This window comes from Centruroides vittatus, unplaced genomic scaffold (genome assembly GCF_030686945.1).
Source record: "Centruroides vittatus isolate TY-2023 unplaced genomic scaffold, ASM3068694v2 scaffold_1167, whole genome shotgun sequence".
In the NCBI taxonomy this organism is placed as follows: Eukaryota; Metazoa; Arthropoda; class Arachnida; order Scorpiones; family Buthidae; genus Centruroides; species Centruroides vittatus.
Genome location: NW_027122671.1, coordinates 1715471 through 1837366, shown reverse-complemented (window position 1 = coordinate 1837366; position 121896 = coordinate 1715471). Strand labels below are relative to the sequence as shown.

At 28.2% G+C, this 121896-nt stretch overlaps 6 protein-coding genes across 10 annotated transcripts in view; 4 read left to right on the top strand and 2 right to left on the bottom strand.

Annotated features, from left to right (window-relative positions):
• The first annotated feature begins 286 nt into the window (after positions 1–286).
• Positions 287–18277, top strand: Spt7. Of its 3 annotated transcripts, XM_067284227.1 has the most exons (10): positions 287–428; positions 504–670; positions 6238–6349; positions 7655–7767; positions 8498–8607; positions 11105–11226; positions 11296–11480; positions 14512–14712; positions 14861–15031; positions 18221–18277. In XM_067284227.1, exons 2-10 carry the CDS (start codon positions 513–515, stop codon positions 18234–18236), a joined length of 1188 nt encoding a protein of 395 aa, XP_067140328.1. In that variant the 5' UTR covers positions 287–428; positions 504–512; the 3' UTR covers positions 18237–18277. The 3 variants fall into 3 exon arrangements, with proteins under 3 accessions (XP_067140328.1, XP_067140329.1, XP_067140330.1); XM_067284228.1 differs by lacking the exon at positions 14861–15031; XM_067284229.1 differs by lacking the exon at positions 504–670 and having other exon boundaries at positions 305–428.
• Trs20 (TRAPP subunit 20) lies at positions 18272–28779 on the bottom strand. Its single transcript, XM_067284230.1, has 4 exons — positions 28664–28779; positions 24743–24889; positions 18517–18603; positions 18272–18442 (listed from the first exon to the last, which is right to left on the bottom strand). The coding sequence occupies exons 1-4, from the start codon at positions 28754–28756 to the stop codon at positions 18344–18346; spliced, it is 426 nt and encodes a 141-aa protein (XP_067140331.1). The 5' UTR covers positions 28757–28779; the 3' UTR covers positions 18272–18343.
• Positions 28780–29105: 326 nt separating this feature from the next.
• On the top strand, positions 29106–96283 carry LOC136986688 (pericentriolar material 1 protein-like). Of its 3 annotated transcripts, XM_067284265.1 has the most exons (17): positions 29107–29428; positions 42674–42847; positions 49539–49700; positions 51319–51417; positions 55070–55162; positions 62153–62251; positions 67043–67108; positions 69966–70053; positions 70137–70435; positions 75746–75908; positions 77091–77190; positions 81758–81892; positions 82110–82355; positions 85614–85847; positions 85971–86683; positions 93391–93549; positions 96168–96283. In XM_067284265.1, the coding sequence occupies exons 1-17, from the start codon at positions 29336–29338 to the stop codon at positions 96266–96268; spliced, it is 3024 nt and encodes a 1007-aa protein (XP_067140366.1). In that variant the 5' UTR covers positions 29107–29335; the 3' UTR covers positions 96269–96283. The 3 variants fall into 3 exon arrangements, with proteins under 3 accessions (XP_067140368.1, XP_067140366.1, XP_067140367.1); XM_067284267.1 differs by lacking the exon at positions 49539–49700 and having other exon boundaries at positions 29106–29428; XM_067284266.1 differs by lacking the exon at positions 93391–93549.
• LOC136986659 (jerky protein homolog-like) lies at positions 58968–61255 on the top strand. The gene is made up of 2 exons (XM_067284239.1): positions 58968–59720; positions 60546–61255. Exons 1-2 carry the CDS (start codon positions 59133–59135, stop codon positions 61233–61235), a joined length of 1278 nt encoding a protein of 425 aa, XP_067140340.1. The 5' UTR covers positions 58968–59132; the 3' UTR covers positions 61236–61255.
• Positions 96284–96686: 403 nt separating the features above from the next.
• On the top strand, positions 96687–119349 carry LOC136986682 (uncharacterized). The gene is made up of 15 exons (XM_067284259.1): positions 96687–96695; positions 99295–99514; positions 100216–100373; positions 102576–102875; positions 102956–103161; positions 104373–104470; positions 104587–104773; positions 106791–106977; positions 111162–111332; positions 113964–114107; positions 114288–114358; positions 114430–114823; positions 114895–114972; positions 115046–115142; positions 119178–119349. The coding sequence occupies exons 1-15, from the start codon at positions 96687–96689 to the stop codon at positions 119186–119188; spliced, it is 2331 nt and encodes a 776-aa protein (XP_067140360.1). The 3' UTR covers positions 119189–119349.
• Positions 119350–121048: 1699 nt separating this feature from the next.
• LOC136986747 (UPF0462 protein C4orf33 homolog) overlaps positions 121049–121896 on the bottom strand; it is a 13577-nt gene continuing 12729 nt past the window's right edge. Inside the window, exons 8-9 of the mRNA XM_067284355.1 lie at positions 121299–121402; positions 121049–121228 (exon numbers count right to left, since the gene is read on the bottom strand). Coding sequence (XP_067140456.1) covers positions 121224–121228; positions 121299–121402 — 109 coding nt within the window. The 3' untranslated portion in view covers positions 121049–121223. The remainder of the gene's footprint in view (positions 121229–121298; positions 121403–121896) is intronic.

The following is a 121896-nucleotide window of genomic DNA, read 5'->3' as shown; positions in this document are numbered from 1 at the left end:
CTTTAGTCATCACATCGGATAACTCGACACATTTTCACTTCCCCTTGGGGTGTCGACTTATGCGGAGTCGACTGTATTTTATTGTGAAATCTCGGGTTATTAAAAAGGAATTTTTGAGTTGGCTACTTTTGGGCTATTTTTTAGAAAATTTTTGGCTACAAAATCTCAAAACATCTGACCCGCTGTCATACTCGAGACAAAAAATTGGCACTTAAGCAGTTCGAGTTTGATACCCCTAGTATAAAGTAAAATATACAGGATTAAAAAAAAAACCTATATATTTCCGTTAGATGGCAGCACCGAACGTAAACAAACGTGTAGTTTAGTCCGGGTGTTTTTGAGACATTTATCGTAGGTTAATCGGAATATTTATCGGTGATTTATGAAATATTAAGAATTTTGATAGAAATTTATGCGTATTGATTAAGGTAATTGACTATTTTATATGATAATGCTCTTATAATTTTAAGGATTTGAAAATAATGTTTCTGTTTAAAATATAGATTTAAATAATGTTAAAATCAAATTGGGGAGATCTTCCAATGATACCAGATACGGAATCTGGTATTGCTGCTATTGAAAGAGAACAAATAACAAAACCAAGACCTGTTGCAGTAGAAGGAATGAAGCTACATCATCCTTCAAGAAATGAACCCGTTATGTCTCATCCGTAAGTTTATAAAATAAATTTTTCAATTAATTAAGAAATGTATCATATTTATAAATTGAGTTTCATTTAATTTTATGATTATGCAATGTTAGCAAGAGGATGTAATCGTAATGTGGAATTGCAATATTTTATGGTATTAACATCAAAATATTTAACTTAATGTGTATTTTGTATACAACGAGAAATGTTAAAACATTTAACTTAGAAATCAAAAAAATCAAAACTTCCTGTTAGGTATACTAAATACTTAGATTGGACCTCACGCCAACAGTTGTATTAACACAATTAAAAACATCAGATAAGGAGGCGTTAAAGTAATTAAAGAAATATTTTATTTGTGCAAGCTCTTTCGACGTAATTTACGCACGTCATCCTCAGGCAGTTTGAATAACAAAGAGAATTAGAACGAAATATTTAAAATTTTAAAAAATTAACAACATTAGCCATTTTGGAACAAAACCTTTTAAAAACAAGTATAAATTTTAAATTGTTTTAAAATTTTGAAAATTTTGTTTGAATTCTCTTTTTCATTCAAACTGCCTGAGGACGACGTGCGTAAATTACGTTGAAAGCGCTTGCACAAATAAAATATTTCTTTTTAATTACTTTAATGTCTCCTTATCTGAAGTTTTTAATTGTGTTAAATCAAAACTTCTTCATATAGAAGTATTTTCAAAAAAGAAATACAGTGGAACCTCTTAATTTGACACTTCTATATCATTTCCATCTCTAAAATGACTATTCTAAAGTCCAGAATTTGTCTCATAGGAATACAGAGTCGAACTCTAGATGTTGACATTTTTAATAACTTGTATTTTGACCAATCTCAACCTAATAATGTCATAGAAAATAGTCTTTGTATGTTGACCAAATGCATACACTTTTGTTTGTAAAATTGGAACTGTTTTATAAATGAAAAAGTTTTAAAGTTATAGTAAACATTGCTCTTAGTATTGTAAATAATTTGTTTACAGTTTTTCAATAAAATTTTGTCTATTGCATTTTATGACTTAAATAATTTTCCTCAATTCTGTCTTTCAATTTCCTACTTTTTCTTTGTTTTGCAACATTAAATGTAAGAATTAACCAAAAATTTTGCTTTTTCTTAACTAAGGACCCTTAATGTTTTGATGTCTAGAATTTTGAAGTTTTCAGACACCAGAGATTATAGATTATACAGACCTATTTGGTAGGAAGAAAAGGAGTCAGACTTCACAATTTGTGATTTTCATAACTTTTAGGGTGGGTCTCTTGTTTAAACTAGATCAGTTGATAGTACAAATTAAGCAACAGTAACTCGATAGTTATCTCAAAAAATAAGGAGAAATGCACCCTTTTAACACTGAAACACTTTGCCCTATCAAAATGTTCTGAAATGTTAGCAGGCAACATCTGCAGAAAATAAATTCAATGTTTATGTTTTAAGAAAAGCTAAAACAGTTTGATTCTTTCTTCAGCACTACTCTAACTTAAATGTTTAAATACCAGTATTCTAATTGCTTAATATGTTTTCTATTTTCATAATTTTTTGAACGGATATAAACTATATACACAGAGTATTTTGTTATATAAGTATTCATATTCTAAGCATTTAATGATATGATGTATATCTAAGTGTTTAGTATTCCATTCTATAACATTTTCAATACATATATAATGAGATGATGTTGCATTATGATACCAAGTGAGTAAATTTAATTATGTATGTCATAAGGTCTTTTAGTCATTATTTCTGACTGTTAGTTTACATCAAGCTAATTTATGGTTTTTGCATCTATACATTTTATCTCTAAATTATATGTAAGATTGGTTGATCAGTTTAAGAGATAAGGTTACATTATACCATTAGTTTCCTCTCTAACTTTTAAAAGATTCATATTTATGGATAGGCTCCCTTGCACTGTTTTAGAAAAATTTGGTATTACACTATTCCTATTCCCACTCTGTTCATGTGTCTTGCTATAATCATACAGGTGCTATTTTTTAAGCAGATAAAGACCCGTTTATGTGAACATCAATATTTCATCAGCAAAGGGCTTGCACATACAGAACTAGAAAAATATGTCATAGATAAAGGTTATTCTCCACATTGGAAAGACAAATTTTGTATGACCTTTAACAAATATTCATTTGTGAGACATTAATCATTAAGCAATTAATTCATTAAATTATCCACCATATATCCACCAGATTATTTTATACAATTTACTGATTAATAATTTAAGTTAAATCAATTGTTTAGTTTTGTATGTTATATGTTATTGGGTATTTTGTTATTAATTTTAATAATTCCATAATGTATAGTCATGTTGAAATATGCGTTTGTTGTAATTCAATTTACGTGTCGTGTAAAAATTTTAATTTCATTTTATTTATGTCATTTAATTTATGCTCTAAAAAATTGTTCCTGATGATAGTTTGTAATTGCTAAAAAATTCAAAATTTATTATATTATTAAAGGACATGTAAAATTAACACCAGAAACTGAGTACAGTCAAACCTGTTTTTATGCGGTGGATAGGGACCGCATAAAAAAAATCGCACAAAACTTCATGAGTGGCTATAAAAAATAGTTTTCGCAACACAATTAAAAAAATATTTTTTTATGCGGTCAATAAGGACCGCATAAAAAAAGTCTCACATAGAAAATAACTCAAAACCGTACGAAATAACTTGGAATTGCTTTTTTAAACGAAATCATGACGAGGCTTGGCAGCTACTTGGAATCTCGCCAAACCTTTTGGAATCTGATTTAGAAAATACGTAAATAATACAGTACATTTACCTTCAATTCACACTTTGAAATGAATCTTATCTTAATGGACCAGGAATGTGAAAGCACTTTGAAGGTTTAATTAACATAATTAAAACAGACGTAGAATTTATTGACAACAGATGTCAGCACTTGACTGCATCGTCCTGTCTATCGTCTGTTTTACATATTTTTGTCCACGTGGTGTTTTGTTGACTTAAAAAATAAAATTATTTCATTTTTCGCATATTCACGAAATAATATTTTTATAATAAGTTCATTTATGCTATAATAAGTTTATTTAGCTATAATAAGTCAATGTGAGACATGACAAAACGCATGAGACTAGTCGCCGACTATACCGCACAAATAAAAAATCGCACAAAAAAAACTGCACAAATAAAAAATCGCATAAAAAATCGCACAAAAAAAGACCGCATAAAAACAGGTTTGACTGTATATTATAAAGATTGTAAAGTTAATAAACAATAAAATAATAACTAAAAAAAAATCATAAAAAAATATTTGATGTATCTAGTGGAAATGAACAGAAAAAATAATTTATCGATTGCAGCAGCCATATTTTCTGAATTTATACAACTAATTGAATAAAAAATAGATTAATTTTTATTGATATGTGATAATTCTGCATTTTATTTTTCATATTAGTTCCTGTTAAATATATAGTAACATTTATTTTTAAAAATGTATGCAGTGTGGCTGTAATTTAGAAACTTAACTCATTCCTGAAAATCTCTCACAAATTACAATCCTATAACTAGAAATGAGTATTTCCATTATTTTTTATGGTTGAAATTTGTGCCTTGTTCTGACATAATCCAGTTGGCTGAAGTGGTAAGGATACCAGCCTGCTGCTCTGGAAGACTTGGGATCAAATCTGGATCAAGAACCATGGGAAATTTTTATTAGTGGTTTGATCTCTCATCACCTATCACCGAATTATGGGCCTGGAAAAAGTTCCTCTTTGGTAGGCACAGGATGGAGAGAATCAAAAAACATAGAACCCACATTTTTCAAAAATGTTACAAAACACTTGTTTATCTATCAATCGGTCTAAATGAAAAATACATGGTATAAAAATACAATAAGTATCAGGACTGAAGTCACAAAAAGAAATTTATTGAAGATATATGTACAGTGAATTAATAATCTTCAAAATATGACCCTCCTGCTTCAATACACCACTGCCAGCACTTTTTTCAGTTTTTATATGCCTCCCTGGAAGTTGGTAACTGCAAGACTGTTCAGATACCCTGTCGAAGCCACTTGGACTGTCTCAATCATCCAGAAACAATTTTCTTTCATGGTCCTTTTGATCCGAGGGAGAGCCATATCTGGACTGTAGGGTGGATGAGGCAGCGTTGACAAGTTGTGTTTGTCCAATGTCTCTCTTGCAATTAACAAGGTGTGACTGAGTGTATTGTTGTGATGGAGCATCCAAGTATCTGCAATCTCTCTTTGGATTTGGCAGACCCTAATCCTCAAACGTTTGAGCACTTTTGCATAAAAATTTACTGTTTACTGTTTGTCCAGGAGGCACAAACTCTTTGCGGACCACAGCTTTTGCATCAAAAAAGACAAAGACAATGAGCATTGATTTTACTCTTGATTTGTTGGACATCCAGTGCATTGTTTGTCTTCGACATCTTCCCAGCCATCCTTGAATTTTTTATGCCACTCAAAAACACATGATTTGGACATGGCTTCATTCTTGTAAGCCTCAAGGATCATATCAAAAGTCTCCATAGCAGATTTGTTCAATTTAACACAAAATTTGATGGCAAAATGCTGCTTGATGGTTTGCTGAATCTTGACTCTCGACGCGAGCACTAAACATACTTTTACTTTGGGCACAATTTACACACTCCAAAGGCTCGGATCTCATAGCTTAGGTGACATCCTACATATAGAAACCACACCCTTCACCCCCTCCCATTGGCAAAAATCAGTCTCGATACTTATTGGACAAACCCTGTACATTAAATAAGATGAGTGTTAATTAGGTTTGTTCACTGATATAAAAAGAACTAATATAAGATAACAGAAGTAAAGCAGATAAAGCAGATATTTAAAATATCAGATATGTTTTTATTTAATAGTAAGAAAAAAGTTTAGTTAAGTAGAAAAAAGTAAAATAAAATTGTAATCATCAGTAGAAAGACCTATAATGTAGAGATAACAGTCACTAAATTGCACAATTAAGTTAAACAAATAACTCTTCTCAAAGACATAATATGAATGAAAGCAATAAAATGGAGACTGGAACTTACAAGTCATCTAATTATGCTGCATGGGAATTTCAATCTCATCACATTTGTAATTAGAACATTTTGTTCTCATATATTGGTTGACACTTGCATGAAATATGTTTTATCGTAAATGGGAGGAGAGATAAAAGAAAACAGTTTTTTTTTTGTATCAAATTCTTGTATATTGAGTTCTTGTAAATAGGTGTCAAACTATACAAACATTAAAGAAAATGTATTTACGTATTGAACAAGAATTGCTTCTATTCAAATCTTTACATTACTTTTTGGATCTCATGATAAAAATTTTGATGTTTTTATAACAACTAATGTGAAGAAGAAAGCATTAAAAATCTGAAAATAAATTTAAAAAATTTTTCAAATGGATTGTTTTTATTTATTATTAGAGAAATTCATTAGGTACATAATGTTAAAATAAAATGAATTTATTTGCCTAATTCAGTTATCTATTACGACAGTATTATATCTAAGTTTGATGTTTTGAAAAAATTTGAATTTTATAGATTTTATTTATTATTTTCTTTTAGACTTCCAGCAGAATGCAGTTCTATAGACGATTTAACATTACACACAATTAAGTTAATCCAATATAACAAGAAGATAAAAACAATGTTAAATACTTTGCATTCAGATTCTCAGGCAAGTATAAATTTTGATTTAAAAAATTGATTTTTACTCTTCTTCAATTAAATTTTTAAAATCTCAAAACAATAAATAAATACAATATAAATTGTAACATTTTGATTGCAACATTTCAAAAGAGATACTTCTGTAACAAGCAGTTATTATTACTTTTTATTTTATTTTTTATTATTAAGCTTAAACTTTGGCTTTTTTAGTAACTTCAATCACACAAGGATACATCATTTGAATATGTAGGCTTTATTATTGTATTTGGATATGCATTTCAAGTTAATAATTTCCAAATACAATAATAAAGTCTATATATTTAAATGCTGTATCCCTGTGTGATTGAAGTTACTAAAAACAACCCAAATTTTAGGCTTAGTAAATGAAAAGAGCAACCAGAGCAATTATTTATTGTGACATCGTCACAATGCTGAGCTATAATTTTTCATCACAAAGATCTCGATTTTTAGTAGTCTCTTGCCTCTATATGTCATACTTTTCCTGTTTAAAAATAGAGTTGTGCCAGTTATCTATCTAATTCAGTTCAGGGGAAAATTTTTGAATTGAAATAACGTGACTTCCATCCAAACAAGAAGTTTGTATATAGCTAATCTGGGCCTCCTGTCCCTAAGCTTTGTGCATCTAATCTCAACTTTCATCTATCTAACTCCATTCTTAAGCAAAGAATAATGGATGGTGATCCTAATGTTAAACATTCAATGAAAGTGTGCTGAGAAATAGACATTGTCATTTGCTGTTATTGAGTCATGTAACAAAAAAAATAAGAAATTTTCTCTTGTTTAAGAAACTAAAAGAAATGAAACAAAAAATCTTCTGTATTATTTTTCTGAAAAATACTCATATGTATCTTTTTAATGATGGTGTTTTAAAACTTAAGGATGCACTTAATTTATTATCTCTTCCTTTAAATTACATACATAAATAAATATCTAGTGTAATTTTTAATGTTTAAAGTTTTAACCATAATTTTGGAAAATTCTTGGCAACAACATCCTATTTTCCATATGGTATTCTTCTTGATTAACATTGTTTTTATTGAGTTGTTTTTCCTGATAATATTAACTACAGTAACTGAGGTTTCTCTATGTATACATACACAAATACATGCATATGTGTATTTTTCTGTAATTCATTATGTATTAAAAATAAAAATAAAATGGAACTATTATTCAAATAGGTATTTTCTATCTCATGAAACTAAAAGATGTATTATTTTTTAATTTAAAAGTACTTAAGGTGAATTATAAATATCATGTTTATCTTCACAAGAATACAAAAATAAAATATTTTTAGAAGTCTGTGGAAGATGGAAATCATACTTATCCTGCAGTTCCTCCAATGCCCGAACTTCCAGAATCAGTAATGGTTCATTACATGAAAAGGGAAATTGCAAGTGATAGAGAAAGGTAAGTTGAAAATTTTAAAATATTTAAGATAAATTATAAATATGTTCAAGTTAATTATATATTAATTTTAATTAATTATAAAACTTTGATGTTTAAACTATATCTCAAAATTTAACAACTTTCTATATTATACTAACATAGGTGTTAGTTTGATTAAGAATTTTTTAAATTTGTTTTGTTGTGTGAAACGCTAATATATATACATAAAGATAAATACTTTTTATGAAAATTTTTCTAAGTATTTTGTAAATTTGAAATAATTTTTCTCCTTTTATGTTGAAAACACCATTTATTATTGTATTAATAAATGGTCTTTTATTAATTTTATTACTTATTGTGTTATTATGGGTAATTATTTTTACAAAATGTAATTTATATAAATACAATTTTAATTTAATGAATAAACTAATACATTAGAAATATATTAGTTCTTTTTATATAATATAGTAAGGCTAAAAAACTAAAAAACAAACTGAAAATATAATAATTTTTATAATTTTATTATAAAAATTTGCTATAGAAATGCATTTAAACTTTTGTAATTTTTTCAGTATAAATTAATACTTTTTGTATTTTTTATAAAATACAAAGTTATAATTTTTTTCTCAATAGTATTTAAATTTCATTATTTTGATATGATAAAATATTTTTAAAAATCATTTTTAATATATTTCAGTTTTTATAGATAAATTTATTCAAATAAATATTATTTCAATTAATTTATTTTTAGTGATTTTGTGTATGGAAGAGGAAAATCTCCACCAGAATTATCTTTTCCTATTATGCGTCAAATTTTGAGGAAGTCAGTTGCAGCAATTTGTGCGCATATTGGATTTGATTGTAAGTAACTTTTACGCTTTTTGCTAGTGAAAATACATATAATTTCTAAAATGATGCCTGCTTTATAATCTTTCTTTAATTCCTACATCTGAAAAAATTTGCTTTTGCATAGTAAAAGTTTTCATTTCTTTGTAGAGTTATAGAATAGGTCTAGTTGTGGAAACAAGTCTTGGAAAAACTTGTGATAGAAAAAATAAAAAATATTACAATAAAATAGCCAGAAAAATTACAATAAAAGCCAAAAAACATTACAATAAAATGGAGTAGCATCTTGGCTAAGCATATAGATGATAATTGGAAAAATTTTCCATAATGCAGAGAAATTATATGTTTTTCTAAAGTGAAATTGGAATATTGTTTACTCTGTTACTGATCAGTTCAGTCATGCATATCACTGCCTAATACATAGTTGTGCACTTGCAGTAAGGATGAGTTGGTTTGTTTAAAAAGAATCAAAAAAGAAATTCAGGTTTTATTTCAAAACTCTTTTTGACACAATTTAATGAGTGTGAAATTTGTGTCAGCTCAAAATGAAATATTCACTTGTTCCCTACACGGAAAATTTGCAAATTAATAAACTGCATTTAAAAACTTTCTTTGAATTGTCTCAATTAAACAACAAAATAGAACTTTTAGAATCATTTTATAAACATGTTCTTTTTTTTTTCTTATTTTTTCATAGATTTATTATAAAATAAAAATTATTAAAATATCATAAAAATATGTTAAAATTTCAAGAAAAAAAAAATAATAAGTGAGTCAAAAACTCTAAAAAAAGTTTATCTTGCAAAAATTGGTGCATTTCTTAAACAATTTTTTTCTGAATAATTATTTAACCATCATTGTTGTAAATAAATTTTGCATTTTTGATCATCAAAAAAGTCCATTAATACTGAATTGTTAATGCTAAAAATAGGTCATTCTGTTGGTGACAACTTTGAGTTTATTTCTATTAATCAAAATATTACATGAAGTTTATAATTGTAAATGCTATCCTGTGACAATGACACATCCTTAAATTAAAACATTATTTTAATTTAAAAAATTTTACATTACTATACCAGGTGAATGTTGCATAACAAATTATATGGTAGGCCTATTTAATTTGAATTTTCAAAACTACTTAATTTATGAATGAATTAATAATTACTACTATTGTTTTATTTTTTTGTTCTAGAGTGCAATAATTTTCAGGAAAATTTTGTGCATTTTTGGGGAACTTCTGGTCCTATAAATATTCTGCAACCATGTGCAAAAGTGAAATAAACAAAGGACAAACATTTTTGACTAATTTAAATAGCTTCTTCAGAATTAAACTATATGATTCTAAAATTATAATTTAGAGCATCCTACGCAAAGAACTAATTTTCATCTAATGTATTAATTACTATTGTACAATTAGTTTTATATTATGTTTGTCTTTGGTAAGTTATTTCTCAAGGCAAATGTTATATATTTTGTACGTTAATTCTATCATTATATTCATATTTATTTTTTCTTCAATTGTAAATTAAATTTTAGTTTAGACTTAGTTAATTTTTATTTAATCTAAGCTTTAATTTGTATGCATGTTTCTTTAGTTCTTTGCATATGATGCTCTAGATTGTAACTTTAGAATTATTGTGTTTAAATGTGAAAATGGCTACTTGAAATACGTGAAAACATTCATTGGGCTGCAATTTGAAAATTGTAGTCCTGTAAATCAGGGATGGGTTTGAAAACACTACATGTACATGAGAACAATGACGACACAACCACATAACGTCATTGCGTCATCATGATAATATACTGGATACATTGGTTTTTTTAAAAATATTTTTAAGGTTTATTTTTATGCTTTTCTGATACTTTCCTGTAATTACATTGTTATTGCACAATTTCTGTATTTTATGTATTTGAATTTTTTTTTTCAAAATATGTTAACATTCCAAAATGCATTTCATTTGACGTAGGCCCGAGGAAGATCTTGACTAATTGAAAATGTTTGTTTTTTAACTTTTGTTTATCATTAAACTGTACTGGAAACAAAAAAAAAGGCTCTAAGTTGAACAAGTTTTTATTAGAATTTGTTCTTTATATTCTCTCAAGAATAATAATTAAAAAATCAAACACATTCTAAGGATTAACAGTTTTTGGTTATTCTAAAATATTTTAATAAATAAATTTTTTATTTACATAAAATTTAGACTTATGAAGGAAAGACTTCTCTGTGGTAAAGAATAATAAAAATATAAATCATAAAAACAATTAAGTGTAGAAACTTAATTTTTAATTCTTTCAATAGAAATTGCATGCTAATGAAACTTAAACTAAAGGTATCAGACAAGTATTGTAATTTTTTATTACAGTCACAAAGAATCATATATGTAGCGTTTTAAACTTTCATACAATATTTCTAAGAGTATGAATATAATAGTTTCTTGGCTGTGCAAAACAGTTAATGCTGAATTGTTATTATATTCATTAATGAATTTGTGTTGTTTTTAATTCTTTTCAGCTGCAACAGATACAGTATTAGAAACTCTAACAGATATTGCTCATGAACATAATTTAAGGATATGTCGTCTTCTCAGGATGGGTGTGGATAGACAAACTTTGACAGGACATACTGGATTTATAGTAAAGTATCATACAAAAATAAATTTTTAATCACTTCGAATTTATAAATTTAAATTGAATATTTTATAGGATGTAATAGAACAAGTTTTTCATGAAGCTGGCATCGGTAGCATAACAACATTACACAATTTTTATCAATCTAGAATGATTGATTATCATAAATTTCTGTTTCAAACTTGTCAACAACTTTTAGAAGAATATGAGAGATTAAGAACTCCAGAAATGAAAACAGATCTAAGTTCTAAACCTATAAAGTGAGTAACTTTATATTGAAATATGTCATAAAATTAAAATATTTTTTAAGGTAATATTAAATTACTTATTTTTCAGCAAATTTTAATTAATTTGATGATAATTTTATAAGTTAAAAAATACTTACAACCTTTTCAGAAATATATTTGTTACAAGATGTTACAATCAACTCAAAAAACCCTTTAAAGCCATCAAAAATTTTTTAATGAATAAACATTTTCAATCAATTGGTTTCTTATTTAGGTGATACAATTATACAGGGTCTCTTCTACAAGAAAGTTTCTTTCCAGCCAATTACTTTATAAACTAATATGGCAATCACTGTAGTCCTTTTGCCGATCTATACTTTGTCAGCATGCACTAAACAATAGTTCAAATACTTCACTGCACAACACACATATTGATGTTCCTGAGCCTGTAGGAAGGTTTCAGGATGTGTACCCTGTATATTTGCTGACTTTGTTCTCTAGACCAATAGTGAAGGGTATTTTGTACACTCCTGGGGCCATAGTAGGATTGATTGGGTCCTTGTCATTAGCAATAAGCCATAAACTGTATTGTTGCATTTATACATTAGTTGCTTGTTGTCCTGTCTAATAGCCTTTCTGAAAGTGTTATCTAGCAACTTGTTATGCAGTCCAGGATGGAGTAGGTTTATCTTCTTTGGGGAGTGTTCTGTGGTTGTATATATTAACTAAAACATTGATGGTGTATTAGTTGTATCTATGAGTGGCTGCTATGTTTCTTATCCTGTTCAATTCCTTTAAGATGTCCTTATGTCTGTGCAATGTGTATAAGCTCATGATAAGGGCTTTGAAAGCCACCATTTTGTGTCTGGAAGGATTGTTTGAGATGTTGGTTTAACATATACGCTTGTGCCTATCTCTCCATTAGAATGATGTTTAGATCTAGAAAGTGTGCTTCTTTATTACTGAATTGGTCCAGAGCTATTTTTAATCCATAGGAGTTGCTATTGATTGTGTTGATAAAGTTTTGTATATCTGGTTTTGTTCTTTATGATCAGTTCATCATCTATGTAATACCTATATAAAATAAGAATATTTTGGATTTTAGAAATAAAAAATCAGGCATTTATATGAATTTACAGCAAGCAAATTGAAGACTGTATCACATAGGGACTATAAACTGAAAACTTTCATACGGACTGATGGAATATCAAGGGATATAAACAACAGACATACTACAGAATCATCCAAAAATGTATTGGATCTTAACCATGTACTTTTATGGGCCAAAATATCACTACTCAATGTGTTGAATGCAGATCTATTTTCATTCAGGAAGCATTATACATTTATTAGTGTGTGTAACAATTCTACTTAGAAATCCCAGGCATACAGATCACACTATTTAAGCTTTTAAATGATTAAATATTTGGTGCAACCCATTGAACTAAATTTATATTTTTGTTATTTTTTTTCATAAGTATCATTCTTACTTTATTTTCAGTTTCTTTTAATTTATATTAGTTATTTTTATCAACCTTTTATCTGATTTTAAAATCATTATAATTTCAATATATTCATTAATATTTGCAAATTTAAATGTATTCTTTTTTGGTCAAATGAGTTTTTATAAGAATATATATATATATTTTTAAATAGTCTGTCTTTTTCAGGTAAAAGTACTTGTTTTTGTTATTGTAAAAGTGATAATTCTGTTATCATTAAAGAATTTTAACAGGAAAGACAGTATTGTTTATTTTGTAGACTCCAGAATTACTAGAATGTGAATATGTTGCTAATTAGTTACATATTACTTTCCTTTTTTCATACACCAAGTGAAAATTAAAAAAGTCTGTCAAAGTCAAGAGAACACAACAGTCTTTAACAAACACTGGCAAAAATAACTGAAATTTATTGAAATTTTGTTTTAATGATATCCTATATCTTATACTATCAATAACTTTTTTTTTGTTACAATTCTGATATCTGAAAGTAAATATGTTATAATAATAAGTTAGTTAATAATAATAAGTATGTTATATAATAAGTTAGTGTATAATGATATACAGTTTATCTTTTTTTCCATTGGTTTAGTTATGTGAAAATCTGACATGGGAGGAAAAATATGCAAAATCTAAATAATGGCATAATGATTTGATAAAAAAATATATATATATTTAATACAAAATTTAATATGAATAATAACTTTAATACAAAAAAATATATATAATGCACAAAATAACAAATTAAAAAAAAAAAATACAAAGGAACATTTAATTCACAAATCCCATCAACAAGATTCAGTCCATAAATCTATATTATGCATTCTAGAATTTTCAACTCGTAATTTTATGATTATTATATGTGAACATCTCTTTAATCCAAAACTATGTTCGGTAGACTGTCTCACAGCATTAAGGTTAGAAACATCTTTATTTTTTAAAAAATTGGATTACATATGCATTTTGGGTTGGTTTACATTCCAACCCCATTATTAATTATTGAGAAAGATTTTTTATGCCTATTTATGCACTGAAGAGAGATTGGGAATGTAAACCAACTCAACATGCATATGTAATCCAATTTTTAAAAAAATAAAGATGTTTCTAACCGTTATGCTGTGAGATAGTTTACCGAACACAGTTTTGGATTAAAAAGATATTCACATACAAGAACCAATAGACAGCAACCATATTACAGTATAAAATTAAGAGTTTTAGTAGTTATACCATTGAATTTGATTTATGTTACGTGTTATTCGAAATTTAAATTGTTTTTCGAATAGTATTGTTCAAGCATTCCAATCTAGAATTTGTTATAGAGAACCTGATTCAGGCCTCGATAAAGGCCGAAAATGTTTGTTTTTGTTAATTTGTTACTGGTAATTAAAGGTTTTGTTGAATGTGATTACCTCCAGTAATTCAGAAAGGACATAGTTTTAACAGAATTTTCAATATTTAATTATTAAAATAATTAGACTTATATTTGCTAAAATAATTGTTTATCATTTATTTGTTACTAATTGTTAAGTTTGAATAAAGTTGTTGTTTTTTATTTAAAATTTAAGAATAAAAGATGAGCCAATGTCAGAAATAAATTTTCCTGTGAATGAAGAAATTGAGGAAAGTGCAATGGATGAACCTCATACACCTTTGCAACTAGAAGAACTTCCAAGTGCTTTACAAACTTTGGAAACCGAAGGTTCCGCAACTATGAAAGATGAAGAAAACATGAAATGGCCTGGACAGAATGTTAAAAAAGAAGGCTCGTAAGTTATTGATTCAATAAATTTAGTCTTTTAATATTGTTTTAATAACCTGTGTGAAATTTTATTAATAATAACTTCACTAATGTAATTCTTACCAAACTGACAAATTCTAATTACCTAACAAGATTTACTCCTAATAAATTACCAGTGAATCTACTCCTAACCTTGATCCAGATGATGAAATTGATGGTAGTGATTCTCCTACATCTTCAATGGTTAGTGACATTGATATTTCTTCACAAGGCATAAATTCTATTGGAGTTACTGACATATCCCCTGGTATTGAATGCACTCGTATTGGAAAACCCCCAAAGAAAAAGTAAGTTTGCAACTGCAATTTTTTACTTACAGTTATTTGCATGTAGAATGCATTTGTTTAATTCTAATAGTTTTTGCCTGTTAGAAATTAATTATTTGTTTATAAATTAATAAAACTAATATATTTTTTGTAAAATTTTTAATAAAAATTAAATTATATAATTTTTGTAATTGTAGATTTTGATAAAGTTATATATTATCTACAAATATAAAAAATTTAGATGCATGCAATATTAATGTCAATATCTATTCTATTTGAAATAGTAGAATAGTTTATGAATAAACCATATTGATACAATATCCATTACAAATAATTCAGAAGTTAGCTAAAGGATTATATAGATATATAGATTTTTCTTTAATAATTACTTTTTAATGAAATAGCACTTAATATATAACACATTAAAAAATTCTGAAAAGATTATGTTTATTTAAGTTTTTGTACTTGAGATTCAATACAAAATCCTTTCAAAGTTTTAATGACACATTATAATAATAGATTCAAAAAATATTATGAGAATCATTATTATTTCTTTTGCTATAAATTAATCAAGAAATGAGAATAAAGTAATTTTGAAGGATATTTGGATGATGATACATTTTATATGTTTTCTATCAAAAAAATATTGAAAATATAGAAATAAATTTGATTTTATGGTAATAAACTAAAATTTATTCATAGAAAATATACAATATAAAAGACATTTAATATTATATTAAAGATATTAATATTAAAAAGCCTTAAAATGTAATTAAAAACAAATTTCAGATAAAATTTAGCATTAAAATGAATTTCCTTTTCAATAATTACATTGATAGGAGCATATAAGTGGGAATTTCATCAAATTGTAAATTTGTAAGTTTCCTTCTTATTGATCTTACTCTAATCAATTTTTTTCTATTATAAAGTCATAAGGGGTCAAAAGTGGCTCACAAACATATAGGTCCATTAATTAACAGTTATATAAAAGCAGATAAAGAGAATTTATTTGATTTTCCAAATAGTTCAAAATATCCAACTTATGTTTTGTGAAGAAAGGAATATTCTCAGATCGATATAAAATAAAACTGGATTCTAGAAATATTGATTAATTTTATTTAAAAACAAATTTAATCAATAATTTGTAAATAATGTATAACTATTGATTAAGATCAGTATAAAAATATTTTTTGATTGACAATCATCAATATCTATTATATCTGATAATAATATATGTAGTTTTTCTCATCATAAGATAAAAAAAACTAATTTGGATGATGATTCAAATTAGAAATCAGTTTCTTCAACTTAAAAAACTGTCAAACTGGTTTTAAAATAATGATTATCATCATTAATCATACTAAGAACTTTTCATTGCTTAAATACTGCCAATTAGATGATATAATAAAGCTCATATAATATAAAATGTACTAAAAACATTTCAAGTCTTTAATACCAAAAGAAATTATGTAACAATTAAAATTTTTATTTCTAATATTCTGTATAAATTATCAAATGTTTAGCACTTGAATGATTTTAATCTCTAATTATTACTTCTTATTAAGTTTGGCAATTAAATTCCAGGAGTACATAAATTTTAAGGAAACTACAAATTTGAATAAGAATGAAAAAGCTTTCATATATAAGTAATATTTTTGAAGAACCAATGCATTTTTGTGTTTGCTTGCAGAACTGTTTGGAATATTTTTAAAACTCATTTAAATTTATTGGTGCCAACTCATATGTAAAATTGCATTGAATGTCTTATCTTTCATCTTTGTATACAAATCTACTGAAAAGTTCCAAGAATTAAATTTTTTTCTTTGAATTCAATTGATCTTTTATGTAGCAATTTTGCTGATTTTATCTTTAACATATCCTATTCCTTTGATACATAACTTGGATTGTTCCAACTAGGGTTTTTCTGGATGATGGTTCAGGTATGTTGTTACTGTTCTATGAATGTTTGGTGTGGACCCATATAGTATTTCCTTCATGAATGCCTTCAGTTTTGAGAAGAGGAAAAAAATCTATTGGGGCTAGATTCAATGAGTAAGGGATAAATTATTGTAGTCACCTAGTGTCTAGCTAGAAACAGTAACAATGGTCCAGATGTGTACTGGAGCATTGTCACAAAGAAGGAACAATCTCCACTTTAAAATAAATTGGCCTAATTTTATTTTGCTGAATTTTTGTGTTTTCATAGAATAAGACATTGACTTTTATCCCTCAGGTATAAATTTACAATGGCATGAGAATCAAAAAACACAATGAGCATCATTTTGATTTTTGGCTTCAAAGTCCTTGCCTTCTTTGGTTTTGACTTTGGCTTTTCCAGACTTGACCATTTGCTGGCTTGTCAATTTGTTGATGTCATATTCAAAACACCATGATTCATCACCAATAATTATCTTGAATAGTGATCCAGATTTCCTCAGCACCATTTCCACCAAGTTTTGCAAAGTAATCACTCACTGTTCTGTTTCAGGTGAAAGTATGGAGTGAACTTAGCATTCTTCGTAGTGTTCTTAACAAAAGAAAGTATACACTGTGCACTAATATCCCATTCTGCTATCTTTGACATGCTAATTGACAATCCTTAGCCAGAAGTTTCCTAACACACACTACATTTTTTTCAGTGTTAATTGTGGAAGAGTATTTGCTCTTTCATTGTCCTCCAATGACTTGACTATTATGAAAACATGCATACCTCTTAAATGTTTATTCCAGTCATCACTGTATGCTATTTTCATCAGTTTGTAATTTATGAAACAGCTTTCTCACATTCAAAGCAAAATTTAATGTTGACCCTTTGTTCTGTTCTCTAACATGTGGCAAAAAATTCATCACAGTCAAAGCAGAACTGATGAAAAAATGGCAATTGCTTACCGAGACCTCCTGGGAAATATTTTGTGTGGTGATGTGTGCAATATTTAAAAGAAAATTATTTCTGGAATTTTCTGATCAAACTGTATGAATTTTGATTTATTATCATCTGAATCTATATCACATAAATTGCAGTTATGGTATAAAGAAATTATCATCTTAAACATATATTTACTTCTGAATGATTACAAGTGTAGAATTAAACAGGTTTTATAAAATTACATGATTCATTTCAAATGAATTTCATTACTTAATGCATATTTAATTTTAAAAATAAATATTCTTAAAAAATTACTAATCATATGTTTCTTTTTTTATTTTCAGGAGGAAAAAGATGTAACCTGAATTCTTTGTGAAATAATAATAAATAAAATCTACAGACTTTGTTGTTTTATTATTATACAATTTTACATTCAAAAATTATTTACACAATATTTTTTTTAGAATTTAACCTGTCAAATATTTTCTTCCAAAAAACTGAGTTTTCTTTTCAAATACAGCAGATTTAATTGGAGAATTATGTTCATAAAAAGGGTTCATAGCATGCTGTTAAGAAATTTAAAAAAAATTAGATTTGAAAAAAATGTTACAAAAAAATTAAATAAAATAAATTTATTTACCTTTATATATAATTCATATATTTCAATGAAAAAATTCTTTATTCCATCTTCATTCTTTGTATCATGAAGCATTAAAAATCTCATTCTTAAGATTAATTAAGAAAATTATTCTAAATATAACAACAACATTATTTGTATATCTGATATCAAATATGAGGAAAGACTGAAAAGTTCACACTGTTGAATACAAACAATTTATAAACAAACTACTAATTTATTAATATTATAGCCGTTACTAGCCCAATAGCATACAGCAGTGGTTGGCTTTGGTACAATTTATTTATTATATTTTTATAATAAAAATAATTATACAAACAATTTATTACTTATTATTTTTTAATAAGTATATAATATATATTTATATTTATATATTTTTTTAATCTCACAATTCTATACATTTTACTCAAATGGTGTTCTAGTTTCTTTATAACCTCATAGAAGTGCACTTCTTGTAACCCTTCAAAATTGATATTGACAGCTGATATTAGCTCATTGTTAGAACTAAATTTTTTCTCTCCAAGAAATTATTTTAGTTCAGAAAACAGATAAATATGATGGTGCCAAATCTAATGAAAAAGGGGGTGCAGCAACACAGACTGTACTTCTAATTTTTGGGTAACCATGGAAGGGCACATTATCCTGTGGAACCACTTTTTTCTTTTTCGTTTCAGGTCATTTTTCAAAGTGTTGCATAATAATTTCCATTTATTGGACTGCAATTTTCAACAGATGGATGACAGTGGGAACTTATGTCCCCAAATTAATTTTAATGGATGATTGTAGGAGCATGGAAAATTTTGCTAGGTCTTACTTTTCAGGGAGGCCTTATATTTAGCAATTCAGCAAAACCACTACTAGGTCTTATTTTTAGGGAAATACGGTATTTCATAATAAAATAACACTATAGAAATAGATTAAAGATATCCAATTATAAATTATTACTTATGTTTTTTAATTGTAGAGAATTTAGAATGAAAAGGAAAAGCACAAAATGAACATTGTTCTTTGTTCTCATTTTCCTGAAGATGACTGAAATGACTCAAAAATACTTGAAAGCTATTCAATGATTATTTATATACTCCATTAAAACACATCTCATACTCTAATTCAAATTCATTAATTCTCACAAAATAATTGTCTAAATAAAAAAAAAAAAGTTAGAATGAATATTGGTATGATGAAATGAAATTATGAACTCAAATATTTTCCTAAAATCATAATTGTTTTATATAGAATTTTATGCTGTAAAATTGGTCAGTCTGTATTATATCTTAAAAGTTTATTTAGTGTTTTTACACCACATAATTTCATTTATATTCTAATGTTTTCAAATTCAAATTTAATAACCAATCCTCATATCCTATAACATTAATAGAATTTATACGTAAAATATATTTTACAAAATTAAGATGGATGGCTTCTATTTCCTCATTTTTCAAATTATCTTTATAAAATTAAAAACATTTCAAAAGAAACCTCACTATGCATAATATAAATGGATATTAAAAACGTTAAGAGATCTCTCTAAAAAACTTAATCATTTATATATATTCTTTACAATAACACATGTTTTAAAGCCAAGTTATCTAATAGTCAATCCTAGAAACATGTGATACTGAGTTTTCTATAAGAACTGATTAGTCCAAAACTTATGAAATAAAAGTGTATGAAAAGAGAAGCATTATTTAGATTAATCGGTTCTCATAGCGGCGTTGCTGAATTTCCTGTCTATATATAAGACACAATCAAAAAGTTTCTGTTCATGGCATTGGGTTTGTACTGTGTGCAATCTGTACATGGGTATTGTGAGGCAACAATAACTATAGAATATGAAGATTGTTTTGAAGTATAGTTGTCACAGGTGGTAGTAGTAATTATTAGCTTTTTTCAGTTACAGATTTTGCAACAAATTTTAAATCTGTCCAAAGCAGACCAGTGGGCAATGATACAATTTCTGTTGGCCAAAGGTTCTGGCCATGCAATGTTCATCAATGGATAATTACAATTTATCAAGATATCTGTGTGTGGCATCTCTTTATGACTGGACCCTTCAGCTGACAGAAACTGTCATCACTGCTTATTGGTCTGCTTTGGACAGATTCTGAGCTTATACTAAACAGATTATACAATGGAATCTGTATTCTCTATTCTTTCATCAGCAAGTGTTTCTGATATAAAATAAACTTAATTTTATTTGTTGTTATATTGTATTAAATGATGCTTTATGTTAACATTCATACTATGAATACCCATTTAGCATTGTTTCTTTAATAATGACATTTAATGTACTATGATTTATAATATATTACTTATGGAATTTACATTTTTGGAAATAAATATTAAAAAAAAATGCAACAGAAAAGTAATTAATTGTAAAAAAAAGTGTCACTTATTTTCTGACATGCCCATTCATAATCAATAAACATGAAGAAGGTATGTTAATATTAATTTTAGTACTAATCTAACAACATATGAGGTGCATCCAGAAAGTACGTACACTGTAAGTACATACCAGAAAGTAAGTACTCTGGCACATTTTGGCAATGTCAAGGTTGCACATGCATAGTTAGTTATACTCAAGAACAAAGTAACCAAGCCATATTTGTTTTTCTTGTTCACATTGAGGATCACTAAGTATCAGTTATAATGTTCAAAACAATCTAGCAGCCTGTCAGTTGTGAAATATGATTGGTAATTAGATTTTTGAATGTGAGAAATGTTCGACCACATAAAATTTATCCACACATCTGTGAAATTTATGGATTAAATGTGATAAGTGAAGGTATGGTGAGAAAGTGGATTAGAATGTTTAACAAAGAAGGGACAACATTCATGACAAGGAGCATAGTGACTGTCCATCCCTAGTCAATGAAGACTCTGCATAATGTTAGAGAGAAGATTCATTCCAATAGACAGTTCACAATTTCTGATTTATCTCTACAACTTCCTGACATTTCAAGATCTTCGCTGCATGAAATTATGACTAAACTCTTCGTTGACTGCCTTATATAATTAAATAAACTATTCACAAAACCTTTTTAACCACAGCCGTTTTTATTACTCTTCAAACATTTTCGGTCATTTTTTATGACCATTTTCAAGAAGCAACGAAAAATCAAACGCTGACAGATTTGTACTAACGATAAATTTGCAGACCCCACGGAAGTTAAAGTGGAATGGAAAAAAGCAAATATCATACAAAAAATTCATGATAAAAAGCACCTCAGATATGCAGAGGCATGGCATATATATAAAACCAGCCATGAAGGGCAGGTGATTAATTTCAGAGAGGCAAGCAAGATATCAGCAGCATGGAGAGCCAGCATTATGTAAAGTTGTTTTATGAAAGAGGTTAGCTTTATTTAGAAGAAGCAATGTGGCAGTAAATTAATTGAGACGATTTGTGTAAATCTACAAGTATCTTTTATATTTCATTTATTTATTTATTTATGTTTGTGTTTATCTAACCATTTTATTATGTTTCTCTTTATTATCATTTTATACTGTAATATATGTTTATGAGCATGCACACTGAAAAATCTTTGAAAACAGTCATTAAAAAATTGACTCGTTAGAAATGTTTGAAGGGTAATAAAAACGGCTGCGGTTAAAAAGGTTTGGTGAGTAGTTTATGACTAAACACTTGCACTTCGAAAAGTTGTGTTCAAGATGGGTGCCAAATATAATAATGGATGTTCACAAAACAAAATGCATGGGATCACCCATAGAACTTTTGCAATGGTGTGAAAGGGAAGGAAATGGATTTTTGAAAAGAATTGTCATTGGTGATGAAACATGGATTTGCCACATGACACTAGAAAGCAAACAACAGTCACTGCAAAGTCCAGAAATGGTTTGAGCCACAGGCAACAGAATTCTATAAACAAGATATGTTTAATTTAGTGCAAAGATAGGATAAATGCCTCAATTTGCATGGCAGTTATATTGAAAAGTAGATTAATGTATAATTTAATAGTAATTAAATAATTTTTCTTTCAATTGCCTATTTTTTTAAATAGCCAAATGGTACTTACTTTCTAGATGTGCCCCATATTTAAATAGGGTTTTTTCCCTATTTAAATATGGGGATTCAGGATTCAAGAAACTGAAATCCTGAATCCTAGGATTTTTACTGTTTTTATGAATTTGAAAATCCCAGGAATCAGACAAATATCCTGGGAAATCCTAGAATCTTAAGTATTTTTGATGTAGAAAAAACATTAATTAATATTGCTAAATCATAATACACAAAACTATTATTACTTTCTAAGTATATTTTTGAATAAAAAATGATAATTTTTATTCTTGCAGTAAAATCTTTAAGTATTGGCAATTTTAAATGTGTTAATAGGTCTAATCTAAAATTATTTTCATTATTATTATTATTTTGTTTATTTTATGGCAATATTTTACTCTAATGAGGAAAGTGCAAGAAATAAACAGTATCTTCAAATTAAATTGGTTTGGTAAACCAAGCTTGGTATATAATTTGAAGATTAATTCAAAAATGTGTAAGTTAATTCAGCATTTACAAAACAGATACTCAATGTACTGTACAAACTGACTTGGATAAAAGACACTGAAACCTAACAACAAAGCATTGACCAATGACAGTGAAGAAAACTTAATATGTACTTTTTCCTAACATATAAACTTATTTTGCTAAGAAGAAAAATGATATTCTAGAAGATACCCTACATTCAGTACTTAAACACTGGAAAATAATATAAAAATTGTGTAGTTACTCTGGCTTGCCTGTTTTATCAAAGCAGGATCCCTTATCTGAATCTGTTAAAATGATATTGCCAAGACTACAATAAAGACAATCACAATCTAACTCTACTCTTTACATTAAAGAAGTCAGGAAATTACATAATTCATCATACTAGCAGACAGGTGTCAACCCACAAAGGATAGGGGACACATTATTCTGTATAACTTATACAAATATCAACATCTAAAACTCGAAATGGTAATAATAGAGCCTGATATAATCTGGCAATCATTTGGCTTTAATATGTAACTGTACATCATATTTTTTCACAACTCAAAACCTGATCAAGAGAAATTTTTCTTACTCATTGTCATTGGTACAGCTGTGGCAGACATTAGCAGCAGCAGTACAAAGTAAAAAAAATTCATTGTTTAACATTTTCATGTCAGACTCAGAGCTCAAACAAGCAGTCAAAACAAGTTGCATCTATTTGAGATAACAAGAAATGGAATTTGAAATATCAAATTGAATTTATTTGATGTATTAAAGATCATTCTACCAATCTTTGTTCAATAAACCTGGTGCAAAAAAAAATTCTTATCACTAAAATTTGTCTTAGTGGTAAATAATCAATACCTCTGTGCTTATTAAAAAGCTATTTTAAAAATATTGAATGACAGAGTTTTTGTATATGCTAAATATTTTATGATAAATGAAGTTTCTTTTTTTATTTTATATACTTTATTTGCAAATGCACTTAGTTGTAATCACAGGACCATGTATATTTAGCATTTTATTCATCTCCTAAAAATGAAAAGCATAATGAAAAATATTTAAATAATCCCTGGATATCCCAGAAAATAAAGTATTGATTTAAAAATGACACTATGGTTAAGAAGCTTTTGAAGAAATCTATATATAAGCAGAAACTTATTCTATATTATTTCAAAAAATTTATTAAAAAACTCACATTTTTAGTTAAATTTATGTTATACAGCTGACCCTTGATAATCCGACGCTTTTGTAATCTGACATGCTCAGTAGTCCGACGCACCTCCCGTCAAGGTCACCGTAGTCCCCGTCCCATTATGTGTCTGCTTGCACAGAAGGATGTCGCAACATGAATCTCCCACCCAATTCTTACACAATGACACACATTTCTTGTGTTTTCCGTGAGCAGTTCTGTACGTACTGTATTATTTATGCCTATACATACTGTATGTACAGTACAGTACATTTATTGGCTTCCATATTTCTTTTAATAAACATGTTTTAGTTAACCAAAATGGGAGTTTCATTTCCATATTAACCTAGGCAGTATTTTACTCATAAAATGTAGGAATATTGTAAGCTACTGCTAGCAAAACAATGCCAAATATGTAATCACTTTCGGTAATCCGACACCCTTTTGGTCCCATACCTGTCGGATTATCAAGGGTCAGCTGTATATCATTTAACTTTAAGTATTTTTATTAAAACTTAAATTTATATAACTAAACATAAAAGGATATTGCTTGCAGTGACAAATGCAGAAACAAACCATTCATTGAATTTATCTACAACTTTCAGATACATATTGTTTGTCGTCAATAGGTGCTCATCCACTAAATCCAGAGCTGCATGGGCTATAAATTGGCTAAGATGTCGATGATCATCTTTCTAAAACAAAAACAAAATTAATAAAAATTTCAACTTTTACACTGTAATAGAATCCCATTTAATCAAAACCTGTTTAACTGAAATTCTGCATTATGAAAGATGAATTGCAGAGGAGTACATTGTCAACAAAGAGAATGTAGTATACAGTACAGTTCATTTCACAAATCTTGGCTGGACAATATGCAATACTTGAATGTTATAGAATTAAAAAAACTTTACATGGATTTCTCACAGAAATAGAAATTTTTAAAAATCTTAATTGTAATCATCATAAAACTTTGATTTTATAACAGTATTCTTGTATTTAGTTAATCACTGTGCCAAACATTCTGTTTTCTGAGTTTAGATTATCTGAGATACTCTTGGTCCTATTACTTTGGATAATCAGATTGCCGCTGTGCTTCCTTTTCCTTCATATTTTTTCTATTACTATATGATATTAAAAACTCTAAAAACCTATAATCCAGCAATTTTTTAAAATACATACAAACATTTTTGCTGTGTTGAACAGGCATCATCAGGCAAACTAATCTCCAGCTGCTAAAACAACAGGGGTTGCCATACACATATGCAGAGGGTAGGTGATGTAAGACGAGAAAGGGGAGGTGGAGGTTAGTAAGATTTATAGCTTTCCTCATCCAAAGGATGCATAATCACTCAGGTTTATAGAAAACCTACACACCATCCGACCTTCATCCCTGCCCCTTCCCATGATCCATTCTTCTTCAAGATGGCCGGGTTGAGGTCCTTCACCCATTCATCAGACATGCAGAGATACAGATCTCCTAATGATCACCTGGTATGCAACTCAGCATGGCTATTCCCCACAGACTATTAAAGACCTTATACGTTGTCTTTCCTCTGCCACTTCTACCTTGCCAAAAAATTGCACCCAGGACAGTTTATAGGACCATCACTTACAACAGATCAGAAAGCTAGCCTCCCTTTACGAGGAAATATCCAAGAAAAATAACTTTCCATTCAGCCTTCCATAGAAGTCCAATTTTCTCCCTCCTCTGCAACACTGAAGACCATCTGGACATGCACCTCCAACCAGTTATCTATACTATCCCCTTCAACAATCATAGATCCAATCTCCACTTAAAATACATAGGTGCTACAAACATGCCCTTTAAACACTTGCTCGAGACTTCTATCACAAATTTATTGGCCAATGCTGCATTGGCTATCTATGCCTCTGACCCCAACACTGATATGGACTTCAGAAGTGTATGCCTCTTACATAGCTCTTCCAGGCAACTCTTGTTCAAATGTCTTGAGGAGGTGGAAATATAAAAGGCCACTTTCAATAACACCACTATTAATTTTCATGATGTTGACTCCTTCCCCACAGTGTGGAAGTCTTTCTTCAAACTATAAATCGTACTAACCTCCCTCTCCCCTTTCTCTCGTCTTATGTCACCTCCTCTCTGCACACAAGTATAACGATCCCATTGTTTCAGCAACTGGGGATTAGTTTACCTCACAATGTCCATTCAACACGAGCGAAAACATTTGCATGTATTTTAAAAAATTGCTGGATTAGTAGGTTTTAAGAGTTTATAATTCAAGTATACCCACTTTTGAGTGGTAGTATTACTATATGATATAATACTAAAACTGAAAATCAAAAGCAATTTATTTTTATTTCCTCCCAAATATAGTTTTTGTAGCTATAATATTTTGTGATATATACATACATATAATTTTATTTACAGTAATTATTTTAAAAAATTACTAAATTTAAATATTTATAACATATTTAAAAGATACTTAGTAAACTGAGTCAAGGATTAGATGCAATAATGGGATCTAATGTTTTCATTAACCCAAGAAATTTTTTTTAAAAGTATATTGATATTATATTTTAAATTCAAAAAATTAAGATTTCGAATTTAGAGAATCAAATATGCAAAAAAAATAATTGAATTATATTTTATTTTCATGAGAAAATATGAATTAACATATTTTCTGAAGTAGCAACAATGTTACTACAATACTACATTATAAAATAAAGTTAAAAAAACTATAAAACTCTAGCAAACTTCTTTATTTCAAATGTTTTCAACAATCTTTAGAAATCTTCCTCATGTATTATACATTAGAATAATTAAAAGAAAGCAGAAAAAGAACATAATTTAAAATAAAGGCTGTTACTATGTTCTTTAATGATTCTAATGTAGATGTTCCCAAGAAAAATCTTTAAAAATAGTCTTTATATTTGAAATAAATAAATTTGCTAATGTTTTATGTTTTTTAACTTAATTTTTTTATACCATATCTAGTTTTTGTTTGATTTATATTAGAGAATAAAACTGTAGAAAAATATTCCTCAAAACTTATTCCATCAAAAAATGATCATCATTGTCATAAGTAATGTCGTGAAATTGTAATAAAGTTTTTTCCCAAAAGATATATTTTACTCTTGGGATAGTTTTTGTAGATTAGTATGAGATTGCTAGATTTAACTATAAAAATTTTGGGTTAATGTTACCCTAGGTATCGAGATGGTGGCTCGTCTCCGATCCCAGCAATCAGAAGAAAGAAAACAGTGGGGATGCACGTTCTAACCTAACCTAACCTATTCTAATAATTGTGGTAATTTATTATTGAAATTTTGAATTTAAATCATTGATTGCTTTTTTGGAGTAAATTCATTTTTTTTTTATTTTAAAAAGATTGATAAACAAAGTTTTATCTTTGGTGTTTTATATATTTTATGTGAACCATGTTGAAAATTTCCAGATGTGAAAAAAGTGCATAAAATGCAGCATTACAGCTTACTGTATTTAAAGAAAATAATGTTAATCTTAAAATACATATTAAAAAAATTAAATTTGAATATTGTTGTATAGTTTGAAAATAAAATTAAAATTTCAAGTTTCTTAGGCTATATAATGTATGTATTGTATGTATGTAATGTATTATAAATGTTAAAGTTTGATATTTGAAGAACGTAAACATCAATTAAACCAATTTTAAGATTAATACCAAACGAATACACCTACAAAAACTATAATGGTAGTTTTGTGTAATGAATGAAAATTCTTCAAAAGTATCTTTAGTGTTTGTTCCCTAAATCTTCACCGTATGAATTTTGGACCTATTTACATTATAGAAGGTTAGTTTAGAAAAAAATAGTTCAAACTATGTTGCATATTAAAAATTGATAATTTATTATAACACCGAGATAAAATAAGAGTAAAATAGCAGTTGTAGAAGTTATTTTGACAGAGCTGTCATCAAATTCTTCTCCTATATCCAGTTTATCTGCCGTCGGTATAAATTTACATAACCAATCATTTTATTTCGAGTTCTATTCGATGGCATATTTCCAGAATATTTCAACGGCTGATTAATGACAACCAAACGATTACACGATCGATAATCAGAGCATTAAAAGGATAAAGAAATATAAATAATTCAGGAAAGCATACAAACTATTTTTAAGTAGAAGTTACTTTTAGGTCAATACATATATATGTATATATGGACCATTTACCTAAAAGTAACTCCTACTCTCAACGCTTAATAACTTGTTAATAAATAGTATTATATGTAAATTTTATTTACTTGATAACAGAATATCGCAATTTCTTGCATAATTTTTTTTATAATTCTTATCATTTATGGATAAATTATTATTATTTTTAATAGTAACATTAATTAATACTATAGTCACGTGTTTGCTAAGCTCAGTACATTAACGCCGATATCTACAAACAAGCTGATGAAACAGTTTCTATTTTAAGGTAACGAATTAGACCGAGATACCTTTCCCTCCGATCTGCTCGGCGGAGAAAATTCCATTTCAAAAACGGGATTGTCATAATGCCCAACAATAACAAAATAATACTTTCCCGACATTTTCTAATCCGACCGAAGTTAAATGTCGCTTCGACACATGGCCATATAAAATCATAAAATATTATATTATTCGTATTTAAAACGTGTTAATTATATTAAAAAAATTAATTACTTATTAAAATTAATATTTATAAAATTTCTATGATATTAATTATTCGAATTTATAATTTTTTTAAATGAGCTTAACATCTTTAATTATGATTTATTTCGAGAAATAATTTATTTTATTTTTAATTTTTTATTATTATAAATTTATCTGATATTTTTTAAATAATATAAGCAGTAAATTATTTATTATGAAGTACGAAAGTTTTAAATGAGATTTTGACCTGTAGAAGGCGCTAAATACAAGGCAGGTTAACTGGGTTGTTCTTTATGAAATTATTTTCGTTCGTATTAATATACTGTCTTGAAAGTAAATAATTATACAAAAAAGGAAACAATATACCTAAACTATCATTTTAGTTAGTTTGATATATAATACTGTTTAGTTTGGATAAACAGTATTTAATTTTAAGCGATAACGCAGTTTTTAATTTACTAAGTATGTTAAATAGTAATATTTGAAAATAGAAAAAGATGGCATCAAGAAATACTAAGAAAACTTCTTCAAATGGAAATTATAAAAGAGGACAATCGAATCCTCAGTGGACAGATTTGCCCAATAATTTGGTAAGGTTACGTTGAAATATTCTTGCATGTTCATACTCATTTAAAATGTAATGTCAAAATAATTTCTGTATGATTATGTGTATATATATATTAAGAGATTTATATTGTCATCCTTAATAGCAATTTATAAAATTTTTAGATGTTACCTTATTCTGATTTTATATTAATATGAAGAATAATCTGTTTGATTTTGATCTCACCAAACAGAGAAAATGTCAAATTTTATTTACATTTGCTATTGTTAATGCTTTAGGTTCTTTCTCTCGTTTATGAGATGATAATTCCCTCTATGCAATTATAATTTATATAAAATGGATATATTACACTTGGATAATGTTAAATAATACCAGTTTATTTCAAACACTGATAAGTATTTATTTATCTGAGGATATATATATCTTTACTTTTGGAATTTTAAACGTGCAATAAGTATGAACTGAGTCGAAGCTATGTGATAAAGTCAAAAAGTTATTTTATCACGGTTCTAGATTTTATATCTAACAAAAGAAATACAATGTGACTTTTACTTAGATATACCATGAAGAACAATTCTTCATTACAAGTATGAAACTGAAATTGCCTAAAAGTACTTCATGATAATTAGATATACTCTTAAAATGAGATTTGTGTGTTTATTGCTAAATAGCATATATGTTTATAAACACTAGAATTTGCAATAACCTAGATATACTTTTATTATTCAATTAATTGAATTTTACTGGAATTACAAGAAATTTATTGGCTTTTAAGTATTTAAGTAGGAGTGTGTAATTGTTTCATTTTATTAGAAACTAACAATTTCAAATTATAGGTAGATAAGAAATGCTTAACCTGATTATATTTTATGTAAAAATGCATCTTTTATTTTAAATCTCTGGTTTATAGACAGTGTTCTCATTGCATGGAATGGTTCAGACCATGATTTCTTGGGAGTTGTGATTTTCATAAATGGTATATACTCATCTATAAAATTTTACATTGAGTATGAGTCTGCAATAGTACTATATCACATCTTGATCTTAATATTACACATGGGGAACTACAATTGGAGTTTAGTATGCTTCATAAATTCAACTTCCCTGCTAATCATCCCCAATAAATCTTACCATTGTCCCATATATAAGAATCTAGCAATTAGCATACTTATCAGAAGAGCATTTCATATTTTGTCTTCACACATACAAGTAATGAACTCAAAATTATAGGTTGCTTTACAGAAGGCAGTTCCTCTAATAGCAAGTTTGTTTATATTCAAAGAAAGATCTGTTGATTCCTGTTCCCAGCATGTTTGATAGGCTCCAGAAGCATTATTGCTTCATAGCTATATCTTATGTCAACATTTAATTGAAGTTAGGTCTTTTTTCATAAGTATAATTATAATACATTCTTCTAATGCTTCTTGTATTAGTCTCAAGAGACTTTTAGTCAGGGATAGAACCCCTCACCATTCTTGAACAATCAAGTGTATATGCTATTTATCTATCCCACTTACTTGATAGTACCAACCTTCTGTATACAGGAATAATTTCTAGACAATTAAGCGATCTTAGAGCACAAAAAAGCCTTTGATTGGATTAGGAGGGACCCAGAGCTTGCAAAAGTAGTTGTGGATAATAGATATGTCTTAAATGGAAATGCAGTTCAGAATAACTTCAGACCTTTAATTCCAGCACAAACAGAAAATATTTAATTAAAATGAACATTTTCAGCCTGATTCAATAGGCTTTTATTATCTGAAAAGAACATTCTTTCCATATAACATTTTTGCAAAAGTTTCAATATAGAACATTTCAAAATTAAAAGTTATAAATATAAACATCAAAACCTGATAGTTGTATATTAAAGCCAAACAATTGACAGATTATATTGGGCTACATTACTACTACTATTAATTAAATGTCAAGTAATAATAATAGTAGGGTAGATGTACCAGTTCTGGCCAGAAAACAAATTTAACTTAAAAATATAATCACAAATGAAACAAACTTTTATTGTTAACTGTGTGAATAGTTAACAATAAAAATTTGTTTTGTTGGACAGATTTGAATATGTGGTGATTATATTTTTAAGTTAAATTCGTTTTCTGGCCAGAACTGGTACACTGGCCAAAACTAGTACATCTACCCTAATATAGCCCAATTATAATTTGGCAAAAATGTGGCTTTAATTAAAAGTTCCTTTTTTAAAGATTTTAGAATGGTTTTAAAATACATGTGAGCCAATTAGGAATCACAATTGATATACAGATAAGTAAGCAATATCTAAAGGAATGAATTATTACAAACTTTAGTGTGGAAGGAAGGAAGGAAGGAATGCATCAATAGATGATCATGGAGTATTGTAACAAGACTTCCATATGACAGAGATGAACACCTTTCAGATCAATTACATTACCAGTGGAATGTATTAACCATTCCTCCTCAAATTTAACATCTGTTTCTGATGTGTGTATATAGATAGGACTGTTACTGGCTTCCCTCTTCCAATGTTATATTTGGGCTCCTTCAATCTGCTTAGTAATGATCTGTTTACAGCTCCAATGTACTCCAAATTTCTATCAAACATGTCATCCTTTATGAGAATCATGAAGACTTCCAAGAAACTTGTTGTTTCCACCTTGCTCTTGTCATTCTTTAATAACTTGAAAATTCTGGGTTCCTACAATAGCATATTCTAGTTTTGGTGGTTACTTTTGAAATTTCCTTGTGAATGCCAGTGAACTTTTGATTGTTGTTAATCATCCTGATGAGTTTTCTGTTTTTTTGTCATGTTGGCTGTTGACATCAGATGATGAGATTGTAAATGAATTATGAGAGCAGCCATTTTGCATTGCTATACATTTGATGTATAGTACCTCAGGTTCTTCTGTGTCTAAGATATTCAAACAATGGATACATGTTAACTTATAAGCAGAACAGAGAATAATCCTGCTATCAGGTTCTAGTCTGCTTGTATGTGGTGCATGCAAATGTGAAGAAGGATGAGTAACATATTAGATTGATAAGTTTTAAAATTTTTTGCTGCAATTAGTCTGCTTGTTGGGTGGTGTGGAGAACTGTCTTAGGGTGTAGAAACAAAGTGGAAGTTTAACTGAGGCATAGTGTCTCAAAATCTGGCACAGTTATCAGTGTCTCAAAAAGCTTTACCATCCCTTCTTCATAGAATGTTGTCGCCAGTGAATTGAGATGGCCTCAATGACGTTGTTTGAAGATCGTCATTAGTCTCCAATCTCTTCCCTCCTAGCCACATTTTCAGTTCAGGAAAGAGGTGGAAGTCTGTCACCACCTTTAAACATCCAGCATATAGCCCTGATTTAGCACCAAGTGATTTCCACCTTTCCTGAACTGAAAACGTGGCTAGGGAGACAGAGGTTTGAGACTAATGACAATCTTCAAAACAACATTAGGGCCCATCTCAAGTCACTGGCAGCAACATTCTACAAAGAGGGAATTTCAAAGCTTGTCCACAGATAGAAAAATGCCTCAATCTTCAGGGTGATTACATTGAAAAGTAACCACGATTTATTTAACTTTTGGTAATAAATTCCTTTTGTTATTTACATTTGTCTTTGTTTTATGGACCATCAGAGTTTGAAAAAGAAACAGCATATATAGTGGAACCTCATTTATCCAAATCCTGTTAATCTGGGTTTTCACTTCATTCAGATTATAAAAAAATTTCTATCTCAAAAGTAGGAAAGATAGACATAAGGAAAATATTAATGCAAACACAAAAAATCAGAGAACAAAAGTGTTTGTTCGGATTGCAGAGACGGATTAACATTGGAATCTTCTATACAGCAAGCCGATTATATATTAAATCAGAGAACTTCTAAGTACTGATACATTCTTGCCTGAGTGTAATGTTGCAGCTTGTTTAAAATAGACTTGTTTTCTATGATGATCATTGTTATGCATTCTGTGGGATTGTTCTTTGTGTTTAATTAATATCACTACAGTACTCCAGAGGTAAAGTTGCATGGATTGAAGTCTGGTGAATATGGAGGACAGATGTGTGTTTGGATAGTGACTAGAGTATCTAAATTGAAAATGCACAAGTCATGTCATGATGAGGGATGCATTTTTTGACTAACGTTAGTCACAATGCTTATGACGTCAATGTTATCATCGTCATTGGCAATGCACCACACTGTCGACATTAATTCTAACTTAAAAAAATTACTCTCTCATGGTCTTCACTTCACATACTGTGACAATATCAAACAATTAGTTGACACTTGATGTGTGCAATGAAAACTAGAAGTAAATAGAATTGGGATATTTTTAATTAAAAATTTGTAGTTTATGAAATAAATCTTATTTTTAATTACTTTAATAATGGAAAACAACTGAATTAAATACAGTAATACCTCGGTTTTCGTTGACTTTGGTTATCGTCAGTTTCGGTTTTCGTTGATTTTTTTCTGTGAAAATTTTGTCTCGGTTTTTGTTGATTGCCTCGGATTTTGTCAGTGTGCTCAAGTGACTTTGCTGCTGATTTTGCTAAAACAAAGGATGGCCTACATGTGTTCCAGCGCAGTGTGGTGTTATTTCTCATTGTGTGAACATTACCCCATGACAGCCCACCATTGGCCTACGGTTCTGTTCCCTGAACACTGGGAGTTCGGTCATGGGTTTGCGCTTTGCCAGGGCAGGCTGGCCACGTGAAGTTTTCTGGGTTTTTTCCATGTCTGTAACGTCTGAATAGGGGCCAGTTACCCTTAAACGGATTTCCCAGAAAGCATTATTCCCCTGATACGACCATCATAAACGCATACAACTACTATTACATGACAATTATGTCACACTTTACCACGGGGCGATATAGGCTGGAAGCTCATGTCCAACTAGCTTCTACAAGACATTACCCCGCATGTCTAGCCAAACAATTCCATTGCTTTCATCTTAATGCTAATTATTTTATCTTTAATCTTAATGCTTTCATCTTTATGCTAATTAGTCTTTTATGTTAATTTCTTATTGCTTTTAGTATTTAATGCTATATTAATTCTCTATAAAATGTGTTTTTGGTATGTATTTTGGAGTGTCTAGAACGAATTAATTGGATTTACATTGATTTATGTGGAAATAATTGCCTCAGTTTTTGTCGATTTCGGATTTCACCGATCGTTTTTGGATGGATTATCAACGAAAACCGAGGTATCACTGTATTATACTGTAATTAGTTTGTAATTTTAAAATAAAAAACAAACTATTGTTATCAAAATCCAAGCAAATAAGTTATTTTTAAATTAGTAAAGTTTTATGCATATCCAGGTCCCAGATTCAATTTGGTAGCTAGGTCTACCTGCTATGTGCAGTTAGCAGTACTGTAGCTTTAATCATTGTTCTAACAGATGTTGAAAATGCATTCTTTCTTTGAGCCTCTATATATCAATAAAGTATTTTTGGAGCAATGCAAAATTTATTTTTTAAACATATTCAAATAAGAAAAACATAATGAAATAACTTGGGAGAAAATTTGGCCTTTGCCATTTGATGGTATGACTGTTGATGTTTTGTAAAGTTTGCTTAATATAAACCTTGATAATATAAGTGCCAATTTTTAAATCCCTTTAACTTTATATTAATGGAGTTTGACTGTGTATATGTAATATATAGGTTAGGCTCAAAGACCGAAATTGTTCATTCAAATTGTTCTTTGTGGTCATTTCAAAACAGCCACAAAGCGAAATTTGCGTCATGGCATTTGTAAAAACGGCCACAACACGTTGTGGCTAACTCAAAATGACCACAAAGCGAAATTTGTGTTGCGGCTTTCATGATATCTGACCACAATGCATTCTGGTTAAGTTACTCGGACAAGTTGAAATTGGTTCAAATGTTTTAGTTAGGGTGCCTGATGTTGATCGGGGATGTGCAGCTCCGAGAAATGTTTTAGCTGTTGTTAAGAGCATTAATCCATCAGGTCTCTATCAGTTAAGAAACAAGTGTCTTTTTGATCGACTTTATGCTCGTAATGAATTTACAATTTCTGATAGTAACTTTATTAACATTCATTCAGGATGTACCCTCAACTTCACACTTCGCTCAGCATCCACATTAACATCTGGAAGTAAGCAAGGGAGATTATAATATATCACTGTGAAAGATACTGTATTGATAAAAAATGCAAATGTCGCTTAAAGAACATAAAATGCAGCTCGAAATGTCATGGTAATAGTTTTTGTAAAAATAAATAACTCTGAAACATTCTTGATTCTCATAAAAAAAGACTGATTTATTAATAAAAGTTCCTGACAAAGTAATTATTTTTAGTAAATTAGTTAGAAAATGTTGACATATTGAGCACTGCAACAGATTTTCACAAATGATTACATTTTGAAAAGTAACCAAGTAACCTAACCAACTTTACCAGAATGTGTCATGGTCAAATATCGTGAAAGCCACGACACGAATTTCTCTTCGTGGTCGTTTTGAAACAACCACATGTTGTGGTCATTTTTTCACTCAATGAGCCATTTCGGTCTTTGAGCCTAACATATATTATATGGCTCAGTATATACTATATACTGAGCCTAACATATATAGTATATAGAGCTGCTAAACAGATTTTGTAAGGTAGTATTCTTAACCAATTGGTGAAGTCACATCAAATTTGAATATTTCTTTTACCCTCTTTTTGTTTGATACACATTTGATTTCTTGAATTTTGGAACATTATGGAAGACATTAATTTTGTGTTTTATGTATTGCATTAAGTTATTGTAATAGTTTTCTTTTCTTTTTTTAATTAATGAAAAAAGTCTGACTAAAATTTTTTTCAGGCATTTTAGGTGTGAAAATGATCCCTTGCTCTCAAAAAATTCAATATATAGTTAGGAATATAATAATTTTTACATAAAACATCATTATCTATACAAAATGAACTTTCTGCATTTGTAATAATTCCGAACATAATAGTTATATTTATGACTTTTATATATTGTAAACTTTTCATATTTTTAACTTAATTATCTATATAGTTATGATCTTTCAAGTATGTATATATATATTAAATTTCATAGTTTATTTTTCAATTTTTTTTTAATACTTGTAAACATAATTAAAATATGAATTGGAATTTATTTATTTACATTCTTAGCATATTTGTTTTTCATAAATGTTTTGAAGTGTTACAAAAATTTTTTGAGTGTGTAGCTGTTTTTTGTAAATTTTTTAATCTTTTCAAAGAAATTTAGCTTGCAATTTCTTTTATCATTTATAATTTATGTATTTTAGAGGATGTTCACTTTTAATGTCATAAACTTTAAACATCATGCTATATTTAATTAGTCTTTAATTAATGTTTAAGTTTATCTATACTGTCATTTATAAGTTACATTAATAAAAAATATTTCTAATTTGGAGTTTTAATATCTTTTTCAATAATTGGAGTGTTTAAGTAGAATAAATTGTAATAGTAACATTAATGGAAATGTTAATGAATGTCATTAAAAAATAAATATATATATGTATATATATATATATTTATTTATTTATTTTTTAATGACATTCATTAACATTTCCATTAATGTTACTATTACAATTATATTATATAATTATATTATATAGAAAAAATTTTATGTATATATATATATATACATAAAATTTTTTCTTATAATATAATTATATAATATATGTATATTATATATATATATATACATAAAATTTTTTCTTAAAACATGAAAATTGTTTTATAATTAAATAAACTGTACTTAAAATTCATAGCTAAACATTAAACATGTTTGCTACACTATGATTCACTGGTAAATCATATTGCTATTTTTTGAAGTAACATTAAACTTAAGTGAATAATGTGCTTTGCTGATTTACTTGTAGATTAGCTTCCACATCTGTTGTTTATTAATAAAATGTTTTTCTATAGTTAATTTGACATGTATAAAGTTCAAAATTATAACCATCAACATTAATATTTAACAATGTTTAAGAAATCTTTAAAAAATAAATTTTAACTTACTTTTAAAACATTTTATTTTGTATACTCTTTATTTTAAAATAATAATATTATTTATTTTGAATAAATATAAGAAAATTTTAAGTGTTGATTTTTTTTTTGTGAAAGTAAGTTTCATTTGTTTTTCTTTCTTTCTTGGATAAATAAATCATTCTTAATGTATTTCATGTTTAATTTATTGTACTTATATATAACATTTGATATCAGATTGCATAAGTCGTGGTTAGGAATCATAAAATTTCTTTAAAAATTTAGAATACTATATATTCATTATAAAATAAAGTACCAGCAAGTAGGTCTTCAGTAAGTTGATATCCAGAATGAATGTGTTTAAATTTGATTTTATATTCTTATCATCAAAAAAATATAATGAATGTTTTAAGTTATGAAAACATGTTTTATTCATTGGTTAAAGTTTATAAAAATTTTCAAAAATAATTTTTTTTTGTTGTAATTTGAATATTATAAAATTTTAAATTAAAGTAGAGAAATAGGTTTAAAAAAATCCTTTATAAAATTCTGAATTTACCAAAATCTCATACTCTAACGAAAAATATTTACTACAAGAAGTATTTTTGGAATTGGATTAATGCCATACAGTCTTCTGCATGCTGTTAACTTAGTAAATGATCCATTTGAAGAATTAGAACAGTGAAGTCGATGTAAAATTTAATGAGATTAAATTTCTTAGAGAAAGGTAATCAAAATAAATGTGTTTGAAACTAAATATTATAAAATATAGATAACTTGTAAAATTATTCCAATCTTTTACAATCTTTAAGCACATTCATAAATTTTATTTCTTATAATTGTGGTTATCAAATATAGTAGTAACATATTAAAATTAAAATTTAAAAATATAGTTATATTTTATACTACTATATTATATAAGTACATAATATAAGATATGTAAAATTCAAACATAGATAAATTTAAATTTTAGAAATTTATGTAAATGATCTATTATTCTAAATATATATAATGTACTATAATTTCCATTGCTTATACATTTATTGTCATAATATATTTTTTTTCATATAATTCGTATAAACATAATAGTATTTTTTGTTTTTTTAATATAGGCTAAATAAGATTTAAGATAATTTATTCTTTTAAATATTAAACTGTGTTTTGCTCATAATAGTTCCTACTGTTTCAGTTTGTATATAAATTATTTAGCCACTTAAGGTTTTGAAAATATTCTAATACTCTAAAAGAAGTAGATTGTAGTATTTTAAATACTTTTTTATGGCTAAGATTCTTTACTTTTAGGGATGAAATTGGTAAAAAGTTTTCTGTTTTCAAAAGCGCATTAATAAATCCTGCTTTATTGGAATTTACTTTAATGACATTTTTTCAAGTCCTTTTGGGAAACCAGGTCTTTTATCAGGCGATATGATAGGCTTGGTTGCTCAAAAATAGTTTAAAAAAATGTTGAATGAGCTTCAATAAAACAGATTTTTCTTTTATAATTTGAAGAATTTCAAGTTAGTTTAATATTTAATGAGAACATTTCAGTTTATCAGTAATAAGAAAATTTATTTTTAATTCAAAACTCATAAATATTCAAACATTTTATTATTTCAAAATATGTCTCAAAACATTTTAAAGTATAAACTTTACAATATTCTAAACTTCCAAATCAGATATTACTCTATATAGACAAATTACAAATTAAACTTGAAAGTAATTTTATTTGTAATTACACATAAATTAAAATTATAATTAAGATTGAGGATCTGTTAAAATGGAGGAAATTAAAAGATACAAGCAATGTACAGTACCTACATAAGAAGTATTAGTATGAACAGTTTACTGACTTCAGACAGGTCTCCTAAGATGACTGACAAGCAACAGCTTGTAAATACAATTCAGATAAGTTCCACCTATAATTCTTGTGAAAAATTCTTTAGTCAAAACTTTGTTGCTGAAAAATTTTCATCCTCATAAGTCAACGATTAATTTACAATCAATCAATAAATGAAAAATGTCTAAGAGGGAATCCTCTATAATAAAGAATTGTCAACTTTTTTAAAATTTTATAAGAAAGAAATAGCATTTGCATCTGACCTACAAAACAAGTATTAGTAGTGTATCCACCAACTTTGGACAGACTACTAATACTTGTTTGACTCTCTAGAATTTATAATATAGAATTAGTTCACTTTTGTATTCTAGAATTTATTGCAAGAACTCTTAACTTATTACAAAATTTTAGAAAGAAGTAAACTATTTTATTTGAATATTACAGGGTGACAATAATTAACCTGTACAAAGTTTGTAGCAATGCTGCACCTGAACTTTTTTACTGTCACCAATTTACATACTATTGTTTAATTCTCCATGATTTCCTGCCCGTGTAGATATACTTTCGATGTAATAAGAGTTAGTTCTTTATTTTTTTAATGGTGTCGAACAAATGTTGTGACAATTTAGGAGCTATTCCGGCAAGGAAAGCATCAATGTGAAATTGTTCATCTGCTCGGTGTTCCAAAAATGACAGTCTCAGATGCAGTTCGGCGATTCAAGGAGCTTGGCCACAATGGTGACCGTCCCGGACGTGGAAGAAAGCGCACTGTCAACATGTCTAGGAACCGCAAGATCATCACAAAGCGAGTTGACTGACATGCGAAGGTCTCCACGAGAAAAATTGCTCGTGAGATCAGAATCAATCGCGAATCGGTGCGGTTAATGGTGAAAAAGGAACTCGTACTCAAGCCCTACAAGTTCCAAAAGATTCAGCTCCTCACCGATGAAAACAAGTGCGTGAGACTCCAAAGATCCCGTTAACTCAAGCGTCGGGCCGCAGGTCGACAATGGGAGTGCATTCTCTTCACAGACGAGAAGCTTTTCTCCGTACAACCATCAAAACGACAGGAACTGGTCCGCGGGGGCTCCTGGACGCTCAGCTGTCATCGAACATCACAAAATCTAATGTCAGTCATGGTTTGGGGCGGAATTTGTGCGAGCGGCAAGACACCCCTTGTTTTCGTCGATCAAGGGGCCAAAATCAATCAAGATGTGTACCACCGTGACATTCTCGAGGCTGTGGTACTTCTGTGGGCTCAGCAGCATTTTGGCCCCACAGGGCGAAGAAGACTCGGGAGTGTGCAAGGCTCATTTTCCCGATTTCATCTCGTCTGCGGAATGGCCACCGTACTCGCCGAATCTGAACCCAATGGACTACAGTGTGTGGTCCATTTTGGAGGCCAGGGCCTGTTCTAAGCGCCATGAAAGTTTGGAGTCGCTGAAGCAATCCTTGCGCTGGGAGTGAGACAAACTGTCTCCAGAAGAGCGCGGCCCATCACTGAGAATTTCAAAACACGTTTGGGGCTCTGCATCAAAGCAAAAGGAGGCCACTTTCAAACTGGCTGAATATCTGATTAATACGTAAAGTATTGTCACTGTTATATGCTGTTGTTTTGCTAATTTTCATTTCTTTAATAAATTTATGATACAAAAAACTTGTACGGGTTAATTATTGTCACCCTGTAGTTTCTTAAAACTGTAAATATTCAAATAAAATTGTTAATATAACAAGTTTTAACTTTTTTAAACATTTTTTCCTAATTATTTTATTATATATCCATATAATAGTGTTTTAATTAAAATATATTCTATTTAAAAAATCTAATAGAAAGGCATCGAATTTTATTTTTAAAACATAAAAATGTGAAATGTTGAAATCAAATTTTTAATATTTGAATAGAAAATAGTGTTATAAATTGTGTGATTGATTTTTACATATATAGAAATGTGACAGTGATTTTTATTTAGATGTGTCTATTAGCTTTTCCTGAAATTTTCTAATTTCATTCTGAAATAGTCTGAATTATTTCACATTCTATAAATCTAAAAAGTATTTTTAATTTTTAGTTCAAAAACATTTCAGAATTCAATACAAGCTTTCTGAAAAAGGCTTTGGTGGAAGCCTTGTTTATGATATAGTAAAAAATTAAATCAAAAAAGAAAAATAATTTTTGATAAAATCTTAGTAACGTATGTGGTTTTATTTATATAAAAGATTTAAAATATTACCATAATTTGTGCTTTTACAATTTTTTTTTATTTTTACAAATATTGTTAAAAATATCTATTTGAAAGCAGCAGTGGATCCAGACATACCCAAAGGGGGCTAACCCAAAAATTTTTGAATATGGTGGAATCTGGTTAACTTGAACCGGGATAATTTGAAGTTGCATTTACTCAGTCGTTTTCTTTCCCCAGTTGTCTAGCATAAGGATTTACATGTTAAATCAAACTGTTTAACTTAAATGGGATTTTGGTACAGTATTTATTTTTATAATACTGAAGATTTAATTTTAATTTTCTGTTTAATTTTTTTGATAAATAAAATAATTATCAGAAACTTTCCGACACTAACTGCCATTTGAATCTGCTTTTTATTATTTATTATTATTGTTGTTGTTATTAAAAATGATTTATAGTCCAATTCTATGTAAAAATTTTAAATTTTTGGCAAAATTATAAAATATAACAATTGTAAAGAGAGGATTTTTGGTGATAAAAAAATAAGAAATGGATTCTAGATGCAAAATACTGCAATTTAAAAAACTCCTTACTAAACTCTTAGAAGTGAATGGATCAATCATTCAGGAAATTATTTTTGAGTTTCTAGACAACACCAAGAAGTTTACATTGACACAACAATTCTGCATAATAAGACCATGGAAATTTCATATGGATAGTTTATTACAGATCACCAATAAACCAATGTGCAAAATCTTGATTTTTAGCCAAATCTCCATAACTTTTTAATTTGAAGTATGAATTTTTTTTCCCCATCTGATTCAAGTTAACCAGCTTCCACTGTAATACCTTTTATTAACATATGCATGGGATCCAATAAACTGTATTTGTTGTCATAAATGTTTTTAAAAATGTTTTGAAGTTCAACAAATTTTAACTGTTTTCATATCAGTGCAGCAGATATAAGTGCCTGTAGTCCTCCCACTATTTGAAAGGACTTTTCTTACATATTCACTGAAAATTTAGTGATAGAACATTTTTCTAAATGAATGAATTTAGAATGCTCATTATTTTATTAGAGACAACAATCAAATTTATAAAACTGCATATATTAATTTGTATACATTTTTTTTATACTAAATTTCACTAACAAATTAATATAGTTTTTGTACTAAATTTTAATAAATGCTAATTATATTATATAAAATTTCCTTCATATTACATATTTAATTGTTTTATTAATCAAAATATTAATATTTGGTATTAATTTTTACTTAGGATTTGCGAAGTTATCCTCAATCCTCCAAGAAACAAAGAAATAAAGACGGTTTAATAGATAAATCAAAGTCGACTTACCAAAATATGCATGGATCTAATTCTAATCAACATTTTTCAGCAAACCATTCTTCTTCTAATAAATTATCTCTAGCTGCTTGGCAAAGTGAACAACAGGCAAGAAATTAAATAATTATTTATCAGTTTAGTTATTAATGAATTTTCAATGATTTATATTTGTCAGAGAAAATGTCATTACTTTGATTTTGTTAAATGAATCTTGGATGTTAAGTTGTCATGGTACTTACTTGTATATATTTGTTTTTTCAAAACTTTCTTCCTGTGTTTTCTGGTGTAGAAATTCATATTTTGACATTCCTCTCTCAAAAGATGAATTCTTTCAGCTACAGACACATCTACAATTATCATTTAAGTTTTATGCTTTAGTTCCTGATTTGAGAGTTTTGATCATTATCAAGAATTTTAATTAGAATATAATTTAGTTTTTTAATTAATTGGACTCTTGTACAAATTCCAGATGATCTGTTGGATTTTATCAGGTTGTGTTAAGACTACATTGGCAAATTGTTTGGTAATATTAAAGTATGGGTTGTAATTTATATCTTGTACAGATATTTTTCTTTTAACCTAAAATACTGTTTTTTTTAATTATTATTTAATAATGAATTTTCTGCAGTTATAATTTATAGCCTTATATTGAATTAACCAAACAAATAATCCAGTAATTATTAATAATTACATTTCCTCAGGCCAAATTTATGATTTGATTACTAAATATTTAGAGTTACAGCCTGTAAATAATCCAGTGATTAGGTCTTCTCTGCATTTTTTGTAACAAAATTCTATCAGGGATTTTGTAATCCATCAGGGACTAAATTTCAGGGAAATGTATTTCTAAGAAATCCCCCTTGGAGTAATTCCTTGCCAGTTTATGATGATATATTGTTAATTAATCCAGGTTTACATATGCATGATTTGCTGACACAAGTTCTTTTGCCAGTAAAACTTTTGTGCCAGTTACTGTTTACCCACAAATATTAACTTTTCTTCACCGGTTTTATTTTTCAAGTGCTAAGGTACATTGCAAAAATATAAGGTCACCCCAATTTTTTGGAATAATAAATTTTTATTACACTTAAACAAAAATTTAGTGATAAGAATTAATGTAAAAGAATTGTGTATTCTATTTACAATCAAAAATAAAAATGAAAATGTAAATTTTCTATTCAAAAATAATGGTATTGCAAAAATATAAGGCCAGTAGCATTTAATAGCAAGTGAAACCACCATTTCTCAAAATAATCTTGTAATCCTATCTTACATAGAGTTGACAAGATTTTGCAGCATATTTAAATTTTATTTTTTCCTACACAATTAAAATTGCAGTTTTGAGTTGTTCAATTGTGTGGTATTGTTTTCTCCTGCATATATATCCTTAGCTATTAGACTCCATAGATTTTCTATGAGGGTTCAGATCATGGGAATAGGCAGGCCAATTCATGACCTGAATACCATTATCCAGTAACCATTGATAAATGAAGCTTGCATTGTGGATTGGTGCATTATCTTGTTGCAATTGCCAGAATGGACCACCTTTTTTTCTCCAGATGGCAGAAGATATATATCGAACAGGTTGTGATACCCAACTGTGATCATTCGGCCATTTATGAATGCTAAATTGATTTTTCCAGACCATCCAAAACTTGTCCAGATCATGACTGAGTCCCCTCCTTGCTGATGCTTAGTAAATAAAAACTCTTCTCTCCTAAGATTGTGCCAATAAAATTGCCAACTGTTGGGACCATCCAAATTGAATGTTTATCAGTCCAAATAACTTTACATCATTTTGAAGTCTATGACATTTTATCTCTGGTCCATATCAGTTTTTTTTTTTTTGTTGTTGCTTTAGATATGGTGCTGCTTTTCTATTTTTATACACTAGATGTTTTGTTGATTTTACCATCTAGGAAAATGTGGATTTGGGAACTTTAGCATCAGGTCTTTGTGCTATTTTACTTAATGATGAACCAAAAAGTTGGGGTAGCCTTATATTTTTGCAATGCACCTTAGGTCTAGAATATTCATATTTTGTTTCTACAATTATAAAGTGTCAAAATGTCTCACAAACTTTGTTACAGTTTATGTTGAAGTTTTGCAAGATTGTTGATTGAAAGAGAAATTTCTATTATATTTACATATGACATATTCTCATGTATTTATCACTTTTCATAAACATCAGACGTAATATCCTATAAACATGGATGTTTTTCATATGCTTCCAAAAATTTTATTTCTTGAAGTCAACTTTCCATTCATTTTTTGATCTTGAAAAGAATTTGTTCAATTACCATATTTTTACAGATTGTCTTGCATGTCAGTCTATCTGGGGGAGACCATGAAATCAGATGTTTCCATATTGTAAAACCAGTATACTGATTTATCTCTGGGAAATGATGGCATGCCTATTTTAAGTGAAGTTATTCATCCCTCTCCAGAGAGAGAGTGTGAAAAAAACAAAGTGAATAACATTGTGTTTTTATTCTAAAATTGTGAAACTGTCAGCATTACATCAAGAACTATAGTTGTGTGTTTAATTTCTTCATTTTGTCTTTCTAAGGATGTAAAATATTGGTGGAATGCTGAAAGTACTTTTATGTTAATATTATTATAATATGATCCAAAAACCCAAAATAAACATATCAAATTTTAGAAACTTGTAAGTTTCCTCAACATACACTGATTAACATCTGTTTTGTGTGAAATTTGAGAGGAAGATGTTATCTTTCAAGGTCAAGGTAGATGGTCAGTGTAGCCTCCACTAACTACCTACCCAGGATAGAGAGTCAGGAGTTGAATCTTTTTATGGGAGTTATGTATTTTTTCACCAATTTCTCATCCCTGCTAACTATACTGCTGTATTACTAATGTCAATAATCTGCTAATTGTTTTATTGTCCTGTAAATGAAAGCTCTTTCTGGTTGTCAGTCAGTCAAATTACAATGTTATTATTTTATTGTACTGGAAAGAATGTTTTCTTTAACAACTAGTTTCATTAGATCTGATTAATTTCATTTTCTAGTTGCAGTTTAACTGACATGCTGGTTTCCCTAGTTACATATGGCATGCCATGAAAATACAGTATCAATCACATGATATATATGTGTCTGGTAATAATTAATAATAAAAACACAACTTCCAGCAGCAAAATTTTTACATACCCAGTTTAATTGGCCTGATAGTTCATGTTCATACATGCAATGTTTACTGGCACCAGTGTTTATTTGTCACTGCCATAACAAAAAAGTTTGAATTTTTCAACTTTTTTATTTTTCATCTAATTAATGTCACTGATGCACCAGTACATGTTTGTGTTAATTTTTTTTACTGGCATAACAAAAGTCACTAGCACCAGTAAATCCATACACATGTAAACCTGACATTACAGCAAATTTCAGATTGGTTATTTCTAATATTAATCAATAATGTATACCAAAAATGTTAGAATTTAAAAATTTATATCATTTTGTTGTTATATTAGAGGTTTGGCCCTTAGTACGGTATATATCAATCAACATAGTTAAATTTTAAAACATTTTGTCTTTAGAAACATTGTGTTTGCTAAGCAAAATTATTATTCAATGAGTTGATATTCATGCCAAATACTGTATATAGGACGAAGAAATCACTGAGATCGGTGTTAAATATGTGTTTTTATCACAAGTACTTTCGACAAACCTATAGTCGTCGTCAGGCAAATATAGAAATTTAATAAGAACGAAAAGAAACAGAATACAAATGATTCAAATTAAGAATTTTTGACAACACCATTAAGAACAAGCAACAAATATTCAAATGTGTTCGAAATTGAATGAGTGGTAAGTTACATAATATGCAAAACAGAATGCTAGCTAGCTGCCTTGCAGAACACAAGGTAGCTAGCTAGCATGCTTGTTCACACCAAGAGGATATTGTGAAGGGAAGGCACACTACAGAACTTACAAAAAAGGTTCTTGAGCAGGGTTACAACCCACTATGGTCACAAACAAATATGCTCAAGAGCTGCAAAAATCGTAAACTTGTTTTTATATGGGAGTCCCTCCTTACTACAACCTCAGATGCATGCAACACTCCTACCCTTGACCTGCCCAGTATATGGGTCCTGCTGTATAAGCGGTTAAACAACTCAGTTACACTTATGACGTGTGCCTAGATCCACACATGTGCCGTTTTGCATATTATGTAACTTACCACTTGTTTAATTTCGAACACATTTGAATATTTGTTGCTTGTTCTTAATGGTGTTGTCAGAAATTTTTAATTTGAATTGTGTTCTGTTTCAAAGTCAGAATATTTCTTTTCGTTCTTATTAAATTTCCGTATTTGCCTGACAAAGACGACTATAGGTTTGTCGAAAGTACTTGCGATAAAAATGCATATTTAATGCCGATTTCAGTGATTTCTTCGTCCTACTAAGCAAAATTATAAATTAAAATCTCATAATCTGTATATATATTAAAGGCAAAATGTTCCCCACTAAAACCGAAACCAACACTTTACAAAGAAGCAGCTTGTAACACCAGGTTGCAGATGGGGTCTACAATCCATTCCTTGAAAAGACCACCTGTTAACTTTCTCTGTGGAGTTGGCATGAATTCATGGAAAGGGTTAGCAAAGGGAGAAAGAAGGTCCTTGTGTAGGAATAGGAGACACAAAAAAGACTTCACTTTTAACTTTGACTTGGAGTTGAAGAGAGAGCTACTCATTTGCTTCCATAGCAACTATTTTTTAGGTTTGATTTTTGAATAACCTTTGGTTATATACAGAATACATATAAAAACTAAATCTGTATATATTATTTTAATAGTTTTTATCTGTATATATATTAAAAGCAAAATGGGATTACAGGACCCTATTGGAATGTATGATGACAGAACGCGTTCCCATCATAAGCCAGGATCTATGTCATCTGGTTATCAGTCGGCTGGTCTACTTCCTGCACGTTTTCCAAATGTATATGTTGATAATGTTATATCAGCCTATGTATACCTTTGTGATAACATTTGTGTGCAGCGGTGACAAAGAAAACTGTTTTGTCACAGCTGCACGCAAATAATGTAAATTTAAAAATTTGATTTACATTTTGAAAATTTCAAAACAACTTTTAAACGGTTTTTTAAAATGTTTTAAGTTTTAATTAGTTTTGATTTTATTTTTACGCTGAAACTGAAACCAGATTAAAGGCCAGAGTTTTAATTATTAATTTATTGTTATTTATTTAAATTTTGCCTGAATTTCTGAACCCCTAATTACAATTTTTTTTTATAATTAATTGCAACTTATTTTGCAACTTAACTATTGAAATTGTTTTATCATTGTTTCACACAAAAAATAATTAAACTTAAATTTATTTTAATTTTTTTAGTGATTTCATTAATTTTTGTTGTATAAATTTGCCTGCTTTTTAAAAACAATTTTTAAATTTTAATTTTAAGTGAGTTAACATTAATCGAACTATCGGGCTACCTAGTATTCTCATAATTACACCACATATGATTATCCTTTGCACCTTCAATTTGAGGATGGGTGTTAATGTAATAAGTGTTAGTTAAAAATTAAAACAAAAGTACAAAAAATTATTTTTATATATACAGTATGTTTGTATGTATGTGGTGTCTGTATCTGTATCTACTATATACAGGGTAAACCATAAGTCCTTGAACTCTGATTTTAATATATTTTTTCCATTGGTGATGTTAATATGTGCTATGAATTCTAAAATCATTGCCTTTCTCATATCTTTGAGAATATGTAAAGACAATATCAATGTCCCTGAGTATTTAAATTAGTTCTGCAAAGGACAAGTTTCAAACTGTGTCAGACAACTCATGCAAAAATGCTTATTCACTAACCTGTGCTAGTTTCCTATTGGTCCTCCAATGCAGTGCAGGATATCCACATGCATATCTTTCACAAGTACAGTGTATTTTTCTTTAGAGGCATACTTTGAAACCAGATCATATGCATGATGCATAGAGATTTCCTCCCAATCGCCTGATTTGTCATCACCTGATCTCTTCTTTTGAGGTTATCTAAAAGAATGTGTATACAGGGATAATCCGAGAGACCTGCATTTCTTAAGAAAGAACATTTATGCTATCATCAACAAGTAATTATTTATTGTGACGTCGTCACAATGTTGGGCTGCAATTCTTAATCATATTTTTAACATATTTAATTTAAAATATATGCTCTTCATTTCAAATTAGTAGAGGTTTGCCCCTGTACATCATACTTTTCCTTTAATAATAGAGCTGTGCAAGTCATCTAACACCTTTTTGGAGAAAAATTTTTGAATTGAAATAACATGACTTCTGGTTTGCATCATAAGTTTATATATTGTTAATTGGGGCCTCCTGCCTCTAAGATGTCCATATCTGGTCTTGTATTTCATCTATTTAGCTCTGTTTTCGAGATTAAGGAAAGACAGACAAATTGATGACAGTGAGAATTTATAGATCTACAATTTTTTAAAACTGCAGTCCAAATCACATTTTCCCAGTCATTTGTGGCTACAGACATGTGTTACTGCATGCATTTGTGCTTGCAGAATCTTGGTAGTCACTTCCAACATCTATGATAGTGTGTTCAAAGGCCAAAGAATTAGAAACAACTAATATATGTATAACAACTATGTATTAAAACACCTACCACAATTTTTCGAAATCAGAGTTTAGGGACTTTTGGTTCATGCTGTGTGATATCTGCATGTGTAATTGATTTTTACTCAGTAGTAAACTTATATTTAGATATGTTAATAATAACAGTTTCTTTTATTATTTTTAATTAGTTAGTCACTGATTCTGAACATGAAGACGTAAACCAACAAAATATATTTAGACATGGACAAAATAGTCATTATCAAAATTCTCAGCATCTTGATGAAAGAGAGAGACATTTAATGGAAAGTCATGCTTCAAAGTTGTATAAAGAAGACAATACAAAAAAAACTGTATGTTAAATTATTTTATTTGTGAAGTTACTTTAATTTTTTTTAGCCATAACTTTACTTTTAAATAAGCAATTTCCTAAAATAAATAGTTTGAAAAGTCATAAAATGTCAAATGTGAAATGAACTGTGGGATGTAAAATTACATTCTCAAATTTAGGATTCATTCTAATTCACCACTGAATGCATAAGCATTTTATTTTAGACAAAATGTATATTGTATTTAAATATGATAATGCTTTTCCAAATTATAAATCTATTAAAAAAAATGACTAGAATGATTCTGAAATGAAAAATGATTAAATAAATCTGAAAAAGTGATGTTATATTGATAGTATCTTGCAGTGTTTGTTGATGATTATACAATGTAACTGTGTGTCAAGTTAAAGAAATTTTGTGGGAGAAAAAACAAGTAAATAAATGCATTTGCTCTTATTTCTTACCTTATGTGTGTGTATATTTCCCTAATTTTACAATGGTGTTTCTGAGGAAAGCATTGTTAAATGGAATCTTATTGACTGGAATAAAAATTATTTGAATGAGTTATTTACTTTCCATCAGCAAAATATTTTTGTGTCTAAACTGCAGTATTTTGATAAACTTTTTTACAAATACGCATTTTTATAAGTACTTAAAAAATTGTAGTACATTTATAAAAATTTATAAAAAAAATAAAAATTAAACCAGAACTTGCATTGAATTAGAGTAATGGCCATTATCAAGCTCTTTTTTGATCATCTTTGACAGTAGTGTGACAACCATTTGTCATCTATTCAGAGAATTATTACCATGAATATGTTTTTAGAATTATATTGCTGTGAATTGCAATTGGGTAGGTAGATGTTGATTTAACTTTAGTTGTTCAAACTTTAGGCTGTTGTCTCTACTTGTTTAAGTATTTTCTTTAAAAATTTTTGCTTGTTTTTAAACAAAATTTTGTCATACATCTTTAATGTTTTTTAGAATTTTTCCATGTGTCAATAATTTTAATGTGTATTTAACCCATTTTACTATTTCTCAAAATTTATTTTAATTTTGAAGAATTTTTTAAATAGATAAAATTATCTAATAACAGTTTTGGTTTTTGATTACTTTTTAAAAAAGCATGTTTAATAAAAAAATTAAATTAAATTGATTTAATGTGCAGTACCAATTGTTTAAATTATAAGGTTAAAGATAAGACAGGATAAGTACTACATATTCCAGTATTACATATAGTTGGAACATTTAGTGTGTTAATGATAGGTACTGTATAAGTTTGAAGTTAGTTAGGATTTTGTTTTAGAACTAAACTCGGACAGAAAAAATTTCAGATGAACAACTTTTTTATCTGGATTTTATTTACTTGATTATATGTAGTACTTGGATGTATATGTAGTACTTTTTATTAAACTATAGTTTTACTTGAAAGCAGAATTATTAATCACATGTTTTTTTGATATTGAAGAATTCAAGTAATATATCAATTAATAAACAGATAGCAAACATAATCCCAATTCCACTGAAAGTAATTACTTATGATTGATTTAATTATAAGTTACATTTAATATATATTTACATGATGTACCTATATGTAATAATGATATTTTTCGTGTAATAATAAAAACTAATTACTTTTCAGCCTGACACAAGTATTGTTGTTGAAAGATTGATGCACTTAAGGGATTGTATTAAACAAGTATCATCTATAATGAGCAATTTAGAAAAAACTGATGAACCAGTAAGTAATAAAATTGTTAATAAGCTTTTATTAGAGTTGAACAGTAATAAAATTTTACTATGCTATTTATTACATAGTTAAAAATAAAATTTATTTAGATTCAAATACAAGTTTGTTTTTTAAAATAAAAGACAATCCAAACATTTTACAATGCAGATATAAAATTAGTTTGATTATATAACAAAAAGGATTGCAGTGAAGCTATTTTTTAGTAAATAGTTAACTTTTAGCAGATTTTTATAAATTACTATTTTTTATTACATATTTGGTTACTGCAGTCAATTTTTCTTAAAAACAGTGTTTTGAACACTAACCATTAAAGTTAAAGCTGCAAATTATGACTTCATTGACTATTTAGGAAGTGTATGATCTGATTTGCTATTATCAAATTGATTTTAATTATTTTTGAATTTCTACTACCTTTTTACAAAATTATTGAACACAGATTAAAAAAATTCAAGATTGTTTTTGAGTTTTTCTTGTCCAAAATTGGAAGAAAAATGAGATTGATTTGTTTTATGTTAATATATTTTTCGTCTGTACTTATACTTATCTTTTTATTTCATGAAATAATAAAATAAATACTTGTTCAATATAATGAATATTAAAAAATTATATCTTTATTCTAATAACTGATATTTTTAATTAGATATATTTAATTAGCGAATTTAATTATTATGTATTTATAAAATTTATTTTCAAATTTTCATTTTTCTAGCTGTTATATATGAGGGTAGGTCAAAAAATGATCTCTCCTCGTAGATTTTTACATTTTTTGGAATCTGGACTCGAAATGTCAAGAAATGCAAAAAAATTTGGGAGTTTTTTTTATGTATGGATATTAGTGTGATTGGGTACATGGCATGATTTTATTCACTCGCTTTGAAGCTCAACATCTGTAGCTTTTGTCAAAAATTTCTGAAATTTTGCAGGGAGGTTTGTATATTAGGGAGAATAATGCTATTAAATTTGATGATTAAAGGTCAAGGGGTGGGGAGATAGAGGGTAGGTCATGTGTTGTATCTCAAATGGAAATGGTCTTAATAAAGATTTTATTCATTATTAGCATTTACAATTTTTTATGAAACTCATCTCTACCTTCAAAATTAATCTTTTTGAAATTTTATAATAATTAATAATATAAAAACTTGTTAAATAAAATCTCATAACAGATGGTGACACACAAAATTTTGAACTAATATCGTAAAAGTTATACAACTCTTACTAGATTTTTTTCAATTTTAAGTTTATTTATTATATTGGAATTGGAAATGTCTTGCAAAGTTACATGGAAAGATAAAGCATACAGTTTAGTCCATTTAAAGTATCGAGGATCACTGCATAATGCACCCTTATTCATACTGCGCCCTTATCCAAAGTAACAAGATCACCTAGACATTTGTTAATAGTAATCAATTCTTTCCACTTTTTTATGTTTTAAGAAGTCCATGTAACTTATTATGCATTTGGAAATGCTAAAATTCATTATTACATAATTTTACTGCACTTATACAGTATATTGATTTCTGTTCTTGCATCAACAGTAGTAGATCCAGTCTCTAAGCCTTCTTTTAGTTAGCCCTTAACTCAAAAATTAAAAATATTTGAATGATTAATAAGGACTTTTTATTAACATGTGCATGATGATTGCATTGCAGATGGTCTGATAAATTATATTTACCATTATAAAGGTTTTTAAAAACAACATTTTAAAAGTTTGAACAAATAAATTTTTTTGTCAATGAGGAGATAAGCCCTCCTCAGCTTAGGTCCCCCATAGTCTCTCTTGGATTTTCCCCTGAATACCATGAATTTTATGTTTTGTTAAATAATCAGCAAATACAATATATTTACTAATCACATTACTTTCATTTCTTTATAGAAATACAATAGTAGGCTTAAAACTTCATTACGTATCATTAATGTATTGTAATATAGACACACACACAGACACAAACAAACAAAGATCACATATATGCCTTCATCTTGAATGGACAGGACAAGAAGTGATTAGCAATCAGTTTTCGGAGGTCATGTAACCTTACTTTATTTAAGACAGTACTGTGCTTATTTGATTTGTATATCCCATTAGAGAGCATTCAGATGGCTCCAAAGAATATTCTTGCCCCATTTGGTAGCAAGAATGTTCACATATTTTCAGCTAGAAAATATCTCTTGCTAATCACTTCTTGTCCTGTCCATTCAAGATGAAGGCATATATGTGATCTTTGTTTGTTTGTGTCTGTGTGTGTGTCTATATTACAATACATTAATGATACGTAATTATTTCTCGTGTGTGTCCAATAAAACTTGTTTAAAAAAAATGACCAAGTTTTATGAACAGGTTTATGGGAGAGCTTCTGTTCTGTATTATGCCAATACTGTGATCTGTATGATGATTGCCCTTGTATTAGAAACCTGTATAATTGAAGATTTTTATCAAATTTCCAGATAATTTATACCATAGTTTTGTCTTGGGCCCTGTGCAGTGATGCACTGAAAGATTAGAGAGAGACCCTTATAAATCTTCCTTATACTACGTTCGCACACAATCCATGACTCACTTCGATCTCAATTGTAACTGTAGCCAGTCGAACATCGAGCTATTCACACAGGTAGTCCGCTTGAGAAGAACCCAGCTATTACACACGATGATAAAACTGGCATAACTACACTGTAAGTCACGAACATCAACAAACAAAATGGAATAGAAACAAATACTTTTTCTTTCCATGTATCTAATAATAGACAGATGTCATTGTCTCTCCAAATATCTTTTTTATTTCTGTGTTGATAGCCTGACACGTGTTCTGCAGCCAACTTGTATTTTCTTGCGCGTGTGGTATTGTGTGAACTCTCTTATGACTGGATCTAGTTTCAAGAACTCTCTTGAGTCGATCGTGATTGAACCTCGTTTTGGTTGAGATTGAAATGGTCAAGAGAGAGGTTGCACCACGGCACAGTCGCTGACCTTGGTCACGATCTAGATTGAAATACTTGGTGCAAATGGGGGTATTAGAATAATGCTCTCTTATGCAGACTGGTGCTCTAAAAATGCTACTAACACAGTGCTTATTTAAACAGACCATTCTGTTATCCAGTGTTCTGTTAACAGGAGTCCTGCTAATGTGAAACATAGGAGAGAGAACCAGAAACATGGAAGAATGCTTTAAGTAAACTGCTTCCTTATCCAATACTGTTTTAAGTGGACTTGATAATATAATGTAATTATTTGCAAATCTAGCAGAATTATTTGCTTTAAATAAATATATAAGATAATGATGCACTTGGATTATTAATAATCCAATGAATTACTGTATAACTGATATGACAATTATATTGATAGCGTAACAGATTTTTTCATTTTAAAATTTATTTGATAATACTTTTATTAATCAATTATTTGATGATAAACTTTTAGATAAATTTCTTTATTGTTATAGTTAAAGCATAACAATAAAGATGATTACAAATGCTTAGTCTTTTTACAGAATTTTGTATATTAAATATAATGATTCATAATTTATTTACTTCTATTTGATTATCTTAGAATTTATTTTGGAAAAGATTTAAGAAATAAATTTTGAGTATTACTATCAAATTCATTCTGAGTAATTAGATTATAGAATTTGTTTTTAAACATATTTTATAGGTTACAAGAGATCAGATGAAAAGACTTAATAATATGTTAAGACAGTTACAACAAGAAGAGCAACAACATTTTGATCTTTTGCAACAAATGCTAGTAAGTTTATTGTTTATTTATAATGCTATAATTATTTTTCTTGAAATAATGGGAAGTGTTTGATATAATAAATGAATGAATTTTTTTTTTCTTAAAATTGAAAAAATATTTGATTATTGGATTTTGTGGAAACTTAATAATAGTAATCAAGAGTTATAGCAGCAATAATACAGTAATACCCCGAACTTACGCGATAGGTGAGACCGAGCGATAACCACGTAAGTCGGGGTATAATTTCTCATATAAATACATACAAATTATTTTTAATTGGGGCTGGAGACTAAAGAAAACAATAATTTAGAAAAAAATGTTTAATAAAATCTTAAATAATACATGTATAACAAATTATATTATTAAAATCGTAAACCAAAGTTATTTTGATGTAGAAGGCTTCATAAAATCTAACAAATTCGTCTGTCTGACAGCTCAAAGATTTTTTTCCTTCTCTCAAAATTTCCTTGTAGCATGCTAATAATTTTCTCATTTCTCGTTTTGTAGAAGAAATGCACTCTTCATTGGAGTCTATATTTTCTAAAGTTTGTAACCCCTTTTCAATTGAACTGAGGCCTTCTGTCAAGTTTTCACAGCTTCAAGAATTTTTTCTTTACCTTTTATAATTGTTCTGACCGTCGATTCTGGTAGATAAAACTTTTTTCCAATTCATAAATTTTCATTTTTGTATTGAAGTCTTTAATAATGTTAACTTTACATACTAAAGATAAAGTTTTTCTTTTCTTGTTTGATGCAGAAGAATCAGTTCTACTTCGTTTAGATGACATAGTAGAGTCTTTCAAGTCTCCGTAGATATAACAAACACAGAAATAAATAACACAAAATAAATTGTAGCTATGCGTCGATTCCGCGTGACATGTAAGCCGAACAATAGTGTGGGGGGCGTGAGTAATCAAGAGTTGCTTGGTGCTCAAACAAAAGACAAATCGACGAGATTTGAAAATTGCGTAACTCTGGGTTTGTGTAAGTTGGGGTAGCGTAAGTCGAGGTATTACTGTACTAAATAAATGTTAGTGACTACTACTGTGTAATCCTGATTTATGATCATACTTTATTTCTGTAAAACCTCTCTTAAATAAGAATGAACTTTTCTGTTATTTCTTATGGTTAGAATTTGCATCTTGTTCCAACATAATCCAGTCATTGAACCTATCTTCCTCAAATAACCTGTCATGCAATGAATATAAATGAAATGAAAATAACAAAACTTTAATTTTATTTATTAACATAAAAGAAACTTGTATAAAATGAAAAAAAGCAAATACATAACTTATCATAATTTATTTAATAGTAATAGAACAAAAATTAAGGAAAACATAAGTAAAATGGAGTAAAATAAAATTGTTTTTAATTAACGAAATTGTAATTAGTAATTACTGATAAAAGAGGAGATTGTTTTGAGAAGTGAGTTGTTCATCACAAGTTTCTGTCAGAGGTGAGTGATGGTATGATGGCACCCATTATTTCATGAATAAAGATACATTATGAATGAAACAAAACAAAAAACTGGAGACTGGAATAAGCCATCTAGTTGGAGCATAAGGAAATTTTCAGTTTTGTCACTTGAGATGTTTTGTTCTCATAATTATTAGTTGGAACTCATATTGAATGTTTTTGACTTGTAAATAGGAAAGAGAGATGTGGGGAAATAAACAGCATCTTGTATCAAATTTATAATATATTAAGTACTTGTAAATGGAGCCACACTGTACACAAGAATGAAGATATGCAAATTGTCAATTTTTTATTTGTTCCATCTTTATTAATTTTTTCTACACAGACAAAGTTTAAAAGATCATATTGTATAGCATATATAATTTTTGAACAAATTTCAGAAAATGTTATTGGCCAATTGTTGAAATTATTAAAATTGATTAATATCAAGATTATGAAAAAGTTGTTAGCATTTTTTAATTAAATTTTTAACTTCAATATTTTCCTTTATTTTTTTTAATACTTAAAATTATTGTGATTTTAATTAAGTAAATAAGTTTTAATTCAAAAGTATAAATAATCATAAAAAGCTACTAACTTTGAATAAATGAAAGTCTTTCTTTATTTTAACAAGTAATTTTTTTAAATTTATGTAATCATGAAACTTAATTAGCAAATTTTATATTTTATTTAATGCAAATATTAAGAATCAGTTTGTTAAATAAGTGATCATATTTTCCACATTCAATATTTTATCAAATGATGATGAAAATATACATTCAAATGCTTATATCAACTTGACACTTCATTCATCATCAAATCCTGTAAGATATTCTAAAACTTTGATTGAAATTGGTTTGTTGTTACAAATGACTTTGCTAGATATCTGTTTTAATGTTAATTTAGAAAATATTTCATTAATTTGTCAATTTCTGTTATACTATAATTAGTATGTAAAATTTATAAACTGCTGCCAATCATAATTGAATGTAATGAAAAATATTTAGCAATTTATCAATGAAAGTTTTTTAAATGAGGCACAATCTTTTTGTTTATAATTTTTAAAAAATAAAAATATAATTATTAAAATTTCTTTTCTTATATTTTATTAATTAATAATGTATTACTCAAAAGTTTTATAAAATTTTAAAAATTTGGTTTTTTCAATTTGCACAGATTGCTATTTTAGCAGATTTGAAGTAATAAAATAACAAATGCATTTATCCTGAAGAAAACAGAACCTTTAGAAACTTGGCATGACATCTAATTACACTTTAATATATAATTCTATTACTTTAACATATGTAACTTTTATTTTTCAAAATATATAATATTTTCAATAAACATTTTTAAAAATTTTGTTTAAGTCTTTCTGCTCTCTGTGTATAAGAGTTTTTTTCCATGTTTATCAGGGATTCAGCCACGTTTGCAATGGAGGTAATTGAGTGATGATGACAGGGCTTGACTTATCAGGGTCTTCCATCTATGAAAATTTGAGATGGAGACAAACTTGGATCGTTCAGAGCAGCATACTATAGTTTTCATCATTCCAGATATCAAATGATCATTACTTTTATGCCCGACTTTCTTGTACTGATGTAAATTTAAGGCTATGAGAACATGCAATGCAATGTTTAAATTTTCCTGATTATTTAGTGTTTGGCTGCCAGATTTTTAAAACTACAAATTGAGAAATTTTAATGAAATCAGATATTTTAAAAATTAAGTCAGAACAATTATACACAAAGAAATTAAATGCACAGTATTTTGGTGTAATTTTATCATAATGTATATTCTTAAAATTTTTAATATTTGAATATCAACAATTTTATATCTTTTCTTACAATCTTAATTGTTACCTACAAAATGTTGTCATATTATCATGTACTAAATAAATAAAGCATGCTTTTCAGAGTAGTTCACAACATAATTATAATGTTGCAAAGTTATAAGTGAACATGGTAAAGAACATGATACTATTTTGTCTTCTAATATACAGTAGAGCGTCGATAAGTGGAACGTCGGTAAGTGGAATGGCCGGAAAGTGGAACGATTTTCAGTCGGCAAATTTAAATTCTTGCTAGTGCTGTGGCGCTGCAATCTTTGGCTATGTTTTGGGCTACTCCAATACTTTTTTGTTGGCGTGTGTTTTAGCTGGCAGCACTGGCATTTTTGTGTAGTGTTTTTTGGAAGACTCTGTTTCGGGACGTGTGTCGTGGTTAATCGAAATCCGTTTTCGTCGGGGGACGTTAATTTTGGATCTGTGAATTTTTTATTTGTAACAGATCATTCTGTAGTTGTTAAAGAGTTCGAAATGGCAACTAAACGTAAAATCGTTTTTCTCAGTGTTTCTGATAAACTTAAAATAATAGAGCAGTTGAAGTGTGGTAGTAGTGGAGAAACCTTAGCTCGGGAATATGGAGTTGGAAAGGCCACAATATCGAGGATTAAAAAGAACAGTGATGCCATTAAAAAATTTGCTAGTGTATTTGACAGTGAAGGCGGAAGCTTGCACAGAAAAACGATGAGAATGGCAGAAAACCAAGATTTAGACATTGCAGTTTACATGTGGTTCATGCAGGTACGTAGCCAAGGACAACCAATAAGTGGCCCTTTGATTTGCAAAAAAGCTCTTGAAATGAACAAGAAACTAGGGGGTAACGCTGATTTTAAAGCGACTACCGGCTGGCTTAAGTGTTTCAAATCTAGGCATGGAATTAGGGAATTGGACATCCATGGTGAAAAACTATCGGCTGATACTGAATCAGCTGAATGTTTGAAAGAGTCTTTTAAGAACATGATTGATAAGGAGGACTACCAAAAAACCAATGTCTACAATGCAGACGAAACTGGTTTGTATTGGAAAAAAATGCCAACAAAAACCCTAGTTTCTAAGAATGAAATGTCAGCACCTGGTTTTAAGGCAAGCAAATCACGCATCACTGTTATGGTATGCGGAAATGTTACCGGATCGCACAGGCTACCTTTGCTAATCATCGGAAAATCTAAAAATCCTTGGTGCTTTAAAGGAATAAAAAAATTGCCAGTGACCTACAAAAATCAGAAGAATGCATGGATGGATACAACCATTTTTATAGAATGGTACAACACAGTATTTATCCCTGAAGTCAAAAAGCATCATCTTAAAACTGGAAATTCTGAAATGTGTTGTTGTTAACTCCTTGGGACTCCGGCGAATTAAATACTTTTTAATTTTAATGTAGTTAAACATAAAAACGAAAAAAAATTATAGAAATGTGTTAATTTTGAAGAAAAAGCTTCAAAGTATAATTTCCTTTGTCTCGCCTTAGCGCGAAACTTTGACACTGATGTGTCATTGTTTACACAGCTGGATGACCTTGAGAACAGCTGGTGTCGTCTTTCGCGGGACATTCTCATGAAACTCTCGGGAGGAGAAGGGTAAAAAGTAGGGTGAATACTAGATGGCGGTATATTTCTAAATATTTTTTTAAAATTACGATTTTAATTGAAATTTCCGACCCCCCCGACTTAATTAAACGTATATATAATAAAATCTATTAATTAAAAAAATTAAAAAACTATTGGATGCTGTTTTTGACATCAGAAAATAGCTTTAAATAACTTTACCGAAGTAAAATCGACGCACTAGAACTTTAGAAAGATGAATAAAGTTTTATAAAAAAATCCCATAAAAAAACCATTAAGCGTTAATTGCGTGTCATTAAAGGTTAATTAAACTCGCAATAAAATTTTTTCGCGCGGGTAAAAATTTTTCAAAAAATTTGGAGACTTAGAAAACATCCGAAAAATCAAAAAAAAAAAAAAATTTTTTAGGGGTCCTAAAGGACCCCATTTTTTGTAACGCTATACAACTTGCCCGAGATATCTCGGGCTAAGGGCTGAACGCGTTAATTGATAATGCCCCAAGTCATCCCTCAAACATTTCTCTTGAAAGAGAAAACGAAAGTTTAAAGTTGTTTACTTGCCTCCCAACGTTACTTCAATTCTCCAACCAATGGACCAAGGGGTCATTGAAAGCTTCAAACGATATTACAGGAAGGCATTGCTGCGTATGGTAATAATCGGGGAAGAATGTGAGAAACCAATTCAGCAAGTGTACGCTGAAATAAACTTAAAGGATGCTATGTACATGGCAGCAGAAGCTTGGGCTACTGTCAAGCAAACTACACTAGCAACAGCTTGGAATAAGCTCCTACCATCAGATGAGTCTATCGCTGCACCTGAAGAGCCACCAAACAGCCAATTTGTATCACAACTGTTTGACCTGATTAAAGAATGCCCTGGATTTGAAGAATGCGACAAGGAAAACATTCAAGACTGGCTCAAGTGTGATGTCAATAACCCTGGCTCTCAAATATTGTCGGACGATGAAATTATTGCCAGTGTCATCGACAACCAAGACTCTTGCAATGATGAGGAAGAGCCTAATAACGCTGACCATGCTGAAAAAGGACCATCCAGTGAGGAAGCTTTTCATTGCCTTGAGACGGCTCTGAAATGGTTAGAACAGCAAGAAGAATGTGATGCTATCCAATTGCTGTCTTTAAGACGTGTGCGTGATTTTGCGGCAAAAAAGCGACTCTCAGCTGTAAAGCAAAAGACAATTTTGGACTTTTTTTCTTAAACTGTAGGCCTACTTTAAGGCATGTAACTCATTTCTGCATTCGAACGTTTTTAATATTAGATTAAATTCCAAAATATTACAGTATTATTATTATTTTCAATATATTTTGTTTGTACAAAATACAGAAATAATTTTTAACGATACGATAGCCTCGATTATTATTATAAAAATTTTCGTTAGGCTTAAAATCGATGAAAATTCAACACGAAGCGACACGCAACGGAGAAAAATTCAACAGGAAGCGATACGCAATGGAGAAAAATTTGAACATCGGACAGGTTAATGTATTTTTTCGTACAAAGTTGGAAACTGGAACAAATCATTAACTGGAAGGACCCCAGTCCCCAATTGGTTCCACTTATCGATGCTCTACTGTAAATCAAACTTCTATTAGTCTTCAAAACATCATGATTTGACATTCTTAGTTATCCAGTAGCAGTGTAGTTTAGTTCATTTCTTTTAATCTTTTTATTATTTTGAAATTTTTCTAAAGCCATTACATTTTTGTATAAATAGATTAGTCCATATGTATTAATTTAATATGAATAATAAAAAAAAAGATGCATTTATAAATATTATTCAAAATTAAAATTTTTATAAATTTTAAATTAGAATAATAATAATAATGTTTCTAACACACGATGCAGTGTAATCCAGAGACCACTTGGCTTCTTTTCATCTTTATTTTAGTTGAAACGAATCAACTGAAATAAAGATGAAAAGAAGCCAAGTGGTCGCTGGATTACACTGTATCGTGTGTTAGAAACAACAATAGAAATACAACACGGTTTCAAGTTATAAAAAAAAAAAAAAATAGAATAATATTACATAATACATTTTCTTAAAACAAGGATATTTATTTCTGTTTCTAAATATTATTAAAAGTATATATTCACAAATAAAATTTTATTATTTAGACAACAAATGAAGAAGCATCAGCATCTTCAAATAGTGCAGAAGGAATATATATGGCTTCTAACAATGATGTTGAATCAAACTCTAAAGAACAAAATGGAGTAAGTATTAATCTGTCTTTTTTTTCCATAAAAATTTGTATTCTTATTTATTTTCAATTATAGTATAAAAAGTCGTGCGACATTAGATTTCCTATGCCCCTCATTAACATAAAATCCTGATTAAAATACATAAAATATTATAACGTAACAATATAAAATATATAGTTATGTTATAACATACAGTGAAAACTGCTTAGGCCAGTGGTTCTCAATCTGTGGTCTGCAGAACAGGGGTGCTCTGCGAAGCCACTTCAAGTGTTCTGCAAAAAATAAATATACAATTAAAAATTGTTGCAAAAGAAAAATCAATACAATGTAAAATAATTTTTATATGGGAATGTAATTAGCAAACACTGAATGTCGTCATCTACTAGACCGAGTGCGCTTGATTTCAAAAAGGTTTGCCACTCCTACTTTAAAGCTGATATATTGTAACTGCTCCACAGAAAAAGTGTCAAAGTTTAGTGTTCTGCAGAAAACAATATGAAAGTTTAGTGTTCCCCAACTTCAAAAAAATTGAGAACCACTGGCTTAGGTGACCACCTGCATTCGACGGGTATCTGTCGAAATAAACAAAATTTCTGGCATGGAATAGTTTATACATAGTCTTCGTATGAGTTACATGTATTAAACGATCTGTGTAATGCAACCGTGGGCATCGATTTTTGGTTTGAAACAACATACAACAACTGTAATAAGCGACCACTTTTGCGAATATATCTGGTCTAAACTATTGTTCAAACCCACCTTGGGCACTTCTCCCACCCTTGAAATTAGATGCAGGTGTTAATGAATTAGTCTAGCAACAAAGGAAATTCATTTCAGTTTGTTCAAAATTGTCCGAAAAATGAAAGAGATGCGAATTGTTGTCATTAGAAGATCGTGTTAAAATTATCACAGAAATTAAAAATGGTTTATCACAATGGCAATTAGCAGCAAAGTTTAACTGTGGGAAAACAAAATTTACTCACCATAGACCTACAGTATTTTCCTTAGGGGCATAAAATATTGTACACAATATAATTAATCGGCTGATCTCATCGTTTGATAAAATTTTTTTATTTATTCATCTATTTTTTTGAAACTCATATACAGTACATGTGCAATAAATAGTTTCTGTATCACTTACCTTATTTCCATGATATTTTTAGAAAAATAATATCCAAGTAATTTTCGTATGCAAAATATTCAAAAAACAATAAATGCATTGATGCAAAAATCAGTTTTATGGGCAACCTTCCTTTTTCAATTCTGCAATTGTCCAATGACATTGTGGAAAGTAATGAAATCGTACTATGAGAAAAAATAATAAAATTGTTTTATTATTAACTGGCAGACCCAGCCACGTGTTGCTGTGGCTCAAAATGTATCTATTATAAACGTATAACACTTCCCCATGGGGGATTTCGAAAAATCCCTTGTTAATGTACATTCTCTTGACGTACCCTATTAAAACGCAATCAAAAACGCTAAAAACTGCATCTAAAATAGTATAAAAAAAGCCGAATTCTTCATAATAAGCCTTAATCCTGTCCCTCTCCCCCCGGTTGGGGGGGGAATTTTGACATGTATATTATATAAAAACACATGTGTATTCGAATGCAACGTTGTGTCAAAATTTCAAAGGAATAAGTAGGAACAAACGAACATTACATTTTTATTTATATAGATAAATAGAAGATGATCTGCTTTAGTTCATCCAAATAATGCTTCACAGAAAAGCAAACTTAGGTCGTTTTACTTGCGGAGTTAGCACCATCTGTTGGACATAAAAGCCTTAATTTTGTCTCTCTTTTCCCGGGTGATTTTGACATCTATATTATGTAAAAACATGCCTGTATTCGAATGCAACGTTGTGTGAAAATTTCAAAGGAATCGGTGAAGAACTTTTGGAGATTAGCTATTAGGAACAAAAGAACATTAAAAACCCATTTTTATTTATATAGATTAATAATTTTTCTTATTATACTTAAGTACATATCAAATATTTAAAAAATATACAGTATTTTTAAAGTTAAAATAAGATTAAACTAACCAAAACCAAAACCAAAGTGATGGAGAGATAAGACGCGCTTGTATATTGATGATGTAATACATGTAACTGAGGAGCAAATGAAAAGAATCAAGTTGAATTAATTAAGTTGGAAAAAAGAGTGTGTGCATTATAATCAAGAAATGCGAGTATTGTATTAATCTTTGAGATATTGGTATTAAATCTGTCTTATAAAATCATGACGACTTCTGTAAATCTAGTTATCCGATAAGAATAAAATACAATACCAATATAGCTCTTTTGTTGAAAAAATTTGCTTATTTTTGCTCACCTTGAGTTTTGCTTAGTAGAAATGGCTTAAAATATGTATGAAAATGGTATTACAGCACCACCTGTCTAAAAGACCACTTTTTGAAAGAACCGTGGGTGATCGCCATAGACAGGTTTTACTGTATATTGCATTTTCATCATATACACATTCACATACTCAGTAGAATCTGCTTACTGTAATCATTTTGGAAATTGACTATATTGATGATGATAACTAATTGATAACATTAAGCAGAGTAAATACAATTATAATTAGTAATAATCTGGTTTTATTGACTGCCATTAAAGATATACATTTTTAATTGTTTTAATATAACATGAAGGTTCATTAATTATAATTAATGTTATTAATAGTTAATAATTATTAACAATCATGTCTGAAACATACTACCAGAATTATGTTACTTATACTATTAGATGACTGATAACAATATTGGTGATTACAAGAAGTGAATTTTACTGTCTATGCATTTTTTTCATTATGTTATTTTACAATTCAAACCAGAAATTATCAACTGTGTTAACCTGTCAGCTGCGCACTCGATAATCCGAAACAACACCGCTGTTGCGTACAGGTTTTGTGGTTTTTAAAGTGGTTTTTCAATTTGCGATATCTCGCTTAAAAATTATAGTAGATATAATCTGTTTTCAGTTTTCTATCACGTACATATTACACTTTATGATTGTTAACTTCAAAATATTATGTATGTTTAAAAAAATTAATAAAATTTAAGATTTTAAAATATTTAAAAAATCGTTTTTTCACAAATTTTCCATTAATTTGTTACATACGTTACTTAGACATGTATATTTTCTGTCAAATAAAAAAAACTGCAGCTTTCTAAATCAATGTAGAGAAATAATACGGCCTATAGATTATAACGCCGATCGGCGTGGGGGGGTGGTGGCCTTTCTAAATCTAGGTCAATACACTTTTATTACTGATGATGTGTATTTGATTCTATTTATATGTTATTTAATTTATTGTACTAATAGTAGACTATAATAAGTGATTATTACTTTATTATATTAACGACTATACATGTATATCTTATGTATTACGGAAGTACCACCATAACCGGAAGTACTTTGGAAAGATTTATGGCTGAATGGCTTAAAAAACAAGCTTATTTGTTAAATAGGATAAATATACATAAAAATTTATTAAATTCATGCTAAAAGTAGATAAGAATAACGATTTATAATTGTTTGTTTATGTTTGTAGCTGACAATGTAGCTCGAAGTTGGTATAACTTTTTCCAAGAAAGTTCCCACCCCACAAACCCAAGTCAATGCTTATTGGTCAAAGGATAGTCATTTAGCTATAATATACCAATTAGAACTTAACGGGCATGCTAACTAGGATTTTATTGTCAAATGAACAAAAGAAAGGTCTCCCATAGACTTAACATGGAATGGAGAAGTTTTGTGCCTAAATTTAAAAATACGGGGTGGTAACAAATATCTTATTCGTTGAAACAGACTTAGTCTATGTAGATAAAAGCCAATCAGTGCTTAAATCGCCACCAACTAGTTAATTACGAAAGAAAATTGACAGTTACTCCAACTGGAGTACTCCGCAACAGTTTAACGAAAACCGGTTACTCCAATAGCAGTACTCCGCAAACAACTGGTTAAAACATATATCTGTGACATAGATACTTTAGAACAAAAATGAACAACTGATTAGCAAACTTAATTTTAGTAAATTTTTAATGTTTTTGTAACAGATGAACAAAGTAATCATTAAAGGATTACATTTAATATTTTATTGGATTGTATTTTTGCTTTTAGAGATAATTTCTGGTCCTATATAGCAATCATGAACCTTTCCATTTTTCCAAAGAGGCATTCATGAGTCATCCAACAGTTTGATGCAGTTCTGTCAATGTGATTTAGGAAGGAAACCTTTTACAGTAAAAGTTTCAGATAATTTTACTTTTACTTCTTCTGTGATGGGTAGTTTGTCATCACTTCATTTAGTCTTAAATTCCCTATATTTGTTTCCTTATATCAACCATCTTCAAATTTCAATTAACAATGAATATTTTTCTCTCATTCAATTTTTTTTTTTTTTATAGTATCTTAATGTTTCAATGAAAATACAATTTAAAGTAATGAATTATTATGCATAGAATAATAATTTTTGTTAAAATGTTAAAGAGCATACTATGCAATTGATTTTTGTTAATATTTGTAGTGAATTATGAATGATTATAATTGTGTTTATAGATTATTTCAATAACTGGGATTAATAATAAAATATTATTGTAATATATTTAGCATATTTCAATAAAAAAAAGTATGATATGTGTTTAAGAATATTTTTAATTTTTATCATTTTGAGTAATTATAATGCTGGTCTTGAATAATAAAAATTGAATTTCATGGACACTTTCAGAAGTATATTTTCTTATAAATCAAGAGTAGTTTTATTAAATTTTATGATCTTTTATAATTTTCTACAGGAATTAGAAGAAACAATTGAACATGGTCAAAGATTAATGAGAAAAATGATCGAATCACAAGAAAAAGTATGTTTTATCAAAAATTTAAATTATTAAATTAAGTATGTTTAATTAAGAATTAATATTAATAAAAATCTTATTCAGATCAATAATGAAAAGTATATTATTATAAACTTATCATTATTGTACTTGAATTTCATTCTAATAAATAAAAATATATTATTTTAAATTCATTGTTCATATATTTGGTTTTACTCAAACATGATATTTGGTTTTAATTACGCAAGCAGGTCAGTGTCAGTCTCAGTGGGGATTAACAGCAGATTTTTTTATAGCATATAGTAAAAATACTAATCTTGTCTCTAGTTAATTATGGACAATTATTTCAAAAGGTACTTTCTAAAACAGAAAATCTCAAAGGAAGAAATTTCTTGGGGAAAACCCCAGAAGCTTCAGTTAAAATTAAGAACTTTGAAAAGAAAAATCAAGTTATCAAAAAAGAGAAGTAGGGATTTGAATTGTGTTTGCTAACTCTGGACAGTTGTAACTGAGGAGTTGTAGAGATGACTTTCAAATGAGAATCAACTGAATAAGACTGTACAGGAAAAATTTCACACATCTGTTATTTGTTCATTAACAGAAAATTTTTGATAATGAATAAATAGCAGGGATAAGAATTTTTTTCTTGTATAATATCCCAAATATTAGTGTTGCTGTGACATATTTAACTCAAAAAAATTAGCTTACATTTAAAGAAATTTTTCATTTGACATTCATACATTTTTGAAGCTTTTTTGATTTCATGGTATTATGTAGCCCAAAATCAGTTTATAATGAATGAATGAATGGAAGATTCCAAATCTTAAACTTTTTAAATGTTTAAAAATTATAACAGACAATATAAATATAAATGATAAATTTAGTAAAAGAAAGAAATCAAAATCATATAGAAGAAAAATTGTTAAACTTGATTTTCTTTTTTCTTATTCAGATAGACAAAAGGAAAGTTCTTCTTACAATATAAATGCAATAAGAAACTCAACTTCAAACAACTTTAAACTGCCAGTTATCATTCTTTGTTAAGAAGTTTGATGAAAGTTTACTTTTCTAACTAATGGATATCATTTAAATTTAATTTTAATAAAGTTTTAAATTAAAAGTAATGTTCCAAATAAAAAAGTCGATGTCCTATTCTAGTTTTGGAAAGTTTTTAACCTTTTGATTGAATATTTTTTTCATGTTTTTAAGGAAACTTTAAATTTGACTTATAAGTAACCCACAAAAAATGGTTGTGATTGTATTCTAGAACAACAGTGGGCAGCCCACAGGCCAGCTACGGCTTGTGAGATCTTTGGAAGAATTATAAATAAATATTTTTCGATGTAATTCGTCTAGTTTAAATTTAATATTAATCTCTTAAGCATTGTTCCCGAATATTTTCATGTCTGCATCGGAACATTTTTGATACTAGATGTCGCTATGCATTATAATTTTTATATTAAAATGAACTTTTAAAATATAACGTTTTTGTTTTTATGTTTTTCAATATATTTATTTTGTTTGTGCAACATAAAAAATAATTTTTAATGACACAATAAACACGATTATTATTTATAAAAAAAAATTTAAAAATTCGTTAGGCTTAACCTCGACGAAAAACTCAACAAGGTGTCGCAGGTAAGGCCCTTACCTGCGACACCTTGTTGAATCTACCCTCTCTTTGAGATCTATTTGTGCAGACTAAAAAATTACAGGTCACAAGAAGGTGTCAATTAACTACTACGGCCCGTGGAAAGAACGTAAAATTCATTTTGGCCCATGTTATAAAAAAGGTTGCCCACCCTTGTTCTAGAACATGGAAGTAAATAAAAAAGGGGTGACTATTTTGTCAGACTTTGCCTTTGTTATTTTTTTAATTAATATAAAACAAAACTGCCATCCTGTGAATTTTTGAAAACTTTTAAAGTTTCTTTTCAAGTTCTTTGATTTGTATCTGTGAGAGAATTATTGTTATTAATGTGCATCTGCTCATTCATAACAATAATTTGTCTGAAAATTTGGCTGAAATTTTTTTTGTCAGTGCTAGTCACAGTCATTGTGCACAGTGCACAATTTTAATAGTGGCTTGCCCCTGTACATCATACTTTTCCTATTAACAATGGACTCATACCAGTCATCTATCTGACTCCAGCAGAAAATTTTTTAATTGAAATAACATGACTTCTGGTTCCAACTTTTATCTATCTTACCCATTCTTGAGATTAAGTAAGGACATAGAGTCAGACAAATGTCAGTGGGAATTTATAGGTGTAGCACATGCCCATACTAACGCATGGCATTGTATTCTGTTTTTTCACAATGTTTAGGCAGATGCTCTAACACCTTTCATTTTTAAATCTGTTCCATTCTCAACAGATACTGATATGATTTGATATTTTTTTTTTTTTGAACATTCAAATTTTTATTTTAAATTGGTGTTCCATCAAAGAAAGGGCAATGTTCATCTGAAGCAGGACTCTGGAAGACATTCATGAAGTGCATTTTTCCAACACTGGACATTAGGTTTTGGGTGAGAATTGTTCAACACCCAGTGTGTTCTCTATAACCTTAATAAGTTTTGTTATATTACATTCATCTGATTGCTACATAAAATTATACAAATAATATACAAAATTTATTAATGTAAAAGAATTTTGAAATAATAAATTTTGTTTAAAAATTAAAATAATAAAATTAATATTTCAGAAATATTAATTTCAGTGTTGATGACAATATCATATGAAATTTTCATTTTTTATTTGTTCAAACTAATAGTGTGATACATGAATGTATTTTTATTTATTTCATTACATTTTTAAAACTTTACAAATATTTAATAAATATTCAACAAGTTTTATTTAACTCAAATAAACTTATTTTATAGATGGAAAGTTTAAAAAAGCAACAAGCAGAACTTCTGAGTATGCAAAAACATGCTGAAGATAAATTAGCAGAAGCAAAGTCATTTCATGGTAATAAATTCATCATTTTGTTACTTGTTAATATTGTTGTTTATATTAATAATAAATTAAATTTTACTATTCCAAACCTTTAGCCACTTTAATGAAAAAAGAAGCTGTTGCAAAAAACCAGTTAGGGAGATATAACTATCCATTAGAATGGAAAAATAAAGAAAGTGATCAGTCATCAAACAATAATGAAGATAGAACTAATGAAAATTCAGATATACAATCATTATGGCCATTGAGAAGAAATTCAGCAGAAAATTCAGTGAGTGATGGAAATCAAGTTGTAAATTGGTCAGGAGATATGCCACAAACCGGACTTGAAGTAACTTTTGAAAATTTAAAACAGCGCCTAGAACATTTAAAAGATCTTGCTTATAATAAAACGGTAATTTTAAACATTTTTCACTTTCTGCTTTTATCTCGTTTATATGTATAATGTTGCTTAATCATTTCATGGAGCTAGATTAAAATAAATTTATTGATTATACTTTCATTAGGCTTAATGAAGAACTAATGACTTTCTTCCTTTATTAAATTATACAAAATTCATGACATTTTATTATACTATATATATTTCAGAAAATTTTGATATTAAAGTTTTCATTAGAATTAATGTAAAATTTTTTAAACTTATGTTGTTATAACATTATATAAATATAACTGATTCTGAATTGATTTTAACTTATGATTTTGAGCTTATGAACTTTATCATTATATTAGGAGATGAAAACACTCAAAGAATGAAATGTATTATAATATTTTTGCTGACAGAATTTTAATTTGTAATACATAATCATTTAAGAAATATACATATAAATGCAGATATCTTTATAACCTACGAAATTAAAAAATTATGAAGAAATTCAACTGATTGTGTGTGAAATTTTAAATTTATTTATACATTCTATATGGAAAATAAATTAATCCTCTAGGATATGAATATCTTAGATTAAAGTTTCAAACAGATATATTGCTACATTTTTGTTTAATGCTATTCCTTTTCTCTTCCAGCAATAATTATTTTTAAAATTTTATATAAATAGAAATGTTTCTGTAAAATGTTTTGAAATATTATATAAATTATTTTTTAAATAATAATTTAAATATATCTTATTAAAAGAAATTATGTATTCTTTAATTGTTGGCTTGTCACCTGTGAACTTTTTAAACTGTTTTGCATGTTTTTGCAGAGGCATAGCCTCTAATAAAAGGTTGTCTCTGCAATGGCTGACTGTTGTTCCTGGTGATTCTACATGGCAAAAATGAAGACATTTTAGTCTTTTCTATGTATTTTTTAAAAATTTATATAATACTTTATATTATAAATCAATGCAAATTAAAATATAATAATTTTTATTTATATATTAAAATCTATCAATATGCATATACCATACTTTTATCATTAATTTATTTTCAATTCAATCTCAACAACTTTGATAACTAAAGATGCATTTTTGCACATAATTTTCTAATTATATATAGTTTTGTCCATTCTCGTTTAAATTTCATAAAAATGTGAGTTCAGATTTAAAGTTGTGAATCTCTGTAGTGTTCACTAAAACTGGAATTACTTAGTATACTTTGATAGCCTGATTCAATTATCAGTTTCTGTATCTTTGATAATATAAAAACATTTTAAAATAGAGTATATGTTACACTCATATGTTAAGTGCGATTTTATCAACACCCATATGTTAGATACATAATTTATATGATATTGTTTATGCAGAAATTTAGATCCAAATATGTCATTCTGACTGGATAATACGAGTCTTCAACATTTTGGTTCTGTCTTTATATGCAGAATATGTTAGTAGTCTTCTATTGTTTCATCTGTTTTCAAAGATGGGAAAAATTTTTTAGATATAAACAACATATAAATTATAAGGAAAATATATAATCCATTGTAAACAGGTTACCTAATAAATGTAACATTTATATACAAAAATCAACACCTTGGTCTTCGTTTCTATGAGAAAGTTTAATTTTAAACCTTGTTTAAAATTAAACTTTCTCAGCGAAGATAAGGTGTTAGATTTTGTTTATATAATTTTTGCTGGGCACGTTTTATTTAATGTAACATTTATATACAAAAACAAATTTGGTGTTTGTTTTTATGCATATCAAGTAAAATATAATATAGTAAAACCTCTAAATCTCAGATTTAAAGTGAGTTTTACATATGGCAGTATATGAAAAATGGAAAAATTTCTATTTAGGTGCAAAGTACAAAGTATAGAAAAATGAGTGCAATTCTGTGATATAAAAAAGTCTGTGGTATTTATTTGAATTATTAGGTTGTGAGAACAGTAATAAGAGATTGTAATAATATACCTAAATTCATGATATTTATTTAAATCACAAAGTTACTTTTATATGCTGCAATGAATTTATTCAAAAATCAATTTCACATAATACATATAAATTATCAATGAGAAAATTTAGATAGTATGCAAATAGCTCTTTATTAATTAATATAAAGGACTTCACAAGTTCATAAAGAACTGAAGATAAAATTCAAGATGCATGTCATGAATGAATAATGTTGCTTTAAATAGAAATATGAATTATGAGAAAATCAGTATTTAGAATCAATAGAAATTAAAAAACAAAACATTAAAATAAACTTTAGCAACCACAATTTTCCTTTTCTACTAAGTTTGTGACAAAAAAAACAACTAACATTTCTGCCAGGGAAAAAAATAACTTCTAAGCTGCTCAGCACTGCTACTGGAAAGCTTGATTTAACAAACTTTCTGTTAAATTGCCAACCTTATCCAGCTGTATTAAAGCCACTCTACCAGGCATTGTGTCAAAGATTTGTTGAACTTAATAAACTTATATTAGTGGCACCTTTTCAGTTGATTAGTTTGACTTCAGAAGGGTAATACTAGTTGAGATGCATGAAATTTGATGAAATGCTAGTTGAGATATTGATATGTATGAAATTTTGTTTGACTTTAAGACTAGAAAAATATGTTATATAATATAGGGTGTTTGCCAAGACAGAATTTAGTTTGACTTAAGGAAGGATTCAAGAGAGAAGGATTCAGATTAGAGGTTTTACTGTACTGTAATTTTAAAAGGAGAAACTTAACAAATAGAGAGAAATGAGATCATTTCTGAATGTTTTCATCCAATATGGTTCTGTTGTTGCATTTTTTAATCTGTTGAAAGAAATTCTACTGATAGACAATCACAAATAAAATGTACAGTTTTAAGTAACATTTCAAATTCTAGATGTAGACTATTACATAGTTAAAACTATGAGATAAAATATAATAGATAATAGAAAAAAGTTTGAAATGTCTACAGGAGAAATGTTTAAATATATCAGACTAGCTTGTTACAATTAGCATTGCCCAGATTTATAAGTGAGAAATTTAAAATAATAGCAAATAACTTTACTTTCATAGCAAAACAAAGATATTTTTTACAGTATAACTTTGAAATGTAATGTTTTTCTGGCATTTATAAATTATATTGTCAGTGTTAATTACTTTTCATTTACATACTTTAAGTTGTAAGAAAAGAATCACTTTTAATATAGTTTTTCGTGTAGCAAAATTCATGTTTCATCTTTTTATTTTTTGGTACTTCAAGTGTATATCTGTACACACCTGAAACTTAAAATGTAATTTAATAGTTAAAAGTTGCTAAATATCGAATGGATATGAAAAAATAGGTAATTTTATGTGATTATCACTGTTCCTAAACTGACATAAGCAGAAATTGAATTATTGGTGTGGAAAACTAAATATTTGTACAGTGACTAAATATTTGACCATGTTTGTAAGTATTTGACCAATATTTGTAACTAAATATTTGACCATGGAACACATGCATTGAGTCAAAAGTGTTACAGCATAACACTTTTGACTCAATGCATTTGTTCCATGTATCCTTTGAATGTGTTCATAAGGTTATAAAGATAATGGAGAGGTTCAGCATCATTCAAAATCTTTGTGCATTGTTGCTGGCTAGAACAGTAATATCTTGAGATGACACCATCATCTGGTGTGAAGTCTCTACTAATCCTCAAGCTTCCACTCATGTTATCTGGGAGAGCTCTGGCATTAAAACATCTTTGTTAACTGTCTATCATTGATTCATTGAGGTTAGGTTTAAAGAATGCATTACACATAGTTTCATTTATTTTGAAAATGAACATTTTGAAGATGCTAGCATTTACAAGGGAGCATTTAAACAAACCTCCTGAGTTTTGGAGTATAGTTTGTCACTCCAAAATCACTTAAGTTTGATCTTGCAGGCTCAAGATGGCACCAAACTGTGTGGTGAAAGAACACCTCCTACAAACCTGCAAACTCTGTTGAGACTGTGAAGCATTGCCAAGTCGTGATGGTATGGGAATGTTTCTCATGTTGTGGGCTTGACCAGCTGGCAGAAATCACTGTTGCATAGATGCAAAAATATACAAGCATTATTAGTTTTTGTTCTTCAGTGGAAGATATGGGTGTTGACAATGATTGTTTCAACAAGACAACATGAGCATTCATCCAAGCTTGGAAAGCATTTTTTCCAAGAGGCTTCTAAGAGGTTTGAAATGATAACCTGACTACTCCAAAGAACAGATTTAAATTTTATTGAACATCTTTGGGACGAGCTGGACCAAAGAATCCTTAAATTGAAGAAAAAATGCCTGCAAATCTGTCAAAGGTCTTATTCATATTATTTGATGAATGGAGGAAGATGAATGTTTAGGTTCTCAAAAAACTGGTGGATTTGATGCCATGGCATTTACAAGCTTCTCTTAGAAGCCAAAGATGTCCCAATCTGGTATTAATCTCTTGATTTTTCAATGTAGGTGGAATAATTCTGGTATTATTCAGAACGACTATTTTGGGAATAATTGGGATACATCAAAAAACCATTTATTTAAATAAAGCAAAAAAGTGTAAACTTAACAAAGGTCACATAAAGCATATGGGACTTACATAGATTCATAATTTAATCCAATTTTTAACTAAGTTTAGTTTCTGCATACAAACATGCATTTTTCTCCATTTTTCTCCATTTTGCATTCCAACTACTTATTTCTGATTGCCACTGTAAAAATAAAATTAGAATAAGAGATAATTAAGATAATTCAGTTGGTTGTGATTTTAAAGCTGTAGAATGATTTTTTTCTTTGTAGTAGAATTACTGACTTAAAAGAAATTTTGGTTGTATACAAAAATGTGAATGAAATAAATGTTGTTTGTTTATAGTAACCAAAATAGAACCAAATTTAAAATGTACAAAATAAAATTTATAAAGTTAATTTGTTACATGGATGACTTCACAAGCTAGAGAGATTTTTCACAGTGTAAGTTTTGCATAAGTTGTTTTCACTAGAAATAGCATAAGCCCAATGATTAAATGTGGTGATAAAATTTCCAATCTTACAAAAGTACTGTATTAATAAAAAAAAATCCTGCATGAATGCAAAACTGATCTAATAATAAGTCATTATTTTCTTATTCAAGAGTATTGTATTATAATATCTTAAATTGTAATTCCTCTTCATTTTTGTAATTAAAGTACAACATATTTTGTTTATATTAAATCATTCTCCCTATCTGGAGAAAATTTAAATAAATAAAAACAAATACTCTTATACAAAATTTCTTTATAACAAAAACTTTGCATAATTTTCCAAAAATTAATGTTTTCAAGAATTTTTTTGTTTTTATAGGCTGAAGAGACAAATGAAAGGATTCCAGAAATAAAAGATTCTAAATCAGAATTACATCGTAAAAAATTAGAAAATAAGTTGAAAGAAATTCAAGCAAAAAAGAAACATATGGATAAGATGTTAGTGGAATTATCTGCACTTGAACAGGCATCTATTAATGTCAGTAAGTTAAATTATTATAAACACTTGTAATATATATTATTATTTTGTTCTTGATTATATGTAATAATTATATGCTGAAAGATACAATTACTTCTGCCAGTGTTGCATTTTTTTTTCAAAGAATTGATCCAATTCATCATCTAATGCCTTAAACAAACAAGAAACTTTTTAATGACTTCAGGTAATGTCTTGAAGGTCATCATGTAACTTCTGCTGTGCAAGTCAATATTGTTATTCAGTTATCAGTATAAAAGTTTAGTTTATCATTTAAATTTACAAATAACTTTCTACTTCATTCTAAAACAATATATTCTGACAGATGTTTTACATTCTTCTAATCATAGGAAAATTTTATTTAATTTACTTCTAGAATGGCATAAGAATAAAATTTATTTTAATACTTTTAGGGATTTATAGTTTTCATCAAAGTGAAAACCTTGAAAATCTGGATTATAGTTTTTATTAAAGTTAAACTAAATTAAATAATTTAATTATTATTAGTCTTTCCATTTAATATATTCTGCTATGGTAAATTGTTTTCAACAGTTGTGAATTGAAAGGTAGTGTTCACTTAGTGTATAAACAATGGTTAACACTGATATTTAGTAAATAAGATTTGTAATATTTCAGTCTAATAATCTCTATACAGAAATTCTTTCCAATTTTCAAATTATGATGTGCAAATAGAGTGAATTAAGATACCAATTAAGAGCAATATCTATTAGGAAAATTTTTTCAAATTCTCATATTTATTTTATTAGAAAATAATTAGTAAATAACTGCTTTTTGTTTAAATGACTTTTATCCTGAGAATGCTGGATATAATAAGTATGCTGAGTCATTGCATAGATTTGCTTCGGCCCAGCAAACATGAAAGGTTGCTGCTGACTATTTTTATAGAATCTGACAAATTCTAGCATACAAACAAGGTATATCAAACCTTCTTGCATTATAGATTCTTGGTTTGCTGGATTAAAAGATTTCTGCTATAAATTGCATTATTTGTTCAATATGTTTGTTTTTGTTTTACTTAATAATTTTTTCAAAATAACATAGCTGTAACATACAGAAATATGTACAATTTTATATTATATATATATAAAATTATAAAATTAATATATTTTTAAGTATATGGCATAATAGTATTCTGTTTAAATTTTTATATTTCTGTTTTTAAAACTAGAAAACAGTCAATCAAATTCTACACAATTTGTAACAGCAGATAGCACTATACAAGAAGCTCAACATTTATTAGATACAATAGATGCCAGGGAAAAAGTAAAGTAAGTAATTTTTTTTCTGTTCTGATGTGTTAATAGAAAGTTTCCAAAATATAAAATTTTATTTACTTGTAGTCTATAAATTTTAAATAAAAATTCTGCTTTATGTAAATTACTTTTATTCCGAGTGATTTCAAAATTCAAATATATTGTAAAGCTGAGATTTTCCAATAAAGGATTGAAAACACTTCTAGCAAAATACAGTAGACCCCCCTATAATACAGGTTCATATAACATGGCGAAAAAATTGCGATCGTATTTGTATAACACACTAAAAGAGACTCGTATAACATGGTAAAACGTCATCGCCGACTCGTGTCGTGACATGATTGGTCGAATCTGGACCAATAGCGGATATTGTACAAACTGTTGAGTTTAAACAAGCACTGGACCTACTAAAAAGCATTTATTATTCAACAGCCATAAAAATTATATTTCTATTAATGATGTCTCCAAAGTTAAGTTATTTTTCTGCAAAAAATTCGCTGATTAGAGAAACACGTGCCTGCCGTTTGATGAGCCACTCTGCGACAAAAACAAGCTTAAGCAATGGCATTGTCGAACGGTGCACATTCAGTAAGTAATCCTACAATTTTTTGTTTATAGCATAGTTTATATGGATTATTTCAAAAAATTATACGTGATTTGGAAATGTTGAGTCAAATTAGTCTAGAATTGGTTAATTTTATGGAAGAAAACCTTTCAAATAGTTGTAGCCCCTAAACTGCACACGTGCCGGGCTGTGATTGGCTCATGTATTTAAGTGACTCGTACAACACGGAACATACCTACCGTGTTATAGGGGGGGTCTACTGTACAAGCATACCTCACAGAACAGTTCACTGTTCACTGGTAGAATACCTCATAGTTTTAATATCCAGACTTCATAAAATGTGTGTATTTCTCAATACTATGTTTTTGGCCAAAATTTGTATACAAAAATTTATAGTTGCATTTTAAAAACTCAATGCATAATTTTTAACAAAAAATTTGTAAGAAATAGTCTTGAGATACATTCCAAATACAATTGATAGAACATCAGATTACATAATGTTTTAAAAAGAGCTCCAGTAATTTAAGCATCTTTCATCCTAATGTGATAGTTTGCTATTTTATATAGAGGCATTTTACTGTGGTTTAGTTAAATTTTAGGATGTTGGTTGGGAATTTTGGATTGATGTAAAGCATAATTTTTTCCATTTTAAATAGGAAATAGGCTACCAGTTAGCATTTTCACATAGAACATCTGATTTTCAGAAATGGATTGCTGACATTAAGTCAGGAGTGATGTACTGTACTTAGAACAATTACTTTAAGTATAGTCAATTATTACAATTCTGTATTTTCATATAATGGCTTTCTATAATAGGAATTTTAATAGTTTAGTTAAAACTCAGAAATTATAACTTACATGTATTAGTTGTGCCCGTACAAATAATTGTGTGTCACATGTATGTAAAACAAAATATGGAATTGCAAAATTAAGTTTTTATTTGGGAAATTCTAAAAATAATTTGTCCATTTAGATTGGAATCTGTTAAATTGAGGGGGTCCTGTATCACCAATTTTTAGTTCAATAAATAAATAAATTTTTAAAAATGAAGTTCAGTCAGTTTTAGACCTCGTTTTCATTGATTCTGAAATATTTCCCTGATTAGATTATAAATGATAGACTGCTTTTCTTAGTGTCCTAAGTAGAAAAAGTAAACAAAAAAAACTTTCTTCTTCCAATGCACATGTCAACTGTCTTAACTAATCGTTCAGCATTGTCACAGCATACAAAGCATCAACTATAATAGAAAATAATTTGTGTTGGAGTGAGAATTGTTGGTGTTGCCCAACAATTCTCACTCCAATGCCCAATGTCTGCATTGTCAATGACAACATTGACATCATAACATTGTGGGTGAACATCTCTGGTTATTGTGTGTCCTGTGTTTTTCTGCTTTGGCTCATGTAATTTTGGTGAAGATGGAAGCAGTATGCTTTATATTAAATGATGTAATATAATTGTTAATAATAATAAACAACACTTTTAGCCCACGACTATAAATTGGATAGAGTTAGATAACCTAAATAAATAGGACTTAACAATTGGAGGACTTATCACACCAAGACCAACAGAAAGGACTAGATCTTTAATAAAAAGTCACAGGTGTACAGTCACATCACTTAGTAAAATATATTGTAACATGGCAATTGACTTCACACAGTCTCATGGACCAGGTGTATGTGTTTTTGTTTAAAGCTTAGAAACCAATTATATCAATAATAGTAAGTTATTTGTTTGTTTTCCTCCTGTTATGTTTTTAATATAATTAAACAATATTTATTATTAATAGTTGAACCGTCTACCAGAATTTGGAAAAAATGTGGGAGAAAATAAGGCATTTACTGGTCCCAAATAATATCATATATATCATTGTCATTGTATTAAAATTTATGCTTGATTGTTATAGTTCTGTAGTATATGGGTGACATTAAATACTGTAAATACAGTGCACTGTATATATTAGATCAAGGGTGAGCAACCTTTTTTATAACATGGGCCAGAATAAATTTTACGTTTCTTCTGCAGGCCATAGTAGTTAATTGACTGCCTTCTTGTGATCTGTAATTTTTTTAGTCTGCAAATATGAAATAAATGAAAAAAGAAGTTAATTACTACATTTATTTCTCTTATCGTTTTCGAAAAATTACAAAGAATTGAAAAAATAACTATTAATTAGTTAGTTATTTTTCCAATTTAATAATCTATTAAAGTTCTCGCGGGCTGGATAGAAACGTTTCGCGGACTGTAGCTGGCCTGCAGGCCGGGGGTTGCCCACCGTTGTATTAGATAACACTTTGTATTGGTTAACTATTGGTGTTTAATTATTATGTTTGTGCCATGTGTTTGTAAGCTGATGAGGGGTCCTGTACCTGAAATACATACTTACCTAAATTTGAATATGATTATTAAAGACTAACTTTTTTATTAAAGATCTAGTCTTTCTTTCTGTCGGCCTTGGTGTGATAAGCCTTCCAATTGTAAAGTCCTATTTATTTAGGTTATCTAACTCTATCCAAAATATAATTGTTGTTGAATTTATGGGACTACAACATGCTTTGTATTATATATTAATCAAACTCATTAATTTTGAAATAACTATCCTCATTTCTGGAACTACAAATACACTTCATGTAAAAAATGTGAACTTTGCATAAATTGATTTGCCTAAAATCTATTCAGAGAGGTACTCCTATACCAGCCAGCATTTTGATGTTAGCCTTGATCACATGATCTGAGCTAACATTAAATAAGATTTTTATGAGGCTTATCAAGAAATGTCTTCCAACTCCGAGACTGTTTGTTTGTTTGATATTATTTGTGTTTTATATATTTCATGTACAGGTCAGTTTTGTGTAGATTTGATGGTGATGGTATTGTCTGCTGGAGTTATGGCTTTATGTAATTGAGCTATTTCTTGTATTTTGTAAAAGTATTCTTGCAATGTCTGTGTTTGTTTGTAGTGAAGATTTATTATATCTGTGACATTTGTGACCTCATTTCTGTATGAAGAGTCTGTCATTCTATGGAGGATTTAGGACTGTATTTATTTTGTTAATGTTGTTTTCATTTGGATTGTTCTAGCTTATTTGTGTGTTTAACAACAAATAAATATCAGTATTGTGACTATATATTGTGTTTATTGTGTTAAATGTGTGTTTTGCATTGAACTGTGTTATTAGTATTGAGTTTAATCTGTTGCATTAATTTTCTATTCTCTTTGTTTCTTTATTTGTTGTTGTCTTTATCTTTTATTTGTTTTATTTATCTTTGTTTGTTCTGTAAGCTTGACCTACTAAAATCAAATTTTTTAAAAAGATAAAAAGTTACTAAATACACAAAGTTAATTAACTTTAGAAAGAGTTGTATGATTTTCTTATCACTCTTTGTAATCCTGAAGAACTTGTAGAACTCATCTTTGCTCATTGATTCAATTATGTTTTCATTTCAAGTGCTTAATAATAATATATTTTATATTATATTATTATTATTGATATTATTTTTATAAATAAAGTAGAAATGAATCAATATGATGATAAATTTTGTCACTCTGTAGCCATTTGTAGTTTGACAGATATTCATCTGTCAAACTACAAATGGCAGATTTTATTGATATATTGACAGACTTTAGGGGGTTTCATCTTAAATATACAATTTTTTTTTTCTTTGTTTTACTTATTTTATAGTTATGTCTTGAATGAACTTGTAATGGGTATGATGTAGGGGAAAAAATATTTTAATGTTTGAGATGGTACCTTCTAAATTATATATCTGTAAGTGTGATAGTTTCTATAATTGCTCGAGATGCAAAATATACAGAAGTATGGATTATGCAAAGATCTTAATTCTGTTAGAAGGTTTGTGAGGTATACATTGGTTATTCATGTTGTTCACACAATAATGGTAGTTGCTTTTTATAAATTCAAATATAAATTAAGGGATTTTAACATTACTTAAAATATGACTTAATTCATTATGAAGTAATAAGTTGAAAAATAAGATGTAAATTATTTTTTATAGAAAATTAGAAGAAATGAAAGAAAGTCTTAGCCAGCTAAGAGCAATGGTAAATAGTATCCAGCCTATGAGTGGAGACGTTTCATCTGTCAATAATGAAGATCAAGTTGAGACAATCAGTAATTCCAGTAAATCAAGGTATGTAGTATGAAAACAGTTGGTTTTTCCTTCGCATTTTATATTAAATTTTACGAGAAAAGCTATCTTGTATTTTAGTAAAAATAATAGTAGTAGTTTAATTAATATTCTATTTAATCATCATTAAGTTTTATTAATAACAAGTAACAGAAATTAAACATTTGAAAAGTATTTATAATTTTAAATTGATTTCTGATAGCCTGTTTTTTTATTTTAGTTCTCAGGCAGTAAAATCAAGATCTGACCCAAAATTACACCAGAATTCTCAACAGATTTCTCATGTCAAGAAAGATAATATTAAGCAAGATCATTCAAACAAATTTCCTGTTCGCCGTCATTATGAGGCAGAAGGTAGGGCAAATGAAGATGGAGATAATGCAGCATTAGCAGCTTCTGTTCAAGATGGTAGTTCTGGTAGTGATGAATCTTGGGAAAATGATCCCCAAGTTCAAGAGAAAGTAAGGTAAAAGAATATTTATTGTGTTACTAAGAAAAATAGATTATAATCTTTTGATGGAATTTTGAAAATAGCAAGTGAACTTTTACATTAACGAAATCTCTTAGATTGAAAAATTTGTTCATCTTGCATGTTTAATTTATTTTTTATCATATATATCATATATATATATAAGGCATGGGTAAATTGAAATTTCTGGGCCTTTTCTATGGCCCATACACTATGAAGATCCCTAAATGTATTTAATATAGGAACATAAATATAGATTTACAGAAATATATTTTTCTGTAAATTCTTAAATGTATTTACATTGTAAGTAATTTATACTTAGTTCATGTGTCCAGTTTTAAGAGTTTTGTTTTAAGAGTTGCAGGGAACAAAACTCTTAAAACTACAAGCAGTAAATTTGAAGATTATTTGATAGTATTCGTATTTTCTTTACAAATTAGTAGAGTTGACAATTTGTATGAAATGTTAGATATTGCAAATTGAGTGATTTCAACTAAGAATTTTGTAAATATTACAAAATTAATCAAAAACTTGCATTCCAAAAGTTTTCACCAAAATTAAGTACAAACATTTTTCCTTAAACTCTTTATACAATTTTGAATGAATAAAAGTTAAATAATTTAATGACTTATATAAGTGCTTAGTGCTCAGTCTCATGTCAAAACAATGTTGCATGGCCTTTACTATAGAAAGGTTGTTTGTGCCTAAAGTTTCTGAAATAATTTGCAAATATTGGAAATTAAAAATTTATAATACAGTAGAGCATCGTTTATCTGAAAGCCGGTCAACCGAAATGTCGGTTAACCGAAAGCTTTCCAGTCAGACTGTGTTGTGCTGAATTGAACGTTTTTGATACTAGATTAACTTCTAAAGTATAATTTTTTTGTTTTTATATTTTTCAATATATTTATTTTGTTTGTACAAAATAAAGAAATAATTTTTATAATAATAATCTAGGCTATTGTATCATAGCCTCAATTATTATTATAAAAATTTTTGTTAGGCTTAAAAGCAACGAAAATTCAACACAAAAGCGACATGCAACGGAGAAAAATTTCAACATCGGATAGGTTAATATATTGTACATAATCGGTTATCTGAACAACCCCAGTCCCCAATTGATTCGGATAAATGATTCTCTACTGTATTTTTGTAAGTTGAAGGCTTCAGTAGTTTATAGAAAATATATATTTGCTGGCTGCTTTATTAGATAATGACTAATAACATGTTACACTGCTTTTGCTCTGATTGCAATTAGTGCTCTAATTTATAGGTCTGCAATTTGAAAATATTGTAGACCTATAAATTCCCATTGTCATCCATCTGTCTCTCTTTCTTTAATCTCAAGAATAGAGTTAGATAGACAAAAGCTTAGGGACAGGAGGCCCTGATTAACTGTGTATGAACTTCCAATGCAAACCAGAAGTCATGTTATTCCAATTCAAAAATTTTCCCCTATAAGGAGTTAGATAGATGATGGCATGACACTGTTGCTAACACGAAAAGTATAATGTACAAGGGGAAGACACTACTGATTTGAGGTGGAGGGTGAATATTTTAAAAAATACGATTAAAAATTGCAGTCTAGCATTGTGACGATGTCACAGTAAATAATTGCTACATTCTATGTAGCATTTGTAGCATTCTATAAGTATTTAAAAGTATTATGAGAAATAGTGACCGATTTCTGCATTCATTTCTCAGTTTTTGAAGTACAGTAGAGCATCGATTATCTGAATACCAGTCAACCAAAACATCAGTTAACCGAAATCGTTACAGTCGGCAAATTCAAATTTCGGCTAGTACTGTGGTGCTGCAGCACTCTCACCCTCCCTACCAAAGTAAACTGTAGGCCTACTTTAATGTACAGTACTAGTTTATGTAAGGTATGTATTTGTAAGACTTGTGATACAAAATATATACAGTATAGTTTTGTGTTTAATATATTTTTTCATAAATGATCAGTTATCTGAACAACCCCAGTCCTGAATTGTTTTGGATAATCAATGCTCTACTGTAGTATAGACAGAAGATTATACTGATGTACAGGTCTTATTTTGATTTCATTATTGATGAACTGAGTAAGAATCCCAGGAATTTTTAATTCACTGTCTGGCCAGGATCTGTTAGGTCCCATTCCTCACTACTTGGTAGCTCCGTTGTTAGCAAAAAGTTCTTTCAGTGCCCAAAGGACACAATCAAAAATAAAAAAACAGAAATTTAAATGCTTAAAGAACTTATGACTTCTAGTTTTTTTTTCCATAATTTTCTTTCATTAAAACATTCCTAAAATAATTTTTAGAAACTTATCAGTTTAGTGTTATCAATATCTACATGAGAATAGACAAAAATAGCTAAGAATTTTTAATATTTTCTAAGTGCATAAATTTGTGAAAATTAACAGTGTAATTAAGGTTTAAGGTCGCTACTGTAATGATAGAAAAAAATTTTTGTTTGATATACACTTTTTTTTATCTTTTCAGTAATATAATAAATCATACTATATAAAATTTTATATTTAAGATTTTAATTGTGTTTTATGTCAAATACAATTTATTTTTTCAAATATGAGTTATAATGAAATAGTTTGCAATTAACAAAACTCACTCAGCAATTAATAGACTATCCAACTACATCTTAAGTTGTTGAGACAATTTATTTACAGATGGCGCAAGCTGAAGGATCTATAGTAAAATGGGAGGAAGCAGATATTGTTAAGTCCTTGGCCTCCCTGACTTTAGCAATGAGTGCAGAAAAAATTGAAATTTATAAGGGCAAGCTACAAGATATGCACATTAATGCAAGGGATGCTGAAGGACTATCATCTGCATGGAAGTACTGTACTTAGTTAAAAGTTTAAGAACTCCTAACTTATGCCTTAATTTTTTACATTTTTGGTATTTTATATATGATATTATTACATGATATATAATATATCTGATTATAAATATAAAATAAAAAAATAATACGTGTGTGTGTGTGTGTATATGTATATATATTTTGTTATAATCTATCGTTATTTTTGTATTTGAATTTATATATTCTTTTATGTTATTTTTTCTCATTTAACCTGAGGATGACCTATCGAATAGGTCGAAAATGTTAGTTATGTTTAAATAAATTGTCTCAGCAATTTAAGGTGTCGTTGGGTGGTCTATTGAAACAGTTTGCTACTATTGCAATATGTGAAATAATTATAAAAAAGATTACAGGACTTATTTTATAACAAATATTTATTTGGTATATAATTTCTAGAAAACTACAAGAAACAAAGCAAAAACTGCAAAAGCTCCAAGATCTTATGTCAGCTGTACAAAATTCTAAAGACTGTGGTGGTCCTGCAACTATTGAATATCTTCAATTATTGTCAGCTATTTCTGATGATGAAAGGCAAGACCTTGCAGAGAATAAAAGTCAGTTAAACAGTAATGGACTAAATGAATATGATGATGAAATTGCTGAAACTCAAAATCAGAGAGATTTAATTAGGTAATTATAAAAATGTGACACATTCAAGTATTTTATAAAATAGTTTAGAATGATTTGATTGTAAAGTCTAAACTTTACAGTTTACAAATTTTAGTTTTTCAATAATAATTTTTAATTGAATAGATTAGAAGCTGTTGAAGAAAAAATGCAGCAACAGCAGCAAGAATTGGAAAAATTAATGGAAGAGCGGCGCCGGTTATTGCATATGCAAACTCAATTAACAAAATTACAACATCAGTTTCCAAATTCATCTTCATTAAGTGATGAAAGAATTAGTTTACAGCAAAAAACATCAAAAAAAATTTGTGGCAATTCGTTGAATTCAAAATCTCTATCACCTTGCCGACAAGGTAGATCTGATAATTGTACCTTAGGAAGACAGAATTTATCTTATGAACAGCCTAATACAAATATGAAGAGCCGTTCAGATAATAAGAAGACAGTTAGCAAAAAGGAAAATATTAACAGTATGTCAGCTAATTTATCAGGTAGAATAAAAGATGGAAAGGATGATCTTTTAAATAGTGATGTCAATGATAATGTTACAATGGAATCATTAATAGCCCAAACTAGTGAATTAGATAATAGTTTAACATTACAAGAAATTAAGCAAAATGTGTTATTAGAAGATATACTTAGACAGAATCACAAACACCAAGGATATTCTAACAATGAAGATGTTCGTAGTCGAAGTGGATCATCTGCCAATTCAGAATTCCAAGAGGAATCAAACAGTATTCTAGCTCCAGATACAACTGCTGCTGCAACATGGGGTGGATCTAGCACACAAAATGATTTTGAAGATGAACAAGTGGAAAGTTTAGAAGAACAAGATGGTAAATTTTCTTGATTATAGACTGAAATTGATTTATTCTTTATTTTAGAATTGAAGAAAAAATTTATATAAATTTTAAATAATCATTTATAATAATTATATTATTAGAATATTTAATAATAGAATATTAAATAATTTATTCTATTTAAAGTAATTTCTGTATGTATGTATTTATACATACATAAATTCTATATATATAGAAATTACTATAAACAGAATAAATATTAATTTTTTACTCGTGATGCTGTTCGTTTTTATTTTAAAATTTTCTGAAATAATTGGCATTATATGTCTATCCCAGCATTTGAAGTGGTAATGCTTAGTAAAAATCTGTTTAAAGATAGGCTTTCCAGTTGATAAAATCTTAAAATCTTATCTATTTGTATTACTATTGAGTTGATCCTTAATAATAATTTTAAATGTAATTCAAAAATCTACAAACAAAATTATGGAGTACCAAATGGATGCTACTTTATTTGCAGTTTGGCAGAAGCTGTAATGCATTTCTTAGAATATAAGGTATTTATTAATAATTACTTAAATTTGATTCAAATTGCTTATCGTTTATATTACATTGTTGATATTTTACTAGTTTGGCAAAGCATGCGCAGTTTTATACCAGATTGTAACATTATTGTACTTGTACTTTTATAAATTTTGTTAATAATCACTTGGCTATTTTTATAAGGAAATGATTGAAATCTTTAGGCAAAATCCTTGTAACTTGCCAACTCTGTCCATTCCAAAAAATCTGAATGATGTTGAACTGTTGTTTAGTAACACAGATTCAACTATACAGTAGCAAACTTGGGATTTTTAATAAAATTTTATTTCTAAGTATTTTTGTTTTTCATAATGATTTTATTTATTTCACTCTATTTTATTTAGCTATCATTTTAATTAATCTCTATCTTTCTTCAATAATTTTCAATTTAAATAATTTTGATGCCCTAAAAAGCTAATAAAGCTTAATGAAAATGTTTTATTGAAGAGTTAAATTTTATTTTAATATGTAACTCCTAAAGATGGTTTTCTTTATTAGTATAATTTCTGGAGTGTTAATGGTAATATTTTTATAGTAATTGAGGTGAAGCATTAGCAGGCCTCTTCTATGTGGCTTACAAAATGGTGTTCGTTCTCAAAATTTCATTTTCAAAATTTAATGGGCTGATTTTGATTAAACTTTGCCATTTTTCATTTATTGTGATGAGGAACTCAAAAATGTAATAAAAAATGATGGTCTATGACTTCATATACAAGGTTGTTTCCTGATATAAGGTTGTTTCCTGAGCACATGTGATAGTGATATCACACAACTTGGTCACGCAATGTTTCACAGTCACTAGCATGCCTTCTACGGGCTTATAGAATTGAGTTTGTTTTCAAAGTTTAATGGACCAATTTTGATAAAACTTTGCCATTTTCCATTAATTGAGACAAGGAATCCAGAAATGTAATGTGGGTCTATTTAAATGTAAAAAATCCAACAGTGTGTTGCTTAACTTTCCTGGGAACATTTAAAACTGCATGCATGGCACCATCTGTTATGACCTTTCATTAAAAAACTTTTTATATTTTTTAACGATTAAAAAATGGCAAGAAAACTTAATTTGAGGGTCTAGATGGGTTTCATAAAAAAATTGTAAACACTAAGATAAGTAAAATCATCATTATGTCTAATCCTACTGGAGATATGACACAGAACTCCTTTTATCTTCCCACTCCATCAACCTTGACCACCAAATTTAATATTATTCCCCTAATAAACAAACCGTCTTGCAAAATTTCAGAATTTTTGACAAAAAGCACAGGAATTATTAAGTTTCAAACAGAGTATACAAAATTGTGCTCTCCACACACCACACACACACACACACATTAACGTGCATTCATATAGAAAAGAGAACCTGTTTTTTGCATTTTCTCGATGTTCAAGGTTCTTAAGTCCAAAAATATAAAAATTTTGGGTCATTTTTTCCTGATTGCCATACTTTCCTGGCTGTTATATATAAAAGCCAGGAAAGTAAAAATAGGAGTCTATGACTTCATTTTCGAAATACAAAGGTGCTAAAGTGACAATGTCTGTGTTCTCTGATAAGACTAAGAGCTCCTAATAAAAAATAGACACAAAAAGTGAATAAAACACAAGAATAGACACCCACAACCGTCATAAGTAATCGGGCTATAATTTGGAAATAATAATTATGAATTACAAATGGATTTGACACTACAGGGAGGCATTAGGTGCCATTTCATGTTACAATTAATAATTATAATATTTAATTAAATGCATTCCCAGTTGGCACCATATTAACCGAAGATGGTTGTATCTTAAACTTATATATACTGGAAGAGGAGATCGGACCAGAGGTCTGGGTAGCATAACTGACACAATAAGCAGGAATTGCAGGTTCAAGTCCTGCTTCGGGCCGATTCTTTTTTTTTCCAGTTTTTAATCTAAATTATTTAATTAAATATTATAATTATTAATTGTAATACAAGATGGTGCCTAACGCTTCCCTTTAGTGTCAAATTCATTTGTAATTCATAATTATTATATCCAAACTATAGCCTAATTATTTACAGCAGTTGTATGTGTCTATTTGCTATGCATCAGATTTTGGTTGGTGTTTATATTTGTAAAACATTTGTAAAACAAGTTCTGTTTGTTAATGATGATTTTGAATTGTGATTTAAGAACAAAGCAATTCATGATGATTGCTTTGTTCTTTGATTTCATCGTCATGCCATCAAGTGCAAAGATTGTCGTTCCATACTTGGCAGGTACAAGGAAAACATCTTCTGTGGCAGCAAGTGCAAAGTTCACCTGTCCACATCTGTCAGGTACAAGGATCACCAATTCTATGCCCAATGGGCAGGAATTGCTTCATTTTTCCAGCTTTGCCTCAATTCCATTGCGATATGACAAAGTTGCATGATATCCTAGTTAATAGCACACAATTTCTAATATAATCTTAGGTTTGTTTTTTTAAATAAAATATCATGTAACAACAAATAACATATTTGTCATCTTTATTCTAAGAAATATAATTAAATTATTTATGAAATTGCCATCTCAAAATTTATCAAAACTTTTAACTTTTAATGATTTATGAAAAATATTTTTGTGCGGCAAACTTACACTCAGCAAAACAATAAAAAGCATAAGTTGAATATCCATAAATGAAAAATAATGTTTGTCCATTTCTCCATAATTTCACTAAAATCTTTTGAATTAATAATAATATAAAATGGAGAAAGTTTGTAAGAAATGCCATTTATTTTGCAATGCTTATTATTATTATTTATTGATTCCTTTAGGGTTGATTCCTGAAAGAGTGTCACACATGATAACAAATTTATTATTATATTATAATTTTTATAAAGACTGCTAATAGAAGAATTTTTGCAAAATATCAGTCTTAATTTTTGCAAGTTATGAACATTATTTCCTACAACAAAATTTAATGTTTTCTTAATTTTTAACAATTTTTCACCATCGAAAAGCAAATGTTGTAAAGAATAACAGTATTGCTTAAAAAGGTGACGACAATTTGTTCTATATAATGGTATACTACATTTTCTCACAACTATAATAAATTTATTTAATCAGAATTGAATAAAAACATTTTTTAAGATTGAAGTTAATAATCTTATTGTTTAATATGGATGGATCATTAATATTTAACATAGATCCACATAACATATTGTCATTGTCTTTTCTTACATAATTAATTACATATGAATGTATACAAAATAAAAACCATAAACATTGTTCATTTGTTCTCTCGATATCCAAATTGTTGGTAATTTGTGTTTTTGAGCTTTAGCCATTTTTTAAATCCATTTGCAAGTATTGGGATAAAAACTTTTCAAATTACAGGCAAAAGAGAAATTGGATGATAATTTTAAGGATCGCCATTCTTTTTTTTTGCATATGATTATCATCAAAATTACTTTCCAATCTGATGGAATCTTATTGGTCACTTAATTTTTCACCTCCAAGTTTAATTACCTACTGAAAGAAAGAAATTGTCTGTACCTGTTGCTGAATCCTAAGTGTGCCAATAGCTTCGTTAACTTCATCTGTAATCTGGACATTCAAAACAACAACAAAATAACTTGAACTATAGTCTACTTCAACTGTTTATATCACCATACTTGATGTTAATGAGTAAAATTCTCAAAAAAAAAAATCCATTAATTGATATGTCACTGTCACTGCTTAATCTTCAACAAAATTTATTCACGGTTCCAGAAAAATCTAGTATTTTTTTTATTTTAACCAAAAGATAGAAAACTGTTTAAAATATTTTAACTTTACATAAAGAACAAAAATTCTGTTTTAATTGAAGATACAGTAGAGACTCGTAAATCGGAACCCCGGTAATTGGAATCGCCGGTAATTGGCACGATTTTCAGTCGAACTGTGTCGTGCTGAATCGAACGTTTTTGATACTAAATTAACTTCTAAAGTATAATTTTCATGTTTTTATATTCTTCAATATATTTATTTTGTTTGTACAAAATACAGAAATAATTTTTAACAATACGATAGTCTCGATTATTATTATAAAAATTTTCGTTAGGCTTAAAATCGACGAAAATTCAACACGAAGCGACACGCAACGGAGAAAAATTCAACACAAAGCGACATGCAATGGAGAAAAATTTGAACATCGGACAGGTTAATATATTTTTTCGTACATAATCCATAATTGGAACAAATCCCTAATCTGAACAACCCCAGTCCCCAATTGATTCCGATTTTTGGTTTACTACTGTATTTAGCTAATTCAGTTTGAGAATTTGTTTTATGAAATTCATGGACATTTGTTTTCCATTTTCACTAAATGACAAACAAATTTTTGTTTTGAAATTTTTAATAAGAGTAGAAGACCATTCTCTATGATAACTTATATCCTGTAAATGACTTATGTTATTCCTCTCCAAAATTGAAAAAATTAATTAATTCTTAAAGATTGTAAAGAAAATAAAAACAAACTTCATCTTTTTATTTTCTGTTTTCAATGCTTTTTTTTTTATAACACTTAATATATATAGGTTTAGCTAATAACTTTGCAAGTTCAAAAAATAGAGTTAAAGTGCTTTCTTTTAAGATTAAAGTGGATTGGAGAAGTCTATAGAATTGCTGTTTGCATTTTGATGATTATTTTAATTAATATTCATTGCAAATATCATATGAACTCTGATTTAATTTTATACAATAATGTTATGAAAGCAAAAAATTATTATTAATTCGTTCAGGCCCAGTCGTTTCAGGTTTTGTGGTGTTTCTGAGCTTGAGCTTAAGATGAAAATTGATGAGGAGTGGGCGGTGCTGAGGTGCAATGTTATCTGATGGAACTACTTTGGCATTGACCACAACTTCCCAAGGTCCTGTCTTCTAATGAGACAGTAGTCTATTTGGGTCATCCGACTACCACTGGCATAGGTCACTAGGTGGCTGGTTCGCTTTTTGAAAAAGGTGACAATGGCCAAGTCAAAAGCTTCAGTGCACTCCAAGATCCTGTCACCCTTGGTGTTCCGGTCTTCAAATCCACTCCCACCATGCACTCGCTCATAATTTTCTTTTGTTGCACCAACATGGCCATTAAGGTCACCACCTATTATCAGGAATTCATCATCGCCAACCAACCGGAGGTGTGCCTCAAGGCTTCTCCAAAATTCGTTCTTTTCATCTTTCAGGGCACTTTGTTGTGGGGCATAGCAGGAAACGACTCTGATAGTTAGTTCGCTGGATTCAATCTTTACAGATATTAGCCGGTCAGAGATGCGCTGGACATCAGTGATGTTATCACGGAACTGCTCACTAACTGCTATGCCAATGCCATTCTGGTATGAATTTGTACCATTGTACAATAGTTTGAATCCATCACCAATTTCTCGGGCCTTTGAGTCCTTCCACTCTGTCTCTTGAATGCAGGCAATATCTACTCGCCGCATCTTGAGTACAGCTGCCAACTCTCGGCTTCGGGTGGTAAGGGTGCCGATGTTGACGGTGGCTACTCGTAGGGTTTGGACTATCTTCTTTAGCCCGCCACGTCCAGGGGCAGGTAGCCCTTGCTGACTGTTTACACCGTTCGGGCGTAAACGATATGCGTCACCTACAGGGGACACCCTAGCAGTATTCATTAAATGTTGATTGGGCATTGCATGTTGATGTGACCAAAAATACTCCAACTGGCGCGTTGCACCGCCTGACGTTGGAGACCCTCATCGTTAGCTTCATCCCAAAGGTCGATGTTCCTGGCCAGCACCGCGAGGAGGTGGTGATGGGATTTTGCTGGCCTTTGTATACATTAAGTAATCTGAGTTAAAACATTGTAATTTTTGGAATTTCATTTAGTCTTTTAAAAAAAGTTTGAGATACACAATAAAGCACTGGAGTAAATCCAGAAATAATTATTATTGCAGATATATTTTTTGATTTAAATCTTTGAAAATGAAAGTGATAATTCGATTGCATTTATCTTTGTTTTATTTGAAGCATAAAGTTTTTTGTTATATTTAGCTTATTAAATGAATGTACTTATTTTAGAAATGATACATCAACAAAACTATATTATAAATAAATTATATTTTTAATCTGTATATATTCTATATAAATAAATCTACGTGAAATTTAAGTGTTTTTTTTTTTTTTAGTTAGACTTTAATTTGTGTGTTAAATTTTATAATTTATAGGAAGTGAAACAGAAGCACCCGGTGAGGAAAAATTATGGCAAATGCAAAATAAATTACAATCTGCACAACAGTCGTATAGAAAAGAAGCTATGCAAAGTGAACAGATAACTGCTTCCAGGCAGCATGATAATAGATTTGGTTCACAACCTAATTTTAAAGGTATATAATAATGAAGTTTTTTAATTTTAAAAACTCGTTTATTAAAAAATAACATTACATTCAGTTTTAATTTGTTTTACAAATGTGATTTAAAAAAATTATGAATTCATGACAACATATGAAACAATAATATAATGGATAAAATGAATTGGTGGAACTTGTGCCAACTATTCTTCTAAGTATCTGTTGACAGATTTAAACTTAATTTATGAATTAGACATAATCAAGATTTTTGTAAATGTATGTTTTATGATTTTGTCACATCAATTAGCAATGAAACTGAACAATGAATAAGTGTGAAATATTGCTTGAAACTCAAAGATGGTAGCATAAATGCTTGTAAAAATTTAGAGATGATATTGTGACTCAAAAGAAAATTTGCCAATGGCTTAAGTAATTTTATTGTAATTCTGAATCAGATTGACCTGACCAATGATGATGCCAATGTTTACAACACATGTAAACATTTCAAAAAACACTGAAATGATTTCAAGCAAAGAAAAAGCTAACAATCAAGAAAAATGTCCAATGATTTGAATATTTCATTTGGTTCAGTTTAAGGAATTTTGATAAAATATTTGAATATGAAACCTAGCAGTGCAAGCTGGTTTCATACTTTTTATCATAACAAACAGAGAATACGGAGAGTTGGGATTTTCATTGTACAAGCTTAGAATAAAGTTTTTGATTACTGAAGATGAATATTGTTATAACTACAGTTTTGAGACAAACATGTAGAGTTCTTAATGGAAAGAACAGAATTTGTCACATTTGAAGAAAACATCTTGTCTAAATCAATAGGAAAGTTTTCTTTTTCCCCTTTATAATTCAGGAAATTGTGTGGTTTCAATATGTTTTGGAACACTGATATGAATTCAGAACAAAGAGTCTATTACAACATGATATAAAACTTCACAAAAAGCATTTTATGAAAAAAAGGCTACAGAAGTGGGCATGTGTTTTGATTGATGAAATAATTATTGTATGCCTTCACTTGCAATACTTGGCTGCTGCAATTTCTTTTAGCTAGTCCCAAGATTTATGAAAATAACATGTTTTTGGTCAATTGTAAAGATCCAGACAGCTATGTTAGAACATCTGAAGTGTTAGGAGTAAATGATTTTCCCAACTGCTTCAAAAGTGGAAGTACTATTGGAATAGGATTTAGTCAAGGGGATTAAAGTGAAATTACTGTTACATTTAATAAAAATATGTAATATATACATTATGATATCTATATTTTTTTAATTCTATCTTGTATTTATCCAAATGTTATTCATATCAGTTATCAAAATTATTCTGACAATTAACTTGCTTAATGATTGTAAGAATTCTTTCTTTTTCTAAAGTATAAAATTTCTGTAAACTAAAAATGCTTATATATAATTTTTTGTCATTCATATTAGAAGTTTGAATATATATATATATATTAATATTTTACAGAAATAACTGAACTTTTCATTTATTTATATTGTATTATTACTCTTGTTCTGTTTAAAGAGAAAGAGACTATGTTAACTTTTGACTTAGAATGATATGTTGTAAAATAGTTGTAAAATTAAAATGGATAAATAATAATGATAAGAAATAGTAGGAAAAAATCAAATGTGGTGATAAAATGGTTTAAGCATTCAAGATCTAATTTTCACATGAATAGGTGAAATAAAGTTACAATTTCAAAACAAAGATTGTGCAATGATCATAAGGAAGTATATTAGTGAGACAGTAGAAAATATTAGGAAAATTTAACAGAAATTAAAAGTTAACAAGAAAGAAAATAACTTCTCTTATGGGGAAAGATAAACAGAAAAAGAACTTAATGAAGAAATTAGTTGTTTTTTTTTGGACTTGAACTCATTTAATTTTTGGATTCAATAAAATCAACTTTACAAATAAATCATTTCCATGAAAAAAGATTAATTAAAAGATTCACAAGTAAATGAGACAGCTAAGAAGTAATGGATTGTTTAAGCAATTTTTAGCATAGAGATAATTTTAATCTTTTAATTTATCTATAGTATGAAAAAAGGTAAACATTAATTGAAAGTTGTATTTTAATAATGAATTTTTCTATGAAGTTATAATTCTTTGTTATTAATATTTGTCTTATTGCATTTAGAATTTTAGTCTAGTTTCTATCCAATTAAATCAGTGAAACTACATTTTGAAATAAATCTTCTTAATAGCTATACGTAATTTGCTATAAATTTTAAGGACTTACCACACCACAGTTTTCTATCAGAAAGCTCACTTATGTGCTGACTTATGGTACATTTTGAAATTTTATTTTATTTCAGTCTATTGTTTTGTTTATCATTTAATGTCTTTAGTTTTCTTTTGTTTATATTGCTAACAATACAACTAAATTATGTCTGTATTTGTTATCATCCAAAGTAATTGTGTAGATATTGCTTTTCAGTAACAGTGTTAATTTTTAATAAAAGATCATAATCAATTTACTATTTTTTATTTTATTTTTTTTGTAAACATTGCTATTTTACACTAATTTTTTAGTGTAATGCTTATAATTTCTTACCAATTGATATTTATTTAATTATATTATAAAATATAATTTTATTTTTTATAAGCTTATAATTATGTTAATTTTCCCACACAAGGTGATGGAATAAATAGATGGAATGTTAAAAAAAATTTTCATCAAGAACAACAAAGAAATCATATTTCAACATCACACAATCAAGAGGCAAGTATTCAATAAAATTGTTTAATATATTTAAAAAATACTTTAAAGTTGTTTGTTGTATCTAAATAAATGTAATATTATATTTCTTTAAATTGAATACACACAGTTTTACCCATTTTTTCTTTCCCAAACTGGAGAAGAAAATTACAGGTGTCTTATATTTATAGTTCAGTACAAAAATCAAAAGTTAGGAATAGACCATGTGATGTGTTAAGACCATCAATAATAGATATTTGTTTGGCTATACTGCTCAATAATAATAATTGTAATATGCTTTATTGACAATGAAATACATAAAACTTTTCAACATAGACAACATTTCAAACTTCTTTAGTATCGTATTAGTTTAGTTCAACGACATAAACTACTTGACCTCGAATCAGATAAAAGTTAATGTATAAACTAGTCAGTGCATAAATTTTTTACATCAATCATGACAAAGGTAAAAAGTGCATATGCTGTGGATAAATTGTTGTGTGCTGACTTATTAGCTATTTCTGGGATAATTGCTATTTATTTAGACTCAAGTGTGCAGGAATTATCATAGGAGCATAATAGGAATGTCATCGAGTTGAGGTGCAGTTGATTGTATGGCAAGATATAAAAACGGATTCAGTATCACATTTCACTTGTATGTTAGATAGACCTGGTTGCTCTGATACTATATTGTTAGTTGACGATCAAAATCTCATAACTCCTGAATAAACTTTTTAGGAGAAACATTAAACTTTTGTCAGAAGTTTTTTATTACCTTCTGTTGATTATTTTTTATTTATGTATTGATCTAGGTTTGAATTGGGACCTATGATAGTTTTTACGAATCATGAGAAACGTATTTAGTTATCCATTAATGCTGTAATTCAAATTTGAGCAAATATTGGCGTTACAAGGTTTTGATTGCCAACCGATAATACAGTATTCTTTTTTGCATGTAAAACATTCACATGAGGGATATTTTGTTGACAGGCTTCCTAACAAGCAGCAATACTTTGATCAGTTATTGACAGTGATACACCATGACAAATGGAAACCAAGCAATTGTAGTGTTCTTTGCAGTCAGCACTTTGCACCTAACTGTTTCTACACACGAAATAGATACATCTGTTTGCATGAAACATCAGTTTCTACAAAGTTTGATTTTCCTCAACATCTATAGAGACAGTCAGTAGTGCCGTGAAGACCACTGAAGTAAACATCTTTGACTAACATATATGATGATATCAAATAAATTGATGATACCTATGATGAGTGAAGTGTGCAACAGCAATATGAAGTTCAAATACCTGACCCAACCACATCAGATCATCAGTACTGTGTGTCTAGCCCAAAACTAATGTACACCAAACTTGCTCATTTTAAAGGTCAATAAATGTAATTTATTGATGGGTTACTGCATTTGCAAACATTCATATGAATGGTTGTATATTATTCAATGCTACCACTCCTTGTTTTACAACAAAACTCCAGAAACTAGTCATGTTTGTAATTCTGTGTATACAGTTATGGTGGATGCATGTTCAATTTGCTTCATAATTGCTCGATTTGGGGTCTAGTAGTTATATCTTTGGTTTAGATACTGGTAATGAATAGTTAATTTAAACTCCTTAATGTTTAACATGCTTTTAAAATGATATTATAATACAGCATGTAATATCATATATGCAAAAGAGCATGGAAATGGCTTCTAAACATTATATATTTTATGGCATTTATACTGTTTTCCAAATTTGTTACTTAACAAAAATTAGATTTTAAAATAATTATATTTTCATCCAAAAACATTAAAATTTCATTGGTCAAAATTATGTTGTATCTTAGAGTCAAACAAATATGGTATTATCATCAAATTGGTTAATTATTAAATATATAATAAAATATTTAATGAAAAAGCCTTGCCTTACCTAGAATATCCTATATTAAAGTAGAAAAATTATATTGGTTATAATTACGAATGCATACGACGACATTGTGAATTATCTAAATTTTTTTATATTTGAAGAAAAACTACTATATATTGGAGATTATCATATTTACTCTTGTAAAATATGAAATGTTTTTTAAAGAATAAAATTAAGATAATCAATTTGAAGTTATTTTAAATATAAATTTTTAACTAACTTTAGCTGTTTTTATATTAATAATAATTTGAATAATTTAAGCTTATTTATTTGAATATTTTTCTTTACATACAGTAGATACAGACATCTCCTTTCTCTCATAATTCATTATGAGAGGAAGTAAGGAAATCATCATAATAAACATATACTTACCTGCATTTTTACATCCACTGATGTATGAATCAAATTTGATTACTTTCTTTTGGCATAAATTATAAAATTTCATCAACTATAAAACGTGTTTTGGTTAAAGAAATAAAATATTAATGTGTGAAAAAATGTGCTGCTTATAATTTAAGAAATGTAGTAAAATTTAGTTCTCTGTTAATCAAATAAATGGAAATTATAAAATATGATCAAAACAAATTTTTTTTCAATGATACATACTTTATATCATTGACTTTTACTTATATTTAGTCATTTAGTCATATTTACAGTCAAGGATCAACAGTTAGAGTTAGAAGTTAACAAATTTTCATTTACTTTTAATACTGCACTGTACTATACATAAATGCTTATTGGGTAACTTCTTACTCCAACTCTTGATCTTTGATTGTGAATATTGACATTAATGAATTTTCCAACCCTTCCATCATTAAGCTATAATAAAATTACAGCTTAATGATACATAAGATAGTATGCAATTGAATTTTAATACTCGTTTCTTTGATTTTTACTATATAATTCTACTGTCTGTTGATAGAACAAAAATCTTGTGATTTATTGCATTTCCCATTTATATTATTTTAACTAAATATTTTGTAATTAAATCTTTTACATATCTAATCTCATTATTTAGTATAACATAATAATAAAAACCTTAAACCAAATGTAATGCTAAAACAGAAGAAAGAAAAATAAAATGGTCAATAATTTCTGAATATTACAGGTTATTAATCAGAAAATTATATATTATTTTTTCAGAATGTTTATGGTACAAATAGGTTACATTTAGAAGAACCAGTATCTGTCCAGAATTTAATATCATCTGATGGGACTTGTAATTTAACTGTGTGGCAACAGTTCACTCAGCATATCCATCAGCAGTTAGAACATATGAATACATTATGTCAGTCAATATTTCAAGATCAGCAAACATTAACTAGTTGTTTGATGTCTTGTTCATTATCTTCACCGTCTTTAGGTAAATTATTAATTATATTATAAACTATATTAATATGATTTTGTGATTCTGATCGTATGATTTTGAATTTGTTTTTAGGGAAGCTAAAATTTTCTTAGGTGTTATATAGCCAATGGGTTTTTGTTTGTGATGTACTTATAAATTTAGTAAAATGTATCTTCTTTCATTATCTACAATGTAATGCAGTTTTGCATTAATGTATATTAGCAGCTTGGAAAAAGAATGGAATTATGCCATATTTATTTGAGTTTGATTCACTATTTCTTTATTATTTTTTTTAATGACAATTTTATGTAAAATGGAGATATTTTTAAAACTTTATATAGAAGTGCTGTAAGTCAAGATTACTGAAAAAGGAAAATATTATTTCTTTTAATAGAACTATTTTTGAAGTAAATAATGAATAATTTAATTGAGAAACTAAACAAAAACTAAAGATGAAGTTCCTGTATAAATGTCAGATCTAAAAAGGTTTAGATAGATGTTGTCACAGTATTGGTGATTCAAGAATACATTACAAATAAAATAAAGTATGGCAATATAAATGTTAAACTAATGATAGTTTCATAAAGCATTATATCACGATGATGAATCACATAATTTTATTTAGGAATTTAATTTATTCAATATCATTTAACTTCATTTCTATTAAAGTATATGAGATTAAAAATATAATGAATTATTTTTACTTTTTAATATAGCTGTTGGTCGATCTTGTCCTGTTGTTTCAGATATTTTACACCAACATACACACCAGTTTCAGCAGCAGCAACAATTATTATTAAGTTTAAGTCAATGTTATCATATGATTTACCTTCAACAATTAGAAATACAGTATTTACACCAGTGCCTTCAACAAGTAAGTATTTTTAGATTTTATATAAATAATAATTTAAATACAGTGGAACCTTGCTTAATGAGTACCTCTCATAACAAGCAAAACAAATGTAAAAAAATGACCTGCTTAACGAGCGATGAGAAGAGGAGAAGTCCTAGATTGTGCACATGCTCTATCACTGTGTTTAGCACTCATTCTGCTAGCATCTTAGTGTCGCTTGTGATCATACATTTTTCCAAATTTGTGTTCACACATACTATGTATAAACATCAACAACCATAGCCCGTTATATAATAAACATGCCAAACAATATGTCAAATTCTTGGGCTATAATTAAATGTTAGAAATTAATTAATTTGACTAGAGATAGACAAATTATGCTGCCATCTCATATTAAATTTAATGACCAATTCCAAATTAAATTTTAGAAATGTCTAAATTAAAAATAAATTAATTATAATTATTAAATTTAATATGAGATGGAAGCATAACTGCTTATCTCTAGTCAAATTAATTCATTTCTAATATTTAATTATAATGTTTACATAGTCCAAGAATTTGTTATATTGTTTGGCATGTTTATCAGACATATTATCTGTGTTTTTTTTTTTTTTTTTGTTTTCTGTAAATCGAATTTGCATTTCAGGTTGGTTCATTCCGTGCTAGAAGAAAAGATGATGATTCGCGCTTCTTAACAATGTATATTATATAATTATCTTTGAATAAACATTATACATAAAATATTTGAGTATTTTTTTCAGCATGGAATGCATTATTGTATTTTGCATTCATTTATATGGGAAAAATTGTTTCACTTAATGAGAGTTTTGCATTATGAGTAAGATTCTGGAACAAATTATGCTCGTTAAACGAGGTTCCACTGTACTAAAATGTAAAATTTTTGTACTAAAATAATAAGGAAAAAAAATACAATTGTTTTCCAATTTTATCTTTTTTAGATTTTGTTTAATTTATGGATTTCAAGTCTTTATTGTTATAACAATAATAATGGAATATTTATTTTAAAAAATAAGTTTTTACCTTGGGGAAATATATTTGAATCTGATATTTTAAGATCAGATTTTGTTGAGAGTGATATAGTAATAAGTTAGTACTGAGCACTGTAAAAATCTTTGTACCTAGATACTTATTTGGGTACCCAGGTAACAAAAACTAATTCAAGTAATGTAGTGTATTTCATACTAGGCCCATGGTCCCCTGAGGTTCAGCAGATATGTTAGTTAAGGTTCTCAAGTTCTTGAAAGAAAGAAGTATATTATATCATAGAATAGAAAAATGTTTCTTGTAATTTTACCTTTATTAAAAACATGCAAAAAAAAATTTTAAGTAGTTTTAAATTTTAAAATATAAATTGTGCATTTTTATTTTTTGTAATTTTTCAATTTGCATTCTCATTAACTTTATAAATTTTATCATTAAAAATGTTAATTGCATATTTTATTATTCACAGCAATAATGTGTTTATGATATTGATAATGAATAAAAATTTGTTTATAACTTCAATTTTTTTAAATATGTATTGTATTAATTATAAAAATATTACATAAAAACATCAGTATGACAGTAAGCAATAAGTATGACAATAATAATAACAAATGTTCTCTCTACTTTTCACTTAATTTAAATGATTGTAATGAATTTGTATTGATTGTATTGTTTAGTAATCTGATTAGTATTTTGATTTATTAGCATTTATCAATAATTACAACAAAACAGCTTAATACATGTTGTTTCATAAAAGTTTGATTCCATGATAAAAATATATAGAATTAGGAATTAACTGATTTGTGTGATTGTTTTTATTTGTTAAAAAATTATTATTTTAATCAATTCAGTTGAATGTATGTGCTATAACTAAAGTTTAATGTCAGAAGTGATGTATATAAATAAAAATATTGTTGGCCATTTTAAATATCTTACATCAGTTGAAAAATAATGTTACACTTGTTAAATGAACATGTTTTGAAAAGTAAGATCTTTGAATTCTAATAAGTAAATAGAAAATCTTTTATAGATTTTTAAAATAACAACAACTGTTTAATTTTCATAAACTGAGTGTTTGTAAAAATATATACAATACATATTGATACTTTAAAGGAAACTTTTTCTTTAAAATTTGAAATTTTATTTATATATTTTCACTTAGATAAACTTAAATAAATTTCCAAATATGTTTTTTTTTTTTTACATTTTTCATTTCAGAATTCAGCTTCAGAACATACACTATTACATCCATCATCAAACGTAAATCAAGATCGTATAGCTGAAGACTTTACATTTCGTCCATGGCTTGCAGCACCATCTGCAAATACACATTCATCATTTCCTCCCACTCAAGCCAGTCCCATTTCAACTTCAGCTTGTATGCATTCAAACACAGATAATACTTTATTACCCACAACTTCAAATGCACCAACCAACAGATTTAATTTGTCAACTCCTATATCATCAAATTGTAATTTTGCTAGGCAGACTGCAGTAGCTGCAACATTAAATAATCAGGTAAATTACAAACTTTTTAATATAGTTTTATTTTTATTCTTTTTATTAATAAAGAGAAATTTACCAATTGATTATCGTAGGTCCCTCCTAGAACTAGAGCCAATAATTTTTGGGATAACTTTAGAAGTTGTTCACGTCAGAATATGCTTTCGACATCCAAGAGTAATGAAATTATTAGTGCTAATTTATCAAATCCTCAAATCCCTGATTCTATCCCTACAGTTTCTGATCATCAGCCTCAAATAAAAAACCAATCATATTCAGAGAAAACTGCAAATTCAGATTAGTGAGTGGATTTTATTTTTTAATTAAGTTGTTGAATATTTGAATTAAAATATATAACATTAGTTTTTCTTATTTTTTTAAAAATATTTATTAGCAGAATTTATCTTCCATTACTATAAAGAGTAATATTTATTTTTTTACAAATATGTTCATATAAAATTAAATTAAATAGAGTAAGTACTATAACAATATTTAAAACTTAGCTAATAATGTAAATTGTAAATGGCTTATATTTAAATATTAGTTATTTATTATTCTGTACCTAGAATCTATATTACTCCTAGCTGTTATATATTTCAATTGATGATGTGCAAAATTAAAATTTATAAATACTTACATTTTAGATTAAATTTGGTTAAATTGGATTGAACAAATAGAAGAATTCTGTTTTAGTAATATTTTTATCAGCAGCTGATTATAAAATGAGATTCAAAGAAATGTTTGGAGAAAAGTACAGCTATTATCAATAATTTTCTTTATTACCTTATATAATATGTGAATCTGATAGAAAATTGATTTGTTTTTCTACTTATAGGTATGTAATGTGTGCCAATTAAATAATGAGGCCAATGTTTTTTCTACTTGCACCATTACAAAGTTGTACAGTTCATATAGTTACAACTTTTGCATTATTTGATTAATAGGGGAGACATTTTTAATTGCACAAATGTCATAAAATTGCATCAGCATTTTCTAGTTGCAGTAGAGGAATTGTGATGTGTCAAAATTTTGGCAATGTGTATGTGCTATAATTAAATTTTATTTGCAAGTTAGGTAAAAATGTGGTAAAAACAAAGATCTGAAAAATATTTATGGAGTGGAGTGTTAATCCTATGCATATGTTTGAGTGGTCTGTGCAATTTCAAGAGAGACAAAAATTAATTGAAGATGGAAAAATGTCAATCCTAGTCAGAAGTCATCCAAAAACAAAAAAAAAAATTCAGAATTTTTTAAATTATTTAGTTAATGTCTAATTATTAGTCTTCTTTATTTCATGGAAGCACAATTGTCTACATTCAGCCCAAATTCTGTTAAATAAAAATTGTCTTGTCTTTAATACAGCCTGAAATACTCTAGAAGTTTTAAGTTCAAACTTGATTTTTTTTCCTCCTTGCAATAATCAATTCATCTTTATTTTCAAAAAATAAACTTTTAAGTCTTTCTATTTTCAAAATTATCTAATTCATAAAATTTTTATAAATTTTATTTCAGTGGCAGAACAAAAGCAAGACAAGTTTCTAATACCAAAATGCATGAGAATATAATAAAAACTAAAAAACCAAATGCCAGTAAGGATCGAGGATTATTTTGTAAGTAAATTTTAGATTTACATTGTTCTTCCAATATTAAGATAAACACTTTAAAAGTTGAAAATTGATCTTTAAAATTAAATTACCATTAATTTTTAAATATACATTTTCAATAGCCTGCTTTGTAAATAAACCAAGTTCTACCCAGCAAGTTACATCAAAGTCAAGACACACAGAAAGACCAGTCAAGCAACGAGAAGTTTCTGCATCACATGTTTCTGACAATAATTCTATACCAAATATATCAATTTTTTCAGATACTAGTAATTCTGCAATACCATCATCTTCCAATACAAGAGCTAGGTAAAATTTTCATAATTGATAAATAAATTTTTTTATCATTTTCATAATTGGGATTTTTATTATTGAATTTATATAAAGTATTTAATGTAAAATAATGTGCATTTATGTGGTTCACATAGAATATTAGTGAAATTACTGTTACACATTTATTTTGTGAAATTATATTGTCGTGTTGTACATGAAATGTCAGATTTTGAAAATTCACATTTCAGCAAACAAAATAATACTTATATTTAATCAAAATTGGCACTGTTGACATCTAAACAATTTTCCACTAAGTGACAAGATTATAGGTACCTGCCTGATAAGTCTTTAGTCCTGGAAGCAGCAAACTCCTGGAATGCATTCTTAGCATCAATCTCATTACAGAATATATGTCCTGCAAGAAAATAGACCAGATGCTTAAAAGTTATAGTCTGTCAGGGATATATGGAGAATGAGATAGTTTCATATTTCAACAGCTGTATTTTCTGTATTGTTGATCATGCAATAGATGGACAAGTATTATTATGAAGCAGCAGAATGTCAATGAATTTTAATGCCAGTTGTTTCTGGCATAACTTTTGATGCATTTCTTGCAATCAGAAATTGTCTCACTGGTGCATAGAAAGGAATGATGAATAATTCCTGTGGCTGTCCACCAAACTTTTCTTGGGTGCAGATTTGTTTTAGTGTTTTATCTGTGTCAGTTGTGTCATCAGTGATTACCATAGACACACACTTTTTTTTTTTTAATTCAAGTATAAATGTGTTAATAATACTTTTCATTAACATTAGTTTAATACAGTTAATAATACTATTAAAAGATTGCATGTCATTTTTAAATACTTTGAAATAATTCACAAAAAGTAAATAATTCTTAATGAAAAAAGTGGAGATTTAAAAAAAAAAAAATTAAATTGCAGCTGTATTCATAATGTGGTCAACTTAATAAGTTAGTTAATACAGTATGTAATAATGTTGTTTGTAGAACAGTTATTAGTCAGTTTTGAGAAGGTTGTCTTTCTTTGTTTGTCAGATTGAGGTTTTTATAACATTTTACATGCTGTCATAAGTGGATATTTTAATCAATATTATTTTCTCTATTCTTTCTTGACCTGAATGGCAACCATTTCTCTCTAATTTTCCTAAACCAATCCACTTCATTCAGATCTTGTGTTTATTCTAAAATAAAACTCTCAATACGCTTTTAATTAAAAGTTTGACTTAAAAGTTTAATTAAAAATTATAAGGAATGACTTATTCCTTATAATTTTTTTATTTTTGTTATATAATTTTTATTTTATAATGCTTTATGGGAACTGATGTGTGTAAATATTTAGCTTTTTTTTTTTTTACTAATACAGTTTCTTAGTATAAACAGTTTTCATGATTTATTAGAGTTTGTGCATGACATACTTTACGTTATAATTATAAACACACAACGTTGGATGGCATTTGTGCATACAAGCCCATTGTTGTAAAAATATAACAACATGGATGCCATGGAAGCTCTCACTTTTTCTTTCAGAGATATTGAAGATTTTGTCATTGCATTAACAATTAAATAATTAACTGATGATAACTAAAAGTATAACTAAGAGCAACAGTGCAAACACATGTATGAAAGCAAAAACAATACAGCCAATAAATACCAAGTACATTTTTATGTGGGTGCACATAATGATGACAATGCATTGGCATCATTAAAGGATCAAATATGATTGGTTTTGCAATTTTATAAAATAAATTTCTAATGTGAAACTTTTCTTATATTTATACTGGTATATTATGCATATAGTTATAACAGATGTTTTTATAATGTAAAATACATTGTGCACAAACTCTATATTATGTTCTTGCTTACATTTGTAAAATAAATATTTTAATATAAAAGCAATAAGTTACTTTTAAATAATAATTCTGATTATTTATTTTAAATATATTAAAAAGTAAGTAATTTTGAAGAGTAAAAATTTTATTTTATGTTAAAATATTTTCATATATTTTGTTTAAAATTCCAAAATTTTTATAACAGAGAAGTTGAATCAAAAAATGTTGTGAATACTAGTACAATGCAAGAATCAGTTTATGCAGAAGTCTCAAAAATAATATCTCAAGCTGATGGTCAACCAGAATTTTTGTTAGATTTTCTGAAGAAATTGAAACACTTAAGATTAGATTCTCAGCAAGCTTTATCAAATAATCAACATATGTCTTCCAGTGTAAGTATTGTATTATTCTCCAAAGTGATTTTGGATCATATAAATATTGTAATTTTTTTTATAACTCAGTGGTATGTAACTTGCACCTATACATATACTAGAACAAATACTTGCTTAGATAATTGCTAGAACAAAAATAATTTGCAAAATTCATATCGCAGTATACCCTATATTTCCATAGAAGTTATTGAAATCATGACACAAAACTAGAACAACGTAAAAAGAAAACGTGAACAGCATTAACAAAACACAACAAATGCAACTTAAGTTGTCCCATAGAAAGGTTGATTCTTCTTTGTGAAGAGGGAGGATGAGGCCTCACAGCTATCTTAAACATGCACTAAAACAAAAATACAAATCTGTAAGTTCTTCCATATAAAACAAGAAATATCACAATTACACAAAACCAAGATATCTAATGGTATCTTGGTTTTGTGTAGTGCAATAGATCAGTGCTGTTTATGGCTTGGAGGAGCTTCATGATAGGCACCTTAACAATCTCAATCAGGAACACATTGAAAAAACTGCTTCAAACTGCTGGCTGACTCAGAGATAATGGTTCATGATTGTCATACAAGACTAGATTATAAATACAAGAAACTACAGAAACACATGTTAAGACCCAACACTCACAGATGAGACTTGCAGGAAGTGCTATCATGCATGAGATTATATAACATATCACATTGGGTTGCAAGCTTTTAACACAAAGTGACTACTTATATAGAAATAATCAAAGAGCAAATATAATCATCAAAAGCTTGCACACAAACATAAATTACTGTACAACCCAGGAACCATACTACAAATACTCATATCAGATGGTCATAGAAAACAATATACACAAAATATACTATGAACAAGCCAAAATCAAAGACAAAACAATTCATTACAACAGACCAGATATTACATTAATTGACAAGCAAACAAAACCATAAAAGTCATAGACATAACAGTTTCAAAAACCTACAGCATACGAAATACTTACACTGAAAAAATTAGTAAAACACAGAACTCATCTATGAAATAGTGTCTGTGGAGAATAGATAAGGTACTTATTGGGCCAGTAGTCCTTTCTTGCACAGGCATACCACATACATTAGTCTTGAAACATTAGGACTTCACAACAGCATGTAAACAAAACACCACCAACACAATAATACCAGGTTGTTCAATAAGTTTTGTCGTTCGATAAAAAAAACACAATTTTATGGTTTGAAATACATTTTATTATTCAATATAATCTCCCTGAACTTCAATACACTTGTTCCAGTGATCTTCTAATTTATGGATTCCATCCCTGAAGTGAGAATCTGGAAGACTGTTGAAATATGCTTCCACGGCTGCTATTACCTCTTCATTCGATGAAAATCTTTTCCCACGCATGAATTTTTTGAGATGTGAGAACAGCCAGAAGTCAGAGGGAGCTAAATCTGGCGAATAGGGAGGATGTTGCAACAATTCGTATTTTAATTCACTGATTTTTGCGATGGTTTTTTGAGCTGTATGAGAGGGTGCATTATCTTGATAAAAAATGATTTTTTTCTTTTGTAAACCAGGTCTTTTCTCACGAATTTTTACATCCAGCTGGTCCAAAAGGTTACAATAATAGTCTGAGTTTATTGTTTTACCAGTTTGGAGATAATCCACGAACAAAATTCCTTTTGCATCCCAAAAAACTGATGCTAACACCTTCTTGGCCGATTTCTGGACCCTAACTCGCTTCGGAGCCGAAGTACCAGGTTCACACCACTCCTTAGCTTCTTGTTTTGATTCAGGATCATGATGGTAGACCCAAGTCTCATCCATAGTAATGAAACGACGCACAAAATCCTTTTTATTTTTTCTAAAACGCTCCAAATGTTGCTGAGAAAGTTGCACTCGAATGTGTTTTTGCTCCATAGTTAGCGAATGCGACACCCATTGTGCACACAGCTTTCTGTAACCCAAAACATCAGCCAAAATATTGCTCACACTGCTTAATGAGATCCCTAGGGCTTCTACTAAATCTCTCTCAGTTAATCGACGATCTTCCAAAACCATATGCTGTATTTTTGCTACGATTTCTGGTGTTGATGCACTTTTTGGACGTCCTTCACGTGGATCGTCTTTGAGACTTGTACGGCCACGTTTAAATTCAGCAACCCATCTTTCTACTGTTCTAATCGAAGGTGAAGAGTCCTTATACACTTTTACCAATCATTCATGAATTTGTTTTGGTGCTACACCTTCCAAAAATAAGAATTTTATCACTGCACGATATTCAATTTTTTCCATTGTAAAAAAATACACTGACACGTCAACTTTGAACAGCTGCAAATATACGAATGAGTTGACAGATCTACATGAAACTTCACACGTGTTTATTAAAAAGTAGTACTATTTTTAGAGAAATAAAACGACAAACCTAATAGCGCCATCTCTTATTGAACGACAAAACTTATTGAACAACCTGGTAATAATGAATGCTTAATCAAACTGTAAAAAAATTTAAAAGTTTTCCAAAAATGCAGGTTGATCACTCAGCTCTATTTGCTGTAGAAAATCAAAGTAATGTATTCATCAGGTAGTCATTATAAAATAGACAGAGAATTATTGAAAACATGCAGCTTAAAAATTGATACGTACAGTACAAGTAAGATTGTAATTATATTAATTAAAATGTGGAAGAGACAAAACAAGTAAGAGAGAACTAAAAGTAAGATGCTGGTGGTTTGAGAAAAATTACAATAGCAGATGAATACAGCATTAATTTGCTATTGCAATGTGGAATATAGAAAATGTGAAAGGATTTTTCTCATTTATTAAAGATGTTCTTATTAAGTTTGGACAAATAAAAAACTGTTTGATGAATTCATAAGTACAAATTAAAACCAGTGGATGGCTCATATCATTACTAAACCCATATCCATTTTCACATTGACTTTTAAACATAGACAAGCCATGGATTATACACACAAATTGCTGTAATTTTAAATTTTATTAAAATATTTCTTATATAATATTTTTTTGTGTAAACTTTCTTTAACTACACTAATTATTCTAATTAAGAAAAAAATTTGGTAATTAAAGGTAGATTTTTTTTCTTTTCTTATCTCACAAATATAACTTTTTAGAAAATTAATGATTAATGTTTATTAAATATTGCTACAGTACCAATTGTTACTTTTATTTTTTATTAAATATTTATCAAACATTGCAATTTGTATATTTTATAGATGAATCCTATTAAATTATAAATCTTGCACACTTGTTTTGTTAAATCAAGTATAAGTAGCAATTAATAAAGATTTTTATTTCTTTATAAACATATTAGAATTATTATGATATCAATGTACTAAAATATAATATAATATGTATTTTTCTATGCAGTTTAGAGAATCGGAAAGAAAATGAAAAATAAATTAGATCAGAAAATTTTTAACTTTTAACAAAATATTTTGTATTCAAAAATTTTATATGTAAACAAATAAAAACATTCTTATTATGAATATATTTAAAATAATGCATTAGGCTTATTTCATTTTATTAATGTACAGGGTGTGCCAAAAAATGTATATACACTTTAATTTTTAATAACGACTATTTTTAATTATAATTTTTTAATTTAGATTTTAGTAATATAATATTTATGCTAAATTAAAAAATTAAATTAAAATTATGAAAATAAATATAAAAGCTTGGCAGTTGATGTAAGAAGTGGAGACTCTGACCATCAGAGTCCCACTTCTTGGGTCCACCCTGCTTGTCTTGGTCTCTATCACACTCATGCTGTCTCTCTCTTTACGAGGAATTCTCATCCAGTGGTCATACCTTGGAATATCCTAAGTTGGGGAGAGATTTCTCCTCTCCAAAAGCAACTTGGTTCTTGATTGTTACTAATGGCCTGTGTCATGAAAATGTCAATGATCTGCCTTGCACCAAAATTATCGACAGATATTCCTGGTAAATTTTTTGTTAGGAATTTTTGATTTAATTAAAGGTTACAAACAAATTGTACAATAAGTGAAATATGTCACTCCCACAAATGTATTACAGAAATTAGTTTGAATATAAAAACTTAATAATTATGCAATGTATTAATAACTTCAAAATGAATTTAAAATGTTTACATATATTACAAATACTGTCAAGTTCTAATAAAATGTTTGCTAATCCTAGTTCTTTAATATATTTCATTTTAGCAAGAAGATAATCCTATAAAGAATAAGGATAGATTTATTCAAGCAGTTAAAAGAGAACAGTCAGATGCTTTTATTGATAATTCTGAAAGTATATCAACACAGTTAACATTATCTGGTCAGTTTCCTTCAAAAGAAATGCATGAAGAGCATCTAACTTATGCATTTTCTCAGGTAATTATTTCATATGTCATCTTTTATTTTGAAATTTGCATCAGTATTTAAAATACCATAAATAAATTTATTTCATTTCTGTTTTATTATTTATTTTTGTCTGATTTTATATTTAGTTATAGGATAAAATTAACTTTATGCTATAGAACAGGGGTGGCCAACTTTTGTGCACATAAGATCTACTTTTTATCGTAAAAATGTGTCGCGATCGACTTGTTGTCATAGGCATAGTCTAAATGGGGAGGGGGAAGTGTGAAATACATACTATGTTTATACACTGTTTCAGTACAAAGTGCACTCATTGCTTATGAGTCGAGTCATAACTGCATGCAGGGCCGGATTTACCAATCCAGGGGCCCTGGAAACAAATTCGGTAGGGAGTATTCCCTTTAAGAGTAAAACAAATTGCCTTTAAGAGTAGGCAAATTTGATGATTTAGAAAATTTACACAAAATACTGTACTTTCAACTAGATTTCAACTATGAAGTTGTAAATTTCATTTAAAAATAAGGTTATTGTAAACATACATATATTTTATTGTGTAAAACTAATTATTTTAATTTAATTGAAAAATACCTATATAAAATTTTTTCCCGAAATTTTCTGATGTTTCTTAGGTTTTTTTCCGGGTTTGGTTTTCTTTGCCTGTGGCTCTCATGATTAGGCCACACTAGGCTGTCGCAGTAAGAGGGGAAAAAAAAATAATGTTTAAACATAGTTTTGTGGGGGCCCTGGGCACCGGCCCTAAATGTCCCTATGTAAATCCGGCCCTGACTGCATGCATACAGTTGCATTCGGTTACAAATATAATACATTAAGTCAAGACATCGCTAGCGATCGACCAAAATTGGCTTTGCGATCGACCGGTCGATCGCGATCGACTTGTTGGCCACCCCTGCTATAGAACATTGCTGGATGGGATTTAAGTTTAAAATCAAAATTGAAGACAGTCTGTTGAAAAAGAAATCACCATTTATTTATTTTCAGTGTTCTGGAATACAATATTTTGGTGACTGACCTCAATTTAACAATTTATGCTACAAATAATTGTGATGGTGGTTTTCTTTTTCATATAGAAAGTTTGCAATGTTTTCTATATAGAATGTTGCAAGATTACTCTATAAAAATGATCAAAGTGAAAGAAATTATACAAAATGTATTTTTTTTTTTAAATTTGGATAATAAATGGATTATTTTTATATAATAATTGTCATTAGTGATATAAAAACGTTTTATTCTGTTACTGCAATTGGTTAATTAATTTTAAATAGTGTTTTCTTTAATGTTAGATGGCATTTACCAATATTTTCTTATAGGGAAACCTACAATGTTTTAATTCCAGAAGGAAATTATTGGTGAACTGCAAATAGCTTAACCACTCTGATACACTGCTCCACACTTCAAGGACCATCTCCTCCTCCTCACTTTTTGTTTGAAAATCATTTAGAACATTAATTTGTTTTTGTAAATAATTTAATTTTATTTAGTAAATTAATTCAAAGTATAATTTACAGTTGCTTATTAAGCCTTAACTTCCTAAATTAAACAATCTTGACCTTGACTCTGAAAATTATTAATATGAACTTTCATTAAAGTGAATAACTTACTATTTCCCTAGCAGTTTGCATTAATGCGAGTTGACTGTACATATTTTTTATTGTGTACTATACATAATAAAATACTCATTTGAAGAAAAAAGGGATAAAACAAATAAGACATTAAATTTTTTTTATCAAATGCCATATTTTGGTAATGGTATTTCATTAATAAAGCAAACATGGTAAATTTATAGGAATTTTCTAATAGTAAAAATTGCTGTCTAATTTACATATTCTGAAGAATATCTTACAAAGCTCATTGCAATCTGTTTATTAGGTACTATACATCAAGACAGTGATGAATATACAACATTAACTATAATCCCTTAGTATATAATTATCTATCAAAAAGATTTTAGATTAATCATAAACTTGTATTTGTTTGATCTACTATACTCATAATTTGTATGTTGCCTCACCTTTTTTATATCATGTTAAATATATAACTTTATAATAATTGAGATTTTCATTACTTTTATGTGATTTAAACATAATTTATTTTACAGCTACTAGTGAATAATACCTTTTTTCCAGTTATCTTAGTTAAATGTGAATAACCAGAATCTGTAGTTAGTTGTTTTAGTCACTGGCAATATATGTCTGAATGACCTAGTTTTTTTTATACAAGTATAAAGAAAACTATTAATATTATGAATTCAGTTTCATTCATAGGCAGCAAAAACATTAATTCAACTACATTTAAACCAATCAATTAACATGAAAATTTATGCATCTACTATCATCCAGGTATTAATTACTTAGACAAACTGTAATAATTAAGAACAATATAATTAATTAATCTTTGTTAATTAAACACCAATATGAAAGTGGGTCTCTAAGCATAGTTAAACAAAACAAAAAAATATCTATTGAAAAATTGTATCCAGATAAAAGTTTGTTTTAACAAGTTAATATGTTTTGTTAACTAAATTTTAACTATTAACTTTTAAATCTTTGTAATTCATTTTTGTAGAGAGCTTATCATATCCTGAAAAGAAAATAATTTATTTATAATGTGTATTTTTATGATTAGCCTAAAGAAGAAACTGAAGTTGTGCCTTCTGTGGCTGCTGCCACAGGAGCAGTAAGAAAACGAACTTACAATAAGCGTGCAAAAATTGAACCAATTTCAATTTCTCAAGCAAATGGAATTGGAAGAAATTCTGAAATTAGTGAGGTAATTTTAATAATTTTTACTTTTTAAATATTAGTAATTTTAAAATTGTATGTATCTATGGGTTAATTTTACAACTCAATTAGGAATTTCATACTCCTTATATAATAATAAAATGTATCTTATTTTATATAATTATTATATAATAAGTGTATATAATTAAAAATTTATTGTTTTATTCAGAATTCTTCAGAAAAAGCTGAAAAGAGTGAGCCTTTTTCTTCCAATCAAGATGAATTAGAAAGTAGAACAGAGTAAGTTGAAATACAAAACAAAATAAATTTAATAACTTAGAAATATACTATTTACAAATTTTTATTATAAGGCAAGAAGGAAAGGATATGGCAGGAATGGACTTATCACCATTAATTTGCCAATCTAATAACAGAGCTGCTCAAATTGCAGAAGAAGATATGATATATGAATGTGGTCCAGAAGGAGAAACAGAACCAGATATTGAAGCAGAAACAGATGATACAAAAGATCTAGCTGAAGCTGATCAATCACCTGGACAAAGAACTAGTGTAGTAGATCACGTTCACCATTTCAGACAAATCGAATCACCACAGTTAGTTTCTTCTCTAGGAAACAATACAAATAATTTTGTTTTGATTAATTCTGGATTGAGAAATGAATCATCACTAGCAGCAGCAATAGATGGTTTGGATGATATTTCTGTTGAACAACAAGATATTGCAGCTGGTGGAGAACAAATATCAGTATGTGTAATTTAACATAAATATTTAAATACATTAATAATAATTTTAATGTGTTGAATTTATGTTTATAGTCTTGTCTCGACGATCTTCAAACAGTTGATGAGTTGCCACTCGATGATATTCCTACAAAATTAATTCCATTATCAGAGGTAGGAGTTGATAATCTGAAAAAAATGTAGACATTTTTAACATAGAAATAACAATTTTTGTTTACTTTATAAGGGAGAAATTTCAAAGCAAATGACTGAAGAAATAAGTGCAGCATCCCTCTTACAAGAAGTGGTATCTGAAGAATTGTCTGATGTAGTGAAAGAGCAAAGTAATTTTGAAAATTTTATATATATTATAATATATATATATACAGTAAGACAGTAAGACCCTTGCTTAACAGTCCTTTACTTTCCACCTTTATAATTGGTATAATTTTTCTGTTATGAAATATTGTATTAACTGAATATTTTTTGTTCATGATCACTTCTTATGGTATTATTTAGTTAAACCTGTATTTTCACAACCATAATCTCAATTTGTGAAACAAAACATTGTAAAAGCAAGGATTTGCTGTATATCTGTATTTTGGTTGAGGTAACATATATTCTATTTTCTGTCTAATACAGTTTCTATTTTTTTTTTATATTTAATTTTTACTTACTTAGCTGTTTCATGGTAATATCTTAAATATTAATCTTAATTTATAATGTTTTTAAGTGAAATAATTTAATAACTTTTATCTTACTTATTGAATATTTATTATGTTGATTAGAAAAATATACATTTAACATTGACTTCTTTAAGGATCATTATTTAAAAAATGAACTTTGTAAGATAATTTCTTATCAGTTCAAAAAGTACAGAGTAATTAACAAAATAGATATTAAGTTAATCACGTCAGTCCAAAAATTTTGTACATTTATTTAATTGTATTTCTTGATCTTTAAAATTTAATATTAAAAAATCCATATTTTTTGCTTTTAAAAATAATTCAAATGCAAATTTTTAGAACATTTGTAGCATTATAAATTTGAATTTTTAAGAAAATTAAGAGACAATATAATTTAGTTTAAAAGTGTGCAATTAAACTGCCATATTATATTAAATTTAATAATTTTAAATTAAATTTATGAATTGAATTTAATTAATTAATTAGAAGATTGTGGAAAGAAAGATTGGCCTAGAGTGGTGGGGTTTGAACTAGCATCATTTGTTTACTGTGTAGATAGATTACTATTTATGTAGTTAAGATCTTCATCTGAGTTTTGCTTCTAGAATCTTACAAATGCTTAACCACCTACTGTTTGGCCAAATTACATTGTACAAAATATAAATATGGGCCTTATCAAGACATTGAGTCAAGAAGTAACCAAGTGCAGAACCCCTCTAAGCATAGAACTTGACTTTTATCATTTAACATACTTATCAAAGCACTTACTATAAATTTTATTAAGCTTAAAAGGTTATACATATTACAATAATTTTGAACTTTATACTGTATTTAGCTATTAAATTTGTGATATCAAATGCAAATTATCAAAATAGATACTGAAGATTTCATTATATCATTTCTTTCTTTCATGCCCCCCAAAAAAACTAGTGATAATAGTGTTAACTATAACTACTAGACTATTTAAGTATTATTTGGAAGTAATTACCCTTAATAATAAAAAGTTTGAGCTAAGACTAAAAATTACAAAAGAATGGAGAAGCTAAAAGCAATTGACTAGTTTTGAAAGTTAAAAATATTCTTTGTTTGCTTATGAAAGAAAGTATTGAAATATATTTATTGTACATATTTTAATCCAATAAATCTTCAGTTCATAAATTCTTAATAGGAAATTTTTATTCACGGTGATCTAAAATACAATAATTATACAGGATGATCAATTTTAATTAATTCACTGGAATAACTTGAAAAATATACATCCTACAAAGAAAACTCATTGAACCAAAAATGCTAGACTTTAAGGCAGCGGTTCCCAACCAGTGGTCTGCGAAAGATTTAAAACTTTTATTCATTTTAAATTATTATTCCCACATTGATACAAACTGAATTTAATTTGTACTGAAAATGTTATGTTTTCTATTATAATAGTACTGTTAAAGCATGTTACTTGAGCTTAACGATTACTTATGTTAAAAGTTTTCATTAAAGTTTATTTTTCTTAAACCTTGTGGTCCCTGCTAACAACAATGAAATCAAAGTGGTCCCTGGTCAAAAAAAGGTTGGGAACTGCTGCTTTAAGAGGACACAAGATGGGGCTAACATTTTTGGTTCAATCAGTTTATGCAGGATATGTAATAGTGTGGTGCTTAAAATAGGGAAAAAATAAATCGCTTACTTTTTGTGGTCTTACCCACCAGAACTATTCCAACTGGTAGCAGAACTTACACAGTTGTCGAAAAAAGCTAAAGCAACCAAATCTGGTGACAAATACCATAAGTGTTTAGAAAATTTGAGAGATGCTGCCTTGGATATTGTCATGTTGATTGCCAAGTATTCAAGAAGTGATTTCAGAAGATGAAGTTCATTGTTAGGAGCACTGGCTGCCAATGGAGCTGAAATCCAGGCTTTCAAGTACACACATGCAGCAAAGATGCAATGTCTTGTAGTCCCTTCTCTTCTTTTTTTGTTAAGTGGAACTGGCCCCTAAACATCCACACCTTCAAACTTGAAAGTATGAGTGAGTCAGAGTCAGCCTCAACTAGAAACAGGGAAAAACATTTGCAGTAACACTTGATGGTATCAGCAAAATAATGATCATGAGTCATGACAGAAATTAATTTTGTGGGAAGGTCATGTAACTAATGTGTAATTAATTTAATGGTTTATTTATTGAGATGACCAACTACAGTTTTACAAACTGTTGTACTAAAATCGATACATTGTGGTTCAAGCTTGTGATTGCCATATGCTCATCTTTACTATTTGTAACCTATAAAACTTCAGTGTCATTGAGCTACCAGTAAATATTCACCAATGGAGTAGATTTTTGGCACAAATTTTTTTCTATATATATATATATATATTTGAATGGAAATAGAGGGTAGGACGTTCACGTTTTCAAATTGTGAAAATAAGCTCCACACTAATATGTAATTTTTGAGTCATTCCATTGAATTTATTAAAATGGATTACCCTGTACAACGTTTAATTTGTTTTTGATATGAATAGACTGTAGAAGTTTATTAACAATTATGTCTATCCAAAGCATGGCATATTGCTCTTGGTTTTTAATGCTTGGTTTGCAGATAATTGAATCATCTTGGACACTCATTTCATACTCAGATCCTATTAATTTGTGAAATTTTAACTTTCTTTCATTTTTCAATTAATTGCTAATGTTTTAATTCTAAGATTTTTGGAAATTAACTGACTTTAAGAATTTAGAATATAGTTGAATCTAAGTCAAGCTTCATTAACTTGAATCTTTTGCAAAGTCAAATCTTATTTATGTTCCAATAGATAAACACTTACTCAAAAACCTTTTAAACGTGCAGCCAAATTTATTAACATCAAACGTTTTCAAACGAGTAAGTGTTTATCTATTGAGTAATATGCAGTCTCGGAAGGATTCATGTTCCAATTTAACTCCCATAAACAACACATTTTGTACCTCTAAGTTCAAATTGTTTTGAGAATGTTTCAATATTTTTTGAAAATTTGAAATCCAGAATTCCAGTGAATTTATTTAATTTCTAATATTGTGTGGTTTTTTTTGCAATTTAAAGAGGTTCCATGATTAAAACAAAATAAATGTTTGATTCTAATTTACATGGAAAGAAAAATAATTACATGACGTTATTACCGCAAACCTTGACACAAACATTAAGCACAAAATTCCATTACACTTTTTAACATAAAGTAATAATTTTGACTCATTCATTAGAATTTTATAGATAGCTTCTCAAAGATCTATTAAAAATTTAAAAATGTGCTGTTATACATGAAACAGGATATTTTTTTCAAGTGACCAAAAACAATACATTGATGTCAAATTCATGGTTTTTTTTTACCAGTTGTACATATATAAATAAAATATTTTTACTAACCTAAGAAATAGACTTATAATATAGTTGCTTGTATCATAATATTTACTGTTATTTCTACAATAGTAATTTCCATAATAATAGAGAAAAATTTTAGTCAACAAAACTTTGTTATATCTCTCCTTTCACTAAGTTATCAAAAGTCAACTATAATTGAATTTCATTAATTGGAAGAAAACTCACTACAGACTAAATGCTTGTCACTTGTTAAATGTTTAGACTAAATTTTTTAGAATTATCTGACTAATTATTATTTACTCCTCAGAATTTATATGTAAATATCAGTGATCAAAATATTTTTTTCCCCCAGGTCATTTTTGACATTCAGCAGTTACAGAAAAGTGTTTATGTATAACTCTTACTGCATTTTGTGTAGCTGTTCTATGGATTGCAATGAGAGGAAGAGCTAGTATTGAATAAATATTTCTGAAATATCAGCATTGAACAATCTTTTTTACCATAAAAAAAATAAAAAATGAAAATAGTAATTTGAATTAATTAGTTTACTATAGTTTTAAAAAGATTTTGTTGTTTGAAATATGGTAAATAGTCTAATTCATTTGTTTGAAATTTTGTCACAAGTTTTTCTGATTTCAATAAATTTTCATATGTTGTAGTGAAATTTGTATATTAGCCCACAAATTTGCAAAATAAAAACATTGTTTAACAATTTTAAATAACTTTACACTTATTTACAGATATGAAATTAATGTCTGATGGTGTAATGATCTTTTCAATTATTTAATAATTAGAAAATTCTCATCATTTGAGAAAGAAAGCTGATGATATTTTATCAGCTTTCTAAAAAGAAAATAAGTTTTCATAAAACTCATAAAAATCTTTTTATATTTATATGCAGAGATCAATGAAAGTGCATTTGATTCCATTTTTTTTAGTAGTTAAAATTGAATGGCTTTGTGGAAAGAACAGCATATTCCACATTAGTAAGTTTGAGAAAAAGTTTGTTTTTCAATTAAATTGCTGGTGAATATCAGTACTTTAATATATGCACATTTTTATTAATGTGGGTGTATAATCAAGAGACATGTAACTGAACAACAGGATGTTTTAAAAGAGATTGACAAACAAATCCAAATTTGTTAACCTCATTTTTGTAGTTTTGCAGGATATGCCATTTTCCACTAAGCCCTTCAATCGACAATTAAAATGTAGTCCTTCGTATTGAAATGTTTCAGGTATTTTTAATTATCCCCATTAGCAAAGGACAAAAGACGTGTTAAAAAAACAAGAATGTTCCTTCTTTACATATTTTTAAGTCTAAGAGAACTCTCTGCAAATTTAAAAAGGACTTTTGTATAAACTTTATTTTTTTGCAGTTGGCTACAATGTTAACCAACATCAAGGATTGATTTTACATTTACAGCCAAGTTTATTAAACACACACACAACCGGTAGCCAAACTAACCATCTTGTCCAGCGCATTATTATTTTACACGTATCGTTTTGAGGGTAGTAGGCCATTGCTGACATTAAATAAATTTTACTGTATTACTAGCCAGGGCAGTTGTTGAGAGATTTTTATATGCATTTTTGTTTTAAAAAAAAATTCCTGAAAATTAACACAAATAACAGCAGTTTCTCACAATGATTATTTTTTAAGTTTCACTGCACCAAATCTCTCAAAAAGTTTGAATTTATGTAATTTACAACTTTTAGTATTATCAAGATAATCTTACCAATGGCTGCTGTTTGCAATTTTAATGGTATGCACTATCAAGATTTTTTTATATCCATAAATGATTTTGAAAATTTGCATCTAAGTCTAACTTTATTCTTCAGAACTTTCAATTTTGGATGTTTGAGAAGAAAAATATGAAAGATCCAAAATAGCCTCAAAAGATACTTTTATATAATGAAACAGAAATGTAACGCCCATTGTTAAGAGAGAGCAAAAATTTTTATCCACACACAATTTAAAGGATAAATGATTAAATTTGGCTACAAAGTTCACATTTCCAAATATTTTATTATTATTAACATTTTTTCATACAATACAACTAAAACTTAAAATATTGTTTAATCTAAATGAACTAATTTTCAATTAATGGAAAATGACATGGAATCTTTGTGTAGAGAATGAAAAAATAATAATTAGTAGGGAATGATGTATTTATTTAATATTGATCACCGATACTTTTTTTATATATTACTTTAACACAATTTTCTATTTTTTTGTTTTCTTTATTTGAATTTAAAAAAATAAAATCTGATTTTAAATATTAAAAATACAAATTTCTTTGATTATTGAAAAAATATATTCATTTCTAGAATTAGAAATCTAATCACAAATCCAGATACAAAAAGTTTTTATACGCTGTGGAAAACAGATATCTTCTTAGGCTGTAAAGGAAAAAAATTAAATGTTTTTAATTGTAATTAATGTTTACACTTAATGCAAAGAAATTCTTACAACTGTTCTCGATAGCTTCTTTCCATATCCAGGATAGATCGGAATTGCCATTACTTGGTAAAATTTTTTCAAAGTCCAAAGATTTGAAATATTCGAGTCGGTGGCTGAAAATAAAAAGATGGATTAACAGCTCTGTTCTCACATTATATGAAAACAAACTGGTGGTTATCCATACATAGTGTCTACACACGGAAAAATTTGAAACTGGTTCAACCACGTAACAAAAATAACGAATTTGTCATATTGGGTGTAATGCATATCGAAAATATTTATAATTTTTATGGTTCAAATAAACAATACATAGGACAATTTGTGATTTAATTTTTTAAAGATCGTAAAAAATGATTATAATACTTTTAGTCACACTTCACTTTTATATAATTGACACAAAAGAAGAAATTAGATGGGAATACAAAAGGTTAAATGCTATTACCAAGCGAATACCACTAGATTTATCTGGCCATAATCGCCTATCTTCAATCCAGATTTCAGATATTAAGTTGACACATTGTATTAAATTTAATAATTAGAATATTCTGAATAAGATTGTTCTAGAATGAGACTCAAATTTGCAACATCTGCATTGCCAATTATGCTA

What these genes read in the sequence shown, in the direction of transcription:
- LOC136986688 (XM_067284265.1), top strand. Translation starts at nt 29,336, where the DNA reads ATGGCATCAAGAAATACTAAGAAAACTTCTTCAAATGGAAATTATAAA. An exon ending in AGTAATTCCAGTAAATCAAG is followed by an intron (nt 81,893 to 82,109) that starts GTATGTAGTATG and finishes TTTTTATTTTAG; the next exon opens with TTCTCAGGCAGTAAAATCAA. An exon ending in AATCAGAGAGATTTAATTAG is followed by an intron (nt 85,848 to 85,970) that starts GTAATTATAAAA and finishes TTAATTGAATAG; the next exon opens with ATTAGAAGCTGTTGAAGAAA.
- LOC136986659 (XM_067284239.1), top strand. Translation starts at nt 59,133, where the DNA reads ATGAGAATGGCAGAAAACCAAGATTTAGACATTGCAGTTTACATGTGG. An exon ending in TTATAGAATGGTACAACACA is followed by an intron (nt 59,721 to 60,545) that starts GTATTTATCCCT and finishes TTCTCTTGAAAG; the next exon opens with AGAAAACGAAAGTTTAAAGT.
- LOC136986682 (XM_067284259.1), top strand. An exon ending in TAAGGATCGAGGATTATTTT is followed by an intron (nt 104,471 to 104,586) that starts GTAAGTAAATTT and finishes CATTTTCAATAG; the next exon opens with CCTGCTTTGTAAATAAACCA. An exon ending in AATTAATTCCATTATCAGAG is followed by an intron (nt 114,973 to 115,045) that starts GTAGGAGTTGAT and finishes TTACTTTATAAG; the next exon opens with GGAGAAATTTCAAAGCAAAT.
- Spt7 (XM_067284227.1), top strand. Translation starts at nt 513, where the DNA reads ATGTTAAAATCAAATTGGGGAGATCTTCCAATGATACCAGATACGGAA. An exon ending in CTTTGCATTCAGATTCTCAG is followed by an intron (nt 6,350 to 7,654) that starts GCAAGTATAAAT and finishes AAATATTTTTAG; the next exon opens with AAGTCTGTGGAAGATGGAAA. An exon ending in AATGTTAAAAAAGAAGGCTC is followed by an intron (nt 14,713 to 14,860) that starts GTAAGTTATTGA and finishes ATAAATTACCAG; the next exon opens with TGAATCTACTCCTAACCTTG.
- Trs20 (XM_067284230.1), bottom strand. Translation starts at nt 28,756, where the DNA reads ATGTCGGGAAAGTATTATTTTGTTATTGTTGGGCATTATGACAATCCC. An exon ending in CGAGCAGATCGGAGGGAAAG is followed by an intron (nt 24,890 to 28,663) that starts GTATCTCGGTCT and finishes TTTTTGTTTTAG; the next exon opens with AAAGATGATCATCGACATCT. An exon ending in TATATGAATTATATATAAAG is followed by an intron (nt 18,443 to 18,516) that starts GTAAATAAATTT and finishes ATTTCTTAACAG; the next exon opens with CATGCTATGAACCCTTTTTA.